The sequence below is a fragment of the Solanum dulcamara genome, chromosome 4, assembly GCF_947179165.1.
Source record: "Solanum dulcamara chromosome 4, daSolDulc1.2, whole genome shotgun sequence".
NCBI classification, from domain to species: domain Eukaryota; kingdom Viridiplantae; phylum Streptophyta; class Magnoliopsida; order Solanales; family Solanaceae; genus Solanum; species Solanum dulcamara.
The window spans coordinates 20,700,378-20,841,718 of NC_077240.1; the positions used below are offsets into that span (position 1 = coordinate 20,700,378).

Genomic DNA, 141,341 nt, shown 5'->3' on the forward strand with positions numbered 1-141,341 from the left:
GGCATGTACCTAGAGTTGAGTATCTATAAGGTACGCAATGAGGTTAAAAGTCAAGTCCTTGGACTTTGACTAAAGATGTAGTACATATCGTCTAGCTTTCATTACAGGAGATAGAGAAAGATTTTTTAGTTAAGATGAGTTGGAGTACACTCGAACCATGAGAGGATTTTTATATTGAGGTGTATTTGTGTTAGTAAAACACCTAGTATAGGTGTTGAATGGAAGGGAGAAGTAGTCATGAGATGATAGATCTAAGTTAGGCTTATGATTTTGAAGAAAGAGCGCCATGTTATTTAGAGAAATATGAATATAACTAGGCAATGAGGTATAATAAATGGGTAAATAGTACTTAGATCAAGAAAGGAGATGAGGTGATAAATTATAATTAGACAAATAGTGAGACGAGGAGCGATTACTTGTCATGAGGTCTTAGTAGGAGAGTGTTTCTTAATATCACCTAGTAGTTGTAAGTTGGTATAGTATGTAAGCAATGTGTGATGTGCGTGTTCGTACTATACCCTAAGCTTGAATTAAGATGAGTAGTGTGAAGAAAGAGGGGATAGCATTATAAGTGTCATAGTGCTAGTTTTATGATTTGATTTAGTAAGCTAGATATAGCGTATACGAGAGATTAAGATATTAACGTGTAAAGAGTGTGTGTTACGAATAAGGGGTATGAGACCTCAGATGTAAATAGTGAATTGAGGCTAAATCATTTGGTAAGAAGAGGCTTAAGATGTGTATCTAAGATAGTATAGAGTTATATGAAGCTCTAATTTTATGAGTTGCTTTAGGTGACTAGTTAGTATCCTTAGCTGCTAATGTGAAGAAGGTTGGATGTGAGTTTGTCTTTCTATTTAGTATCCATAAGATTTGTATCTAAGGGAGTTGTATCTAGATAATGATGAGTCTCCTATTATAGTTCAAGTTTCCTTTAACTAAGTTAGGAATATATAAACCTAGAAGATGAGTGTTAGCAGGCTAAAGAGAAGAGGTTAGATCATAAGAGTTAGAGAAAGTGAATATGTACACCAATAAGAGCAGCAAGTATATAATGATTCTTAAAAGATAGAAGGAAGTTAAGGGAAGTATCTTAGAATGAGGCCTTAGTAGCAGTTTGGTATCTTCGGGTATAGTATAACCGGAGAGTTTAAGTGTTCTTGTGAATAGTGATACTCTTTCGTATGGAGCAGTGTGCTTATAACTAAGTGTAGAGAATCAGTTCGTAGACTTAAGGAGGTTATCTTTGAGCTAAGGGGAAGATGATAAGGTAATGAACCAAAGTAAGTCTTGAGCTTTCGATAGAGATGAGTTGATCAAGATGAGACATCGATGTTTTTCCATCTTACATATTCCTAAAACTTTAGTCGAGGTGATACTCTATTCCTTCCGTGTGTATGAGCACCATGCCCATGGCCTAGACCCATGCACCCCCATGTTGATGCATATCCATGATGAGTTCGAGGATGAGAATTGATAATTTCATTCAATAATCCTAATTTTGTCTCATTAATTGAGAGTTTCCAGTCTTATGTTACACGAGACATGACTTGAGTTTCACAATATGTACAGTTCCATGAATTCATGATAGGCCCTGAAAGACTAGAGAGATCATATTAGTTATGAATATTCCCAGATCAAACTTTCTTGAATGAATCGTGCTTATGACTTTTTGCTCTAAATTTTTTTAGTGGTTCTTCCTTTCCAGTCCTGATAGCGATGTTAATGATAGTAGACTGAGTTGAGTGAGAGTAGATGGGGGAGAGTGAGTGTTTCCTGATTGTGATAGTTCTGTTGTACTTGTCTAGTTAGTGATAGAGGTGTGGAAGAGGAGAGAGATGAGACCCTATTATGTGCAATAGATAGGTAATAGTATGTTAGTGTGTCTCTGGGTAAGAACTCAAGCAATAATGGAGGTAAAAATGTTAAAGTAGGCTTGCCAATTCTTAGATGTGGTTGACGTGGTTAGAGTGATAGGCTTGAGTGTGTGGTTGTCACCATGAGAGTAATGGTAGTAGGCTATTGATGACTTTTGGGTGATGATTATGAGTATTTGTATGAAGTAGTGAGGAAGAGTAGTATTCTATAAGTAAAAGGTCCCTATGGAGGTATAAAGTATGAATTCGAGGGTTAAATTTGTATAAGTATGATCATCTTAGGACTAGGACCTTGGAACTTAGAGCTAGGCTTGAACATGGTAAGAGAAATGTTGAGGGGAAAATTCAAGGTTGTAGCTTTTTTCTCATCCCTGGTATGATGTCTTCTAGCGAGTAAATTCCCTATCTTTGAGTAGGTTGGACCAGACTTAGTTTACCAAGTTATAGAGGAAGTGAAAACCATTTCAAAGAGCATTAAAATTGAGGTGAAGGGAAAAGACTTGGAGTTTGAGATGAATGATTGGATGTACAAGAAGGGAAAAGACTTGGAGTTTGAGGTGAATGATTGGATGTACGTGAAGGGTGTTATGAGGCTTGAAAAGAAAGGGAAGCTTCTGACTTAGCAGCCATTCGTCCTGCGCTTCATGTCTCGATGATCGAAGGAGTGCTCGAGAAATTCTTTGTTGGTAGTTCCCATTGATAGTGTTGAAATAAAGGATAGTCTGTCCTATGAGGATGATATGAAGACCAAATATCCACTTCTATTCGTTCCATCAACGATGATGTTGAAAGTAATATCCTATTCTTAATTTGAGTTGAGGTCTTCTTTCTTGAGTTCGACGGTTGATGATCTAGATGTTTGAATGATTCAATTGATAGTGTTTCGATGTTCTATTCGTACCTAATGATGAAAATGTTGAAGGTAATATCCTTATTCTTAACTTGAACTGATTTGTCTATTCTTGAGTCTGAATAGTTGATTGTCTAGATTGTTTGATTTGGTTGATTAGTCGATTTGATTGACTCTTGATTGTTATTCATGCCTTGAGTCCAGCTTTAGTTGCTCTTTATTCGAGGACGAATGATTTCAAGGGGGAGAAAATGTTATACTTAGTAAAATTACCAAAATACCCCTAGACAAAAGAACACTCGCACAATGCATCATCCTTAATTTTTTTGACTAATTCGAGATTGGAATATCGATCAAGGGGAAATATTATATGGAAAAATGGTCTCGGTTGAATTTTAGGCCAATTGGATCAAAAGATAATTTTTTGGGGCAAAAAATACAATTCTAGAGAAGTGCGCGCCAAGTCCGCATCTTGGTTCAAAAATCACCATTGAAAATTTTTGAAAAAAAATGAACTATGAGGAAATAAGTCCGCGACAGGCTAATTTTTCCTGTTCGATGTTATTCTTAAGAAAGGGCATCCGGTCTTTTCCCCACCCCTCCTATACTTAACACATGGCTGATATAGGCCATTTTTGACCTTATAAGGGTTTCTAAACCCATTCCTTGGAATTTTAACACATTCAAGAAAAAGAAACTAGGGCTAAGAAGAGGAGAAAGGGCTAGGTTTAAGGATTTCAAGCTAGAATTTTATCAGTTTGATTGTCCAATCTTAATCCCAAGTATGTAAGGCTAAACTAAAGCATAAACCTTGTTCTTTCATGTGCACCATGATTGTGATAGGTTGATTTGTCAATGAATTGGGTCCCCACGATTATGAGAGGTTGAATTGAGTCCATATGATTGTATTTCTTTAGAATTTTCTTTAAACTTAACATATTTTTACATAATATTGCGTAATTGACGATTTCTATGAACTTTTTCTTGAACAAATGATTTTTGACTATTTATTTCATAAATCCTCATGATATTTTGATTAATATTAGATGAATATGATTAAGGATTGAGTGTAGAGCCTTGAACTTGTGAAGGTATGATTGTAATTGAAATGTGAGCATGATGATAGTCTTGATGAAACTTGATAGTCTTTGCATCTTCATTATTGAAATAAATTGAATGGTCCCACTAAATGTTGTCATAAATAATTATCCCAACTACTTATAAATGAATGGTTTGGAAATGATTGGAAGATTGATTGTCCAAAAGGATTGATTGGATAAAACTGATCAATTGATAAAGTCCATATGAGACTTGTTGATTAATTTGATTGGAAGATTGATTGTCCGAAAGGACTAATTTGATAAAACCGATGAAATGATAAAAGTCCATATGAAGCTTATTCATTGGTTGATTGGTATTGATTGTCTTATGAGCATTGAGTCTTGGGAGGTGTATCGAGCACCGAATTGAGTAATAGTAAGTAATAACTTGAACCCAATAACTACATAGCCAGTGTATGAGAGAATTGGACCGTTTAAGTTGGATGTTTCCTTTTACGTTAATGTTCTGAAAAGATAGGACTTGATTGTCTGATTGAATTCTTGATTGGATGATTTGTCCTTTACCCTGACAAAGTACTGGACAGTTGTGGTAACTGCAACGGACTTGTTGTATGATCACTGACTCATAAGTGATTGTTGTCGGATAAGAAAAACTCTCATATAGGTGTTGACAATACTTTGATTTGATTGGATTGGATCAGATCGGATTGGATTCCATTTGGATTGGATTGGATTGTATATGATTGGTCTCTGTCTAAACCTTACTCTTGTTTTAGACTTATAACATCCCAATTGAATTTCTTATCTTTCTGATTGCGATATCTGAACTAGTATTATTCTACCTTATGCATGTTTCATTCTGCCATAATACATACTCGTACATTCCACGTACTGACGTCCATTTGGGCCTGCATCTTTTTATGATGCAAATACAGGTACTAGAAATCATCAACAGGCGCAACTGATTGGTGAGTCCTCCCTGCTTTCGGAGGATGCTACTCATTTGTCATCTAGCTTTGGAGTTTATAAGTCAACATAAGACATGACCAAATAATTTGAAGCAACCTTCTTTTAATTTATCCTCAATGATTGTTACTGACATTTTTTGACAATGTTTTTATGCCATTTGTTATTATACAATTTTTTGGTATATCAAAAAGGATTAAAAAAACTACTTTACTTTTTTAATATGCTACGAGATTTGAATTTATCTGGAAAAACAGTCTATCTTTTTAACCCAACTTCTCAAAAAAAATAATCAATTGTATGTTTGTGATTTTGATCTGCAGAAAGTCCTTCCTCCAAATATATTATCATGTCATTATTAGTTTTTAATAAATAATTATAATTTTTGATATTATCCATACAAAAATGATGATGTATGTCCTCATTTTTAAAAAGCAAGTAAATAATTATATGTTTCCATTTCTTGACTTCTTTAGTTTACTTATTTTGTAAACTCTAAATGATTGTATGGGTGGAAACAAGGATATTTTGATTTATTATCTCATATTGATCTAAATAAGAAAATAATATTTCATCTATTTTAATTTATGTGTATTAGTTTAATAAAATTTAAAATTTAAGCAAGCAATAAAGATGTGAATTTTGTGATCTTAAATTAAAAATATGTGCATTTTTAAAATTTGGTAAACTTAAATATATCTTTTAAAACGGAAAAAGGTCAAAATTACCCTCGAACTATTCAAAATAGCTCACATTTACCTTTCATTTATTTTTGGGATCAAACTATCCTTGCCGTCTATGATTTGGACCACAAATTCCCTTTAAATGTTATCCTTGCCACTAGACCTGACATAGTAGGCCACCTAAGCAGTCCAACATGGAAAAATCCCTTCCTTCAATAATGTTGTTCCTCCTTATTGAGCCCTATCACCAAAAAAAATAAAAAAATAGTGCTTTCATTGTTCTTATTTGAGTTGTTATCTGGACTTTGAAATTCCAATTTTAGAGTGTGCTGAAGTTTGTTTGAGGTTGTAGCTGTGTGTTGAAGGATCGAGTTTATTGTTTGGGTTTTGGGGTTATTGAATTTGAGGATGAAAATTCTATTCCAAGATTGAATGACGTTGAAAAACTCTTGATGCCATTATTTGTGTGTTGAAACTTGGAAATAGCTACTCATTTGAGAGCTTGTTGGTGATAAAAAAAATGTCTTGAGTTCTTGAAGTGCAAAAATTTGAAGGGATTTAATTGAATGTTACTAAAATTGCTTGAATATTGTGATTAAAGCAGAAAATTGACCTTTAACAATTGATTTTTAATTTGATTATCTTTATTTGAAAATTTGAGTTAAAATCTAATAAAAATAAAAATAAAATATGGAAGAGTTCTTAAAAGCTTGAAAATCTAAAAATGATTTTGAGAATTTATGACCCCCAAACCCAAATAATGAACTCTATTCTTCAACACACATTTACAATCTCAAACAAACTTCAACATACTTCGAAATTGGAGTTTTAAAGTCCGAACAACAACTCAAACAAGAACAATGGAGGAACTATTTTTGATATTTTCTATTTTTTTTGCCATGTTAGACTGTCTAAGTGGATTACCACGTCAGGTCTAGTGACAAGGATAACGATTAAAGGACATTTGTGGTCCAAAACATATAAACGACAAGGATAGTTTTGATTCCAAAAATAAATAAATGATAAATATGAGCTATTTCAAATAGTTCGAAAGTAATTTTAATCCATTTCCGCTTTTAAAATGTCCAAAAAAAAGTTGAGCAATTTTAATTAATACCAAACACGCTAAATGTAACCAAACCCTTAACATTACAATGAGATTTTGTATCATCATTGTTAATCCATATATTGTCAATTATACTATTTTAAGTAAAAACGTAAAACCAAAGACCCAATTAGCCAATCGGGGCCCCGTTTGTTCATCCGGATTAGTGAAGAACCTATGAAAAGTCCTATCAGTGTCCGAACAGGGGATTTACTCAACTGAGAGCTTTTCAGTGTAAAGATTCTGATACTTTGCAAGTCCATTCAGTCTCCGTTCGTCTGTATCTAAGTATTGAACAGTCGAGTTCCGGCGGAGAAAAAAAATGGAGGTGGAGTTAGAGCCGAGGGTAAAGCCTTTACCCTTTAAAGTAAAGGCTATGTCTCGAGAATCACCTTTACAGAAGGCTTCTCATGTACTTGACTCCGACCTCAGAAATCACTGGTCCACCGGTACCAATACAAAAGAATGGATTTTACTCGAACTCGATGTATGTATTATTTGCAATTCCCCTTTCATCCAATTTCTTGTATTTTTCACTGTTCAGTTAGAACTTTAGGTTCTAATGGGTTAAGTTGAATTTGGGGTTGTGTCATTTGCTTTCCATGTGATGAATTATGGGTTAAAAATGTAATCTTTTATTTGATGGATTTTGAGTTCAATTGCAAATTTGGCTAATATTAACTAATGTTCAATTGGTTTGCTTCATTTACTTGGCATAAAGTGAATTTTGGGTTCAAGTGAGAGTTGGCTTCCTGTAGCTTAACTTGAATTGGGTATGTTTCATTTGCTTGTCATGTGGTGAATTTGGGATTCAAGTGAAAATTTAGCCTTCTGATTGCATAAGTTGAATTTTGGGTTCCATTAGAATTTGACTCCTAATAGCCTATGTTGAAATGGATTTACTTCATTTTCTTTTCATGTGGTGGATTTTGGGTTTAAGTGAAAAAAATGGCTTCTAATAGCTTAAGATGAATTGAGTTTGCTTCATTTGCTTGTCATGTGGTGAATTTGGGTTCAACTGAGAATTTTGCCTTCTAATGGCTATAGTAGACTTTAGGTTTGCTTCGCTGGCTTGTCTTGAGGTGGATTTTGGTTTCAAGTAAAATATTTGGCTTCTAATGGCTTAAGTTGAATTGAGCTCGTTTCATCTTTTTTCATGTGGTGGTTTTGGGTTCGAGTCAAAAATTTGTCTCCTAATGGCTTAAGTGGAAGTTGGGGTTTGCTCCATTTACTCGCCATGAGATGCATTTTGTCGTAGTAGTTTTTCACGGATATATTCATGATCCGTGTTAAAGGTGATGGGTTCGGTTGAACTCATAGCTAATAGGTTACCTTGGCCACTGCTGCTAGGTGACTTGCATTGCAGCTTGCTGGTGTCTTATATTTCTTCAAATGTTTCTTTCGGACAAATCCCTGATCTACAAAGACCTTATTTTGTCTTGGGGATTTGGTTGTGAAGAGAAGAAGCGGTGGAACCACACCTCTTTAGTTTATTTGATGTCTTTTGCTGGAACAGACAAGTAGATTGATTTACAAGGACCTCATTTTGCCTTGGGAATTTGGTTGTAAAGAGAAGAAGCGTTGGAACCACACCTCTTTAGTTTATTTGCTGTCTTTGGATGGAACAGACAAGTAGATTTAGAAGTGTTGGAACCACACCTCTTTAGTTATTTGCTGTCTTTGGCTGGAGGATAAGTGGACTTATTGAAGTCCTTTCATTGGGGAAACTAGTTTTCGTGATCATCCTTGTAATGCTTGATCAGTAGAAGCTTAAATCTCAAAATAATTCTTCTTATACTGAGAAAATGCACCAATTAATAATGAATATTTCTCTGATAATGATCAGCGTTGCTGGTTAATTGTTTGGTTTTAGATAATTTCGTCTTTACCTGCTACAGATGATTAAACCACTGGCTTCAGAAGTTTGCTTTCCTAAGCATTATTTATCTAGGATGGACCTTCAGACTGCTGGCGTCATTATATATTCCTACGCCTTATTTCCTTTACCTATTGATAACTAATTTTTGGAGTTAAATGATGGTTGGTGTGCTTTTGTTCGTCAATACAGGAACCTTGCCTGCTTTCACATATTAGGATATACAACAAGTCTGTGCTGGAATGGGAAATTTCAGCTGGCTTGCGTTACAAGGTTTGGCATAAAGATATTTTTGCATCAATGGTTGTATTGATTGAAGTTTTTGTTTCTTGTTTCACATTTATGTGCAATAGGAAGCGTTTGAAGTTTGGAATCCCGATGATTGACATTATATTACTCCCATTAAATTCTTGTACATGTCTAATGTAAAAGGGCTTCAATCACTATCTATTTACAACTTTTTAATCACCAACCTCCCGTTGAGTTCAAAAAATTAAGCTTATTGATCACAAACCTTCTATAGTTGGTTGCTACGATGGATGGATTTACAATAAAGGAGTTCAATTTCTGGTCTAAATGATATCCTTAATATCAGGTTACTGTTGCTGAGTCTGCATGTTTCCAAAGAAGACGACTTATATTTTCTTTAAATCGCAGTGGTTACTGATCTTTTTGGCATCCTTACCTTGATGTGCCATGCCTCATTCCACATAGAGGCAAATTTGTAACACTGTTAGTTTGCGTTGTGTTTATTTTTGTTTATCGGCCAGGATGGGATTGAGGAGGGTGGAAGGTGGTTTCCAGAATCACTTATTATAGTCATCGTCCTCTCTGAAGGAAGCATCTCCCAGAAGATCTATCGGAAGGTTCTTTGGTTTTATCAGAAAAAAGATCTAGTTATGTAAGCAGTGTTTATGATTAAAAAGGAAAGGGTTAAAAAAGGAAGATTTTTCCAACAAGTGGTTGCTTCCAGAAGCCTCCTACCAAAATTGTCTGACAAGTATTGTGATGAGGCCCAAAAGTACCTTGCCTTGTTTCAGTAAACTAAGAAAGATTCCCTTTTTACTAACTGAAGTTACTTTAGTACCCTGTATTGATGGAAGACTATAGTGTCCTCCTTTTGTTGGTGCACAAGGGAATTAGACTAAAAGGATTGAGTACTGATAAGGTTTCGCCCTGGGGGAGAGAGTGGTTCTTGTGGAGGTGGGTGGTTGATGGTTTTTGCTGAAGGATGATTATGGTCCAATATAACCCAGGAGAAATAATAACTCTTTATTTTAAAAAATCTCCTGCGGCTACCTTGAGGTTGCTCCTTTGGGCAGAATGTGATATTTTTTTTTATTATTGTTTTAAATTTTGAGATGTACCAAAATGTTTGACATCTTCATTAAATATAATACATACTCCCAAGGTTTAGGTCTGGTAATAAGAGTACAACAAATAATGCATGGGCCAGGCACTTGTCATGGGTTCGAATCCTGCTGCAGACAGAAGCGTGTTATTTAAGCGGGAAGGGTAGAGCAGCGGACCCATTATCCACCGAGTTTTGAACCGTGTGCCACTAATCGTCATGGATTTCTTGGTTGAAATAAGAAGCATTTAATAATGCTCTGTGTAGCTTCTAGAAGTATCCAGAGTCCCAATACATTTAAATTTCCTTTACATTATGGTCTGGTGTTGCCCCTATTACCCCAAACTTATTAAGACTATTATAATATGTCCTTAAGCTTTTAATAATGTATTATTAACCAATTTATTTTCTATCCTTGATGATGTATCAAGTTGTCACGTAAATAAGTATCAAGGTGCAATCCCGGGGCTTTGGTTTGGTGGTAAGAGCGCATTGTGTGATGTGTTGGTTAGACACGTCACAGATTTGAACCCTACCACAAAATAAGCAGAGAAGGGTGGAGAGACAAGATCATTATCTACCTAGTTTCCAATCGTGTGCCACTGGCACTCAGGGACTTCTCAATTATCATGGAGGTTCATCCCTTGATTGTAAGTTGGAGCCTAGTGCATGAAGAACATTCGGAAATTACTTGACCTCTAGTAAGATAATGCTTAGCTTGCTTTTTCCTCTAATTAAGATTTGTGGACTGGAGAATGCAGCAATAATGTCCTCCACTTGTTATTTTATATTTTATAATGCAACCTTTTCTACTCTTTGTTGGATCTTTTTGTCAAGTTTTCTCATAAATATTATTATCCTTTTCTTCTTTTGTTGATTATTAACAGCCTATTTGTTTTCTTATTTTCTAGCAGCGTTTTACTTCAATGGCTGTAAAACTTTCAGATTTTCTTCATGAGAACTTGATTAACTGTGCCTGTTTTCTTGATTATCTGTTTGTGCGTTCTTCATAGCCAGAGACATTTCCAAAAGTTCGCCCACGTTGTGAAGCCCCTCGACGGGACATGATGTACCCTATGAACTATACTCCATGCCGTTATGTTCGGATATCTTGCTTGCGAGGGAGCCCTATAGCAATTTTCTTTGTACAGGTGAATTACTTTTGGAGCTTGTCTTGAGTTTAATAATGCTTTTGCTGTGTTGGGTTCCTCCCATTCCCTTTTTGTTCTTCAGTGACAGTTTATATAAATGTTACCATCCATATTCTTAGTCATGCTCCAAAAGTTTAAGAACTTAGGGGTCGTTTGGTGTGAGGGATTAAAAAAAAGTCCCGGGATAAAAAAATTAGTCCAGGGATAAAATTTTGGTGTCTTGTTTAGTTGTCAAGTTTGGGACAACTTATCCCACCATATATACCATAGTGATGGAATAAGTTATCCCATATACATGGAGGGATAACGTATCCCAGGATAATTAATCCTGGGATAACTTGTTCCCAACCAAATGACCCCTTAAAGTCACCTAATTATTTATTACTCACTAATATATGAAAGATATTCCGTGTTCATTTTATTAAGACTCGTCTTATTGGATTTATGTTCTACATTAATTTGATTGTAATTTAAAGATTTTTCTATGTTCCGTGTTCATTATGACAACAAATATTCATATTTGTAGTAGTAGAACATCTTTCTGGTGAATTCTTGGACTTTGTAAAATTTCCCGTTTTCCAATTTTAATGTCATAAGTAGCAGACAGTAGGTGTTTTGCTGCTTCCTCCTCTCAGTCATCGAAATTCTGGCTGAAGATTAAATCCCAGCTTAAATTGCTTCCTGTCCGCTGGTCACGTTTGCAACCAATGCTTCCTATGACAGTACTATGGGAAGTTTGGCCCACAAGGCTTGGTTCAAGTGGAAAAGGTGGTGGGACTTGTGACTTAGGTCACAGGTTCGTGCCCTACACTATGCAAACTAAGCCTGGTATTAAGCAAAGAAGGGTTGAGCATCAGTTGGTGTTAAGAGTTTGCCACATGGCCGCAAACAGAATTATCAGTCATAAGAAATAGAAAGCTAGCGAGCTTAACTTTCAAAACACTCTTTTCACACCTCTAGTGATCCCAAAAAGGAGTCCCAGTTGTTCACGTTACAACAACAACAACAACAACAACAAGCCCAGTATAATCCCACCATGTGGGGTTTGGGGAGGGTAGAGTGTACGCAGACCTAACCCCCACCTTGAAAGGTAGGGCGGCTGTTTTCGAAAGACCCTTGGCTTAAGAGAGAAGAACAAGAGAGGAGAAACAAGAAAAACAAGACATAAGTCAGTAGAGCCAAGCATATCGAAAATAATATAAAAATATGAATAATGAGAGCGAGAAAGTCAGGGTAGGAAAGACCAAAAAGAAAGGAGCATTAACTACTATAGATAAATAGGATACCCAAAGTAAACCGGACCAACAAATATAAGCAGTAATGAAATGCAGAAATCAAATGTTAATAAACAAATGAGCAAAACTATGACTACTATGGAGAAAAGATAAGCCACCTAACCCACTATCTTAGTCTGAGTCCTCTACAGCCTCCTATCTAAGGTCATGTCCTCGGTAAGCTACAACTATGCCATATCATGTCTAATCACCTCTTCCCAATACTTCTTCGGCCTCCCTTTGCCCCTTCTGAAAACGTCCATAGCCAACCTCTCGCACCTCCGCACTGGAGCATCTGTGTCTCTCCTCTTCACATGCCCAAACCATCTCAGTCTCGCTTCTCGCATCTTGTCCTCTACCGATGCCACTCCCACCTTGTTCGGATATCTTCATTCCTAATTCTATCCATCCTAGTGTGCCCACATATCCAACGCAACATTCACATTTCCGTGACTTTCATCTTCTGAACATGAAGTTTCTTGATTGGCCAACACTCCGTCCCGTACAATATAGTCGGTCTAACCACCACTTTGTAGAACTTGCGTTTGAGTTTTGGTCGCACTTTCTTGTCACACAGCACTCCGGAGGCGAGCCTCCATTTCATCCACCCTGCACCAATACGGTGTGAAACATCGTCGTCGGTATCCCCATCTTCCTGTATAATAGACCCAAGATACTTGAAGCTTCTTTTCTTTTGAATGGCCTGGGTACCAAGCCTCACTTTCCCGTCAGCCTCACGCGGCAGACCACTGAACCTGCACTCCAAGTATTCTGTCTTGGTCCTACTCAGTTTAATTTCTTTAGACTCCAACATCTGTCTCCATCCCTCCAGCTTGTCGTTAACTCCGTTGCGAGTCTCGTCAATCAGGACTATGTCATCCGCGAACAACATACACCAAGGCACCTCACCTTGTATTTTTCTTGTCAATTGATCCATCACCAGGGCGAATAGAAACGGGCTAAGAGCCGATCCCTGGTGCAACCCCATCGTAACAGGAAAGTGCTCCGAGTCCCCTCCGACCGTCCTTACCCTGGTCTTAGCTCCATCATACATGTCTTTAATTGCTCTAATGTATGCCACAAGTATACATTTCGCCTCTAAGCATCTCCATAGGACCTCTCTTGGCACTTTGTCATAGGCTTTTTCTAGGTCAATGAATATCATGTGTAAGTCCCTCTTTCGCTCCCTATACTGCTCCACCAATCTTCTTACAATATGAATGGCTTCTGTAGTTGAGCGCCCCGGCATGAATCCAAACTGATTCTCTGAAATAGACACACTTCTCCTCACCCTCATTTCCATCACCCTTTCCCACGCTTTCATAGTGTGACTTAGCAGCTTGATACCTTTATAGTTGTTGCAGCTTTGAATGTCTCCCTTGTTCTTGTACACGGGAATGATTGTACTCCACCTCCATTCTTCCAGCATCTTCGATGTCTTGAAAATAACATTAAACAACGCAGTCAGCCACTCCAATCCTACCCTACTTGCATTCTTCCAAAATTCCCCAGGGATCTCGTCAGGTCCGGTCGCTTTTCCCCTGCACATCCTACGAACAACTCCCTTAACCTCCTCAATCTTTATTCTCCTACAATACCCAATGTCGCGACGCCTATCCAAGTGCTCCAAGTCTCCCAACACAAAGTCTCTGTCCCCTCCTTCATTCAAGAGTTCGTGAAAGTATGACTGCCATCTCTGTCTAACCCAGGAACTTCATAATATCCCTCCATAAATTGGTTCTGTAGAATCTAATCATAGTCACCCATTTTATTGAATCAAAATTTGTCACATATTAGGGTTTCCATTATGCCCTCCTAAACTCCATCTCTCAATGACCACTTCCAGAATGGGCAATAAAGTGATTGGAAGTTGAGAAAGCCTTTGACCAGTTAGACTGGTCATATCTTTTAGCAATGCTCAGAAGACTGAGGTTTGGGGAAGTCTGGATATGGTGGATCAAGTTATGTATCACCACTGTTAAGTACTCAATTTTGATTAATGGAGGACTTCCCCAGAAAGGTCTCAGGCAGGGAATTCCCCCATTCCTTTTTATTTTAGCTATGGAAGGTCTCAACAAAATTCTTCATCAAGCTACTCAATTACACTGACGGGAGGGTTTTAAGGTGGGAAATGTAAGTGGGAACTCTATAACTGTATCTCATTAGCTGTATACAGATGACAAACTAATTTTCTATGGAGCTGAAAGATCCCAAGTAGCGCACCTGAACCCCACTGTAACGATCTTTCAAGCTATATCAGGATTGCACATTAACATGCTGAAAAACACTTTTTTCCCCTGTAAATGCAGTCCCTAAATTTGAGTTTGCTGGGTTGATGTGCTGTAATGTGGTATCCTTCCTCGCTTCATATCTTGGCCTACCTTGTGGTGCAAAATAAAAGTCTCATGTAATTTGGAATGGATTAATTGAGGAGTTTGAAAAAAAAGATTATCTTCCTGGCAGATACAATACTTTTCTTTTGGGGGGCAGGTTAATGTTGATAAATAGTGTGTTGGACGGTATTCCAACATATTTCATGTCCCATTTTTCACTCGCCAAAGAAACAAGAACATGCTAATGAAATGACACTGGTGATAGCTGTGGAAAGATGTGGTAACTGCAAAATAGAGGGAGATGAATAACTTGTGTTCAAAGCAAAGCAACTCACCTCATAGGACAGGACCTTGGAAGCATATTGCAAAACTCTGGGGGACTTAATAGCTCAACTCAAAGTCAGGTTGGGGAATGGCTCAAAGATATATTCTGGAAGGACAAGTGGCTGGGCCCTGTGGCTTTGAAAGATGAATTTTCAAACTTGTACAAAGTGGCTAGCAATCAAGAGTCTTTATATATGGTAAATAATTTCTTTGAAAACAAAAAGGCAGAGCCTGTATACAAGAGGCATACCAAAAGGTAGAAAATCTACAAATGAAGATGGTTTTCTATGAAAGACTCCCGATCTTCTACACTACAAGGGACCTCATAGGTGCACCATAAGTAAATAACAGATAACGGACTACTCCTTAATTGTAGAAAATTCATCTTTACACCCTCAAAAACTCTCCTATTTCAGAATTGACATCATTACACTTGGGACCTGCTCTTCAGAAGAGACTTTCAAGATCGGGAGATGACTGAACTACTGGGATAGATTTGCTAAACTGGCAGGGGTTGCGGTTAACCCTCAAATTAAAGATCGCTTACTCTGGGGGTGGTGGTGGGGATTCTACGGATGGAGCTTTCACTGTTAAGGAAGCATATGCTCATTCGTGCTCCAACAAAGAGCTGATTGAGAAAAAGGGAAACTCAGAAGGAAATAGAAGAAAAGAACAAATTGGTCTGCTATTTATGAGAAACAATTCATTTTGACTCTATTATGGAAATCCTACCCCCAGCCATCTGAACTTTATGCAAAGTTCCATTTCTTCGTTTCCTTTCATTAGTAGCTCTGCTATCCTTTCTTCAACTAATTTGGACACAGATTACATTTATAGCTTCTATAGAATCAGGTAGAAGCAAAAGATAAATATCACTTTATAATCCATTCTACAATCTACCTTAGATGTGGCATAAAGAAACAAAGGAAACTAAGATATTACTGCAAAGAGCTGAGCTTGACTTCTGCTCTCTTGATCTTTTTTCTAATTTGTCGCTTGGTTGCTGTTATTGCTGGCACTAGTTAAGTTCGGGGCTCTAATCTCATCACTTATTCCCTCTTTTCTGCTGTGCAGTTGATTGGTATTACAGTTATTGGTCTTGAACCAGAGTTTCAACCGATCGTCAACTACTTGCTACCCCACGTAATATCAAGCAAGCAGGACGATAATGATATGCATCTTCAGGTAGAAGATCTGAACTTCTCTTGCACGCATTAATTGTAAGATGCATATGTGAGCCTTCCCCATTCTCATGGTCAGATTAATTTGTGCTGTGGCACAGCATTCCTTTAAGTCTTAACCTTTTTGTTAAGGATAAACTTATTGGATTGCTGTCTTAATAAGCAGTGATATGTTGCTTGTTTTAGATGTATGCAAGTGTTTTTGTAAATATTTCAGCTCTTTTTGTCTAATCTATGGTTTTATAGCTGCTTCAAGATATCACAAATCGGCTGGGAGTGTTCCTTCCCCAACTAGAGGTATCTCTTTGACCTAAAGTGTAGAAATAGGACTATTTTTGTTATTCTGAAACATGAAATGGGCGAGCTGTAGCGCTGTTTTTGGGATTACGTGGTTCTGTTGAGCATTCTGTTATATTCGTGCAGGCTGATCTTAACAGCTTTTCAGATGCTGCAGAATATGCTACACGTTTTCTTGCAATGATTGCTGGTCCCCTTTACCCAATTCTTCAAATTGTAAAGGAAAGGTTGGTATCCCTGATTTCTTGTACAAGGTATTTCTCTAATAGGTCCACAAATTGGTCTGTATTGGATTTTATCAAAGATATTACTTGATTATTAGCTATCTTCTGCGCAACGACAGTTGAATCTTTTTTTTTTCTTTTTCCCTTAAAAGATTTTATTCTCTTGGATTTTGGGGATGTATAATTTGCTTGAGAGATCAATTTGGTTAAGGGCTCCATTCCTAGCTCTGAAGAACTCATTAACATAATGAGAAACAAGATATCCAATTTTATGGTCTAGTAAAATATCATTACTTTTGTCTCCAGTTCAAAAAATTATTATTGTAATACAGGACAATTATTGTTTGGAGGTGTTCTTGCCAGGTTTAGGAAGTTACTATTAAACTCACTTGTAATGATGAATGGTGTTGCCTTGGCTAATAGAAAGGGCAAAGTTTGGTGATGCTGAACATTCCGGAATTGTATTAATACCGTGGTGACAAGTTCTTGCCCAGGCTTGACATATATATTTTTTAGGGTAAAGAAAAAGCAAGAGATTTAACAAATTGCTTGATCTTTGATTAAGTTCAGAATATTTACTTTACTAAGCAAAGATAAGTGTTGTGTGTGTGTCTAACTGACTGGTGCCATGGCAGAGTGTTCATCCTGTATTGAAGAATTGGAGCTGGTGGATCCTCCTTGTTTGGAGGATCCTTTACTTGGAGGAGAGGAGGATCACAGTTGTGATTCTAGGATTGACATATTTTTCCTCTATACTTGGAGAAGAGAGGAGGATCACAGTTGTTCTCAAGGAGTCGGTGAATGCATTGATCCAAGAGTGAAAGAAGGAACTCCTGGCATAATGTGCAAACTGGATAGTCAGAAAACTTATGACCATGTGAATTGGTTTCCTTCTGAATACTCTCAGTCAGATGGGATTTGGTAGTAGATGGTTGAAGTGGACTGAATTCTGTATAAAAACAGTCAGTTCGGAGAACCTGTAGTTTTTTTTTGCATCATAAAAGGGGTTCAGACAGGGTGATCCTCTCTCCCTTTTCTGTTCATCTTGGCAATGGAAGGTTTTGACAGTATGATGAGGATTGCATCACAAAACAGGTGGATGGTTTTTGCTGGAGAAAGAGTGGGGGAAGAAAAAGAAGTTGGTCATATGCTTTATGTAGATGACACTATCATCTTCTGTGAGCCTATCGTAGAACATATTAGCTTCGTTAGAGTGATCCTGATTTTTTTGAAGCTGTTTCAGGGCTTAGAATTGGGGGAAAATCAGTCTTTTCCCTGTAAATGAGGTTCCCCAGATTCAGGAATTGGCAGGCATATTGGGATGCAGAGTTGATCAAATGCCTACCACCTACTTGGGCATATGCCTTTGGGCAGCAAACATAAGGCAATGGAAATATGGGATGGTATTCTGGAGAAAACTGATAAGAAGCTAACTAGATGGAAGGCACAATAACTGTCTCTAGGTGGAAGATTGATCCTCATCAATTTTGTACTAGATTCTCTGCCTACTTATGTGATGTCCTTATTCCTAATCCCAGTGGAAGTGGTGAAAAAACTGGACAAGCTAAGGAGGAATTTCTTATGGCAAGGAAATAAGGAAGGGAAAGGTTACAACTCGGTAAATTGGAAGATTGTACATCTAAGCAAAGACAAAGGGGTCTGGAGATAAAAAACTTGAGATTACAAAGTGAGAGCCTGTTGATGAAGTGGCTGTGGAGATACACAGGGGAGGGGGTAGCTCTTTGGAAGGAGGTTATAATAGCAAATTATGGAGAGCTGAGTCTCTGGTGTACTGAAAATGCCTCTGAACCATATGGTGTTGGTGTTTGTGTGTGGAGGATAATCAGAAACTTGTGGCCACAGGCGGAAGAAAATATATTTATCAAGGTGGGAAATGGTAACAAAACTAGATTTTGGAAGGACGGTTGGATAGATCAAACCTCTCTCGGAGACCTTTTCCTAGATCTATTCCTAATTTGTGAAAGTCATGATGCTAGAGTATGTGATTGCTGGACAAAACAGAGATGGAACAATATCATTTAGAATTACTAAATGACTGGGAGGTCAATAGGGTGGCAGCTTTACTAGGAAAACTAGGTGGAGTGAATATAATCACAACTACCACAGACATTGTCTTGTGAAAGCATAGCAAGGCTGGAGTTTTTTCAGTCAGTAATGCATACAAAGAGGCTTGCAGGTGCTGGCTGGGGTCAAAGTATCATTGGAACTATTTCTGGTAGAGTGACATCCCAACAAAAGTGAAGTGTTTCACTTGGCTAGTGATAAAGAGAGCATGCCTAACACAAGAAGTCCTACAGAAGAAGGGCAGACAATTGGTTCCTAGGTGTTTTCTGTGTAACATGACAGGGGAAACAAATAAACACCTATTTTACACTGCAAATTCACTGCTCAACTATGGAATCTGTTCATCAACATTGCAAGCATGAGCTGTAAAATGCTAGAACATACATCAGATCTCTTGAGCTATTCTATTAGGAGGGGAGGCAGTAAAAGCCCAAAGAGATGGTGGTGGTTAACATCATCATGTATATGGTGGTCAGTATTGGGGGGGGGGGGATAAATGGAAGATGCTTTGACGATAGATCCAATTCCATACACAAAGTTAAATGGAGTTGTATTGTATCTTTACTTTTTTGGTGTAAACAACTTTGTATAGAAGATATAGATTTGATAGGAAGTCTGTAATTGCTACTCTTTTTGGAGGTGGCCAGCATGTACCCTTAATGCTGAGGAATACTATTTATCACTTCCCAAAAAAAATAAAAAAAGTAGAGTAAAACTGATATAAAGTCATTTTGTTACAGAAGTATGTGAATGAAGCCTTAACCTTGCCAACCCCTTCTATAGATATTATCTTAATGAAGTTAACTTTTTTATGAACCCTGTGGTAACTTCTATATTGCTGCTACTAATTATTGAAAGGGGATTTGCTTATTTATTTGGGTAAAATTCTCTTATTGTGGATTGCCCACATCTTTTGGGTACCATTGGCTGTTGGTAATTTTATTATTGAGCCTCTTTGAGATGGTTCCCAACCCTGATTTCAGTTAAAGAATATTCATTTCTCTAGTATTAGATTTGAGTATTGTACAAGTTTCATTCCTTGAGGTAAAATTTATTCGTTCACTATTATTTTTCCTGCTTAAGCAGGGAAACAGCCAGGTCGGTAGGCAGTATTTCAGAATCTGAAGCTTCAAGAAACAGTCAATCTGCAATAGCTTTGACTGTATCATCGAATTTTGAGGTATGCATAGGGTACTGCTCCTCTGCTTTTCTTGTCATTCAGTTTGTGAAATTTTACCTCAGAACAACTAACAAGTTACTGTCTTCTCTGAAAGGATAATAGTATTCCCTCCTTCCAGATTTTGTGATGGTGTTTGATTGTGCACGGAATTTAAGAAACAAAGGAAGACTTTTGAAAATTGTGGTCTTAATTAAGTAAAACATTTGTGGCTATAAATCATCTCATTAAGGGTGCAATGAACATTGAACAATTTTTGGAGGTGGCCAGCATTCCTTAATGCTGAGGAATACAACAATACCTTCTTTTTTTTTTTTAAAAAAAAGAGAGGGTACAATGAACATTAAAGTTACTCCCTCTGTCCATTTTTTTATCTGTGCAATATACAACCAACATTCCCAGTGTAATCCCACAAGTGGGGTCTGTGGAGGGTAGTGTGTAAGCAGACCTTACTCCTAACTTAAAAGGAAATGTTTACTATATCACCCTTTGAATATAATAAATTCAATGCTTTGGGAAATGACTATAGTTAATAATAAGGGTAAATTTGAAATTAAGTGATAAATTATCTCTTGATTTTTTAAACTGGACAAGTAAAAGTGAACATCTATTTTTAGTATATTGGACAAGTAATAGTGGACGAAGGGAGTAAATTGTTAAAAATATAGAATGTCATTTTTTTGGGACTGACTGAAAAGGAAGGAGCGTCGCATAAATTGGGACAGAGGGAGTAGTACTTTTCTCCTTGTACTCTTGACTGGAAACTGTTCTTTCGTACACGGATGATCTGTTACTTCTTTGAAACTACCCTGATTGTTAATCTCTAGCCTAGTTTTATATAGATAAGAAAACAAGAGGGGTTTTGACTTTAACAAGTTGAACATATAATGGACCAATTCTCATCAAGCACATTGAGCAAAAAGAAGCATCTTCATATAGTTGGTTTTACGAACACAAGAGGGAGATTTTGCATGTGTTCCTTCTCATTTGCCAAAACATGGTAACCCCTGTTCTCCTGGAGTGGAGTGCTTAGCTAGCCTTCCTCATTGTCAATGACGGTTATGTAGAAAGGCAGAAGAGATTTGACTGGCCTCTAAATTCTGACATGATTCACCTTTGTTGTCTGGTGTATATGTGTATGCTGTATCGATGTCCCTTATATCCTTGTAATGTCTATCTCGTGTACGTGCAAATGCCTCTTATAAGAGTGGGAGGAGGAAGTTTGACCTAATGTAGACATATTGCATCCTTTGGGGTTTGGGGAGGTTTTCCTTCATATTTATGCTTATTCCACTTTCTGGCTCAACACTTGATGTATACAGGGTTGCAACTTTGTATCATGCACGGGTAAGTCTCATTTTTATGAGTCATTTTTTATTTTTATTTCTAATCTTCTTAACCTCTATTTAGAAAAGAGTTTTGCCAGCCTTTGTAATTCTTCAGGCTCAGCTTAGGAATTTGTTTTATGCTTTATTTCATACATTTTCTTACATGTTTCTTCTGTTGACGAGGGTCTTTATATGCTCTCTATTATTTCATCTATTACTGTTTTGGGCTCATTGTGGAAAGAAATCAAGTGTTACTGCCATGTAGAAGGATTTTGGTACAGTTGTCACTAAGGTGGTTACGTTTCTTACTTATATGGCATGGCTGCTGCTTAATTGTATACTTTATCATGGCAGCCTAGGAGATCACGCAACATGCCATCCTTGATTTTTCCTACATCTTGCTACTTAGCTTTTCGTCCAGATGCGATCTTCATTTTACTGAGGAAAGCTTACAAGGATTCTAACCTGGGAAATATTTGCAGAGTGGTAATACACTTACTCTTTCTCCCTATTTAGAAAATATTTTCCTTCACTTTTCCCTCTGAGAAGTTAGAAATAACAGAAAGAAAATAAAGCAAGATTCAACTAGATACAAATATTTCCTTGTGCCTCTTCCATTTTTTGTTTCCAAAATGGTGAGAGTTCAAAACTGTGTGCTTTGAAGTTTCTTGAGAATAAAAGTAGCCTTTGCTTTTACACTTATTTCTGTTCTTGTCTTATATCTAGGCCTCTTGGATTCTGTTGAAGTTTCTTGAGCCTATAAAGCCGCCAGAAGCTTCACTTTCTTGTATTGAAATTACAACTTCAGTGCCTGATGAAGAATCACAATCTGAGCCTTGCACCCCTGCTTCTTTTGCTGATTACTCAGATTTGTTTGGAGATGAATTTAAGACACCAGAATATACGTGGGACTCCAATTTCACCAATGTTTTAGATATTGGGCTAGTTGAAGAAGGGATTTTACATGTTTTGTATGCTTGTGTATCCCAGGTCAATCACAACCAAAGCTTTATGCTAAGATAAACCACTGTAGTCATATGTGTAGTAATACATGTTGCTTCTTTTGACATTCAACATTTCATTTTTAACAGCCCCTGCTCTGCAGCAAGTTAGCAGATAATGCTTCTGATTTTTGGTTGGCATTGCCCCTAGTTCAAGCATTACTTCCAGGTATATCGCTTTTCAGGTGCCATAATTACTTGATTATAGCTTGATAGTCTGTGTCGTTGATTTAATATTTGCTCAAAATTGATTATCTTTTTTCCTTTATCATTATAAAAAGAAAAAAATGACATGTTTTATTCCTCTAAGTGCATATTAATTTGACACCTTAGGGTTTTGTGGAGAGTTCTCTTTCCTCTCTGTCAGGTCTTTTTTTTAGTTAGACGGCTTCACCATTGAACGTTGAACTCTTTTTGAGTATTTTAGTAACTGACGAGCATTCATCATGCTTACTATTAGGAATTTAAAAGTATTAGTGAGTTAGATTGTCTGAGTTAGCATTAAATTAGGCCGTCATCAGCTAAACATATATTTATTGTCCTAGTTTCTGGGAATGTGCGTTGCACGTTTATCCCAAAATACATAATATAAATTATGTATTGTAAATGATAAATTTTGTATGGTACATATATTATTGTACTTTTTCTGTGCTATAAAATTTCCTATTCCTTGTTTCGTAGGAAATTATAAATTTGTAACTTTAAAAATGCACACTCTTTTCGTAGTTTGCCATATTCATTTTTGATAATCAAAATGTATTCACTTTCTACAAAATGTGTTTGTATATAGTAATATTTTTTCTTGTACAATTTGATATTGTATAAATCTGTTTCCTTTTTTTTTTATTTAAGATTTTCCTATTTTTTAAAAAATAAATAAAGTAAAAAATGGACTAAAGGACAAATAAAGTAACTAAAAGCTCCCGTTTCGGGGGAGTCTACATATATATGGTAACAAACTAAATAAAATATTAAGGTAGAATCTTTGATTTCCTTTCTTCTTCTTAATATTTTTCTCTTTTCCTTTTACTCATGGGTTGTTTTCATTTTCTTCATATTCAGTTACTCTAAATATGGATCATTTCCCATTTTAGGCTTTTTTTAATCTTTTCCTGATTTTATGCAAAATCATATAATTTTTTTTTACCAGAACACTTTCATTATTTCTTCCTATAAATTCAAACTGCTCTAGTGGAAAAGAAGGGACAGGACAAGGAAAAAAAATGCATTCATTCAAAAGTTCATGTAGCAAAATATATCAAGTATCTGTTGTACAAAACTTCTGACTCCTGCTTCCTTTCTTCTTCTGTTTCACCCTGTGATCCATGAATATTTAAACTTCTCAACAAAAGTCTGACTCCTTTGACGGGTGTTGAATTACTTAATGAGTGAATGAAGAGACGAAGAGTTATCAATTCATATAATATGGTATAGTGCTGATCCAACAAAAGCCCAAGATAGTAGTAGTATTGATGCCTTCTAATCGAAAAAATGACCTTGTTTGTTAATACCTTCTTTTGGTTCCCTGAATTCTTCTTTCCACCTGACCTATTTTTATTATTCAACACTACATATGGTTTGGATTTAGATTTTGGGCTGGGGAAGAGTGAGATGGTGAAAGCATATGGTGTTTTTGTTTATATAATGTGTTAAAAATTTAAAGTTGAACAATCCTTTCTTCTGAAATTAAGTGATGCATGAATAACTTGTAACCGAAAGAGTTCGAAAAATCTGACATTTGCATAATATATTATTTCTGAAGAGACAAAAGACATTTACTCCAGAAGGTGAAATTAATTCTGTAACTTAAAATTTTCTGCTTAGCTTTAAATATGTAGAAAATTAAATAGAAGGACATGGTATAAAGTATTAATCTATTAGTATTTACTAAACAATCTGGTGGACTTGGAATCAGAAACTTGGGGTTGCAGAATAGATGCCTCCTTTCAAAATGGCTATGGAGGTTCAACACTGAGGAAAAAGCCCTATGGACGGAGGTGGTAGTCAACAAGTATGGTTGAATGGAAATTGGGTCTCCAGCTCTGTGAATAACACTTATGGGGTGTCAGCTTGGAGAACAATAAGGAACTTGTGGCCTGATCTAAGTAGAAACATAGTCTACAAGGTGGGAAATGAGACTAAAATCCTATTCTGGAAGGAGAATTGGAATGGAAATGAGACACTGATGGTCTTATTTCCAGACCTATTTTCCTTGTGCACCAATCTGGAAGAAGCAGTGGTTGAGGTATGGTCTACTCATGGATGGAATATTGTGTTCAGAAGGCATTTAAATGACTGGGAGATCAGGAGAGTGGCTGAGCTATTACTAGTTCTGAATGAGTTCAATGGGTTATCAGTAGAAAAAAGATTCTATCAGATGGAAACACTCTAGAGATGGAAGCCTTTCTGTTAACAAGCTATATATTAAGGAGGTGAAGGAGCATCCAGGTTGTAAGTTTGGCCCCTGGAAGCAGATTTGGAGGAACAAGGTACCAACCAAGATGAAGTGTTTCTCTTGGTTGGTTGCTAGAAGACCATGCTCCACACATGAGAAATTGAAAAGGAGAGTTTTCCATATTGCCTCTTGGTGCTCTCTCTGTAATGAGACTGAGGAAGCCAACAACCACCTGTTCCTCCATTGCAGAGTGACAACACAATTGTGGAACCTTTTTCTGGGACTGACACATACAGAATGGATTATGCCTGAGCATACACCAGATCTACTTAGTTGCTGGATCAGTAGAGGGGTGAGAAAATCTAAGAGAAAGTGGTGAAGTATAATACCATCATGCATTTGGTGGTCTATTTGGAAAGAAAGAAATAGTAGATGCTTTGAAAACAAGGCTATTTCAATAGAGAAAGTCAAATGGAACTGCTTGACTACTTTTTATTTTTGTTGTAAAGAAGAAGGGATAGAAAAAGCCGCAAATTTTGGATTTTATAGGCACTTTGTGATGTATTAGCCTTTTTGTTTTCTCTTGTTTTGAACCAATTTTTGGAGGTCTCCAACATATCCTTAATGCTGAGGAATAAAACTTTATCTTTCTCAAAAAAATAAATATTAGTATTTAGTATATTATGATATTATTATTATTTAATATTTATAATTAGATTTTTTTATAATATTTTGATTTAGTGTAGGGGTAAAATGGTAGTCCAACTTTACACTTTGAAGCTTCCCACTTTTATATATATATATACTAGATTCGTCGCACATGTACACCTAAGCTAGAATTATATATTATCGGGAAAAAATATTTATTCAATTAAAGTTAACTATTGGATAGCTAATTTTACACTCAATATTAGTGTAGATTCTTTAGCGATCGGTGAATGTGGATGGTTAAACCATCATTTATTTGTCCGAACTTAAGATGACAACCAATGAAAATATGCAATTATCAGTAGATGGCAGCTATTCTATTTAAGCTAATCATTGCATGACTAATTTTACACGAAAGAGCACTGAAGAATGTGAATGTTGAATGTGGATGGTCATAGCGCCAATTATTCGTCCGAACGTATAAAAACAACAAGCAACTAATTATATCTCACCGCACCTACGTTGCACGTGTATGCCTAGTATCATAAAATACATCTTATCCTATAATAGTACAGAAATAATTGTAGCATAGTTTTGAATAACTATTTTTACACGGAAGTATATAGTAGAGTCTCCTCGCAAAGTTGTGATCTTCTTGGTTTCTATTGGCCCTCTTTCGTCACATCCTCACTGTAGTTTCTCCTTCCTCAACAATTATTGGGGCTTCCTCTTCAATTTCATGTATCTCTTGAGCAACTAAACTCCTTGAATTTGCACTGTTCCTATCAACTCTGACAAGAAAGCTGAAATCTTTTTCTTTTCTCAACACCAATTTGCATAGTCCTTACATTCTTCCTTCAGCAAAATCGGAAAGAATCCATATGTTTTAAAAAATCATGGTAAGAAGATACTTCTATATATTTTTCGATTAAAATAATTTTGCTCATTATAAAAGATGTTCTAACTAAGTTTCATATTTTTGTCAAGGTTGATTCAATGTACTCGGTAACATCACAACCTATTAAATATTTTGCCGCATAAAAAAGAATAACACTGGCACGCCATTCTCCATCACACACTTTGACCCTTAAGCAGTAACTATAAGATTGGGTGAAAAGGTTGAATGTCATGTTGTATCATGAAATGATTTTTATATCTTTTCGCCGAATCTCACCTCATTTCAAAATCAACATTCTCTATATATAGAGTTGCCACAAGTTGCTGTATTTTCTATAACGTCCACTTTCTTGTAGAATTTTTGCAAGAAGAGTACCATGGCTCATCTTTATTTATAATGACTGTTTTTTTGCATTGAACTTGTAATATGTATCCTGCACATCATGAATAAAAAATGTATTAGATTATATTCTATATATATTAAAGGCCCTTTGTGTATTGTCAAATTGTTTGCTTAAAGTAGACCTATGCTTCGGCGAGTAAGCCATCCATAATATTGACTAACTTCACTTCTTTAGCTTTCTTTATTACCTTACTTAGTATTACCACAATGGATTTCTTTTTTGCTCTCATGATTTCACGCATGTATATCATGTGATGCTTGTAAAATGTGTTAATCAATTTTTATTGAAGTTGTTATGTAACAAAAATCTGTCTTCAAAGATTTGTTATCTGTGTAATAATATAAAGGTGTAAACATAAGCATTTTGAAGCTAGCAGAAGATGCAGACATAACGTGAGAATCCATTCACTTCTATTTCATATTTAGTTACTCATTAATGTCAAAACATTGATCAACTGGAATCCAAAGAATCTCAGAGCTCCATCCAGCTGCTATCTTTCATCTAAGTTGTGATAGCAATTTGAAAGCTTAGGACAGTGCCTTCAGATCTGTAACACGATGTATTTGATGACTCATAAAGTAGCTTATGCTAGCAACCTTTGAAATATTGTGTAAAATAATCAAGTATGATTATAACTCACAGATACTTATTAGTAAGCGGTCAAAAATGTAAAGGAAGATTTCATCTTGTGCAAATAGACAATAAAATAGTAGAGAAATGGACTAATCTTAGAGAAGCAACAACTAACTGTTGCACTTAGTTTTTGCATTAACAAAAGACTCACTAATGATTTTTCGCCTCATCAAGTTCGGCGCCTTTTCAAGCTTGTGGTTCTTTTAGCCATTTGTAATAAATAATAATAGTGTTCAATGACTTGTTCACAAATGCGAGGATTCTTATGAAATTTATCATCTTTCGCCCGATGTGTAATGAGGAAGGAGATAGATCTGTCCAATTTATTTGTAGGTAAAATTTGGTTGGATTGTTCAACGTTTGCTTTAGAATTGAGATTTACTTCAAATAATGAGGGAATCCTAATGGTAGATTCAGTTGTCATCAGAGTAATTTCATCGCTAAGACCATTGAACCCAAAGTCCTGATTGTGTCTTTGTCAGAAACACCCTAAAAAATGTGTTTAGTTGATTCGGGCATACCATGATTGCATTTAGAACCAGATTTTTTTAATTCTAGGAACATCATCATCAGCAAATCAGTCGAACTCAGGGGCGAAACTGGTAAATCAATTAAAAAATGCTAAAGTGTGTGGTGGAAAATAACCAAGCAAAGTAAGAATGGAATCTAAAATCATATTTATGTGGTTTTTAGTCGAAAGGACTCCACAGTTCCTTGAAATATCATATTTTACCCCGGAAAACTTAAGTGCAATAAAGAGGGAAAGTGTGCATAGTATAGAAAAGAGGAACATACACAATGAAGTAACAAATACAAACAGATACAGATTGTTAAACTACACGAATCAGTAAAATGCAGAACGTTAAAATTCCATTCAAAAATTGAGAACAGAGAAGTGGAAAGTCTTAAAAGTGCGAAGTTAAATTCTCAAACGTTTTGAAGTTGTGCGAAAGATTTCATGAGTGCGAAAACAAACTCGTTGAGGAGCGTCGAAAGGTGAAAAGATGTGAACTTTACTATAGTACTTTCATATAAAGAACTTGCAACTTGAATCTTGCAACACAATCATTATCTTTTACATTCATTATATTTCCTTCTCTTATTTTTCACTCGATATTAGAGTCTATACGATCTTGGTAGAGATTTAAGTGGCTTCCGCCTACTAGTACACAAACTTATGCTGTTTGGCCAACCTAAGTTTTCTTTATTTCGTCATATTACTCTTGCCTTCTTTGGTAATTGCTCTGGCGGCACAACTCCTCTTTCCAGTGATTGTTTCCGGTATCTTTCTGTTGATTGTTCTGCATAACCACTCCTCTTTCTGGTGACCGTTTTGGTAACAGTGTCTCGTTTTGTGACTGTTTTGGCAGTACCATCTCTTTTGGCCAGCATTCTGATCATTCTTCCAGCTAATGTACTACCAGTGGCGGATCCAGAATTTTCACTCAGGGGGTTCGATTTTTTGGGACTGTTTTGATTTTCTGGGATTAAATCAACTATTTCAGCACTTTTAAAAATATAGATATATAATTAATACTGAAAGATTGTCCAGGCTAGTGGCTGTTCCCAAAATTAAATGAAAAGAAATAACATAAGCTAAAAACGTAATGCTCACAGTGAGGTTTGAACCCTGAACGCAGGGGACGATTTGAAAGGCAGTTACTACCGTGCTACACTCTATTTCTTGTTCAGGGGGTTCAAAATATATGTACATAAATATAGAAAATTTATCTTATATATACAATGTAATTTTTTGCCGAGGGGTTCGGGTGAACCCCCTACCGCCCCCCTAGATCCGCCCCTTGTTACCACCCAACAACTTTTCTGATGAAATTCTAGTGACTGTTACTCTTGAGTCAGTCTCTCATTGGTCAGATATAAGATGCTTATTGGTCAGATATAAGATGTGTCTCTTACCCACCTATTCCATTACAAGTCAATTTATTAATTCTTTTTCCTTTTCTTATTTTCTCTTGCTTTTCTATGACCTGTAGCACTTCGTCCTAGTATCAACAGTAGTGACCCAATTGATGAAGATTTGTCTCTGTGGAAACAACCTTTTGTACAGAAAGCCCTGTCCCAGGTTGTTCTATGATCTTGTCATCAATTTTGTTTTGTTGTTTTTTTAATCTAGGACCAAAGTGTCATTACTGTTGCTAATGTGCAGATTGTTGGGACTTCGTCTTCATCAGTTTATCGTCCTCTGCTTCGTGCTTGTGCAGGATACCTATCATCATTTTCACCATCAAATGTAGGTTTTTACTTCCTTTTAGGTTCCCTTCTGTCAACACAACATCTGCACTTTGGTTAATGCTGAACATTTTTTCATTTGTCTTTCTCAGCCTTTGGTTTGTTATCCGTTGAATTTTTATCTGGCAAGATCAACCGAGTGTATTTGTCCTTTGCTTCAATACCTGTGAATTTTATCTGGGAAGATGAACCCGTTATCTGTTTTGCTGTTTGGTTACCATTCTCAACATGGTTCCTATGCAGTTATTTAATTAAATATAGAGCTAGGAAAGAACGGTACAATCCAAGATGATGTTACAAATGAATTGAAAATAAATATTTTACATTAGTATCTAATTCTGTTCTTTCTTGTTCTGAAGTTGGTTCTCTTTACTAAAATCTATTCGACTCTTACTGGCAGGGGAGGGCTGCATGTGTGCTCATTGATCTTTGCTCTGGTGTCTTGGCTCCATGGATGCCTCAAGTGATAGCAAAGGTTATTCAAAACTTTCTTCTTAGTCTCTTCTGTATAGGCTGTAGTAGAATTTAGGTTTTACCTTGCAACCTTGCTTGTGAAAATTTTCTTCTTAGATTTCTTGTAATACAGATTGACTTAGCACTTGAGCTTTTGGAGGATCTTTTGCCTGTAATCCAGGTGTGTGTTTTTATTTTCCTTTCATTTTACTATAGTGAGCTTTCTGCGCTTATCTGATTGATTCGTATACACTTGCTTGTGGACAATGAACCTTGTTTAACATTTTATAACCCAAGGAATGATGGGGAGAATATTGGTTCAGTACCTAATGCAGCAACAAAATTCCTATGTAATTCCTCATCTCTATGTGAAGGCCTAGAAAAGTAGATTTAGTGGAAATTTGCAACTAGGAAGATGAATGTTTCATTGATGAGTGCAACTGCCAGATAGAGTACAAATTCTGTAGGATCTCATAGTACAGATATTTGAGGACAATGCTTCTTGGTAAAAGATATGAAGCATGGTAGTCAACATCATCCGAACGACCGTACTTGAACCGGATCTGTTCTGTAGTCTCATATACTGTATCCTTGAGTTTGAAGGAGACAGTTGACATCATGCTAATAAACATGTTGGGTGACGAATCAAGTCTAAAGGGTTTAAGGTGGCCTTTGACTGCAGTAGTTTACTGGGATGCTCTACATCTTTGGAATCCTTGTACGTAAAAAGCACATCTAATTGATAACAGTGATACCAATCACCAACCTAATACAGAGAAGTCATAGCTGATATATGACAGTAGTGCATTAATAGTACGGCAAGGCAGTCCTACAGGTCATGATTCAGTTTTATCTTTTCTTGTGCTGTAACAATTGGATATTTCATATTTAGCATAGATCATTTCTAACTGTTGGTACCTTTATCTGACCATATTCTTGCTGTTGAGAGCCCATTTTCATTCTATACGCTTTTATTTTATTAATACTTACCTTTGGCCAAAATGTGTATCAGGGTGCCCACCACTCATTTGCTCGTGCACGTGCAGCCCTTAAATATATTGTCTTAGCTTTATCTGGGGTTATGGATGATATTTTGGTCAAATATAAGGTAATCTTTTGACTAAATTTTTTGTCAACTATTATTCAGGGAATTCTATTATAATGGATGATTAGATATGAGCTTAAATGAAGAAATGAGGATTCATATAGACGACCCAACTTGTTTGGCACTGAGGGGTAGTTGTTGTTTTATTCAGGGAATCATACAATTGCTCTTTAGTTTATGTGGGAAGAATCAGCGTAAAATTTTAGCTGTTCGATTTAACACCTTTAAGCTTTTAAATTTGGGAACTTTATCATTTCAGGATGCTAAGCACCAAGTCCTTTTTCTTGTTGAGATGCTAGAACCGTTCCTTGATCCTGCAATAACCCCTGTACAGAGCATTATAGCCTTTGGGAACGTTTCTTCAGTTGTCCTTGAAAAGCAAGAGAAAAATTGTGCTATTGCATTAAATGTGATTTACACAGCTGTACTCAAGCCTGCTGTCCTTCCCTCTCTGGAAGCTGAGTGGAGGCGTGGATCAGTTGCTCCAAGGTAACAGAAGGATGCACATGTCTTTCTTGAAACATTGAGTTTCTTTGTGGGAACAACTTCATTTTATGTCCTGTTTTAAAATTCAGAACTTAGCCCTTCGTGATTCTATACTGTTTGATTTTAAGACTGATTTTTAGCATATTTAAATACTCTATTTCCTTTTTGTGGCTTGTTTCATTTAATTGATGTAATGGTGCCATTAATTGCTTTTGTATCCTGTTTTATGTGATGCTACCTTTTGAAAGTTGTGAAATTGCAACATGGTGATGGTTCAACTAAGATATTTATCTATATTCTCAAGAAACAATCCAACCCAAAAACTGATTGCAGGTTTTTTCCAATTGATCAAGAACAACAATGGCCAATTGAGGAACCTATACCTCCGGAGATGCAGATTCATATTACCTAGTTAGATGTCACCTTATGGGTCCATCGAAAGAAAAGATAGAAAAAACGGGCTTCAATGAAGTAAGGCCTAACTGAAGAGAAAGATAAAAAAATATATATGTAGTTAATATTAATGACTATAAACCCAAACAACAATGATGCAGACAAAGGAACAGAAAAGTTATAACTAAGTGAGGTATTTATTGGACAATGTGTCTCTCTTCGGGACAGAGCTTGTAAAGAAATGGATCTTGGGCCTAACTCAACCCCAAAAGCTAGCTCAAGAAGTGAGGATTGCCTAAGACATATTAAAGAGACCATCCATCCTTTATATGTCCGATGTGCGACTCTTTTACAGAGCTCATGGGTGATAAAGTGCATGCCTTAGCGTCTTTGTGCTTGCAGCCAAGTGTGCTACTTAAGCGAAGCGAAGCATACTACCTATTTTGCACAACTTATTTCGCACCTAGCTTCAGGGCTTAACCCTCCTCAAGAGAATCTTAGAGAACACTGTATTGCACACCAAGGCTTGGAGGATATTTTGTTAGTTAGGTCAGAGAGTGCTTTCAAAGGGTGTCTAGTTTTATGAAATGAATATCTTTAATTTAAAAACCTTTTTGGGAGTCTAGGCTCAGTAAAGAGTAAGATGTCATCAATCTGGATGGTATCCTGATATTATAAACTCTATGCATATAAGATATTCCAATGATCATGATTTTCTAAATGTGAAATAAATATTTTTGGTTTCTTCTGAATATATCCTGCTTTGTGTTCAATTCTGCTGCCCGAAATTTTCACATTGTATTGGTCTCAGAAAGACGGATTTCCTGTATGAAGTAAGTACTTGATTAAAGCAGGTTTTAGTACTGATGGAAAATGATAATCTACATTGAAAATAGGATCGGTGCTAATCACCTTTTAAATGTTTTAAGGACAGGTGCTAAGCAAGTAAGAACTACTTTTCTATGTCCTATGACTGTTATTATTATAATTTGTAAAAGATTGTTTAGTTGTTGGCGTCAATGTGCCTGGACAAGGGTAGTCCATATACTGTTTTGATTATCTTGGAAAGAGGATTTCTGTACATTTTTTTTTTTGAAAATGCTAATTGTTTCTATTTCTGTAAAACAGTACATAGGTTGTACTGAAAACCATATTTACATAAGGAAACTCTGATAAAACTGACCTATCCCTATAATGAGTCTAAGACATCAATGATAGAGACAGTATCATTAGAGTAAATCTGATTACACCAAAAACACAGAGTCAAAATGCAATTCAGATAAGCCATAATTGGTGAAACCATATAGTTACTATTTTATTGAGCTGATTCTATATATAAAGGTGTTTTATGTGTCGATAGTGGAGCTGAATTCTGTCTGGTAACTAGATATGATAGTAAGCTTTTCCCAAGATATATATACTACTTGACTGCACTGAATTTGTCTTGTTACAATGTATATGCAGTGTACTTCTCTCAGTTTTAGAACCTCACATGCAGCTTCCTTCTGACGTCGACCTTTGCCAATCTCCTAGTGCTGAGCTGCTAGGACCACAATTGGTGAATGTTTCACCTCTTTCTTCTGTCCTACGCAATGGTGGAGCTTCTTCCAGATCTGGAAGTCATGATGATTCTGATGCAAAAGTTGATTCTTCTATGACTGGAAAAGTAGACATCCCTGAGGAAGTGAACCTTCTCTTTTCCCCCCCAGAGCTCAATAGAATCTCACTAGTCTCTGGGAGCCTGGAGAAAATGTGCAGAAACTTAAGTTCTGATGTCAAGGAGGACATCAATCACATTGAGAAGTCCACAAACGATCAGTTTGACAATGGCTTGCTATCTGCTATTGATTATACTGTTGAGTATTCTAATCTGCATGATGATTACTTTCAGCTTGTGAGTTTTCGAGATTGTCAGATGAAAGCTTCTGAATTTAGGCGTTTAGCTCTGGACTTGCATTCTCAGTGTGAGATCACTCCCGAGGGTCATGATGCTGCTATAGATGCTTTGCTTTTAGCAGCAGAATGCTATGTTAATCCATTCTTTATGGTGTCTTCCAGGGACAGTTCACCTATTATGAACAAACCAAGTACTAAGAAGCCGTGTAAAAACCCTGAAGTTTCTGTTCTTCGAGAACTTTTTGAGGAAGACAATGACTTCAAAATTGTAGCTGATCTTGAGAGGAAAAGAGACAAATTTGTTCTTGAAATAATGCTTGAAGCAGCTGAGCTTGATAGGAAGTATCGGCACAACTCAGACGGGGAATGTATGACTACCTATGTTGAAGGGAATGATGAAAAGCTTGATTTATCTCAGGAAGATATAAAATCAGCAGATGCTATCACCTTACTTCGTCAAAATCAAGCACTTATATGTGATTTTTTAATTCATCGTCTGCAAAAGGAGGAGCTCCCAACACATGAGATACTATTGCAAATTCTGCTATTTCTATTGCACTCTGGAACTAGATTGAACTGTCCTCCTGAGCTCATTGTTGACACAATCATAAAATCTACTGAGCACTTAAACCAGCAGCTGAGATCTTTTTATTATCAATTAAAAGAAGGAACTGTCCAGTTGAATGAGTTGAAGCTGCATGCAGTTCGACGTCGCTGGACTCTTCTTCAGAGATTGATAATTGCTTCAAGTGGTTGTGATGAAGGGTCAGAGCTTTCAATTAACTACAGGAGTGGTTTTCGGTTTGCTAATCTAGTTCCTGCTTCAGCTTGGCTGCAGAAAATACCTGCATTCTCATCTTCAACTTCCCCTCTTGCCCGTTTTCTTGGCTGGATGGCAGTATCTCGTAATGCTAAACAGTATCAGAAGGAGAAACTCTTCCTTGTCTCAGATCTTCCACAATTGACATATCTTCTGTCTATATATTCAGATGAGCTTTCTGCAGTAGGTTACCTGAAGCAGAAAGATGACAAGAAAATTGAAGAATCTGGTAGCAATTCAAGTTCTAGGAAAGGGGGTGAAAGCTGTAACCCACAGAATGGAGATCAGTCCTTTTCTGTTATATACCCTGACATAAGTCAGTTCTTTCCCAATTTGCAAAAAGAGTTTGAAGTTTTTGGGGAATCTATATTGGAGGCTGTTGCTTTGCAATTAAGATCTTTTTCTCCTGCTATTGTACCCGATTTATTATGTTGGTTTTCTGATTTCTGTTCATGGCCTTTTCTTCGAGAAGAGAACCAACCTTTTTGTGGAAGATCTACTGGGTTTGCAAAAGGTTTTGCTGCTAAGAATGCAAAAGCAATCGTCTTTTATGTGCTTGAAGCCATTGTAGCTGAGTACATGGAAGCACTGGTACCAGAAGTACCAACGTTGATGCAAGTTCTTGTTTCCTTGTGTAGGACTTCATATTGTGATGTGTCATTTCTCAGTTCAGTGTTGCAATTGGTAAAGCCAATTATCTCATATTCTTTGGGAAAATGTTCTGCCAATGAAAACTTAGCTAGTGATGATTCATGTCTTAATTTAGAATCATTATGCTTTGATGAACTTTTTGACATCATCAAAGATGAGAACCATAGCACTCCAAGAGAGGATGGACTATGCAGGGCAATGCCAATTTTTGTTTTGGCATCGGTGTTTCCTGATCTATCCTTGAAACGCAAAGTTGAACTATTGCACTCTTCTATATCCTTTGCCGATTTTGCTTCTTGTGAGCCAACTACTACATTTCATGATTACCTTTGTGCATATCAGGCTGTTGTAAGAAATTGCAGAGTTTTGCTCCTCGAGACATTGAGAGGCTGGGGTGTCATTCCCTACGCTATATCTCCGTTGTCTGAAATGGATTCTACACCATGTGATGATAGATCTGAACAGCACTCAACTTTTCTTTTGGATATCTACTCAACTGAGATGAATGAAACAAACATGGATGATAATGCTGTTGTGAACAAAAAATCTCATCTCAAAGTCGTGGAAGTTGTAAGATTCTTAAAAGACCTAGAAGCACTCATTTCTAAGCTCAATCCAACTATTGAACGATGCTTTAGGATTCATCATAAATTAGCAAAGAGTCTAGCTCTTGTTTCAGCAGAAAGTTTTGTGTACTCAAGATGCTTAAGTTTGGTTGCTGAGATTGTTCCAGTTTCTGAAGGCAGTGAGGAGGGAATTCTGCTTAAAACGGAATCTATTTCAGATTTCACTGATTATTGGAAAATCAGTCTTGAAGGACTTGCAGAAATGATTCTATTGCTTCAAGAGAACCACTTGTGGGAGCTTGCTTCTGTGATCCTTGGTTCTGTACTTGCTGTTCCTCAACGCTTCTCTTTGCATAGTGTAATTGGCCATGTATGCTCTGCAGTTAAAAATTTCTTGCATGGTGCCCCAAGTATTGCTTGGAGGCTTCACAGTGATCAGTGGATCTCTCAGCTATGTGAAAGAGGCATCCACACCTACCATGAATGTGAAGGTTCTCTGATTGATCTGTTCTCTTTCATGCTTTGCCATCCGGAGCCTGAACAACGATTTATTGCACTTAAACACTTGGGGAAGCTTATGAGCCAAGATGGAAATAGTGGGTCTGGTTTATTAGGTTCTAGTATTTGCGATAAAGTAGCCTCATCAGTAAGTAAATCTTCTGCATGTGAGCCGATTATATCTGCGCTCGTTTCTGGTACATGGGATCAGGTAGCTTTGCTGGCTTCATCTGACCCATCACTGCGTTTAAGAATCCACGCAATGGCACTTCTTGTCAACTATGTACCATTCTCTGAAAGACACAACTTGCAATCATTTCTTGCAGCAGCGGATACAGTTCTACAGTGTTTGACAAAACTATCTCAGACAACCTGTGAAGGACCATTAGCACAACTCTCGATTATACTTTTTGCCAGTATTTGCCTGTACTCTCCAGTTGAAGATATTTCACTTATTCCTGAAAATATTTGGAGCAGTATTGAAAGTTTTGCATTAGGAGGAAATGGTAAATGTTTTCTTGCACTTTTCTATTACAACCAAAAGCAGATACAAGATTGAGTTCTGTCAGTATTGTGCTAATTTTGCTATCCAATTTGTCTCATTTTTTCCAGAAAGATTTCCTGTTGGACTTGAGAAAAGAACTTGCCAAGCTTTATGTAGACTGAGAAATGAAGGTGATGAGGCTAAAGAGGTAATGGACTAATAAGGAGTCCGATTTTCATTTGTCACTTTCTTACGAATTTATGCATAGAATTTTCAAACATCAAAATATCATATTCCTGCCCTCTTTTTTCTCTCTCCAATAATCCTTACTATTAGCTTGAAAAAATTATATTTGTGAAGTCCATCTAACTTGAACTTCTTTGTATGGATAAAAGATGTTGAAAGAAGCTCTCTCTTCAAATTCCCAGCAGCAAGTGGATCCAGATTTTGGTCATACACGCGAAACAATCATTCAGGTATAAACAATCTTAATCCAGTAAGTCTCTTGTTAATGATCTATATTTCATCAAGATGTCCCACTTTTCATCTGACACTATATGTATAAAGTAACTCCAGTTGTACCTTTGAACATTGTGTAGAACACACATGTTAAGTAGTAATCCTGAAACAGCCACTTTTGAGAGCTGGTCAAACCAAGGATCGAATCTGAATTTTTAGAAGGCATCTAAATGACTAGGAGGTAGATAGGGGACAGTTTTATTGAGTGAAGTGGAGAATTTTCCTGGCACTACTATACAATCTGATATGCTGAAATGTAGTTATTCAGGGATGGGATTTTCTCTGTGAAAAAAATGTACAAGGACAATAGTGTGATGCAAGGTGAGTGCCCAAACATCTGGAAGAGCATGGCTCCCACCAAGGTTAAATGCTTCACTTGGCTAGTGGGGAAGACAGCATGCCTTACACATGAGATTCTACAAAAGAAAGGGAGAGTAGTAGTGACAAGATGTTTTTTTGTGCAATGAAACTGGGGAGACAAATAACCATCTTTTTCTGCATTGCAAGTTCACTACACAACTGTGGAACGTCTTCCTCAGTCTCACAAAGACTGAATGGACAATGACTGAGCATACTGCTGATTTGATGAGCTGCTGGATGAGAAGAGGGGGTAGCAAGAGTAAGTAAAATCTGTGGAGGATAATACCCTCATGTATATGGTGGATAGTATGGAAAGAAAGAATAAAAGCTGTGGAGGATAATACCCTCATGTATATGGTGGACAGTATGGAAAGAAAGAATGGGAGATGTGTTAGAGACAAGATCAAGTCCATACATGATGTGAAATGGAACTGTTTAGTGTCTTCATTTTTCTTTTGGTTCAAAGGAAACTGTATAGAGGAAGTAGATGAGATGGTAGATTTCTTAGGTGCTCTGTAAAGCTGAGAGTCTAACCTTATTACCTTGTAATTTCTTGGAGGTGGTCAGCATGCCTTAATGCTGAAGAATACAACAGTACTAATTCTCAATAAAAAAAAGTGAGGAACAACTTTGACAGATTTTCATCACCTTGAGGTGAATCAGGTGGACTATGCCAAGGTTTACATTGGAAGTTTTAGTTTGCCGGAATAGAGATGATAATCTGTTAGGACAGAGGGAGAAATGGAAGATTGTCCTAGCTTGCATCTTGTGGACAATTTGGAAGGAGAGAAACTAGAGGTGTTTTGCAGATGAGAGTATTTCTCTTCAGAGGCTGAAGATTAATTGTCTAGTGCTTTTCTACTTTTGGCATATTCATGAATATTCTCAGGAGGTAGAGGACATTCCTAGTGTTTCAGATTATTTATGAGGTTTAGGTGGCAGGTTTTGCTCATATGAATACTACTTGTAATTATTACTGAAGAACACCTTTGGTGTAGTTCTTTGTCTATAATAGATATGTTAACTGCTAAAAAGAAAAAGGGGGACATCATATCTAGCATACTGTCTTCTCTGACACTAACACAGACATTCTAGGAATAAGCTCTGCTATTAACAAACAACTAAAGACCCTGCAATGTAAGAAATAATAACAAGTAATTTAAAGTGAAATAATAACAAGTAATTTAAAGTGAAAATGAAAAATGTGAATACAATCAAAATGCTAACAAGAGAAGTTAGTAAAATACAGATCTCTTTATTGTAGCTAGCCCTTGACCCTTTCATGGCCTTTCTTCATATTAGTGTTTGTCTCTTGTAGAATAATAAGCACAAGGCAGTTTATATTGATTCCTGTTTCGAACTCTTCATTATGTTTCTTTCCCTTGTCTTATTAGTTGTTTATTTCGTTGTTTGGGTGTCTTTCTGCAGATAGTTCCATCAACTAGTAATTAATACCCTCTTGTATTTCTGTAAACCATATTTCTCTAATTTGACCTTAATTGTTTTTTAGAATGCTGTATTGGGTATCTATTTTTTCGTTCAATTTTTCAGGTCATAGCTGATTTGTCCACTGTCAACTCATACTTTGACTTTTTCTCAGAGGAATGCCGCCAAAATGTTCTGGTAAGGGTTTGGTAGCTTTATGACATTCATTATTACTTGAGCTTTTCTTTTGACTGTAGCTTCAATTCTTCAAGGAATTGGAGGAGGCCGAGATTGAAATGGAACTTCTTCAGAAGGAAAAAACAATGCAGGAATTATCAGCTGAATTTAAAGACTTGCATCAGCTTCCCTTCCTAACTGGTAATACTTTCTAGCAATATGTGCATATTTTGTACAATGCTTTGGAACACAATTCTATCCATCATATCAGTGCATGTTTTCTTGTAAGTGAGACTGCTAGGTGCTCGCACTGAATAAAAGGCTGACTTGATACTGTTGCGTGAGCTGCTGCAGAGCAAAGTGCTACAGCTAATTTTTTGTTCAACTACACCGATTGACGAGGCCGCGTTCATAATTTCTGACATTCACCTTTCTAAATTCTATTTTGCAGATTCGGCAAGGCAAGATAACCGCTTGCAGCAAATCAAAGAGGAAATCAAATCCTTGTATGCACCAACTACAATCTATATATACTTTGGACGTAGCTGTATTAATTGAACAGTTTTATCTTTTTGTTTCTTCTGGTTGCTAGTTGAATGTTCAGAAATAAGCTGATCATTAGTTTATAATGGTTTCTGCGTACATCCTCCCTTCATTGTCACTTTGTAGCCTCAGGGTTTCACTTGTTTGCCTGGGCATGCTGACTCTTGCTAGTTAGAACATTATTTTTATCCATCACTTCGAAAATCAACTTGCACGAATGTTATTGTATACCTACTTTTCTGTTTGCTACCCCTTTTTTCACTCCCCCCCTCCCCAAAAAAAAAAAAAGATGAAAAGAAAAAAATGAACCTCTGCTTTCTTTGTTGCCATTTGACCCGTTTTAGGGGCTGGTGAATTCATTACACACTTGTTTAGCTTTGTACTTTTGTTTATGGTAACTGAGATTTCTTTTAATGTCTGAGATTCACTTGTATAAAATGTGGGGTTGGAGGTCTCCTATATGTATTTGTTCTGGTAAGTTCTCTCTAATCCATGCAGCTGTGCTGAAGTGAGCTGATATTAGTAATTTAACTTTCAATAATGCATCTTGCCTTTCATCTCCTACCTCCGTCCCCACCCATGGACGGTAGAACTGATTGATTGAAGAAAATGAAAAACACTATTCTGAGGACGCTTATTAGTTCTAAACTCATCTTCCCAAAGCGGAAAAAGAATTAAAGGAGATTGACCTTAGACTAATCTTTTTAAGCTCTTCTGTGTATCTCATCTTGCCAGAGAAAAGGCCAAACTCAAAGAGGAGGTTGTAGCACGCAGGCAAAGAAAACTACTCGATAGGCATGCCCGTCAAAAGTTCTTGGAAGAGGCAGCTCTTCGAGAAGCTGAACTTCTACAAGAGCTGGATAGGTTTTTCCTAGTATTCCCTCAGATCTCTTGCTTACATTATTTGATGATTACATGTTAATTGTGAAATGTCTACATGATGCTACTGTGTTAGAGAGAGGATGGCTGAAGTAGAAAAGGAGATTGAGAGACAACGTATGCTGGAGCTTGAACGTGCAAAAACCAGGGAGTTGCGACACAGCCTTGATCTAGAGAAAGAAAAGCAAACACAGGTATGAAAGATGGCCATAGCTTAATTGTCAGACCTTGCTTATATGACATATAGGACAAAGTGTTTCAAACTAGACCGATTAATATGATGCCTAGTGGATGATTAGGTTTTGTTTGCATCAACGATATTTACCTTTATACCAAGTGATTTCTCTGACTATAGTGAGATATCTTGTGATGCACCTTTCTCAATATGTAAATCAGCAGTACACCATCATATCAGCTTCATAAAAATCAAAAGCTTCTTTTTTGCACAGGGAATTCAAACTCCTAAAACAAATTATCTTTTTTACTTTATTTAAGTTTCTCTCTGAGTTTTTTCTTCTTGCTTTTCCTTTTTCTCTTCCTTCCAATTTTTGAACATTGCCTCAGTTCCTGGTTGCTCTCACCTTTGAATTGTTTGTCTTGTTCCAGCCTAATGACACATTTTCATCAGCGGAGAGTGTGTGGACCTTCCACCCTCACCTTATACTTGATTACCATTTCCTTCTAATCTTAAAAGTTAGTGTGTGAGACACCATTCGGTATTTATAAAGAACTTGTAGCCTCATCGTAAGTGGTTATGCTAAATTAAATTTAAGTTTCATATGACGGAGTGGAAGTCTTGCATGCCTATTTCACCTGATCTTCTTGCAGAGAGAACTGCAACGAGAACTTGAGCAGGTTGAATCTGGAGTTCGACCATCGAGACGAGAATTTTCATCCACAAATAGTGGGTAAGTTTTATTGCCTAATACTTTTGTTTCATGATAAACTATAGCAATGTTTTTTTGGCATCTGACTTCAATCTTCTGTGTTGAGAAAATTATTTTAGGTTAATCTTTGGCTCAGACTCCTTCCAAAACTCTGCTCTCTCCAGGGGACCTCTCACCTCCCCTTTTCATTTTTCAACTGCAACATTTGCTTTAGTTATTTCCCCTGGACATAGGAATTCTCTTATGTCTAGGTTATGTGGTATAAGGTTAAGGGTGAATGTCAAGGCATAAACAGGTGGAAGCACTTTCCATGCACATAAAGGCTTTCTAAATTGGTCAGGCTTGTCGTTTCGCTGTCATATAAGATTACCACAATACTTACCTTGGTCCAAGATGAACATGGAATTACTTTACTACTCTGGCAAATAATTTTGTTTTTATGGACAGTGAAAATACTGCATTTTCCAATGGTTGAGTCAGTACTTCTTTCCTATAGCTTTTCTTTCTCATGGCTATTGAATTGTCTTCTAAACAAAAAATAATTTCTACTGTCCAGCGGGAATAACTCAAGAGTGCAATGGCCATGCATATAGATGGTACAATTTGATCAAGCACGTCATTTTAAAGTCACGTAAGATTGGAAGAGCCTTTTTTGTTCCAGGATGAGAAGTGATGCCCTCTAATCTTGTGCAAAAATAGTGTTGTTTTCTGACTTATGAATGCACTAAATTTGATGGGTAGTAGAATTAGTAATTCTTTTCTAGTATTTGTTGTTCATGTCCATGGGATTCTGTTTCTGGCAACTGATATCACGGTCTCGACAGTACATTCAAAGGCCATTTAATGTAGATCTCACCTACAGCCTCCAAAAATGGCGTCAGTGGGAGTAAATGAATCATATTTGTCCTATTCTACTCTCTCTCTCTCTCTCTCTATATATATATATATATATATATATATATATAACAAAAGGTTGCAACATCAAGCAGCAACTAATTTGGTCTGTTTCTCAATCAGTGTTAAGTGTCAACTGGGATTGCTATTACTGACTTAACTATTAGATTATTTTTTTGCTCTTGACAATTGATAAATACAGTGGTTTGGTGCAATAGAATTTTGAAATCCAAGGAATCCTCTCTTGATGTGTTTTTCAATCTAATGCAGTAGGCCGCGAGAAAGATACCGTGAAAGGGAAAATGGAAGAGCAGGTAATGAAGGGACCAGAACAAGTACAGGGATGACACAGCCCGAAACTGCAACGAACTCATCAATGGTAACCATGCCTACCGTTGTTCTCTCAGGGGCTAGGCAATTCTCTGGCCAGCTTCCAACTATTCTACAATCACGTGACAGATCAGATGAATGTGGCAGCAGCTATGAGGAAAACTTTGACGGTAGTAAAGACTCAGGGGACACGGGGAGTATTGGGGACGCAGACTTGGTATCAGCACTTGAGGGACCGTCCATGAACTTTGGGTCGTCTCAAAGGCACGGTCCCCGGGGGAGTAAGCCTAGGCAAATTGTGGAACGAAGAGAACGGGATGGCAGACGGGAAAGTAAATGGGAGAGAAAACATTAAATAAGAACCAACAAGATTAGTTGCATGGCTACCAACTTTAATGGAATATACACTTCTATGACAGGTCAGGTAGTAATGCTATAGGATGGTTATCAATTTTTGGATAACCATATTTATCTGCATTAGTAAAAATGTTGTTGTAGGTATATTTATCTGTAGAGAAAGAAGCTCAAGGAAGACTGTAAATTTGCAGCATAGTCCTCGTAGTAAGCTAGGAATACCAAGTTGAACTTCAGGCCGATTTGTAAAAGTGATTGTACCATTATCTATATTCTATTGTAATGACATGTGAATTTTATGTTTTAAGATTTTGGCAATTTTTGGCTGTTCCTGTTGGATTGTTTTGCTTACAGCCTAGTGGCCCTTTTCTCTGGGGGAGATATATGTGAACTGATTTGCCATCATTGTTTTTCATATGCCAGTATAATTAGATTTTATGCTTGTTTTAAAAACAAGACTAGATGCTACAGTTGCATTTGAATGAAAATAGCTTTTCTTTCCATCATTAGAGAATAATACAGAAGCCTTGGAGTAACTATTATAGTTGTTGCCATGTGACCACGGGTTCAAGCGTTAGAAACAGCCTCTGGCATAAGTGCAATGTAAGGTTGCGTACAATAGGCTCTTCTGGTCGGGTCTTTCTCCAGACCTTGCGCATAGCAGGCACGCTAATGCATTGGGCTGCCATTTTATTACAAAATAATGTACTACTTACACGTTTTATAAATGACAAGTGAAAAACTACAATTTTCTACTCTATTTAATTTCTCTATATTCCTCATTTTTCTTCATTTCAAATTTCTATGCATAATATAATGGATTGGCTTGACCTCTCAAAGGCTTGAATTTAGCTGAGAGCTATTCAAATTCAATTTTTCCTGGTCTTCTCTCGAACTTGATTTTTTTTTTTTTTTGTTTCAGACATTAATCTCTGGAACTGCAATACAATTATTGTTAAACTTTTGTTAGTCGATTCATTTGGTTGAGTCCCTAATAATTTATGCTCCGCTCCATCCATCAATCATCCTTAGAAGGTATTGTTTAGTTTAAGTTAATGACCTAAGATCAAGGCATGTTACAAGTAACATCCAAAATCTCACTGAGCGTGGAAATATTCCTTGTCGAAGTGAAACATGAATCTAGAACTTCATCTTTCCTGATACTTGCATTGCGATAATGTTTGTTCAGAATTGATTTAGATGGCGAGGACATAACAAAACCATGACGGGCCATTGTATAGCGTGACCTCAACAATCCAATAAAGCTCCCATGCGCGAGTAAGAACCAAAAATGAACCAACTTTTGAGGAGAGAGTAAAATAAATATATAGATTAAGTTGGTTCTATACAAGTCGTCAAGTTGTTACAACAATCAGGAGAAATACAACAAGGGTTTGGCTAACTTCATTAGAGGAGGATATCAATCAGTATCCCCCATCATTATGTGTATACATCACCAGGAATGGCGACTACTTCTCCGTAATCTTCTGCGAAAAGGCCTGCATGCCTCAATGCTAAGATCAACTGCAGCAGCAAGCGCCATGAAAATGGCTGCGTCTTCCACACAGGTCACGTGTCTCATGGCAAGTTGCACGAGGGGTTTGCTGCATTTCCCTTCCCCTTGTACTCGACAGCTCATGACAAAGCCGCCTGCAACAGGACTTAGTGCTGCGAAGTCTCCGCTGCTTCTTGGACTAGGCAATGGACTCGTTGCTGCTCGAACCTGTCTGTCCGTGTCTATGTAGAACTCACCACCCCTTTCTGCACTGATCAAGATCTCAGACATGAGGAGATCACCACCATTTTCTTGCCCCTCGGATAGAAGATGGAAGCGACAGCAAATGGTATCTCTGATCCCACGTTCACGCCATGCTTCAAGCTTTCCCCATGGCTGCCAACATCCGGGCCTACAAACATCAGGATGAACAATCAACCAAGCTCCTGGGTTGGATTTGGCAACCCAATCACAACCTGTTGATGGCACAAATGGAGTTGTTATGAACGCTGCTGCAACAGCCGAGCCAGAGAGATCGTGTATTTTCACTTTCCATCCTTTCCTCTCTCTTTTCTCTACGTCTAGTTCAGAACCGTCAACTGAATTTGACCAAAAATTATTTAATGGATCTACCGGAGATACCCTGTAAGTTCAGCATAAAACACAACAATTACAGAAAAGACCAGAATTCTAAAATCTGTTGTGGAAGGAAAACAGGGTTAGCCAAGATATGCCTTGTACAAGCACTTCACACTATCTCTGGCGAAGGACTACAAACAGATAGATTTAAGAGTATAGAATAGAATTGAACCAACTTAAAGTTAGTATCCTGAAAAAGGTAGATAACAGAAAGGAACTTCAGTTATCTACTTCTGAAGCATACTTGAAAAATAAAAATAAAACCATATATTACCTGTCCTGGCTAAACTTGCAACTGAAAATAGGTTGCTTGATGGTTCCCTGAAGCTGCACTATCTGGGGACTTAGTTTCGTTTTATCTTCAAACTGGAAAACATATCTTGGATCAGGGTCCAGCTTCACTCTCAAATGAAGCTCCGCTCCAGGTTTTCCAGTCTCCTGTTTGTTCTTGCCAATTCCTATCCAGCCATTAAACAGAGTGACTGGCTTTCCATCACCCCACTCAGGACCTACTTCCAACTTAAAAGTCCCAACTTGTTGTCTCTTAATACCAACACCACAGTGGCCACCTTTGTGTCCTGTGAATACAACTATCTCCAGGCATGCATGCGGCGCATAAAAACACCCAGGTTCAAGTAAGGCTTTCAAATCAGATTCTTCAAGATAAAAGCTGGATGCAACGTTGTGAATATCCACGGTAGCTTCAGGTGAGGAAATAAAGGGAACAGACGATGTCTGTACAGGGAAACCTCGAAGACGGATCTCGCATACACAAGGAGAAGAGAGTGCACTTATCCCTGATTTTGTACCGTTTAAAGTTGTCCCAGAGAGTCTCAACCCCAACGACCCTATTGACAGCCTAATAAAAGCCTGAGGATCCATTCTGGTCAAAACACCGTCATTTGTTGAACGATTTGATCTCACAGTCTATTAAATCCTGTTAGTCAACAAGTGATGGTCAGGATGGGCACATTAGAAGTAGTTAAAAAAGGTCAAACACGAATTATCTCAAATTCCACATTCAACTGCAGAAAGTAGGTTTCCCTATTATCCACTCAAAGTAATGAGAAACATTCAATTTTACATACTTCTATTTTATAACCGAAAAATCCCCGAGGGCTAGTGGCTCATGGTTTGAAATTCGGTGGATAATGGGTCCGCCCCTCCAGCCTTCTCCACTTAAATACACGGCCTTTTCCTATGGTTAGCTTCAACCAGTGATGTGCACCTAACCCACACATCACATGTTGCAGCTCTTACCACTGCATATTCATTCAGATTATTAGATTCTTAAGGTGAACTTATGTGTAGAACCCTTGTTGTATGACCAAGCACTGAAAGATTTAAATTACAAACACATTGGATGAAGGACGTTCCACGAAGGTGAGACAAGGGCACCATTTTGTACAAACTTGAGTTGATCCAAAGTTAAAACCATACACACCAAATATTCAAAATTGAAAAAACAAACTGGAACTCACAACAACGATAAAGAAGAAAAGAAATGAACAAGCAGTTGCATCTTTTATGTTATCACTATGGGAAGCCATTCATGAACCATTTTACAATCAGCCAGCTAATGAAATCATGGGATTTACTAGATTATGGCATATGCTGCATTTTTTAAAAAGAAGAAGTCGACAAATCCAGCAATCAGCTATTTGAGATCCAGCATTATTTGGTAATTTCTTCAATGAGTAAACAAAGTTCAATGCATGAATGAGCAATACCAATCTCTGTTATTAAATTTGTCCAGGGAGTACCATATCGACACTTATGTTTGGTTAATCATCAAGCGCAGTATATCTATTATACAAGTGATACTATAATACAAAGGAAAATCAGGTGTCAACTCCACAGTTTTTCAGCGGTACTAATTATCATACTTGTGCAATGCTAAACGAAATTGACGGTGTAGTCTTTTTAGAACTAGAGATATAGGACATCACATCTCCATGAGATGCCCATGGGAATAGAGATGGCAATATATTAAAACCATTAGATTTCAGACCTTTTTTGCCACCTTCGCTTATAAAAAATGGCCTAATGCATAATCAGCCCCTTAAACTTGTCATGATATTTCATTTAGACGCTCGAACTAAGCCATGTTCCAATTAAACACCTCAACTCCAAATAAGGTGTTCCAATTACACTTTCGGTTTAAATTTCAGAAAAGCTTTTGCTTGTATTCATCTATGGGGTAGTTAAGTAACCCCATAAAACATGTAATTTCATTTAATTATACGCATTAACCTTAATAAGCTGTAAAACCCCAAGCATTTACGAAATACAAAATATGTTTCTAACGAGAAGGGAGAAAGATGTGTGTGGAAAAATCTAATATAAAGTAACCATAAAGAGGAACTGTTGCGCAGGTAGAAATATCAGCCATTTGGTGCAGAGAGATCACAGCAAGTAAAAGCACTTCATTTTGATTGGTATGCTTCCATCATTCACATCCTCCAGTAAAATAAAATTGAACCTCTAAATAGCACAATATCGACATTTTTTCTTAACATGGCTCTTGAAATATAATATACTTGTATCTCAAAAGGAAAAATTGGCTCCCTCATTTATTTTACATTGAAAAGAAAAACAACCAGTCTATCAAGTGCAAGCTAATGTCCTTACTGAAGTGCATCTGATAAATAACTAATCTCATGGTTCAAGTAAATAAACCTGAAAAAAGACTGGCATGTTTGGATAGTCTGAGAAAACATGAAACACGTTGAGCAAACTGTAATCTCCCAAGTAGCAGCAAAAGGTAAGGCGTCAAATTTTACTACAAGAATGGTCACATACCTTGAAGTTCTAAACATCATAGGTAGCAACATAGCCTGCTCATTCGGTTCCCCCAGCCCCTCCCAACCCACTTTTCCGCTCCCAGTATACGTAACGGAAAAACCTCAAAGAAAGACGAAAAACGACAAGAAAGGCAAAAACTACACATTACAATTATCCTAAGATCAAATGCTACATCCCTTTCAAAATTGCACTTTTTGGCGATTCTTCACTATAATATTTAAAAGTAAGAGCAAGAACATTGTAATAGGAACAAATAGTATTATTCGCTGCAATCTTTGAGCCGTCTTCTTCTATAACGGTCAAACCATTTAGCAGATCTGAAATATGTTGTTTTATGTGCTGCTATCAAGGTTGAGAATAAAATGAAACACATTTCCAGGTAAATAGCTCAACATGGCTCATAAAACATTTTCTTAATCAGGAAAAGTTTACCAAAAGCTGCTCTAAAGCATGTATTGTAATCCACCTTTGCCTTAAAACTCCCTTCTTTCCAACTTTTTACACAAGCAATCATATCTATCTTATAATTTATTAGATACTTCATGAAAAAAATATTCACTGTATTGATGTATCATAGTCACTTCTATATAGCACTCAAAAGTTTACCAATAATAATAGCTTCTGACCCCCCCCCCCCCAAAAAAAAAACTCACCTCAGTTAGCATTTTGCTGACAAACAGGCTAAAAGCAAAAAAAAAACCTTTAATTCCACTAATTCCTTTTTAGGTCTTTCAAGTTTCAATCCCTCTAAAGATACAATTTTTACCCATTAATTGTGCTAAACTTGTTCAAACAAGAAACTTGTACAGTGAACAAAGGTCAACCAACTTTACTATTTACTCAAAGTGAGCACAAAACCACATAACACACCAAAAATAAACATGAGATTAAAGATTATAAATACTGTAATAAGAGAAGAAAACAAACCAAAGAATCCACCTTTTACAAAGCCACTTTTGGAGCTGCAAACACTCAAATCCTTCCAAAAGCCAGAGAAAATCCTCATAACTTTGTCATTCAAAAAAAACAAACTTTTTTTTTCACTTTGAAAACCCAAAAAAACCCAAAATTCCAAAATGGGTCTCACCCCTCTAGTAGATCCCAATTAGTATAAAGTGAATGATTCATAGACAGATGGATATATAGCAATGATTGAAGCAAATCCACCAAAACCCAAGAATTCGTATCATGTACACTGTGCACAGATCACGAGAACAACCGATCTTTAAAATATATGTTATGCTAAATTTATTTATTTATATGCATATTTTGGAAGTGTGGAAACACATATCTGTATAAATTTATTTATTAACAACGACTTGAGGAAAGAGAGAGAGTGAGAACAAAGGAGACATTGTGTGGGGTTTCATTATTTACAACGAAACAGGCGCAGAAAGTAAAGGACCCTCGGCCTGATCGTTCACCTTACTAAAAATAGTTATAATAAAATTTATGATATGTTAGTTCACTTTAAAATACTTTAGTAATTATTACATCGTTTTTTATTATTTATAAAAGTGCTAATTATTATTATATTTTTTAAAAAAAAATATTTATTATTGAATACCTCATTACTTTCATATTTCTTGTTTTTAACTATCTCATATATTTAATATTATGAAAATATTCTGATGGTATCAAACAGTTTCGTTGACTGTCTCTTACTTCTTAATATCATAAGAGTATATTATATTCTGATGGTATCAAAGAGGAACAAGGAGAGGGGCACTGACGTAAATACACGTTTGATACCATGAGAGTATATATACTCTGATAGTATCAAGAAGAAAGAGACGGTGCTTTAGCGAAACTGTTTGATATCATCAGAGTATAATATACTCTGTTGGTATCTAAGAAGAGCAGTGATGCTGACGTCCCCATGATGTCGTGAGCGAAATTAAAAGGGAGAAAGTGAGGTAAAAGGGTAAATAGTTTTGGCCATAAATCTATTAAGGACAAGTAATTTGGATTGATCTAATTTGGATAAATAATTTCACAATTGGTGTTATATATTTATAATTGAGAAATTATTATTTATTAGTTGTATTTTATATATTATTAGTGTAAGAAATTATATTATTAAATTACTTTAAATACCATTATAAGTATTTTTTTTCATGATTAGTGGAATAAGTATTTTTATTTTCATTAGAATTAAAAGAAAAAAGAATAGAGACTTGTGGGACCTTTTTGTCCATTGCTTTTTTTTAACCAATTTTTTTTTTTGTAGGAAGTGGAGAAAATGGTTTTGGAAAATGACTAAGGAGTTGAAATAAATTAAATTGGATACAGCTGTAACCAATCCTTTTGTTGTAATTTAAATGAGAGAATCATTTTCAAGTACAGCTAAGTTGGTGCTGAGAGTGACTTCATTTCCCTAACCAACTATTCTTTTTTAAAATAAATTCTAAAGATAAGCTCAATATTGGGTGGAAAAATGGAAAAATTTATATTATTTTTTTCCAAAAAAAAATTTAATATATGATGTATATAGTTACTATTAAATAAAATTAAAATTTCAAGAAAAGAGATCATATATATTTTTTAGTATCGCATTGATGTTCAATATTTCATATTTAAAGACATTCATTAATCTAATTTCATATTCCGTAAGACTCATTTAAAAAAAAATATCATAACAATGACTTTTTTATACTCCAAATTCAAACATTGAACCTCTTATTAAGATAGAGGATTCTATCGATCACACCACGACCTGTATTAATAAATTATGTCTCATTCTAATTTTCAATAAAATAGGCACGCTATCTTTATTTGAAGAAAATGTTGATAAATTATGTCCCATTCTAGCCTACAATAAAATAGGCTTACAATCTTATTTGAAGAAAATGTTGATAAATTATGCCCCATGGATGCCTTCAATAAAATAGGCATACAATCTTATTTTAGGTTAAGATAAGTTTAGAAAGGGATAATAACATTTTGATGTTTTGATTATTAACAAATTGTAATTTTGCTCACATTGATATATGATTAAGCATATAATAGCATTCACCTAATTATTAATAATATGCACTTTTGGTCTTTTCCTTTCTCCACTCCTGGTCCCTATGGTTGTGAATTTAAGAAAATTCAACAAATTATCAACTGTTAAATTATTTTAATTACTTATATATTATATTAAATGCGTACTGTTAATTGTTTATTCTATATTTTGAGGATAATAAATTCTAAAAATTGGGAAAGACCTTTAAAGAGATTTAAAACAATATTATTTTCAATGTCATTATTTCTATTTCTACAGTTATAAGCTTGTATTTTTGCCCAATATAAAAAGTGATATCCGTTGATGAATAGTTATGCAATGATGATTTTATTGAGAGAATATAATGATATTCATACTTTCTAAAGATAATATTTAAATTTGAAGTCGAATAAAAGTTTCCTTTTATACATGAACAGAGAAAAGGGCGAATTTAGCCGTAGTTTTGCATGTGGCCATTAAACAATCACTCAAAAATAACTACATTGGATTTCCTAATTTTCTTTTTTTCACTTCTATACATTTGCATTAAATAGATGTTCATCTCTTTTTTTTCCTTCATTTCTGGCAATGTATTAATTAAACTTTCTAAAGCAAGCCTAGTATCTAGGAGAAAAAAGTATTTTGCCTTGTGATTTAAAGACAAAAAAAACTTTCTGAAATATTGATTCCTATCAATAACATAAAAAGCCTAAACTTCCTCTACAAATTTGATCAGTAAAAGTTGTTTACCCATTTCCTCGTCTAAAAGTCTTGAGTTTTTGGACATATATATCTTTAGCATATTTTGGTGTACAATTACGCATGAGCTAGTGTTATATAAAATTAGATAATTTTCCAAAAAATATAATATATATATATATATATATATATATAAAGAAAAAGGGATTAATTTTGTAATCATCATCAAATGAAGGCAAATTAATGAGAGTTCAAACTTTGTTAAGTAAAAGTATTAATCGGCACATATACTTAATTGACCTTAACTCTCTCTATATATACATAAAGTTAAATATTATTTTTTATACTTATATTAAATTTTAAATATTTTTAATAATTTTTCTGATTTCACTACTACTTTGTTAACAATAATAATATTCAAAAAGTAAAAACAAAAGATATATACTCGATTTGTCTTATTTATCACGTTTTCTTTTTCAAGAGTTAAATTACATAAATTGATTGATATTTTAAGATGAATTTTTTAACCATATGTCGGTGTGATATACCACAATTATAGTAAATTATAGTTGAAAATAAAATGAACAAAATGAATAAAAATATATTCAGGCTAAAGCGCGGATATCTCGCTCTCTTTAAAGAGATTCAAGCCCACTGCAGCATAATCTACACCGATCCAGCAGTAATACTCTTGACTTGTCCCTTCCAGGATACAACAATCCAACAAAGTTGTTCAACTCAAGCAACTCCGGATTAGTTGAAGAGTCCAAAACTCCACAAAAAGAATACATTCCTTAGCTTCAACATATAATTACTCTCATGTTATAGTGAATATAGTTGAAAACTTAAAATAATTTCTTTGTGTCAACTCTCTCTTTCACTACATTAACCTCAATATAAACACAATATAAACTTCTCATCTTTCTTACACTCTTTTTTCTTTTTCATATCTTGTACACAAATCTATTACTATTTATAGGTGAGAAATTATTTCTTGCAATGAATAGAAAGATTATGAGTAGTAAATTGGCTAAATGAACATCCAAAAGTTACATAAGTGACAAGAATAAAGAGGTAGAATAATGGTGAAATGAAGAGTTGGTGGTTACAAAAGTTACTAACAAGTAATAACCACATTCTATCATCATTGATGAGAGTAAAGAGGCACGAATGTAATGTCCACAAATTGACATAACATGATACATAATATGACATATTATTTATTTTTATTAATATTAAAATGTCACACTAACACTATATTACTATGAAAAGAATTGCATTTTATAAAATATTTTTCGTATAATTTTTGAATATCTAAAATTTTAATTTAAAAATTTTAAATTAATTTAATTAAATTTAACTTTCGAAAAGTGTTGACAAATATTTTGGGAGGGAGCAGTAGTAATAAAGTAATAAACTAAAGAAACTTGGAAAAAGCTCAATATAGTCAATATCAATAGCCAATAAAATCTTTGGATTAACTATACTAAGGTCTAAAAAAGGATGTAGGCTATATCCTAAAGTGAAAAACAACATGGAAAATCATATTTTTTGATTAATTAACGTTAGCAAGCAAAATCCAGTTGGTCCAATAGTATGGACATTAACATCCAAAATATTTATAGGTGTCGGATTTTCTTAAGAAAAATAATTAAAAAGCCATTTTCTTTTTATTTTTTGATTTTCCATTCGATGTTCGGAACCTGTAGAGTCTCGATTAAATCCGGATCGCACTTTGTAGGGTCCATTCGTAGATGAAGCTTCCAACAATATTTTTTCTATACCCAGGACTCTAACTCGAGACCTCTGATTAAGGAAGAAACAAATTCAGCACCACAACCTATGTTGATAATTAAAAAGCCATTTTCAATCACATCTTCTTACGTCTTAAATAGTTAAATAGTGAGAAAATAAAGACAAAAAATCCATTGTGGATTTCGTTATTTGTTTTGTTTCTTTGAAATTGACCGATGCTGTACCGACTTCTTGATATAAATAATAAATAATAAAGTTGGAATACGGAAAAACCAAAAATAAATAGATAACGACAATAATATATACAACATAGTTTTACTGCTAAAATCGAAAAAAGTTATTTTCATTAGATCATTAACTAAAATAAATTAATAAATAATTAATGATGTACAAGAATCGTCATGCTGAAGTCACAACACGAACGCATATATTTATGGTGTATTGGTGTAACGTCCAAAATTATTGTTTAGATTAACTGAAATTATTTAACTAAAGTTTATAATGAAAGACGGACAAGAGATTTTTGTTGCCACATTTTTGTCTGATTGGAAGTATTATGAGGTTTATCTTTTTCTAAAAAAAAAATTTTTGTTGATATTTCCAAAAATCATATTTTCTGCCTTTTAGCATTATCTTCTTCTTAAAAAAAATAAATTGTGAACCATGTTCTTTTCTTCCCAATTTGAATGTCTTTTATACTTTTAATAAATAAATCAGATCTTCTTTGGACAAGAATTCTTAAATATTCTTTGAAATGCAAGCATATGATTTTCAATGCTTTTAATAATTTAATCTTTTGAAGTTATACAAAGATTTTTCTTTAATCTTCTGTTATTAAAATAAGGTATCTGCATACCTGAAGGGTTTAGCATGAAGTCTGACAATGCTTAAAGGAAAAAACAGAACTACCAAAAATAGTTTGTTAACAGTATAATTCTTACCCTCTCCGTCTATTTTAGTTGTCATGATTTTCTTTTTGAGAATCAAACTATATGAACTTTGATTAATATTTTAAGATATGTTTTTATCATATTGATATGAAAAAAATTATAAATTATAGTACTTTTCTTATAGTTTTGAATATCTAATTTTTTACTTTACAATATTGAGATAAAGTAATACAATTTAACTTTAAAAATTAGTCAAATTGGCTTTCAAAAAGCACATGACAACTAAAATGAGAGAATACATTTTTACATTTTTTTGATTTTCTACATGATATTTGATATTTCATTAAATTTAGTGTCACGCATTACTTGATCCATTCTCGAAAATAACACTTTCAACAAAAAAAATTATTTCAAAAATTTAAACCTAAAATTTCTAATTAAAAATGAAAGTTTCTAAACCATCTCACTGCGATCGATATTATTATAATTTCTAAGTTTGAATCGGGACAACATTCACTCGTGACTTCTAAAAAGAAACAGAATAAAAATCCAACTGGTCAAAGAAAAACATCAAAAAAATAAAATATTTAATATTTTAAAATTCAAATGGGAAGAAAACTTTTAAAAATTGTGGGGAAAAACATAGAAGACAGCTCATGTGCATGTGAAAGTAGCGGCGCATTTTGAAACAACTTTTTGGTCATTTTGCTGTCAGTTTTACTTAAGTATTGTGCTTAGTAGGGTAAAGTATATAGTTTCATGTTAAAAAGAATATTTTGAAACTCTAGATTTAATTATTATTATTATTTTATATAGTTATTTAATATTATTAAAAGTAATATGGAAAAGATAATAATAAGGCTTTCTCAATTTATTAAAGTGAACAAATAAAATGAAATAAATAAAATAAAATATTTATTTTTAATATAGGTCAAGTAAAGTATATACGTAAACCTTTTTGGTATTTGTTTTGTTTTATTAGGAAGTAGGTAGATTCATTTTCCTTGCCTGTTATATATTTTCTCGAGATTCAAACTCTTGAGTTTATTCACTTTTTCCACGATTTTAGCCGTGATTTGATCAGCTAAAACTTGTTAATATAAGTGAATATGGGATTGTACATAGTATAATTACTTGGAAATTTGGCTACTAATGTTTAAGTATTGAACGTGGGTTGTGGTGTAGTGGTGAGACTATTTCATTCCTAATCAGAGATCTTGAATTCAATTTCTGAAAATGAAGAAAATCATGTTGGGAACCCCACCCCTGAATGAGTTGGCCCGTAGTGTGCAATTTGTATTTAATTGAAACTCCAATGAGAATTTCGAACACCGAGCGAAAAATCAAAAAAAAAAAATTGTTCATGTACGTACGTTGGATTCTTTCTTGGTGGCCCCCTCCATGTTCTTGGAAACTTATGTATGTTTTCACATGGTTAGGTTTAATTATCCAGTATCCTCACCATACTCCAATATGGTTTATGTATGTACACTTGAAACAAATATCAAGAAGGGATCGAATTCTTCCTCCCTTCCTACTTCACTTTTTCAACAGTTTAATTGTGATAATGCTAATCTATCATACAACTTATATACCTAGTCATACAAATATGTTTAACTTATTAGTTATACACATTGATCTGATAATGTAAAAAAAATAATTATATTGTTTAACTTAATGGCGCGAAAAGATCATAGAAGTAACACTCAATGGCTATCTTTGGCTCTGTCTTTGAAAAATAACCACTATCTTGAAGTTTCAAATTCCACAAGTATATATCCTAGAATTTCATTGTTGAAATTGATATTTAGGACAAGAGGTTATTTTTCAAGCCAAAATAAGATATATAAATTGAAAAACTAGAGTAATATTTAACTACATATACTGAACTATAATTTTCAATGAAAGGGTGTTCAAATATTGACTTTCCTTGAGTCTTCATGGCTTCGCCATTGGCTTTGATATCAGATAGGACCTGTGAATTTAAACTATCAGAGATGATAATATATATTTTTATATATTTACATAATTATATCTTTTGATAAATACAAAAAAAATATGTAGTAGAACAAGACACTGTTTACGACGTAACAAAATATGAGTGGAAAGAGATGCCAAAAGGAATGCTAAGTGGACGGAATGGGTTGTCATCATGAGCAACTTTATACGAATTTAAGTGTCTACATACATACTCAAAATTGGAGAGCATAAATGTCAATTAAGGTTAAATTAAAGGGCATATGTATGTACTAACTTTTGTTAATGTTATATTCTTTCAAAATTGCAAACCTCTTTCAATTCCCCTATAATTTAACAACTTCCCCTTTCTTTTTTCAAAGGGGTGGATAGAAAGTAGGAATAGAATGACACAATAGTTTTCTTTTGTTCCTTTTTAAGGGTTTCCTTTTAAAAGTATATCAATCATAAAGTTGACAAAGTTTTGGTGTGATAATATATTCTCTCAGAAATTAATTAGAGTATGATCTGGCTTTCAACTACCAAGAAAATAAAAAAATACTTTATATATATATATATATAGGTAAACACAGAGACTATTTCAGCAAATGAAAGCTTGGCACTACATTTAATAAGGCATTAAAGTGCCACATATTTTGATCAGCCAAAAGAGGGCCAAAAAATAAAATAAATTAACTTGGCAATATTTCCCAAGAAAATTAAAAATGTCAAGAAAACAACTTCATGAGAAACTTTGCTAAGGAATTTGTGTTGGTGGTCCTTATATAGATCAGCTTGGCCACCCTAGACATGTTCTCCTGGCAGATTATTTGTTTGAACTTGTCTGTCATGGTGAAAATGATATTAGGGTTTGATTCATGAGATAAGGTGAGATATTTCACCAAACTTGATGTCGGATAAATTATCTAAAAATTATAATTTCAAGACAATAACTTTGAAATAGCTTAGTCCACAAATCAAACAACCACGATCAAGATGCAAATATATAGATGCATAAACTCTTGAAGTAAGTTTTCGGACATCTGGTCTAAATTAAGTTTTGGGACATCCATTAAAAGAATTACTCTTTTTATTCCTATTTATTTGTTCAGTATATCAAAAATAAATTTAAATCCTAAATTTATCTCTGATTTTACTCACATCGAAACATGGCCTCAAAATGTGGTCATCGATGTTCCTTCAATTCATCTGACTTCACATCGAAATATATGATAATATGATGACAAAAACTCTACATACGTACTCAATCAAGTTTTCAATTCAGACACCAAACCGTTTTAATATCCCGACTATAGCAATATGGACAAGAATTATGGCAATTTGGGAGTTAATTTCCAAGTCAGTAAAAATACATCGTAAGAACAAGAGTTTTTTTTTTTACGTCCCAATGCTTTGGATTGATCATGCTGAACTTTCGTGAATTCTTCGTTAGATATTATAGTGCGGAAACAGATTGAAAACGTAATACTAAAAAATCAACAAGTAGTGTAGTTAGGATGGAAAATAGAATATCACATGGAACATTTAATGTGTGTATCATCTTCTAAGGCTAGACGAGGCCTCTTATGTACTATTGAGGATTCTTTCTTGAAACAAAACTTTATCACATGATATACATACGACACATTTATATTTAAGGAGATTTGTTACTGGCTATTCTCTATGTTGCACAAAAGAGGTAAAGGTTGAAAAATTGAATGAATATATAGTCATGTGATTACGATGTATTTCTTTTTTGGACCTACAACATATAACTATTCATGACAACAAATCTTGGTATAGTAATCTACAAGTATGATAAATGACTTCTTATAAACTAGTCAAATTGAACTGATAATGTAAGAATTATTTAAACCGCCAATGTATAAGTCTAACCTTGCAAATCCAATGATTAAACAAAAATACAATGTAAAATAAGTCATCTCGGTCCATGCAAGATCACTAATAAAACTAAAGTCATTTTTCCAGTCCTCCAATCCAAATGGATGACAAATCAGACTTTAAAAGTGTAATAATACGGATGACACCACGCAGAAAGTCGTCATCAACTTTATATGAAAACTATATATACACGAAACCATATGGAGAGTGATGATAATATATTAATATCAGTAAATAGACACCCAAAATGCAGCAGAAATTCATCGTCAACAGAAAAGTAACAAGCAAAGAAACGATAGCAGCAATCTTGTAACTTTGGGCAATGAATGATCACTTCCATCGCTTGTGCCTCATGAACTTGTGTTTGCCAAACATGCCATGTTTGCCAAACTTCCCGTGCTTGAATTTTCCGTGCTTAAACTTGCCATGATGGCCAAAAGGGCCATAATGGCCATGAGGACGACTATGCATGAGATGGTGAGCCCCATATGCAGCAGCTGCTGCTGCTGCACCACCAGCTAGCATTCCCCCACCTATATGAGGTACGCCATGCCCTGTAAAAGTTCTGAATAGTCAACCAACTGTAACGTAAAATCTGTTTCCACACTACTACAAGTTCATGTACATATATATGCTTTCACACTAACGTAAAGGATTCACTTGTCAATTGATGAATTTAAATGGAAAATGCAAAGAGGTATGCAGATTGAAGGAGAAAAACAAATTAATATGCACTAGATGTCAGCACTCTCTCTCTTTGGGCTATCTTCCATGTTAGTCTATCTAATCTAATCAGAAACCGAGTAAAGCCAAAACTCTGATTTGATCATCGAACAATAAGGAAGCATACATATAGCAATCAAGACCAGTACTTGTAAATTAAAATTAATATCAATTACATGTGAAGTAGCACATCCATGTGAAAACCAAACAAGGAAGCATATAAATGCACGTCCAAACCAAAACGAGTATCTGTTCATCAGAGTCATGCATTTGAGTACATGTGAAAACTCATTCTGCAGCAAACAACTCGTAAGCTACATTACACGGACATTGCCTATAAGTTAATTGTTCACAATAACAAACAGCAGGTAGAAAACATTCTCAGACAACCAAAACCAGCCTAATCTGTATCAGCATCATTAACTTTTTTCCAGAAATAAGGATACAGCCCCCACCCCCCAAACCCACCCACCCACAGAATAATAAAATCCAAGAAATGATGCTTCTCAGAAAAGCTGCAAGGTCTATTTAGTCTGTTTGTTAAGGTGGTTGAATGTATGAATGAACCACATGGGTGATCAACATTCTTCCCCTTGCATATACGCACGTTAATGATTTATAAGTTTGGGGGTTAATTGCTGTGCTCTTAATCCCCTATATATGGACTGTCAGCCTTGACGTTCCAATAGCTTTATCATCTAATTGTGACTCCTAATTCAGTCATGATATCAAAATGAAGAATGTAATTAATAAAGGAACTGCGCGACAAAGAAAACATGGGATGTGCAGATAACAAAGGAAATTATATCTTGAAACTGGTTTTAGAGCATTGAAGCCATAAATACTAAGAAAATGATTCAATGTATTACCATGATGTGGAGCTGATGGACCCGGATAGTAAGCGGGAGGATAACCTGCAGAAGGATATCCCCCAGGTGGAGGATATCCTGCTGGTGGGTATCCACCGTGAGGAGGATATCCTGCTGGTGGATATCCACCGTGAGGAGGATAGCCAGAAGGCGGGTAACCTTGTGGTGGATATCCATATCCTTGAGGTGGATATGCCCCATAGCCTCCATGGTGATGTCCTATAGCATATCCAGCAAGACTAGAAAACAGTCCTTTGTCAGCATTTTCATTCTTGTCCCCCATTTTTATATTCAGATTCAATTATCAGAGCCTGGATCGTAACAAGAACAATAAAGATGTAAATATTCACATTGAAAAAGAAGATCAATCATCAAATTAGTACAACTAAAACACTACCATACTAAATCCAAAGATTTGGTTAGTTCTTTTTCACCCCTTTTCTATTGTGAGGTTAGGGGATACAGAACATATAAGGATCAAAGATCTAAAACCACCGGAATTATGCCTATTTCATGCTGTAAAAACAAGAATAAGCATATCCCTTAAGCAGAGCAAAACAGATACATGATCACATGCTAAAAACACCAAGAAAGATCAAATCGACTGTAAAACAGAAACAGAAACATGGGTATACAATAAATTGGTCCTGCATAAACGAAAAAAGGGATCTTGAAAGTATCACCAATTGAAACAAGTTCTATAGCCTAAACCCCACCAAGAAACGAATTTTTTTATAAAAAAATCTTGAAATTATCAGAAAAATAACGCAGAAAAGGAAATACTATTGAAACCCCAAATACCAAAAAAATAGGAAAATTGAGGGAAGGAGAAGAAAGGAGTCACCTTTGTAGTTCAATTTTGTTCAACACAGAGATCACCTGAAGTTTGAAAACTTATTCAGAATTTTTTTATGAATTTATAAAAATCAAAATACTATATTAAATTACACGTCTTTTTTCTAAAAATATTTATATGGGAATCCTATTCTTACGCGTTACTTCAGCGTGTTACTTTTAATGGATAATTTTCTTATTTTGGTTTATTATTTATTTGTGGAATTTGTATTATTGATTTTATTTATGTAGTGGATATTGATTAGAGAATACGATGGAATAAAGTAATCGAATCTTACTGGTTAAACTTTAATAATTCTTAAAATGGATAGAATATTAGGAGAAATGTACATAATTCTTTTCTTAATTATTTAACAATTTTTTCAAAACATAAAAATTGACTTAGATCGATCGACTAATTTTGTTGGACAAAGACCAGATTGTGACATGCATTTTCGTTAAAAGAATTGTGTAATTTCTTATATTAGTTCTCTCATATGTACGTCAATTGATCAAATTATATATAAGAATATTATGTATATTTAGTATACTTTCCGATTTATCCTTGTTCAAGATTTTATAATTGTTAGTTTTTTCAATTACATTCTGTGTACTTGAATCTCAACAATCTCCCTATCATCTAATAATATAATTGAAATGCCTCCACTTTTAACAACATTTTGAATTCTAATCTTTAAAATGATGAATATTTTATTAGTAAAAATTATTTTAACCTGTCGTAAATTACTTAACACAAATCAAATTTATGATTAGATGGATGAGTTCAAAAAAGGGAAAAAAGAAATGATAGCCTAGGAGAAGGACAGATGTTTTCCCCTCAATAAGGGGAGTCTAGTCCAAGTTTTAAATTGTTAATACTTTAATGAGAATTCGCAATTTATAAAGCAAAAAGAAAGAAACACATGTGATATCATGTTGATAATTCAATGAAAATCCTGAGTTTGGTAATTACACGCAATTAATATATTATAACATACTTATCCAGAAATCAGTTACTACAACAAACAAACAAACAAACAAACAAACAAAAACAAGAAGAAAAATATGTAGTACAAAAATGACCATATTTAAAATAATTGACTGTGTACATTAAAAAAAAGAAAAAGAATACAATAAAGAAATTATGACTATTATTTAACGTGTGGTGAATCAATCTATTGAAATAAGTTATTAAACTGTTTAGCATGCATGAGTATATTTAATTAGGCACTCGATTTAACGTTCAAACTTTTAGTACTACTCAACAAACAGGTAATTCACCAAACCTCCGCCCTCTAGCGATTATTATGCAAAATAGTAACATGATACATACGAGCTTTCTTTTCTTCTTATACATTTCAAATGTTAAGATTGTTGAATCCTATATTGAAAAGTAGTCATCAAGTTCATTTAAGACATAAAATTCAATAACAACAACAATATATCCAGTGAAATCCACAAGTGGGATATGAGGAAGATAAGATGTACGCAGACCTTACCACTATTGTATGGAGATAGAGAGGCTATTTTCGAAAGACCATCGTCTCAAAAGTCACAGTCCCAAATAAAAGAGAAAAACACTACTATATATCATAATGTTACAAAAAAATGAAAAGCGATGCAAATTTTACAGAACAAGAACAATAATAATAGCAAAGCAATGTGATTAATGTGATAATCAAAGACAGTGACACAAATTAAAGTAAAATGTATAATGAATAGTTATTTGTGGCACAAATTAAACTGGCATATTTTCTTTAGAAAGTTTAATAACTTTAAAAGAACGCTACCCAAACAAAAGAGTGATAGTTGGCTGTGGCATATTCTAAAGAGGAAAAGGGAAGAAAAAGAAAGTGGCGATTAAAAGGAAGGATGCATCTCAATTCTCTTTTCTTCAACTACAAAATCTAATGTTAAATCTAGCAATTTTGGCTTTTCAGACCCATAGGCAGACAATGATGCGCCATGATTAATCCGAATTCCGATAAATTCAATAAATTTTACTTAATTCTGTATTAATATAAGATATATAAATATTTAGTTACAATCGAATAACTAAAATGAGTTAGATTTCAAATTCAAAACTCATAAACTTTGCATTTGGCTCCACTTACATTACAAAACACGTGAAACATATCTCTCCTGATGAAAAGAAAGATTCTACTACCCCACCACTTTGTCGAACAGTAAGAGGAAACACAAATCAGGACCAAATCGAATTTAAATCTTGACATGTTTATAGTTTTAAATTGAAAGCATTTTGGCTTTAAACGCAGATGCCATAAAATGGACTCTTTACCACATGTCATGCCTTAGAATATCCTTCACTGAAAGCTTTATTTTTTGTCCTTTCAAGAAATCAGAGAATTGAAACAGTATGCACTTAAAAGTTTAGTTCCTCTTGTACGTGAAAACAACACGAACTGTTACAGATTGACCAGTATCATTGACTAGTTAGCCAAAAAACTACTAATATACCACTCAAGACAAAACATTCCATGGTACAAAGATAGAGTGAAGAAGAAATGAAAAGAGAGAGTGAAAGAGAGCAAGTGTTTCAAAGCGTCGTCCTAGTTATATTGTGAATCTTCTTGTTCAAATGATGTGCAGCTTACATGCCTCCTCTTGATGGAACCACAGTCACTCCCTGTAACTTCGAGCCCCATGAATTTAACTCGTGTCGTAGGTGACTTTTAGCTCGTGTTGTACAAAGATAGATGTATTGAAGGGCTCTTCAAAGATCCTAGAAACTCTAATGCCTGAAGTCTGGAGAAGACTAAGAGAAAAATCGTGTTATCCATATTCCCAAACAGAAAGTTTTGAACCAGAGTTAATGTTGAACTTTTTTGTAGACCCTTCTGTAGATTTTGCAACCTTCATATTCTGCATGGATCTCCCTTTCAGTTCTAATCCCCATTGGGTTGTTCAAAACCCATCCATCACCATCACAAGGTAAACTTGGGTCAACACTATTTATATGTACAAGTTTATCAGGTACAGCGTCAAAATAATTCCTCATGTCAAGCGCCACATCGAGCACATCAGATTGTATAAAGACCTATCAATCATCAATTAGAAAGCTCAGGCAACAATGAAACACAAAAGATTATGCATGTGATGCTAAGCTGAAATTATAAGTGCATGCTCATTTTGGGGCTTTGTTTTCTTAAGAATATAGAATAAGATGGAAAGGATGTGCACTATGTTTATGGAACAAACCTGAAATTAAATTTTACTCAGAAAAAAGAAAGGTAACCTATATATTATTATAATCACACGAATAGCTGGCTTTACAATCAATTTTGTGCCATGTACACTGCTCTCAAATCAAAACGGACTTAATTTATGGCCTACCGTGAAGGTTAGGTACTAGTGGACCATTTAAGCCATAAAATAGGGTAGATAACCTGTTAAAGAATTATGTAACTCTTGTCCACTGAAACCACTGAGAATCAACTTCTTGATATTCTGGTGATATCAAGCAAAGTAAATCACAAGTTTGGAGAAAAGGGTCAAAGTCTAAAAGGATCTGAGACAGTTGGAGCTAACACCTTGGGTACAAGTTTTGGATCATCTATTTTGAACAACCATGGATCCAAGTCCATATGCCACATATCCCTTCACTCTCTCGTCCAGTCCCTATACCTATGGGAACTACTGTATGCGTAGTTGGACAATTGACGATGCTTCAACTTCAACTGAACTGACATTGATATGCGTCTTTTTCTTTTCGAAATGGGCATTGATGTATATGTCATTGCAGTCAAAAGTACATACAGCCAACAACGAACATAGCTTTCTTAATTGAACTAGCTTTTAGTTCCTCAGCTATTAGAAAATCATTTCCATGTTTTCAGGTAAATTAATATGATCAGTGTCATCTTATATAATCTATCTACTTGGACTATGGACTTTGTAAACCATTCCATTTGCAGCAATATTTTCTTTTTGCCATAATCTTTCTCTTCCACTAAAGCCAAGATAAACAATATCATCTTCAAGCACTGTAGCAATTAGATTCAAATTATTGTTATAGATCAAGGTGAAACCTACTTAACTACGGGAAAGACTAAAAATCTTGGCAACTCTTCATCTTTACACTAACATTTTTGTTTTTTTAATATTTCTTTTGATTGCATTAACATAAAACAATCATCAGCTAAAGCAACTACAGTCAGCTCTAAATTAGGAGATTTGGGGTAATTTTACACCTTGAACAATTACTTAAAACTTTTTTTTTTCTGAAATGAAGATTGAAGCACTGCAGCCACAAACGAGCAACCACATTTCTGCTGAACACATGAAAACTCCTATATTTTTTCTTTTTTTTTTGTTGGGGGGGGGGGGGGGGGGGAGGGATCACAAGTCCAATTGATAAAAAGTGCCTCGTGTGCTAGATAAAGTAACTAAGATCAAACATCCAATAGAGTTGTCAGCTGGGAGCAAGACTATAAATATTTGGAAGTGAGATCATGGACAAGATGCAACCCGCATCGAAATCAGAGTCATAATATGTTACCTATGCCCAGAAAAGATGCAAAATAGTTCTCAGTACATTCTAAGACGTCTCAGAGGCTAGATCATATACTTCTTTTTCCCTAAGAAGATCAAATAGTGTTATATAAACAGTAATACTATACAAGTTAGGCCACTAAAAAGCCAAATAGAAGTTGGCAAACTGAACAATGCACAGAGCATCAACAAGCATAGCAAGTAATCTATGCACACAGAAAATGGTCAACTAATCTACACTCTAGAAGCTCCGATGAGGTACCTGTCCACCATGTGCTAAATTATTCAGCATGGAATCAACCAAAGGCTTCTGCAGCACTCTTCTTTTATGATGTTTTTTCTTGAAGTGCGGATCTGGGCACTGCAGACATGAGCAACTAACTATTCAGCTTTAAGTCAACCAAAATTTACTCAAACAAGAAAGGGTCACTGGCACAAGAAAAACCTTTCCTGCATACTTCCAGCATAAAAGGGAACTCACCAAGATCGAAACTAGCATTAATGGTCCAGGATATGTAGATACAAGTCGTTGGAAGGAAACCATGGCATTCGTAGAGATGAAATGTCTGCATTTAGATATACATTACCAGGTTTTCATAAACATTTCTTAAGTGGAATATCAGGACTTTTCCAAGCCTTACACATTTTTCAGACCCAGCTCGTTTACCCAGTACTCAGCCCGTGTGACCAACTGCAGAAGGAAAAGATAGTCTTAACCATAAGTACCAGAATACTGCATTTTTTCAATAAACCACATACCTTAGGCCGAATTTCCAATCCCAGATAATTCATGGATGAAGAATTTCTCTTAGCAAGCCACATAAGAAATCTCCCACTACCTGCAATCACCTTTCTAAGATCTAAGAAATTACAAGACCATTGAACAATGGAATCTAAAGGCTCAAGGGAAGAGAAAAAATAGAAAATATGTGAGATAAATTGAAAGACTAACAATATCATATGGGAGTGAATATTGGATCTCTAATATCCACAAGTGTGGCCGTATGAGATTGGACAAAATTAAAAAACGGATATAATTGACAGATGGCTAAAAATAGAACACATAAAGGATAACATGAAGGTCGTTTCAGATGGTACATAGACCTCGAGATAGACTAGTATGTAGGTGCAACATGATTAAGGGTAATAAAAGGGTGAAATTGTCTTAAAAGGCCTAAAATCGACTCCTTGTAGATTTTGGCTAAAGAACATAATAAAATGGAAGTAAGGAATCCATACAGTCGATACCAAGCAGCTGGAATTAATGCTTCATTGTTGTGGTTACACCTACATTAGGTTTGGTATTTGTCAAGATTTCCTTTATTCTGGTTAAAGACTTGTATGTCTGTGTAGTGATAAGTGTAAATTTTGTCTTAAGAAAAAAACTAAAGGTTTAATGATATGTGGAACCAAGCAAGTCCTACTGTTGTCTAAGAAACATTGGACTGAATCTCTTTACCTATGCACAGTGGCGGACCCACATGGTGTCCAGGGGTTCATCCGAACCCCCTTCGGCGAAAAATTATACTATTTATACATGGTTAAAATAATTTTTTATGTATAAATAGTAGATGTCGAACCCTTTCGGCTCGTTCGTGTGTCTACTTTTTCAGATTTTGAACCCCCTTATTAAAAATCTTGGTTCCGCCACTGCCTATGCAGGGGCTCTAAGAAGTTCAGAATCAGACAGAATGACATCAACATCATTTACCAGTAATCCTATTCCAAAAGTGTAACAAGTAAATACTTTTAGTTGTTGCAAAGATACCGGTGTTACTTTCACCCTTCATTACTACATATCAGATAAAGACATCTTTAATTGCGGACCAATTTAAAGAGTCACCCTATTCCAAAAGTTCAACTAGTAAAGACACTTGGCTGATTACAAAAGACATCGGATAAAACAATCACCCTTCATTTACTACACATCGCTTCTCGTTGTTTGTTTTCTTCAGAAAAACTATGTCTCGCCGTCAACTTTCTTCAGACATAGTTTTTTCTGAAGAAAATAAATGGGAAGCAAAAAAAATAAAAATCATTCAGTTGTTTGCAAAGGAAATTGGATAAAAAAAAGTCACCCTTCATTTACTAATTATTGCTAGGTGACTTTTTAAATTGGTCCTTAACAAAAATGTCTTTATCTGATATGTAGTAATGAAGGGTGAAAGTAATACCTTACGACCTTTAAGGTTTTGGCATAAATTGCTATTCTATTTGTATAACCAAATACATTCATGCAGTTTGAAGCAAGTTTTTCACAGATAACTCATGGACCATAATAAACTACAAGATCTTAAATGGAAAACATGTAAATTAAAACAAAATAAACTATAAGTACAAAAAGAACAGTAAAGAAGTCAAAAGGCATACAGGTTCCTACCACTCCCAATATCCACCATCAGAGACAATGTTGCATCCCCAAACACCTCCTTCCAGTTTGGTGCTTCTGCAGGAATCTTCTCATGATAAATTATACAACAAAACAAAAATAAATCATTTGAGTTGAAAATTTATGTTATATTCCATCATGATTTTTTTTTCTAAAGTAAAGTTTCAGAAATTGTAACTGAGGTAATAGGAAGAGAGAAGCTTCACATATATAAAAAGCCATAATGTGTACCATGAGAGCACGTCGCAGAGGATTGACATGCTGCCTTATTCGAAGATTGCCAACATCCTATTACATCATTTGATGAAAGTGAGTATAAAAATGCACTCACATATTGCAACAAATACTATTTAGATACAATTTTGTCAACCCATCATTTTTACCTACTTAGACAATAAATTATGAAATTTAATCCAAATAAACAACTTCGTCAATAGCTCAACTTGACCAACTTTTGGCAGTAATTATGTGACAAAGAGTATCAGAAAAAATGATGACAACAATGCTATCCTAGGATAATGTTATTACAAATAAATCTGAACGAGAAGCATCAATTAGTAACCCGATCAAAATGGTAACTAATATGCTATCCTAGGTTAAAACTAAGAGTAAAAACTCCTTATATTGTCAGTACATATAGATTTTCATACCGTGAGGGCTCGTTTAGTTATCTGGGGACTATTACTCCACCCTCAACGTAGGATAAAAATAACACTACAATCCCAGGATAACTAATCCCAGAATTTCGATGATTTTATGCTAACTAAACACGGGATAAACTCATCCTAAAATTAATCCAGAATTATTTATCACTTATCCTTCACACGAGCCCTCAATGAATTCATAATAGCTGAATTTTACCCAAATATAGCAAAATTAGTTGGCAATCGTACAGGAAAACTAGAGCATAGTAGTACATTGGACTTGAAGAAGTCAAAAAAATGGAAGTCTTTAAAAAAATTCTCAAACCTCAGAAAATTTTTCAGGGAGATTAAGGTCAGCATATTCTTTGGCTACAATTCCAGGACTTGCGTGACGGTGTAAGTGTTCATCTGTCTCAGCTACAGAAGATGAAACCGACACGGACCATGTGCAATACTCTCGAAGAGCGGGAAAAATTGATGAAGTTACACAAGGGACGTGTTTGTTAACAGAACTGAAGATGAAATGGGGAGAGGAAATGAAGATTGAGGTTAGAGGATTTTTGGGTATGGTGGAGTACAAGGAGTAAGCCATGGCTACTGCCCCCTAAAATCATTATTTCCCTCCTATATATAAGCTTGGAGAGAGAGATAAAAAACATAAAAAGAACATAATAAATATAACAATAACATAGTCAGTTTGATCCATAAGTGAACTACGAGAGGTTAATATGTACAAAAAGGGCATTGAGACTTTTTTCGATATATCTTAAAATGTGTGCCAGGCAGCGAGAGATTATTTCTAATTACCCTTAACTTTTGTTTTAAAATTCAAAACTTCCTTTCAACTTTGATATTTACACTATTTTGCCTAAAGATTTTACTACCTTTTAATGGGAATCAAAAGAATTAGAGGAGATCATTTAAAAGAAAGCAAAGAGAATCAGGAAGAAATTGTAGGAACTAATGTTTAAATACAATTAACAGATTGAGAAAATAGAGACTAATGCAAGTTAGAGAAGACATCACTTAGATGTAGTCTTGCATTGATTGAAAATGCCCTTTTTTGGTATTCACAAAAGCTTGGTATAAAAATTTCAACAACTGAACTTGCATAAATTTTGCAAACTGAAACTTCATTTGTTTGCCTTGCTTAGTTTTTTTTTTTTTTGGTTGTTGTTGAGCAGGACAGCAGGCTTTTGTTGAGAAGCTGCGGTAGATTTGATAGTCTTGTGAATAATGTCTCTACTTAGAAAGCTATACATGCAACAATGAACGTGCTTTGATCCCGGATTTCCTTTTCATTACTTCTTTTACAATGAGATGCAAGGAAAAGGAAGAACCGAGCAATTAGGAGGATATTTGTTAGACATAAGAACATCAGTAACACAGAAAATTATGTCTAGTTCCCACCAGAACAACAAACTCTTCATTGTGAACTAAACTACAAAGTGTGGTGTTGTTTAATAATCGAGCTAAAACAGAGAGTATTGTTGACTTTAATAGTCAACTTATTCATAACTGAGCTTCATTTTACTTAATGAAACTGGTTTAAGGCAGAAGAAAGTAACTCCTATGAAGTCACAAACTTGCAAACCAATGTAGCTACTCTATTCTTTCAAACAGTTCGTGAGAAAGGTCATGCTGCAGCTGCCCCCAGGAAATTAAAAGCATAGCCATTCCCAGAAACATGTTAGAATATAATTGAATACTATCTTCCTCAATTCGCATCTATGTGGCTAAGAGCTATCAATTGTGAACTTAAAACTATTTCTTCGTGAGATCTTCCAGGTAGCAGAAAGGCCAAAAACCAGCCAGTCCCACGTTAAATTTGAGAAGAACTCTAAAATTTCACCCCTGAATGGATTGCGACAACTCCACCAACAAGATTCTCATATTCTACCTTTTGAAATCCAGCTTCTGCAATCATTTTTGCAAATTGCTCCTGAATACAATTAAAGCAAAAGTAGTGAAAAAGCTGAAGCAGTTGCATAAATTGTAGGTGAATACAGAGTAATGTTCCTAAAAGACCAACTCAAAAACTTTAAAGCATTGAATGGACAGATTCAAAACCTTTTAGATACTCTCCTTTATACATCTGATGTGGGACATCCTATAACGTACACCCTCCTCCGCAAAGGGAACCCAATTTTTGGAGTTTACCTATGATTTTGAATGCCAATGTGGAACAGGCTTAGCAAAGGTTTGCTTTGATATCATATGAAAGAATCTATGAAAATCATCCAATGCCAGAACCTTAAGGCAGTGGCTGGAATCGCCTAATTCCTTCATAGCTACCCCCCCAACCCCCAACCCCAACCTGGATGCCCTCATCTATCCTATGCAGAATATTTAAATTTAAAAATAAGTAACAGAGAAGGAAAGTTCTCCAACATATGAGATTTTCCTTTTATTGCAGGTGAAGTGGCTGACCATACTTTTTCATTTCATTCCAAGAACCTTCTAAGAATTTAACTTTTGTTCAGAGAAGGCATCTATCCATGATCACAAGAACTACAATCTCACCAAACTGGGAAGAGAAAGTACACAGAAAGCAAAAGATATGCATACAAGTTCTTAAATTGGAGATATCTAGCAATCCCCAGGCAGTGGTCATTACCTGGGATTCACCATGGCGCAATTACTGTGAACAAATTATCGGATTCTGCAATGAATGAAAGGAAGTTCCACGCTTAATACCTGTGGAGGGAAACGGCGGACGCTCTCAACCAAGTACTGATAAGACTCTCGATCACCTGTCACTAGCTCGCCAATTGCTGGGATGACTGAGAATGAGTAGACATCATACCTGAAGAAAAAGGAAGGGAAAAAAAGAACATGTGAATTTGAAACCTGCAGGGAAAACTCGTACAAGCACTATCATATGTAATGAATCACAAATCTCAAATTTTGACTAACCAAACCCAAGGAAAACCAGCATATAGTACGGAAATAAGGTTTTCATAGTACAAACAAAGCTCATGCACAACCTGATTTTTAATCAATTGACATAGAGAATAACTGTTGTTGATCGAGTTATCTAAGTATTGATCTTATGAACAAGGGTTAGATCTTTTCGAATTCAATATAAAATATCACAAGCAGTGAAGTATATGCAGACTTCAGCTTCATTTAAGCAAGAAACTCAATCGATTGTCTAAGTTCCACCAGGTCGTTCCAGGCTGCAAAAGTTCTTGAATGTAAAGCAGCATCCATTAAAAGGCAATTTAGAGTACATAGCTATTTGAACTTCAAATTAGGCCTAAGGGAATGCTTTATTTTATTTTCCCTTCTCCCTCATACTAGGTATATATTTGATAAACAATTTGGCAAACAAAGGAATCCCACTAAGCTGTCTTGAGCAACACCATTAGAAGTGATAATCTTTGGAGAACAGTTATAACCTATCCAAACAAAGAGGGCAAAATGGGGACAAAGTTGAATATACAACTGAATAGGTCAAAAAATATTCATGAACCTCTTACCAATGTGCTGAACAATTGCATGGTGATAATAATTACTCCATCCGTTTCAATTTGTTTGACCTACTTTCCTTTTTATTCCGTTGAAAGAAAAATGGTTCTTCCCCCTTTTTAGCAACTCTATAATTCCAATTTTCCACGTGGCATGTTTAAGATCACATGATTAAAGGACATTTTGGTAGATTTGACATATCTTTAATTTAAGACCACAAGATTCAAAAGTCGTCTTTATTTTCTTGAACTACATGCTAAGTCAAAATATGCCAAACAAATTGAGACGGACGGAGTATTAAATAACTGAAGTCATATAGGCCATCCATTCTATGACAAGAAAAACTTACAAGTCCTTATAAACCGGGATATCAACGTGGCTTAGTTCAAGGCAAAGAAACCTTCCTCCTCTTTTAAGCACCCTGACAAACAAATCAAAACCATTAAGTTTAACATCTTAACCACTAGATCAGTGCTTGAGACAAGAAAAAAGGGTATTTTGATCGCGGCAGTCAACCATATAAACTATCGCGGTATCGCCAAGCACTCACATGAATTACATTTAAAATACTATGCATCAGTACTCCAAGAGATGGTAAAAAAAGCAAAAAACTGTTCCTTGAGATTTGCTTTTGCATCAGAAGTTTATCAAACTATCAAAAGAGCACATTAAAAAACAACGATTACCATATAGTATGATTACGAATTACTGGACCTATCAAAGTCCAGTGAGCTCCAATGTGAAAAGTTTTTTTTTTCTACACTCCGATAACTTCTTTTATAAGGCCCCTATAACTGCTAAGCTAGAGGAAACAAACTGTCTCCATCTTTATATACCACCATGAACTGCTAAAGCTGGAGGAGACAAATTCCAGTAAATTGTTTGCCTGATCTGACACTTTGAAACTTCAGTTCACCCCAGTTCTTTTTCAAGGCATGCCTATTTATTTTCAAGTGTTAGGCACAATACACCTTTATTGTTTGTCCAATGTGGAATGATTTATGAACTTAAGATGTGTTAGCCATAATATACCCATGTTATTTCTCCAATGTGAAACAATTTACAAATTTAAGATGTGTTAGCCACAATATACCTATGATATTTATCCAGTGTGAGAAACAACGATATCCAACTTAAGAATTTAATTGTCTAACATTCTACCACTCCCTCAAACTCAAAGGGAAAAATAACAACTAGAACTTGCTTATTTTGAGAACATTGAAAGCAAACATTACTACAAAATCTTGATGGGAAGTCGCCAGAGAAGCTCTGTCACTGGAATCTCTAGAAGTTATTGCCAGAAAGTTGGATGGAAAGGATGCACTGCCATTGGAGCAGTCACCAAAAAGAATGGTGCCACTAGAATAATCCCCGGATATAAATACAGCACCACTGGAAAGTTGCCAGAAAGAGGTGTCTCGCCATCAGAAAGAATGGCACAGCGGGAACAATCACTGTAAAGAGGCACTGTGACACTCAAGCAATTGCCTGAAAGAGGCATGAACCGTCAAAGTGGTCGCCGCAAAGAAGCTAATGCCGCCAAAGCGGAACAAAGAAGCACAATACGGTTGTAGCGATTGCCAGAAGAGACACGGTACCACAAGAATGATCACAGTAAAGGGACGTGCTGCCACCCAATAGGTCATCGGAAAGAAAGAAAGCAGGTGAAACTTTGGCTGCACAAGCAGCATAAGGCCATATGCCGAAAGGGAGAGCTACATAAGCCTACCAAAATGGTAGAAGCTCTTTTTTTTTAACAAAGGTAAAATTTTATATAAGCACCATCATTAAGAATATGCTGTCACGTACAACAGAGTACCTCAAAAGAAGATCTTACAAGTTGGGTAACGAGCTAATAAGGTCAATCATGGCCTCAACATCGTGAGTATCATGTACATTTGCCATATTGTTCCAAACAGAAAGCAAAGAAATGCAGTTAAGAGAAGCGAAGAAGATACATTGATGAATTTAAGACATGATGACTACAAGCATGACTATTTATAGGCATTAGTTAGATGCAATAATATATTTAGGCTCATTGTTCTAGGAGAACAGCTGTTCTTCAATCAATTAAAGATGTTAAGGGTGTTTGAATTAGAGTGTTAAAGATGTTTTGAGGTCAATACTTGCATGCATATAGTGCTCTTTGGAAAGAAAGGAATCAAAGGAGTATAGAGGGCATATCCAATCCAGTCACGAAGATCAAGTTCAATTGTCACCTCTTATTTACTTCTTGGTGCAAAATGGATTTTGTGAAGGATGTGGATACCATCCCTGGAGGCTCTAGAACTTCTACATGTATAGATTTTTGCTCTTTTTGATTAGTAAAAGTAATTAATTGATATACAGCAACAAGTGCTGTAAGATATTACAATAGATAACTATATAACAGATTGTCTAATGAGTTCAAGAAACAACCATGGACTCTATGTCATTAGCACTAGCCCGGTTGCACCAACAAAAAATAGCAAAGCTATAAATCTGTATTTAATGCTAACTAAAGATTCCATTTTTCTCTCAAACACTCTCACATTTCTTTCTTTCCAAGAGATCCACCAAATTACTGATGGAATGGTGTTACAAGTTCCTGTGTCCCCAGACCTCATAAATTCCAGCATAACAGCAGCTCTACATGTATAGATGAGACTTTAGCAGCCAGCCAAAGCTTTTTTGCCTTTTGCTCTCCTTTTTTCCAACTGATTCACCGATGTTGTAAATATCCCCAGCACTTAGTGTTGTTTTATCATCAACGAAATATCACTTACCATTCTCAAAAAAAAAAAAAAGAGGAAAACTGAAAGAGTTTTAGATCTCCTTTTTTTCGAATATTATAATAATAATACTTGATATGGGGAAAGAAACCTTGTATACAAGTGGTATACAAAAGTGGAGATCTAAACAAAATTGTGGTTCTCTAAAAATAAAAATTGAAAACTAATCATCTGTGCAAACCGGAACCTCATGGATGCTCAACAGTTAACAAACAAAAAGTAGTTCCATTAATTTGTACGAAAAGTTCTTCACCCCTTCAAAAGCCCTGATTTATTTCCTTCCATGTGATATACACAATTGTTAATGGTACTATGTAAGATCATTTGAAACTACCATATAGCATCTTTCACTAGCACACACTCAGATACGATCACTCAACCAAAGAACTATGCTTTAACCTTAACAAGATTAACACCGACTACATGAATCCTCGGCGGCATTCCATTCTATACACTTATAAGAAGAGAACGAAGAAAAAAAGATAATCCAGATAAACATTATAAACTTATAATGATGTATAGTGAAGACTCATGAGCACTCATATGATCCTATCAAATCAACCAAATTATCCCTACCTCAATCCTTTCAATCATATCCAGGAAATAATATTACCTATATGCTTCTGCAAGAACTTTCTCTATGTGTGTAACATTCCTGATACCAAAAGCAATTGTGTAACCATCCATTGAGTTGTCCTCAAAGCTCAAGGCTTCTGCATCTCCCTCCACCCAAACGAGAGACTTCTCCAGTCCAAAACCTGCATATTGTTCAAAAGAGATTAAAAAGATGTCCAACAACAGAGATGCATTATTTATTCACTTCCATTTTCTCTACCAGAAATCCCAAATTGACATCCAACTATCCACGGAATGCAAACAAGATAAAGCAAAAAAAATAGAGGTGTTTACCTCTCTCTTCGGCCCTCTTCTTACCAACACCCAACATGTTTGGATTGATGTCGCATACATAAATTCTAGTTTCTTCAATCAGGTCATCATCAAGAACATCTTGCATAGCTCTGCGTTTGACATTTTTTATATTTTCAAGGATCCTGAAAGCAACATCCCCTGTAAAATTAGGAAGTTTTTCACTCAAGTGGATAGAAGGAAATACAAAACCAAATAATCATTACCACAAAGAGAACATACTGAAAGTAAACAGGCAAGAAAATTTTAACAATGTGTGTCCAAGACAGAAGAGGGATATGACCATACAGAAACCAAAATGCTAAATCCAATCTTTTAGAGCATACCGGTGTGTATTTCACGAAGATGAATGCTCAAACACAAATCAACGTAGTTCAGCCAATCACAAGTTCAGCTTTATTTTAATGGGTGAAGTGTAACAAACTGGAAGAGTTACAACCGAAAAGATGAGAACATTACAAGTTGTGGACTGAGCTAATAAAGTCAACAATGTCAAACTAGCATATATATCAACTTATCAAGTGGAGCCATGTTGCCCCAAAGCCTAAGAAAAATATACAATTGTTCTCATGTTAAGCATAGTGTTTTCCTTGTTCGCAGAAACTCTATTGCTCCTTCCCTTCCAAAATGACCCACCAATCACAAGTTCAGTCATTGATAACGAAGTTCCAAATACATGGGACTTTTTTGGCTTTGATTGCTTATTGAGCCTTATCTCTCCCTCCCCCAACCCACCCCCAAAGAATATTACCAACTAGATGAAAAAGATAAGAGAGAAATTTAAGTAGTACATAAAAGAAAGACCTCCTAAAACATTATACAATGTAGTTAATACAGGTTGAGCTAATATGAAAAATGACAAATAGGTCCAGGGTTCAAATTTTTGTAATTCTGCTATTTACTTCCATAAAGACAAGAAATTCTAGCTAGACTTATTAGCTGAAGAAGCAAAGCTAGTTGGAGGTTTTTATTGCATTACGCTCCTCCATTAGACATTATAATAGAATATTTTCACTTCTAGATCCTTCTTTGGATCTGCTAAAAGCATTTTCTGCTCTCATTTCACTAATCAACCGTGTTGCTCGGACTCTTCAAAAGTGTTGCCGCACCCATGTTGGATCCTACAAAACTGCACTGCTTTTGGAGGATCCAAAATGCACCCAGTGGCATGTTTGAAGAGTCTGAGCAACATTGCCAATCAAGGGTGCTTTCCTTCTTTTTAATCCAAGCTTTACATAATCACATAGCAGGATCAATGTTCAATGCCAAAAGCATCACCTGTTCCACCAGCCACATCAAGATGCTTCATTCCTGGAAATGGATTCAACTTCGAAACCAATCTGAGATGAAAATTGAGACAAGGAATGAAGGAAACAAAGATTCAATCAGGATGGTTTCCATTTCAACTGTGATACTTTTTACTGTCTTTCAGGTGGGATCTAACCTGTCCTTCCACAAACGATGAAGTCCACCACTCATTAGATCATTCATGAGATCATAGTTTGATGCAACACTGGTAAAGACATTCCCAACCATCTTGCTCTTTTCTTCTTCTGCTACGTCCTTAAAACCTGGAATGCAAACCATGAAATTCCTAACTATACCATACAACACAAATATAAATCTCAAATAAAGTAATGTCGGCATGAGATTTGTTTCAATCAGCCAATGGAAAGATTGAAAAGCTCGTGTATGCAACATAACCCCATAACCTGATACCCACCTTCCATACAGTCATTAGTCACTTTATTTTGAATCATCTCCTTGAGGGGTAGCAATAAGGAGGCTCACCTTCTTCTATTCCTATTTATTTTAATTTCGTGTTGTACTTTTGCCTTGTGTTTTGAATAGTTCAATGTTTGCATCTATTCAATAATAATGGTAAAAAGAAAAAAAATTCTAGCTATCCAACTTCTTGACGCAAGAATCATCTGTAAAAAAGATACCATCCATTTACATGTGTTTCCTATAAGTGAAATGGTAGGTAATTTACCAAATAAATTATTCATCAACCTCAAGAAATCTGCTAACTCAAACAGCAGCAAGCTGAAAAACTAATGTCCCCAACCCAAAAGGTTGAAAAAGAAGAATTTAAAAAAAAAAAGAGAGAGAGAGAGCTTTTTAAAACAATACATCCAAATTACTACTTCAAAAAATGTTCTTTTTCTTATGGGAAGCACTAGAAAAAGGGATAAAATCATGTTCTAAGGTATCTCAACAAGTTTAAGAAATGTAAACTCAATAACCATCATGGCCAAAAAGTCAGCTTCTCAATAAAAACCCACCAAAGCAAAATTGTCTTCCTTCCATCGTGAGATGCAAGCATAATAAGCAATCTTGTGCAGTTCATTTGAAAAATATAAATTATGTAATCCTCATAATGCACCCACATACAAAAACACAAAAATAATACAAAATGTAAATATGCATACACAAAATTCAACAATAAACGAACAATAGTACATGTAAATTGAACAAAAAAATATATTGGATTCTTTAAGCACAAGAAGAAGGATAAAACTGACCAAAACTGGTGGCATGTGATTGCAATGTAGAGGCAGGGCAATACATTGAGGATAAGTTCTTTCTCCTCAAACTACGAGCAACTGATCGAACCAAAGTCGCCATAACTGATGCAAAATTATGTTAAAAAAAATTCTTAAAGACAATACCCTTTGAACAAAAAAACAAGAAATTGAAGAATCAACGAAGTCAGAAAATAAGCACGAAGAAAAAGTAGAGAGTTGTTGCCGCTTCAAAGATGAATCGGTCGGGTTCGGGTATAAGGGCCAGCGGGTTTGGGTCTCGTTTATTTTCCTGGAAAAGTTGGACGGGGCTTCTCTATTTCTTTCTTTTTTGGGAAGATTCATACTCATTTGTTTCATTTTACTCCACTGGTTATACTAAAAATAGATATTTTATTTAATTAATTTATTTTAACAAAATTAACAAAATTTTATTATTATTTTTCATTAGTATACGTATTCATGCAATGCGTAGATAATATTAAAATATTATTTTTAAATATTTTTAATTGTGATGTCTTGTTTGGACATATTAAATCATATTATCTTTAAATACTCCATCTCTCCCCCACATCCCATGTCACCTCCACTCCCTATACCCCGTAATAAATCTATATGAATAGAGATAATGAATCATGTTTTAAATTGTTAATATACAATTATCAAGTGTTCTTCTTATGAATATAAATCAAATCTAGTTATTTTGTTTACTTCTGAATTTCTAAAAAAATTGAATTTTTATTTTATTATTCAAATCTTTTCAAATTAAAATTTATGGACAATAATATATGTATTATCTGATTACTTCATTATATCTTTAAAGTATTATCTCTCCCCCCCCCCCCCCCCCCTTCTCTACGTATAATTTTTTCTACTATATTTTAATTACTTTTTGCTAGTTTGACTTTAAATTTTGTATGTGTGTTACACGTAATAAAAGGTTATCAAAAATCAAACAAACAAAATAAGAATAAAACAGATCACTTACTTCAATTCAAACCTATATATAATAGCAAAAATATTAGCTTGTAATATGACTATCACTCATTTGCATATAAAAAATAAAAATATTAAAACATACAGAGTTTCTAAAAAATGAAAAATACAACAACAACAACAACAACAATCCAGTGAAATCCCACAACATGGGGTCTGGAAAGGGTAGAATGTACGCAGACCTTACTCCTACCAAGGTAGGACGGCTGTTTCCTGGAGACCCTCGGCTCAGTAAAAGCATAAATGCATAAAAAAATGTTAGATAAGAATAGGAAATTAAAAGCTTTATGAGAAAAACAACAAACAAATAACGAATAGATAACAAATAAATACAAATAAATAAATACAAATAACAAATAACGATTAAATAAATAATGATAGCGTCACAGGTAAAATAGAGTAATCAAAACATAGAAAGTAATAAATAATAACAGAAATAACAGAAATCAGAAGTCACAGCGCAAGAGATTGTAATGCACTACTACGCCTATGAATAAAGAAGAATAACAAGACTATGAACTAGCATTCTACCCTAATGTGGGTCCTCCACACCCTCCTATCTAAGGTCATGTCCTCCGTAAGCTGTAACTGTGCCATGTCCTGTCTAATCACCTCTCCCCAATACTTCTTCGGCCTACCCCTACCTCTTCTATAACCATCCATGGCCAGCCTCTCACACCTCCGCACTGGGGCATCTGTGTCTCTCCTCTTCACATGTCCATACCATCTCAGTCGCATTTCTCGCATCTTGTCTTCCACCGAGGCCACTCCTACCTTGTCCCGAATAGCCTCATTTTTAATCCTGTCGCTCCTGGTGTGCCCACACATCCATCTCAGCATTCTCATCTCAGCAACTTTCATCTTTTGAATGTGAGAAGTCTTAACTGGCCAACACTCCGCCCCATACAGCATAGCCGGTCTAACCACCACTTTGTAGAACTTGCCCGTAAGTTTTGGTGACACATTCTTGTCACATAGCACTCCGAAAGCGAGCCTCCATTTCATCCACCCTACCCCAATACGATGTGTGACATCATCGTCAATCTCCCCGCTGCCTTGCATGATAGACCCAAGATACTTGCAACTACTTCTCTTTTGGATGGCCTGAGCAACAAGCCTAACTTCAACGCCAACCTCCTGAGGTGTCTCACTGAACTTGCACTCTAAGTACTCTGTCTTTGTCCTACTCAACTTAAACCCTTTAGACTCCAAGGTATGTCTCCAATCCTCCAGCTTAGCGTTAACTCCGCGGCGAGTCTCATCGATCAGGACTATGTCATCCGCGAAAAGCATACACCATGGCACCACATCTTGAATTTGTCGCGTCAATCCATCTATCACTAAGGCAAATAAAAAAGAAAAAATGAACAATGCAGTAAATATATTAATCAATAAAATTAACTATCAATAAAAAAAAAAAAAAAGGAAGGCTCTTTCCCTCTCGACGATGAAGCTTATCCCTCATCGTCTCACTTTAAGTTTCAAAACGAGCCAGAGGTCCCCGCAAGAGCCATCATGTTACAATCCCCAATGAAGAATTTGAGGGACTAGAAACGACATCTGTTATGTCAATGACACCAAAGGGAAGCTTAATATTAATAATATTAAAACCACATAAAATAGTTATAGTTGAATTTAAAATTATAAAATATTATTAATAAAGTAAATTTAGGAAAAAACATATTTTTAATTAAAACTTTGTTAACACGTGTCATGTAATATAACCTGAGGGAATATATCCTAAATCTACAAATGACAAATGAATCTAGTATACTCCTGTTCGTTTGTTGAAATTCCCAATTGTGTGACCCTCGCGATGCCCTAATTGAGTGGATCATATTTGTGTGGGTCATATCTTCCTTTAGTCATAAGTAGAAATAATAAATAAAAGTTATATAGAAACAGATTACAGATTGTTCTAAAATGAATTGGGGTACGAACCATGACGATAAATAAAGGTATATGTCGTTGCAAGTCACTTAAAGTTGATGGTGTCATTTTCAATGAACAAAAAGTTAAACTGAGATTATACAAGTGCAGTATTTACGACAGACAAAGCAATAAAGAGTCGTGGGAATATGAGCACCACAAATAAAATGTAGAATAGTTAAAATTAGTTAGTAGGCTGTAAAAAGGCAAAGTGGGGAAAATGGCTTTGAGTCTAGCATGCACCACCATTTCATCACCATACAAATTCAGTTGCTGCTCTGCCATTTCTTCTCAACATGAATCTTCCTTGCCGACAAGTACTGCAACCGCCATTCGCCCTGCTGTTATTCTTCCGGTTTGCATTTTGTTCTTCATTCTCATTCTCACCCTTCTGTCTATATGTTCATTTCCACCCCGGGAATTTCAATGTTTCTTGGTAAAATTGAGTTCCATAGTTGTAGGAACTCCAACTTTAATTTTGAGTAAAGATTGGTTTTTTAATGTGTCAATTTGACCATAATGTAGTTCCAATTGAAGTCTTTGTCTTTGAACCAAACCAATAAATATATGATATAACACTGGTCCTAAATATTAGTCGTTTTGGCAAGCTGAATTTGATTCGAGTTTTTTGACATTTTAGGAAAATAAGAAAAAAAATTCTCACATTAGTGAGGCATCAAAGATAGAGATAAAAGTTGTTTGGACAACTGTCCTCTTTGAGTTATGATTAGGACTATGTTAGATGTCATTTTTATATGTATGCATAAATCTTAAAAGACAGACTTGATGTAGTAATTCTTAAGGTTAAGTTACTTGGTGCAAATTTTGCCATGGAGTTCCTATAATATGAACCTTCTGGGTGTTTTTAGGAGGGGGTGGCGGGGTCTGAAATTTCATCACTACTTGTGTGGTACATTTGTGACTTATGAACTATAGATAGAGGGATACATTGATTTTTGTGGTGATTGATATCATTTATTAACTTCTGCAGGGCTTAGGGAACAATACTAGTGACTATGAGAATCTGGCTCTTATACTGAAAAGCTATGGAGTAGCAGCAGCAATAGCAAAAGTTTCAAGAATTGATTGGCTGAGGAATGCTGCTGGTTTATTGGACACAAATTATTGGCGTGGCACTCTGCGTCCTCGACCAGTGCTTGACTGGTAACAATCCTTACAATTTTTTGTGCTTAGCAGCTATCAAACTATATTCTTATACATTGAGAAAAATTGGCCAGGTACCTCAAAAGAATTGATGAAGCCGTCAGTGAAGCAAAAGAATTGGCTCAAGGTTCTCCAATTAGTTTACTTTCACTATTATTGATCTTAGAGTTTTCTTTAAATATGTTTCACTATTGCTCTCTCTCTCTCTCTCTCTCTCTCTCTCTCTCTGTGTGTCACGCGCACGCAAACACAAAAATGTTTCTGCTGGTTCTTACTTTCTTTCTATTCTTATCCTTATCTATTTTCACATGGCTCCACTTTCCTTTCTGGTCCCAAATGCCTTGACAGACCTTGTTTGCAAAGTGTTCCTATCATCATGTATACTGTATCCGAGCAAATCTTTTAATTCCTTGTTGTCCCTGCTTGTTAGGCTGCACGTTTAAATACAGTCTAACTAACATGGGGGATATGGTCACAGTAAGTCATTCGACTGTCTTAACTGCAATTAATATTCAAAACTTAGTCTTTCTTGTAGACTGGTTATGGTCTTGTTATTTTATTTTAGTATATAGTACACAAAAAAAATATGACCTTTAACCTTGATTGACCTACACAGTCCTCTTTACTTAACAGGACATGTTGCCAGGGGCGGATTTATGTACATCCGAGGGGTGCCACGCCACTCCGTCGGTTGAAAATCTATATATACATGTATATTTGTATATATATTTATTAGAAAAATATAAATATGAAATGTGGCACCCTTACAAATAATGAGTCTTGTGGTGCCAATGGTTAAAGCTCAGGTTTACTATTGTAGGGATGCAAGTTCGAGACTTGTTGTGGGGTGTATTCTCTTAAAACATTTTTTACCATGCAAGACATTGTTAACGAATTTATTGTAAAAAGAATTGTGAATAAGTAGATTAAAACCCTACGCATAGCGGTTTATGTCAGGCCCTTCCCCGGACCCTGCGCATAGCGGGAGCCTTAGTGCACCGGGCTGCCCTTTTTTAGATTAAAACCCTAGACCTCTTGTAAGTAAAATATTAGTTAAACCAACAAAACAACTCTAAATCTTGTATGCAAATTTTGATTACTGTTCAAAGTAACGTGACACCCAGAAATTCAAAATCTTAAATCCGCCTCTGTATGTTGCAGTCCCATAATCAGGCCACATTTGTTGTAGGTGGGAGTGGAACTTTATCTTTTATTGGGCATTCAGCTGGAGGGTGGCTCGCACGTGTCTATTTGCAGGAATTCGGCTCCTCAGATATTTCCTTGTTACTGACTCTAGGAACCCCCCATCTGTATGTATAGACTTATTCATCTATTGTATAGCTATAGTGTCTCTATGCAACTAGTTTTACTACATTTTATAGGCAGAAGTTTTTAGGGTGACTGATTTGTATAAGCCTAACACTGATATTTGGTTTCATTAGGCCACCACCTAAAGGCTTGCCAGGAGTAATTGATCAAACTAGAGGCCTGTTGTATTACGTTGAAAAGAATTGCGCAAAAGCTGTCTATTCTCCAGAACTTAGATATGTATGTATAGCCGGGAGGTAATTATCAAAATTTTGGTGTTTTATTCATGTGCTTGATTTCTAGTGCTTCATGTGAACACTGCTTTCATTGCGATGACTTATCATTTCAGTTGGGTCGTTCAATGCTCAATGATATTGAAAGGGATTGTTGAAGATACTCAACTGTTTGCTTTATTTGCAATTATAATTGTGGCAGTAAACTATTTTTAACTAGCCGAGACTGTCTTCTTATGGCATTACCATAGTATAAGAGTATACACTTGACGTGTTTTTGAAATGGAGGAATATATTTTCCAGAAAATGGTTTTCAATTTTCCATGTTTGGTTAAAATGTTTTGGAGAACATATTTTCTAGGAAAACAAGTTCTTTTAATAAGGGACATTTCATGTTCATTGTCTCCTCGCCACCCACTCAACGCCGCCAATCACCCACCCCTTGGCCATCCCACCCCCGAACCCCTACTCCCCGCCCCATGCCATCCCACGCCTATAGTGTTTTGCTAGGAAAACATTTTCCTTCATACCAAACATCCTTGGTTACAGAAGATTTCTGAAAGATCCTATCGAAATGCTGATAGAACGTTTCATTCTTCTTTTTTTATGCCATTGAATTAGCCAGCTGAAGGAGGGTGATTGAGTCTGTATTCTTATGTATTATCTGCAAGAAAAATTTCAGCTCACTACAATAGACATGAAGCAATATGACATTGTTCCAATAGTTGTGCATGCATTTTAAAACATAACAATGAAACGCCAAACATCTGTGGGAATAAGTACTAACTTGCTTGAGGAAATGCTTCCTGCTTGGTCTGTTAATTTGAGTATTAACATACAGACTGCACCTAAGATCTACTTAACGAGGTCGCTTATAATTCAGTCCAAGCTAAAACTATCTAAACTTTTTCTTGCCTATCCCATCAAGGTTTAGACAGATGAGAAAAAATCATCCTTTGAGGGATTAGAAATTATTTCTTACCTTGAAGCCTTGCTGAGTAAAACCAAATGGATTTCACTTGTCTAGGTATATTAAAGGGTCGCGTTTCTTTGATTCAAGTTCAACATACAGCTCTGAAGACGTGGGCGGTGTTGAACAGCCAATATCAGAGGTTGCTGCTGTAAGCAACACAAATGCAGAGACTCTAGCAGGCTCCACTTTTCGTACACGGTTTGTTGGTCAAGGCTACAAGCAGGTTTATACAAAAGCGCTCTTGAGTGCAATAATGCTCAACTTACCAATCTTTATTTATTTTACGTCGAGTTATCTATGAACAAGTATCTGTTACCTAATTACTCTTTCCTTCTGAAAATTTACCAGGTTTGTGGACAGGCAGATGTCTGGGGTGATGGAGTTGTGCCAGAAGTTTCAGCCCATCTGAAAGGTGCACTTAATGTCACTCTGGAAGGAGTGTACCATTCACCTGTTGGTTCTGATGATGCTACAAGACCATGGTATGGATCCCCTGCTGTTGTCGAACAGTGGATCCGGCACCTGCTTGTCTGATTGTATAGTTAAAAAGACAGCTCGGTGAAAGCATCCCGCATTAGCAGGATCTGGAGAAGGGCTTCACCCCTAGGTGTCTGACTGTGTAGTTCCATGGTAAATATTGGGCAAATTTGCCTTATTCTTTGTGGCAAATGGAGAACATTGTTCATAGAGCTACTTGTACTAAAATACAAGTAAAAATAGTACTAATAAAGTTGGAAAAGGAGCATCTTGCTTATTTTCTAGCTTGAACTTCTTGGATTCCTAACCTTTAGATCACAATAGATAGCAGTAAACCAGCAAGTGAAAATAACTAGAATGAGCAATGTAAAAGCAGTTTGTGTGCACATAATCCACAGGACCAAAAAGGAATGTGAGGGTGCAAACTCATAAGACATGAAGCTCTAGTTTTATAATTCCTGATCTGTTGACCTAGTGTGGCAGCTCAAGCTGAAATCTACACCTGCTCACGTACACAACTACCACAAAGATCGGTATCTGACAAAAAATGCAGCAAGTGTAGTATGAGTACATATCTGTTTACACCGTCAGGTGCAGTACACTCTACTAGTTAAATGCAACTAATATGCACAAGTCATGAAGATCCTGCAGATAGTCCCATTTTTAGAGTGGATTCGTCTCTATTTTGCAATCAAACCAAGAGAAAAGGCTGACAATATATGTTTGGAACCAGTCAGCATAAAAGCAATTGGGAGGCATGACAAAATGCAGCATATGTTCTGATTTTTAACCAATTTACGTTTGTTCCAAGCAGTAATATGTTTACAAAATGCAGCATATTGATTCTCAGGAAACCAACACTAAAGATGGAGTAATATGTTTATTCATTCCCCAGCATGTTCACAACTTTATTGACCATTAAGCCACATTACGTCACACTTTGGCAACACATGCTACCAAGGAAAAAGATCTATCTTCATGGTAGAACCAATTATAATACTCCCTCCATCACAATTTATATGACACACTTTACTTTTACTCTGTCCCAAAAAAATTATCACCTTCTTATATTTAGAAACAATTTTACTTTAAAATTTTCTTTTTACCTTAATGTGATTTTCCAATATTACAAATATCTAAGGGTTGTTTGGGATCACAAATTTCGAAAAATTTCTTTTTTTTGGTTAAACTCCATATCTAGTCAAATGATGCTACATGAATTGAGACCACTATGACATAAGCCTTTATTTTCTTAAAAACTATATGGGAAAACTAAGTTCATGCCCTATAAAAAGAAAATAATTACAGATAAATACCCCTTTACAATGCATTCCCCCAAATCATGAGATTCACGATCAAGATACCGTTGCAGTATCAATATACAAACATCGTATCATTGAGTCTGCTTTAGTTCTTAATGATACTACCACAGTTTATCTATATACTGTTATGGTGTCATTGATGTCTACTTCAATCCCTTAGCTACATCTCCACGAAACCATCATATACTGGCATGGTATTAGTAAGGATCGTTTCATATAATCATTAAGGATCGTTTCATACAAATGTTGAATGATACCATCATAGTGCATATATACTGTAATAGTATCATAAAGATTTTCCTAAGTCATTCGATATTGCATAAATGATACTACCACAGCATATTCGTATATTATCATGATATTGAAAATCTTTAATGAGACACTTTTAAAATCATCAATGATACCATAAAAATATATTGATACTTTATCGGTATCATATAAGATTGAACTCTTTTTTTAAGAAATAAAAAATAAAATAATTAAGAGAAAATTATTAAAATCACAATCTTATTTATTAAACTAATTAGTAAATATATTATTTATGATACTCCATCGGCATATTGATATCATATCGGTATCATATAATACTGAATTCAATCCTCTGTGATACTCCATCAATATGTTGATACTCTATCGATATCATATAGGGTTGGCACTAACGTCAGCGCGCGAATTTAAAAATAATTAAAAAATGTACATGGGTAATTAGTTTGGGCCGAATGTGTAGTGGAAGAAATTATTTTGGAGTAAGGTATGAAGTGATAAATAATTTATTTAAATGATCTATTTTGTGTAGTTTTCCCAAACTATATTATGTGTATATACCCTTACATGAGAACTCTTGGCCTCTGAATTCAGCCCAATGGAATCAGTTAGATGGGCTTATTGTGTATACAATAAAAGAAAAATTACTAGGAAAAACCCTTTTAATAAATAATTACTGATTTTAGCGATATTTTTTATATATTATTATTTATAGTAATATATAACAATATTATGATATATCTATTATGTATTAAAAATGAATTATGCATGTAATATAAATATATTATAAGTGTTTTAAAATATGTTATACTTGTTTGTTAAGAAATTAACACAATGTATTATAAGTGTATTAAAATATGTTATAAATATATTATTTATGAATAAAACTTGTATTATATGAGTTTTATAAATTATTCTCGCTAATATGTATTAAAATTATATTATAATTATTCAGTAAAAAAAATATTATTACTATAAATAATAAATATTTTTTTAATATAATATATTTGTGTAAATTTTCCTAGAATAAAAGTCCGACAAGAAAGCCCAGATAAAACAGGATTTTTCTTCTTTTAAAAATAAATAAAAATTCGGCTCGTTGTCCCTTTCTCGTCCTCGTTCAAGAATCCACAGGCATAGTTCTCTTATCCTTCTATTTATCACTTTCTAACAAACATATCCATTCTCTTCTCTGCTTCTTCAATCTCTGCTACCACAGTCTTCTTCACTTCAATACATTTTCTGGGCTTTATTTTAACCCCATTTTCAAGATTACAACTCATGGATGGCAGCTTTATTGACTGATTAGTCTTTGTGAATATAGTGTTTGAATGAATGGTGTGTAAATTAGTGTCTATTTTATGAGACCCCATATGCTTGTATATGAATTTAGTGCAGAAATAAGATGTCTTACTTATTGCCACAATTCTTGAGCTTGCCGGATGCTTTTGTCATTTGCGCCAAAACCCAACAGCAGACCACCATCCAGCTTTGTAAGTCTCTATCTCTCTCTTTTCTTGAGAATTATGTTGTCATTGAGATGGGAATTGGGAAAGTTTTGTTCTTGCTCAGTGGGAATGCTGAATGAGATGTGTGAAAGTTGCTTGTTCATTTTAGTCTATTCAGTCTTTTGCATTTTATTCTCTGCTCATGAATTGCTAGTTTCATAATTGGAGTTGACCAATGTTTTAATTTTGGGAGTAACTTCATTGTAGTTGAGATTGTTTGTTAAAGATAAGATCAAATGTTTGCAGAAAAGTGTAAATGATATGGATAAAAGTCTGTCCTTTATATGAAATTGCAAATGCTTTAAGTGGGGAATGGATCTTGATGTTTCAATACAACAACAACATGGCCAGTGTGATAGGAGGAATCTGGGGTGGTGGGGTGCTATGTTGGTCGGACTCTTCGAAAATGCCGATACCTGCGTGTCGGATCCTCCAAAGATAGTGCATTTTTGGAGGATCCAACACATGTGCGGCAACATTTTTGGAGAGTACGAGCAATATAGTTGGGGTGTACACATACCTTACCCCTACCTTTGGTGCGGTAGATAGGTTGTTTCCCATACACCCTCGGCAAAAGAAAAGCGTTTTTCAGAATAGGCTTGAAAAATAAATATTGACAGCAAATATAGTAAAGACAACTAAAGTAAGCGAAACAACAGTATTAATAAAATTGAAGAATAAGATGATGATAGAAGATCTTGCTATTTGAATGGAGGAGAGAAATGGATTAGGAAGTGGTTCTAATTGTATGCACTGCCTCCATTTTCTCTGAAATCAAGCAGGTTCATTACTAGGGTAGGTCGTTGTATTATTATATTAGGTCAAAGATTATTCAATTGTTACTTTGAATCTGACGGAAATTTTCCTACTTGAATTTGTAAAAAATTTCAAGGGTATATCAGTGTTCGGAGAAAGGGTCCTTCAATTATTTTGGTTTTCTTAGCAATTAGTATTTTGATGGCCTGTTCATTACAGCATAATGGATTAGAAAATTTTGGCCGCTCGCTACAAAGATGCTGTGTTCGTCATGTACTAAATGTGGTTGTTTTAACATTCATCATGTTGTGGTTTCTATTACTTAGAATGGAAATATGTTGTTTTGCAAGGATGACTATACAAATTATGCCCTGAAAACTAGATTCTCAGACTGTGATGAAATCATCCACTACTCAAAAGTAGAGAAGTTATGTGCAAAGGAGAGCATGCTCGCTCACAAGCACACACTGAATAGAAGAGAGGAAGAATCAGTAATTGGTAGTTAAATCACTAACTAGACTGCTTCATATTGTTTTCCAAGTGAAAGCCTGACCTAAAGTAGAAAAGTCAGTTGTGGTAGTTGTATTTTGAGGAAGACATCGACTTTGCACTTCAGTATTTCTTTTGAAATTCCTGTTATGCATCTGTAAACTTGGATTTATGATCTGGTGCTCTTGCTCTAGTACAATTGTGGCTTTCCAGAGATGACTTCGACTTTGGGTGATCAACTGCTGGGGTACTCCTTGCCAGTTTGCCTTTTCCTGTCTTTAATCATATGCAGAACTAGAAGCAGGAATCGTCCTTGAAACTAAATAGTTAAACTTCTCAATAGAATTTTGTGGGTTTTTCAGTCATTAGTGAAAGTTTCTAATGATCCATCTTATAGACATAGACTTCTGTTGTTCTTACTGTATCCTTGGCCGAACTGCAGCAAAAGGTAGAGACCATATTCATTTGAGGACACAATGCATCCTATCCACTACATCTCCAGTAACATCAACAGCAACATCTACTGTGCTTGACATTGAGAAGCTACAGTTACCATCTATTGAAATCCTCTCAAATTCAGTCGCATCAGAGAGATCATGGCAGTCACCATCAGCTGCCACAACCGCAGTACCTGATATACAAAAGCTAAAGTTGCTGTCGTTGGAGGCCAAAACAAATTCAGTTGCCCCAGATAGGCCATGGACATACACTGGGGCATTTGGTCCACCTACAGAGGTTAGAATTTAAATAAATAGCCTAGAGATTATGGAAAAATTAAGTTTGAGAAACTGATAGGACCCGAGGTCTTCAATCTATAGCAGAAATATGAAATAAGTTCCACATGTAGTTCTAGGTATTTGTTTTTCGAAGCTCAGATGTACTTGCATTTTCAAAATATGAACCAAAAGTAGTTTTAAACTTCAATAGGTCATTATCTAACAGTCGGTTGACGTTGAAAAAGAAAAACAGTCCTTGCAAAGATTTTCCTTTGCTTTAGTTATCTTGATCAATGAAGGGGAGCCTTGGAGTAACTGGTAAAGTTGCTTCCATGTGACCAGGAGGTCACGGGTTCAAGCCTTGGAAACAGCCTCTGGCAGAAATGCAAGGTAAGGCTGCGTACAATAGACCCTTGTGGTCGGGCTCTTCCCCGGACCTTGCGCGTAGCGGAAGCTTTAGTGCACCGGGCTGCCCTTTTTTAGTTATCTTGATCAATATTTCCTAACCTTATTATTTATCTTAGTGCCATTTTGCCAAGTTCTAGTATTCGATTGTCCTCTATTTCCCGTTAATTGATGTAAACGTTGTTTGGCCATGAAAATGCTGTTACAAGTATAACTTTTGACTTGTCGTGTTTGCAGGTGAACACTAAACCTGAAAATTCTCTTGCTAGTGAGGAAGCCATTGTAGCTGCTGCAGCCGCTGAAGCAGTTGCTTTGGCAAAGGCTGCGTTGAAAGGCGCACAAGATGCTGTAATGTTGGTCAGCCATAACAAGTTAAAGGACTCCGATAATGTTGGCAGAGGTACTCTATCAGAAGCTAGGACTGCTCCATATGAGAGCGTTCATCTGACTCAATCTGGTGAGACAAGGAGAGTTGGTGTTTGTGCGGAATTAAAGGGAAGTGAGATGAAGTGGAGTGGAAGTAGTTTATTCCGGGACTCCCTTACAGATTCTGATGACGTGGAGCCATCACCTGAAGAACTCGAAATTCTTCAGTCGCAGCTGTCAAATGTCATAGCTGTAAAATCGAATCGTCAAACTGAGCGGAAGGCCAGAAGAGCTAAAGCAGTAGAGAGGGCTGCAGCCAATGTTGTGTCTGTGAAGTCTGGTTCTACTAGTCGAAGGAAGCGTGCTTCAGTACAAGATGTCGATTACTCGGATCCATTGCGTTACTTGAGAGGAACTACATGTAGTTCTAGGCTACTGACTGCATCTGAAGAACAGGAGTTATCGAGAGGAATACAGGTGTGTTTCTAAGTATATGACCCTGTAGTTCTTGTTCTCTTTCCTTTTAAGATTTTGCCTCTTCCTTTTTCCTTTACCACATCAATATTCTTTCATGTGCTTATTACGAATTCCGGCTTGAATGGATTTCAATGCATGTTATGGTTTCTTCTCTTAAATTCTTCATTTATCTGCTTTGCTTTTGACACTTAGTGGACTTCGTTTTTCTTCATCCTCTTCTCTCCTTTTTTTGGCCTTAGTAATAGACTATTAAGTACATGCTGGTTGATCAAATTATTAATATTGAAAAAAGGAAATTTTCATTTGTTTTGTTTTTTTTACTTGATAAGCGAAAAGTTTGTAGCTCCAAACAGGTGTAATGTGCTCACCTGTTATCTCACTTGACTTGCCTTTCGTTATTTTGCTCAAAGCTCGGCTTTCTTGGATCTAAAATCTGAATCTGAGAGCTGGATCGTCTCTTTCTTTGAAAAATTCAAGATTTAAGTACATTGAGCTTCCTGGATAGTTTGTGAATCTTCTTTCTCTTATTGACCTCCTATGTGTGTTCATTCTTGGCATTGTCTTTTGAGATAATATGAATAATCATGTACTGATCCTTTTCAAGGATATTTTTCGTGTAACCAAAATTTGTGTGTCCATTATTGATAAAATCATTCAGAATGAGCCACATAGTCTGCAATGAATAGAATGTTTATGGCTTCAAATGTCATATCTGTACTATATTTGCTGTGAAGTTTTCTTCCTACTTTCCTTGCAAATTGTTTATTTTTAATTCTTTTTCTGTTCAATTTTTAGACCATTTATCAGTCACGAAATGATACAGGACCTGTTGAAGTTGGAAAGACTTCAGGTGGAGCTTGCAGAGCGTTGCGGAGGTCAGCCCACTTTTTCCCAATGGGCTGCTGCTGCCGGAGTTGACCAGAAGACCCTAAGGAAGCGTTTGAACTATGGCATTCTTTGTAAAGATAAAATGATTAAGAGCAACGTGAGGCTCGTTATTTCTATTGCCAAAAATTATCAAGGAGTAGGGATGAATCTTCAAGATTTGGTTCAGGTATATATGATGCAATTATATGCTATCTCAAGACTGTACTTTTATTCCGGTCAAGACTCTAGTTCTATCAAGGGATCAAAACCATCCGAAATATCATCTGTTGATCTATGCTCATCTTCGGAAATTTATATGCAGGAAGGATGTCGGGGCCTTGTAAGAGGAGCTGAAAAATTTGATGCTTCCAAAGGTTTTAAGTTCTCAACTTATGCTCACTGGTGGATTAAGCAGGCTGTTAGGAAATCTCTCTCTGATCAGTCCAGGACGATTCGGTTGCCAGTACGTGATCCAACTTTACAAGGAATTTTCTTTTTACAGTAAAACTTTGATAAAGTAATAATCTCGTTAAATGAATATTTTTCTCCGGTCCCGACTTGGGCCAGTTATATTAAAGTAATATTTTCACTAAATGCATTAGATAATAATTAAAAATAAAGTATTAAAGGCCCAGAAAAAATATAAAGTAATAATTACTAGAATACATCTAGCTTTTTCCTTTTATATTTAACATAAAATCTCTTCATATTCTATAAACATGAATATAATTAGAAACATTAAACTTCACTACATTCGTTTAACTTTCCTAGATTTAAATAATAAATATGCAAAGACTATACTTTTTAGTTTCCTAGATTTAAACTTTTGAAATTCTTAATTCAAATATTTCTTTTTCTTTCTTATGGCGCATATTGCAAAATAATCTCTAAAATAATAAATATTTATTTATCGATAAACTAATAATCTCGATAAATGAATATTTTTTTCTGGTACCAAGCATATGCATTTACAGAGGTTTTACTATATATGCCAATTAAATATTGTTGATCCTGCACTATTTAAAAGAGAGGATATCTATATATGGGTCTTGTTGATCTTCCATTTTTTACCATTTTGATTTTTATGTTTACAGTTTCACATGGTCGAGGCTACTTATAGAGTTAAGGAAGCGAGAAAGCAATTGTTTACTGAAAATGGTAGACATCCTGACGATGCGGAGGTAGCTGAAGCAACAGGGTTGTCAATGAAGAGGCTTACTGCTGTGATGTTAACTCCTAAACCTCCAAGATCACTTGACCAGAAAATCGGGTTCAATGAAAGTCTCAAACCTTCGGTTCGTCCTAAAACATCTCTCTTTTTCCCGTTAGGGTATCAGTTTTGTCTCCTGTCGTGCAAAAGTCCAGCTTGGCACTTCATTGTTTTTACAGTTGTGGTCATTGATCCCTTTCTTTTGGGTTCCCAGGAAGTGCTTGCAGACCCTGATGCAGAAACATCAGAAGAAATATTGACCAAGCAGTTCATGAGACAGGACCTGGAGAAGGTATTAGACACTTTAAATCCGAGGGAGAAGCAGGTCGTTAAATGGCGGTTTGGACTAGCGGATGGCAGGATGAAGACTTTACAAGAGATTGGTGAGTTAATGGGTGTTAGCCGGGAGAGAATTCGCCAAATAGAGTCTTGTGCATTCCGTAAGTTGAAGAACAAGAAAAGAACAAAGTTTTTGCAGCAATATATAAATGCTTAAAGTCTCTATTATATATATCAAGAAAGTAGATTTGACCTTCTAGTCATTGAGTCTTTGTTGTTAGAAAAAAATTGAGGCTTAGATGAGCTTTGTTTCTTTAACTGTTCTTATTCTTCAGAACTCTGCAAATATTTGTGCATAATACAAAATTTTGGCTCAAATAATCAGATATTGTAAGTTACTGTAGCAGCTCCAATTTTATGGTTGATTCAGATACTAACATTTGGATTTGGTGTAGGTTTAGTTTTGGAAAGATTAAAGTTTCTCTCAAAAAAATTTAAATAAAACATTTCACCTCCTTGAATAGGAGCTTTGGGAGCTTTGGGGCAACAGTAAAGTTGTCTCCTTGTCTCCATCTTGTAGGTCACGGGTTCGAAGTCGTGGAAACATTCATTAATGCTTGCATTAGGGTAGTGCTATCCACATCACATTCGAAGTCATGGAAGCATCCATTAATGCTTGCATTAGGGTAGTGCTATCCACATCACATTCGAAGTCATGGAAGCATCCATTAATGCTTGCATTAGGATAGTGCTATCCACATCACACCCAGGCTCTTTCTTGGACCTTACGTGAATCCGAAATGTTTTGTGCATTGAGTTATTCTCTTTTTTATGCATAATACATAAACGTGCCCTTTCATTTGACCTCAACTAGCATTTATGCTCTTCAACTTTTAGTATCCACAAAGAGACACTTAAACTTGTAAAGTTGAACAAGTTGACGTACGCATCTTAAGTGACATAATACACGTTAGAGGTGTTCACGGGTCGGTTTGGATCGATTATTGGTCAAAATCAAAATCAGACCAATTTAATCGATTTTAAAATTATTAAATCAAACCAAATAAAATAAAATATACATCCATCGATTTGTTGTTATCGGTTTCGGTTTGATTTGGTTAGGTCGTTCGGTTATTAACCATACACAAAAATAAAATATAAGATTCATCAAAAGAAAAAAAAAGACAATAATTCATTTAAAAATAAATAAATTATCTTGGTGTCATTTTGTATCTTATAATTCCTATACCAGAACTTTAATTATGTTAAACTTCTTGCTTATATCGTTAGCTAATTCAATGTACTAAACAACATAAACTTACTGAATAATGTATAAGCTAATAATATGATTGTACTAATAAAAGACAACATTATATTATATATATATAATTATAAAAAAATATGTATATAATTTGTCGGTTTAGTTTGGTTATTTCTTTGATTCTTTTGAACAAAATCAAAATCAAATCAAATGTTATCGATTTTTAAAGATGTAAAACCAAACAAAACCAAACAAAATAAAAAATCGATTTATCTGAATGATTTGATTTGATTTTTTTAATTTGGATCTGTTTTTATTCAAACTGTGAACACTTAAGGCCACGTAGTGTGTGAATTGTCATGTAGAATGCAAATTGCATGCTCAAATATCTTGGTGAAAATCCGAAATCTAAAGAAATTTAAACGCACATTATAAATTGATTTAAGCATTAAATATCAATTCTTATATTATTGAAAAGCACAAATTTCATGTAGAAATTAAAAGAGTCAAGTTCAAACAACTTGATAAATGTCGGTTCCCTAAACAAGGATTACTACCTTATGCATTAGTGAAAATTTACAAGACGTTCAAATATAGAAGGCATAATTAACAAGGTATGTAACTATAAATATGACGTAAATTTATAATTAAAAAATTTATTTGAATTTTATGATTATGTTAATTTTACTGGATTCGAAGAGGATAGGATTGGATTTAATTACTTATTACGGCGTTTAGTCAAAATTAGATGTATTATGACCTGATCTTTTCATCATATTTATTAAGGATAAATAAATAAATATAAAATTTAAGAGTCAATATAACAAAAATCTAACAATTCTTTCCATTTTTCTAAACATAGCAATAGAAATCTAACAAAACCTAGCAAATAAGGTAAAAACATTATATTTATATATTATTCTCTTGATTTTCTTTTCTTTAAATTTCTCCCAATTTGTTAAACTTATCCACGATTTTTTCTCTGCTTTTACATACATTATTTCTTGAAAAAAATATAAATATACAATTTAAGAGTCAATATAACAAAAATCTAACAATGGTTTCCACTTTTTTAAACATTGCAATAGAAATCTAACAAAACCTAGCAAATAAGGTAAAAACATATATATATATGTCTGTAAATAATTTACCATCAACTTCGTGTATAATATATTCTCTTGATTTTCTTTCCTTTAATTTCTCCTAATTTGTTAAACTTATCCACATTTCCTCTGCTTTTACATACATTATTTCTTGGAAAAAAAACATAAATATACAATTTAAGATTCAATATAACAGAAATCTAACAATAGTTTCCACTTTTTTAAACATTGCAATAGAAATCTAACAAAATCTAGCAAATAAGGTAAAAACATATGTATATATATATATATATATATATATATGTCTGTAAATAATTTACCATCAATTTCGTGTATAATATATTCTCTTGATTTTCTTTCCTTTAATTTCTCCTAATTTGTTAAACTTATCCACATTTCCTCTGCTTTTACTTACATTATTTCTTGAAAAAAAAACATAAATATACAATTTAAGATTCAATATAACAGAAATCTAACAATAGTTTCCCTTTTTCTAAGCATAGCAATAGAAATCTAACAAAACCTAGCAAATAAGGTAAAAACATAAATATATGTGTGTGTAATTAATTTATTTACCATCAATTACGTGTATAATATATTCTCTTGATTTTCTTTTCTTTAATTTCTCCTAATTTGTTAAACTAGTCCACGATTTTTTCTTTGTTTTTACACACATTGTTTTTTCCCCATTAACCTGATTATCTTTATTATATTTCTCTCCATCTGATAAGAAGTCATTATTATTTTTTAGAGAAATTTCATAATTTTGCTGATAAGAAGCCATTATTTTTTCCCCATATGGTATAGGACAACTTTTTGTTTGTGTAATATGAATTTTAGAATGAACGTTTATTCTACTGATTTTATTTGAATGTGTTATCTTCATGTTGTATGGAAAGGGGTGTATATTATGGTGCTTTTCGGTAGTAAATATTATTTGTTGATTGTTTAAAATGGGCATATAGTATTGTTATATTATGGTACAAAATTTGTATAAATTATGGTAAACAGTTTGTAATGTTGAATTTGGTAAAGTTGGACGTTCGATTCTTTGATTCTATTTTATCAAATTTTAGTTTAGTTCAGTTCCTGGCTCTTCGTCATGAAAACATCAAGCATGCATTACACTTGAGATGATCACCTATATATGCATCAACTATATGAAGGGATTACATATCTCCAAACACATGTACATCACATATATATAATGTAATATCCATTATAAAACACCAGATTATATATATATAGTATATTTCATCCAATTACTAGAGATTGCTTAGGAATTGCACATTCAATGAATAATGAAAACACTCATATACAACATCCTTTTGAAGCGGTTGTATTAAATAAAGAAGCATAGTACTCTTCTAGGGCTCCTATGAAAGTAAATTTCAATTAAGATTTTTACTATTTTTGACGAGAGGCAATAAATTCAAAAAATATCCCAAAATAAAAAAAAACATCAAATTATTTGGAAAAAAAACTTCAAAGCAGCCAATAACGATGAAAAGTATTGCGAAGAAGATTTTTTTTTTTTAACTTTTACAATAATTTTGAATGATTATCAATAAAAAAATAAAATTGGCAGACAACATGAATAGCAGAAAAAAATAGTTGAATACAGAGAATTGACGTGCCTGCTTCAAGAAGGTTTTTTTTTTTTTTTAGGAAATATATCAAAATATTCTGAACTTGACAGCATAACTTACTTTAGTATTTTAATTACACGGATATTTAAAAATCCCTTTAACAACTTTAAGTGAATTAAATACTACCCTAAAGGGTGACGTGGCAAAGAGCGGGACTGCAATTTCTTAAAGCGAGTGAAGACATTTTTTTAAAAAAAAAATTATAAAATCATACGCATGACATTTTTTTATAGGTCAATATATAATTAATATTTTAAATATTATTTTCTTGATATATTAACTTTTATTAAAATATGTAAATTTTCTTATTGGCCACAGTTTTTTTAAATCTTTTTCTTTCTTTATTCTTCCTCAATATAGTTTCTTCTCCATTCTCCATAGAAACATAATTTTTTTCTCTATCTTCATCTTCAATTCTACCACACCCATTTGGCATAACCATCATTGAAATATCAATTACATGTTTGCTTTGAAATTTCAATTTCCCAAATTCGTCATTGATAAACATCTTGGTGAGAAATTAAAATACATTAATGGTGATTTATTTTTAGAGGAAGAAAGCCTCCATTCTTATGTGCTTTTCTCATTTTGAGGGAAAAGAAAGAAAGAAAGAGGATAAGAAAAAATGGAGGGGGGAGAAGAAAGAAGTGAGGGGTGGGTGGGGTGGAGGCGGGGGCGGGGTTTGGAGGGAAAATAAAAATGGATCTTTTTCTTATATTTTGATTTTAAAAAAAATATTTTAAATTAATTAATTAGGATAAATTAATTTAAGAAGTGTTAAAGAATAAATAAAAAGAAATAAATAAAATTAATGACGTGATGCTGACATGGAAGTGATGTGGTGCTTACATGGTGATGATGTGACAAGTGAAAGTGGTTTTATGATCTCAGGGTGATATTTAATTCATTTCAAAATTATTAAATAAAGTATTTAAACACTCGTGTAGTTAAATTACTAAAGTAAATTATACTCTCAGGTTTGAGGAGATTTTGATGTATTATCACTTTTTTTTAAAAAAAAAGTAAAAAACACTCTTATTATATAAGAGGGAGTTAGAGGTTGAAAGGCTATCAACATGCCTACTTTAGCAAGATTATTTTTGGAAAAAAAGTTGAAAAAAAATTGTTTCACTTTAATTTAACAGTGTGTAACTTTTTTGAAATTGTGGGATACATTTTAGCTACATTTTTTAGTTTTAAATTCATACATTTAGTTATAACTTTATTACTTTAAATGTCATTAATATTTATATAATTTTTATAACTACTTTGAGTTACTTTCTCCCTCTTTAGTCATAAAGCATGGTCTGACTCTGAGAAAAGAATTTTTGGTGTTTAAATTCCTACTAAGTAGCATTCGTAAATTATTTAAAGGTTCTTTGAACACTTTTTCAAAAGGTTTTTGCAAAAAAAAAGCATAAATAATTCTCGACACTCTTACGAAATAGTGATGAGTTAAACTACTCGTGTTGACATGAAAGACAACCTAATAAATTGATTCCATTCTACTATTAGGTTCCAAACCTTTTCTAAGCTCTAGAATCTATAAATACCTTTTCAACTCAAGAAATGCAACTATTTAGAGTTAGTATGTCTAACTACGTCCTTACGCCTAATAAGAACCCAGAATAGCAAAAAGTAGGTTCATATTTCGCTTCCAAAGTCAGTCATCTACAATTCATACTTGGGCAAAAGCGACTCTCTAGTGGTTTTATTCCTTCTTACTATACTTTTGGATCAACCCAAGCATAAATACTTTTGTACATTTGCTGAGGAGATCACTCATGCATTTTAGAAAAGGGAAGGGAACACTCATGCATTTTAGAAAAGGGAAGGAAACTTCTCACCCCGAGGGAGGTGGGAAACTACCGCTTCTACAATGAAAGCTTCTCCTTCACTTTTCTTGGAGGTATCACTATTTTAAATGAAAAATGATTTGTGGATGAAGTAACCGGAATGAAAAGTGGTTACGATTGAGGAAAGCGGAGAAAGTCAAAAATCGACGATTACCTTTTGAATCAAAGTAGCTACAAGTCAAGGTAAAAATATAACTATCGGTGAAGAAAAATACTTTAATGATGAACATCCTAATGGCCCTCCCGGCATTAGGTTTTTGAGAAAAAGAATGAATATATATATATATATATATATATATATATATATATATACGAGCAAAAATTTAAAATTATTTAATCAACACTATTAAAATTTACCAATATTATTAATATTTATCAGATATTCATTTTACACTTAATGAGATGATTTACAATTACACAAAATATATAATTTATTTTAGACTAAAAATTTAAAATTATTTAACTAACATCATTAAAAATAAATAAATTTATGAACAAATATTGAATGCGCGCACAACACGATATTTTCCTCATTAGTTTTAATTTATACTTACCAACATCAAATAATGCGCTATTCATTTATTTAAACATTTTCTAAAAAAAATTATTAGGCTTAGCCATTATTAGGGTTGTTTTTTGGATCGATTGGGCGGATGATAATGCTAACGATTTAGCTTATCGGATAGTGACTTTTAAATATACTAATCTGTTAGTTAATTAATAAGATATCGATTGATTTGGTATCAAATCAGTAATTATCGAGTAATGTATTGGTTCGATCATTTCATTCTCTCTTCTTCATTGTCGCTCACTAATATATTGATCTCCAATCAAACAAAACAAATTTCTAGCTCTACTTAAGCCGACAATCTTATACTCATATCGTAAAACACAGTAAAAAAAATAAAAGCCTAAGTTTTGAGGATGCATGCACGTAAGAATTTATTTAACAAATATCACATGTACAACAACTTATTATTTCAACGCTTTATGATTTGTAGGGTTAATAATATCTACTTCATTTATTTATGGTAAAAATATATGTACGATAATTCTTAACATGTCAACGATTTATCCAATAAAAAAATCGAGTAAGCTTTCCCTAATTGATAAATCGTTAATTTTAAAATTTTAATTCGTTTATGAACCTTAATTCAATAACCCTATATCGATAAATCAATTTTATAATTAACTGTCGATTATAATTTGATTTTGAATAACTCTAACCATTATGACTATTTAAGAAAATAAAAAGAAAAACTAAGAAAATAAATGCAAAGTAAAATGGAAATAGATTTAACCCCCCCCCCCCCCATATTCAAATAAATAAATGCTTACATTTTGATTCGAAAAGTTAATTTAATTAATTTTTAGAATTAAATTAAATTAGATAATTTTTTTAAAATTTAAAATTAAATATTTAAAAACTATACAAAAATATTATACATTGCAGTTCTCTTTATATTACTATAATAAAAAAATTGTTAAAATATTAATCAAAATCATAAAATTTAACCCTCAAAAATCAAATATAAATTTAATTAATTTTTAAAATTAAATTGAATCAGATTAATTTACTACTATAAAGTTAAATATTTAAAAACTATTCAAAAACAATTATAAGTTGCAACTCTCTTTATATTAAATTGATGAAAATATACGTTTTAAAATGTTGATTAAAGTTACAAAGTTTGACTCATAAAAAACAAAATTTGAGTCAAAACTTGACCAGTCACGAAAAAAATGAAAGATAAAAACACTATAAATAAAAAGAAAAAGAAAAGCGTTAGAGAGAGAACGTTAGAGAGAGAAAGTGGAGATAGAATGAAAGGAGGGAAAAGGAAAAACTCGAGGCTTCCGTCGGAAGCTGCCGGAGCCGGCAGTTTTAGCCGTGACATCCGTGAGTCGGATTTAGACGGAGAAGCTTCTGAACATCAAGAGAGAGATGAAACTCCCGAAGATGCCGGCAGCGAAGGCGAGGAGGAACCGGTGGCCGGAGATGAAGAAGAAGAGAAGGATGAAGATGGCGATGAAAAAATGTATGAAGCGTCTGAGGAGCGTCAGATAGAAGAAGGAGATGGCGATGGTCAAGTTAAGAATGTAAAACCAAAACTTGCTGAAGGGTTTTATGAGATTGAAACTGTTAGGAGAAAGAGAACAAGGAAGGTTAGTTTTCTAAAAAAATTAACATTTTAAATATTTGCTTTGATAATGTGATGTATTTTTCTTTTAATTAATTTATCCTGATTTTTTGGGCATTAATTTATGTGATTTTCTTCTGGATTTGGGGATCTTGGAAATGCTGTGGAAACTAAAGGGTCAAGTTCAGTATTTGATAAAATGGTAAGTACTCCTATACTCCCTCCATTTCATTACAACCCAAGAGAAAACTTAACTTTATTGATGATGTTTTGTAACTCTAAATTTGATTACTACTATTATGTGTAGTTATTACTCTCTTCGTTCTTAAAGAAGCAAGTGTTTTAGCTTGGGCACACGTCTACAATTTGAATGATAACCTATTAGGGCACGGTGTAGACATACTATTAAAAGCTAGGGTAAAGAATAAAATGAAATAATTAAATAATAAGTAAAGATAAAATGAGAAGAAAATATTAAGGTAACAATGCGATCATATTAAATTGGTAGTTACACAAAATGGGACTCACCATTATTTAAGGATGAATTTAAACGATATGATACAATAAAATTTAAGTAACAATCGAAACATATGTGGTAGTTAAACTAACAATACAATACAACGGGTAGCAACCATCCAAACAAGGTGTAAGAAATTAGTCAATCCTAGAAAATATGGACTATTTTTACTAGCTTACCCTAGTTAAATGCCTTAAAAAGAATGTATTAAAACTTGAAGAAAGAAGTGATTCTTTAATGCTGTAAAACTCCATGTATTAAAACAAGGGTAATTTAGAAAGAATAAGATCAATACCTTCTTGAAACCCTAAAATGCTACTTATTTTGAAACAAAATGAAAAGCTAAAGCACCAGTTATATAGGAACAATGAGAATTATACTAAGGATTGAGTAGTGCCTGAGTTGCAAAATCAAGGTTTGAGCCAAATTGAACAAGGGAGGCCGCTGAAAAAACTCTTTGACTGAGTAGATCAACTAAAAGCTTTCAAGTAAGGGAGCCAGAGAAAGAGAGAGTGGATCTAAAGGATTAGAATAAATCTTCTGTAGCTTAAGAGTTCTATACTCCCCCCGTTTGTTTATTTTGCACTCTTTAAGAAAAACATTAACTAGAGGGTAATTATCCTTTTTTTATTACTTCTCTCTATTTAATTCATTTCTCTTTTGCACCATATTAATCTCTCTCCATATTTATGACTATGGGTAAAAGTAGAAACAAACCACTAAAAGTATTATGGACATCTATTTTTCTTAAGGATGATAAGTATTTAGGAATGGAGTGAGTAATAGGCAAGTATTTAGGAACGTAGAGAGTTATAAAATTCTCTTAATTTCATAAATTAGACAAGTAAATTGAAACAACCATTTTTAGTATGGGGGCCAAGTAATATAAAACGGAGGGAGTAGTTTTAGGTTCCAAGTTTCCACCTTTAGAAGTTTGTAGGTGATAGTTCCCCATGGGCACAGCCCAGTGACTACTGACTAAGAGCCTGACATTCGAACTGTAGTGCACGAGCTGGTGTTTCTTCATGGTCATCACTGTCCAGTCCATTTTTTTGCTTCCAGTAAACTATGTGAAAAAAGAAAAATAAGTTGAAGGTGATAGATGTTATCTGTGTTTTTGTTCAGGCGTGGCTGGCCGGAGACGGCAAATACATGGGAACCTGTGAAGAATCTGTTGTCCTGTACTGATGTTATTGATGCATTTGAAGAGAGGTTTCTTCTATTTATAATCCTTTTTTTCAGTTCCTTATACTGATTAGTGTATAGGGGATAGTTCTCTTGTTAATCTTTGGTTCCTTTCTTGATCTGTTTTCCTTTCACTTTGAAGCTTGCAATCAGGGAAACAACGATCAACACGCAAGCGTAAGCGGAAGTATGGGGCTACACAGACTCAACCCAAGAAAAAGCAACAGCAACAGCAGCAGCAGCAGTGTTCCCCTGCAGCTGCTACATATAATGTGCCAGCAGTGAGGGTTAGGATAATTGAGGAGCCTACACCCTCACCCCCTTTGAATGTTTTGAAGGCACCAAATCGTGTGGACAGTAATGGTGGTGAATTGAACGGCAAAGTAGACAAGTTGGTGAATGGAAATGGTTTGGGATTGAGTTTCTCTTTAGAAAAAACTGGAGAGCAAAATGAGTTGAATTTGAAGCTAAGTGAATTAAAAGGAGCAATGTCAACCAATGAGAACCCTGTGGATATTTCTGGTGATGGTCTCGCAAATGGATTTCCTAAGGTTAATGGTGCAGCATTATACCAATCTGATCGCTGTACTGGAGCTAAAAAGAGGAAATCTGGTTCTGTTCGGAGATTTAAACAGGAGACTACCTCAGCTGTGATGGATGATATCCAAGATGCTTTAGCAGGTGGTCCGTTGGCTACTTTTGTGCAAGAAGGAAGTCATAATCATGAATTGGTCGGCAGTGACTTGGTTTGTAGAAACAAGTCTGAAGATTCCAAAGATGGGTATACCATTACGCAACTTATCAACCCGATAAGCTATTCAGCTTCTTTCTCCAATGATATGCTGGATGTCTCAGTGACCTTTCTTGCCAAGAGGTTTGTGAATTAAAACCTACATTTCTATTTCTATGTTTGCCAGCTAATTTTGTCAATATGTGTGTTGTGGTTTTGTGATAATCAGAATGTGCAATTTCTAAATTTTTTATTTATTTCTTTATAAGTCATATTATTTCATTGATGATCAAACCAATACACTGTAAGTATAAATGTGGGATCGCATCAAACTTCAAAAGAAATTTCATCCAACTATATATTTCAAAAATTTCATCCAAGAGGAGCACCCACCAGCTATTCTTAGATGATTATATGATTTCCCCAAAGCTTTCATTGATGATCCGGTCTATAACACTTAAATCTTCTTTTACAAGTGGATTTAAATAGGATAATTTGTTTCTTAATGTCTTCTTTGTCTTGCCCGTGCTCATATAATGTAAGAGTTCCCACCCTCTATGGACTCTACAACTCATCAATTTCAATGCCTGAGGCAACTACTATATGCCAAATCTTACTCCAACACAGAGGCTCCAGGCATCAACTGCAAAGACATCTGCTAGCTTTGTTCCACCTAAAATCAATATGTCTCCTCCGCTCAAAACAAGCATAAACAGTGTCATCATATAGAACCTGTCTAAAATTGAAAATAATTGAAATGATTAATGTACTCAAGTTGATGTGTTTTAGGAGAAATATCCTTTTTTTTTTCTTTATACTAGTGATGCTTGATGTCCTACCTTGGTAGGAGTAAGGTCTGCGTACATTCTACCCTCCCCAGACCCCATGTTGTGGGATTTCACTGGGTTGTTGTTGTTGTTGTTGTTGTAGTGATGCTTGATGATGTCTTCATCTATACAGTGTGTCTGGGAGTGAACTAGAAGGTTCAAGAGCATGATTAACAACTATGAACTTTTCATTTGATGTTTTTTTTGATAATGTGAACTTTTCATTTGATGTGTACTATGAGATGCTTATAATCTTCTAATCCTTTCTTGTCTTTCGATATCTATGTTATTTGGTTGTCGCCTTTTTTTTTGTTTTCTTTTAAATGGGACACTCTTGATTAAACAAATATCTTCTATCTTCTATGTCTAACAATTTGGACATTGCAGTTTCTGAATCTTTTTTAAAAAGGTGTGAAAATTTTAGCCTTTTACTTTGCTTATCAAATAGAGATAGAATCATAATTTGAGTCTTTTTTGACCTTCAAGTTGTTGAGATTAGCTGATTAAGACTATTTCTAACAATTAATATTTTAACATGATCAGTTATATTAAGTTTCACAGAAGTTGATTTATCAAACAAAGTTCTGAGTCAAGGAGTCAAGGATATGCAAGTGAGTTTACAGATGTCTTGAGTCACATCACCTATTGGCTTAAAGTTTTTGAATCGGATGTTTAGGTTATTTCACATGATTTTGTTTAGTCCTATCTTACACTCAGTAGTTCGTTTTAAAGTTCATATCAAACCCAATAATTGGATTACACGTGTGATAAGATGTTGAGTTTTAGGAAATCCCATATTAGTTATACATGAGCACCCAAAAGGTACAACCAAGGGTGTGGTCTAGCAATCAATGACATTGCAATGATGATCAGGGGAGACCAAGGTTCGGATTCGGACAAAAGCAAAATAGTTGTGTAATTTCTTCCCATCTGCCTAAACTTAGTGGGTAGAGTTACCTTGTGCTTGTTCTTGCGGGTGGTTCAGGTAAGCGGTGAAATAGTCGAGTTGCACGCAAGTTTGCTCGGAAAGCACCGTTACGAATAGAGAAGGGGATCCAAAGGGATTTATTAGGATCTCAGGCCACCCCTATTGTTTAAAGGTTTGGGTTCGATATTTTGATTTTTTCATATAATAAATACCAAATCTAATCTTTTATTTAGTTAAGTGAAATATACCAAATCTAATCTAACTTCCCACTCCTTGTTTATACTGCATTCCCTTTTGCTTTGTGCTTTGTTTTTGGTAACCTGTCCCCCAAAAGTGTTGTAAGAAAGAAACTCTTTGTTATGGTCAGGATAAGCTAAAAGTTCTCAGATTTTCAAATCAATTTTCAATCTCGACATTCTGTTGTTACCGTTACATCATACTTTTAGTGGTACTTCTTTAGTTCTCTTTGATTTTTTTTTCTTGAAGTTGTGTCACCTGTAATTCTATAACAGCAATATAATGTGTGTATAAGATGCAATGACCAGTGTGATTACTTCCTTCTGTTTTTATTTTTTGTCTTTTCTTAATGGAGGTAGCTTGAACTTGACAGTTTAGTTCATGGTCACAGCTTGCTCATACTCTCAGTGCTTCACCAATTTTCGTACACATCTTACTAGATAACTAATCCTAAACTTTCAGTTTGATGATGCTTTGCTGATTCTTTTATTAGTTTTTAGTTCACATTACAGCCTTTCTTAATGGTTACCTACAGGTCGGATGGAAAGGAAACGATGGTGGATAACAAGTTTCTGAAGACGAATAATCCACTTCTGGTAGCTGTTTCTCTTTTCTCTCTTATTGGATTTTGCCTCACCATAAAATGCAACGATTTTACATTTTCGTATGGATTAATTACAGTCATTCCTCAGTTTCACATAAATACAGAAACTATTAGCATTTAGTTTTAAAATCACCATAACTTTGTCTTCTGATATAGCAATCATAATACTTGTTGTGATCTTATTTTGTAATGGTTTAGAAGTACATTGATATGCCTGGAAATCTGAATTAGTAGACTTGATCTTTTCGTCATTTTATTTTTCTGATTAGTCTCACCCAGTGTTTTGGATTATCACTTCAGATAAATACCTGAACATTTCGCAATTTGTTAAAAATAAACATTATATCATTCTATTTTGTAATTATGGTTGTTATTTGACAACTGTATTGATATACTACTAACTCTAGTTTTAGAAAGTATTTCCTTCCGCTTTACTTAGATGATTCTCATTTAGATGACTCTTAATGGAAATATTTTGTGTGTGTTTGTTTTGGCAGTTGATAAATTTCTACGAGCAGCATTTGCGATACAATCCCTCTGAATGAGTTGGCTGCTATGAAGGAAATATATATGTAGCTCGATTAGCTTCATCTCTTGCCTTATCTTATGTATAAAATGTTATAAGTTACTTGTTGTAACAAGCTGCAGGGTGTTAACCTATTATGTTTATTAGGAAGGTTAGTAAATAGCATGCTAGAATATATATTGTGAGAAACTTATATTAGGTTTACTATTTCGCGATATAATATGATGCTTTTGAGTTCTATCTCGATGCGTTACTCAGTAGATGAGATGCAGATGGTAATTATTCTAGCCTTCGAGATGTTAAAAATCATTGCGAGTTCAGTTTGATAGCTATAGATAAAAAGAATTGTTTTAATCCGTTTTGATATTTCATTCTGGTGAATCTTTTCTTCCTAGTTGGTTCCAATGGTCATTTAAAAAGCCATTGTATGTGTCATTATCAGAATTTCTTTTTAAAAGTTTTAAATGAAAGCTATCAAAAAATTAGTTGATCCAACCGTTCTTTAAGTCTGATTTCAAGACTTTTTTTTTTTTTGTTGGTGATTTTTAAGTATAACTTCTGGTATTCGAAATCCACTAGTTGACTACATCGCTTAAGACCAACAAAAGGAGAAAATGCTTCCTACTTGGGATTTATCCATTAGTTGTCATCTTTCTCTCCACTACCGTTTTTCTTTTAATTATTGGTTCGATTGGCTTGAGTTGTGAGTCTTTCGAAGACAACCTCTCTACCTCATTGAGGTAATGGTAAAATCTGCGTACACTCTACACTCCCTATGATTTTGCTGGGTATGTTGTTGTTGATTATTGGTAGAGGAATTTCTTCTATTTCCACCACTACATGCAAAGACAATGCTTAGGTATCTAGAGACATTATCTTCCAAAGGGAAGCATAAGGTGATGCGACCATGATAGTTGCAGCCAAAAGCCAAAAGGTCTACAATATATTCTCCTGTTTGCACTCAGGAGTTATCATATTTTTTCCAATCAACTGATACTGCCAAACTAAAAGTATTGTGGTAGGCAAAATATGGGAGACATAGGGCCATCACCTCTGGTTCCTTCAATGATAGTTGTGTTTCTTAGTTTGCTCATTGTTTGGCCAACAATTTCTAGCATAGGTGGAGGTGCCACCATTCTTATACTAGTTTTGTTATTTCCTATCTCCTTGACACTTCTTGTGTACTTGTTGTCAATTTTCATTCCTGTACAACATATGTCATCTGCTACATATTGGGAAAACAGTAATACTGGTTCTGTTGCATATGATGGAGAAGGCTTGTTTGGGGTTGGGACTATAATCCTAGTTGTCCTCTTCTTTGTTTTGTACAGTTTTTTGGGATGAGTTATCTTTTTGTCAAAAAAATACAAGTATTTGTTTAGATGATATTGGAAAAAAAGTAATCACAAATTTGTGTAATGAGCAGTACATATAGCAAATTCTTTAAACAGAGAACAAAATTTGTGTTCTTGACTTGTACAAACACTTGTTTATAATAGTAAGCTATGTTTCCTTGGATCATCAAAGTGCTTGCACAGTTACATATCAAGAAAATGTTATGCCCAAAGGCCAAAAAAGTAGCTTGTTTACTTTCTTCAGTTCCTTCTGACTGCTTAATACAATTAAGCCTGCAAATACTGAAAGATAAAGATGCTTTAATCAAAAAATTAATAAATACTACAAGGCCTACACACCCATCACCCAAGGAGTACGAGGTCATGGTACGCAATAATAAAATTAAAAGAAAATCAGAACCAAACATTATATTCACATAATATTAGAGAAAATTTTGATCATGATATTGTAAAAACTATTTGTTTGATAAAACATACTCTAAAAACTAGCGACTCTAGTAGTTGAAGGATGCGATGGTGGTTGTCATGATCATTGGTGAAAATTATACAATGGTGATGCATCGTGTTAGCTGGTGGCAGCCCACTTTCAAATATAAAGACACGTTTGGTTGTTGGTCAAAACTATACATATATTAATAACGTAAAAATTAGATTTTCAAAAATTGAATTATTTATTCCATCATATGATCATCAAGTGGGTCACTCTCTTTTTGACTTTGGTCAAATACTTTTTTTTCTCTAATCAAACTTTATATAAAAAATAAGGTAAGAACGTATTTTTTATTTAAGCTTCTTTCTTGGGAGCTAATCATAGATTACAGATAAATTATACATATAATTATTAGGTATGCCAAATTCAGTTGCACCTCGCTCTTATAGTATAACATTCTTCTTATGGTTAGGAGTAGCGAGACCTGAAAAAAGCGTTAAAGAATCGAAAGGGAAAAAGTACAGCTAGCTCCACCTCACAACATCAGTTTACTACACAAATTTTTGGTTCACTTCATCACACTCTCGATTAACAAAAGGGGGAATGATTCAACTCCGGTCCACATACTCTGGATCTTTATCTACTTATGTTTTTAACTCTCCCTTTCCCATAAACCTGTAACTAAACATGATACTTGATGTGCTCAACTTTATACCTTGTACTAAAGTGCTACTCCTTGTCTCTTTAGCAAAATTTTGCACTTTCAAATAAGTGTCAATCTTAAAAATTCAAGATAAAGTTAGTATATTAATTATAATAGAATCGTATTAAATTAATACTCGATAAATTAATAAATACTCTAATATAATATTTTTCTCTATTTCCCGACTTGGACTAGTGGAAAAATCAATGATTTCAATAAGATAATATATTTTCAATCTGATGGTATCAACAATTTCTTCTAAGTTCTGCACCTCTGAATATGTATCATTTTCACTCGGGTAATCTAAAAACTATTGACATACATTTTATTATGATAACCAGGATTATTAATTATTACCTCAAATTCATGAATGTCGTTTTTACAAGAGGGTTCATTTAAATTCTTTGAGATTTCATCTCTCAAAAATACTTTATAAAATAATAATATTTTACGATCCTGACATATTAATTTAGAGAAATTTTACTGTATACCCTTATATTCCATCTATTTAATTGTGGTCTAATTTTCACTAAATAATTTAGTAAATCATATATTGTATTTTTATTTTTTTTAATAAACGTGATTTTTGCTAACTTAATAAAGCCACAATACAGCAACAGATTAAAAATATCCAATCATTGAACAGTATGTTTATTTTCTCTCTATATCTCTTTCTTCCGATAGTGTCAGAACTCTCCGACGATGACTTCTTACCCAGCTCCCATAAACCCGGCCCGAACCCGAATAGGATGGATAGGAACCGGCGTAATGGGTGGCGCCATGGCCTCTCGTCTTCTCTCCGCTGGCTATTCCGTCACAATCTACGCCCGCAATCCTTCTAAAGTTGTTCATCTTCAATCCCAAGGTGCACTTCTTGCTGATTCTCCAGCTGATCTTGCGCCTAACAGTGATGTTATTTTCACTATGTTGGGTCACCCATCAGATGTTCGACAAATTGTCTTAGAGAATTTGATTTCATCTCTCAACTCCAGTATCGTCATTATTGATCATACCAGCAGCCACCCAGTTCTTGCAGAACAAATCTTTGATGCTGCCCGTGAGAAGAATTGCTGGGCTGTTGATGCTCCTGTGTCTGGAGGAGATATTGGGGCGAAGGAAGGGAAATTGGCAATTTTGGCTGGTGGAAATGAGGATGTGGTGAGGTGGTTAAATCCTTTGTTTGATGTTTTGGGTAAGGCGACTTTTGTGGGTGGACCAGGAAAGGGACAAAGCTGTAAAATTGCGAATCAGATTGTCGTTGGGGCGAACTTGATGGGGTTGAGTGAAGGATTGGTGTTTGCTGAGAAGGCGGGGTTAGATAAGAGGAAGTTTGTGGAGGCAGTGAAGGGAGGAGCAGCTGGTTCTATGGTTATGGAGTTGTTTGGAGAAAGAATGATTGGGAGAGACTTCAGGCCTGGTGGGTTTACAGAGTACATGGTAAAGGATTTGGGAATGGGTTTAGATGTCGGTGCAGAGCAGGGCAACGACGTTGTGGTGTTGCCTGGTGCTGCATTGAATAAGCAGCTGTTTTCTGCTATGGTTGCTAATGGAGATGGGAAGCTTGGAACTCAAGGGCTTATTACTGTTATAGAGAGGATCAATGGCAAGTAAGATCATGAAATGTTAATCTTGTGCCAATGTTCTTGTTGACTTGATCATCGTTGCATCTCATAAGTTGCAGAAGTGGACGTTCAGCTGTGGATATAGACTAGGCTAGGAGGAACGGAGTTGCATCAGCTATATGGTAAGTTTGGTTTTGGCTATTTGAATCTGTCCCTCATAGAAGATACTTAGTACAATATGGTTTAGTGAGCCATTATTTCTTGATGATTGATAGCTTTAGGCTAACAAGTGATAACCTTTCATTTATGTTGTACTCAGTTTCAGTTCACGCTTAAACCGCACAATGCTATTTGAGATTATGGTATCATTTCTATATTAATAATCTGACTAACAGTCTGGCAAGTTTGGTATCTCAATTTTGATGTTCAGTCCAGACTAAGTGGACTAATGTAGTCCTTGGCTCCATGCCTAGCCATACATGTAAAGATTTTCTCCTTGGAATATTGGATAAAATGTTAAATGTGAAAAAAGGATCAACATAGGTTTAGAAATCAAGTTAATTTTTTCATTTTCAAACAACAAGAAGCTGCTTGTAAATCTGTGAAGTTACAATACTGAATCCATGGAATCAGACATGTTACAAAATTCAGAAATCAAATTTGTTTAGAATTTGGTATTTTATTTAATTCATATTAATACATGATTCTTATAGGATTAGGTTTTCTAGTCCTTGCTAAATTAAGGTATTGCACTATCTATTTATAAATAGAGGTGTTTCTTTCTGTGATGAGAAAGTGTGGAAAATAGTGAAGAATTGTAGAGAGCATTCAAAGATTTATTACTTTATGAATAAAATATTTTCCTTCAAAAACAACAAGAACACAGAAACTTGAAATGAAGAATTTAATCAAACACACAGTTTGCATAATCATTGAATTAGTTTCACTAGTCTAATAGTGCAATCACATGTTTATGAAACATGAACTACACCAAAATAGTCAGAGTCTATAATCATGTACTTGTTACAGAAGTTTTTTCTTGATTTCGGGGAAGAATCTTCAATAAAATCCTTTTACAAGAACTTGCGAGATTAAGAGAAAGACGATTGGATTGTCTGCAAAGTTTTTTTTTCCAAAAAGAAAGTGTCGTGTCTTTCTGCTAAGATAACCATTTTTATAATTCTAAAGGGCTACAACTTTTCAAAAACGAATCTCAACAGTTGTGTCCCTTCAGAATCGCATGGATAGAAAGTCTATTTTTACCTCATCGCTTGAACATATCCAAATTTAGACTGTTGACTGTCGATAAGAATTTAATTCTGACCAGTTACAGTAGAATAAATGGATAAATTAATACCCCAATCAAATCAATTAACTGATATAGTTGTCTTTCTTCATAGAATCAAAACTCCGACGATGACTTCCTACCCAGCTCCCATAAACCCAGATAGGATATATAGGGACAGGCATAATGGTTGGTGCCATGGCATCTCGCCTTCTCTCTGCTGGCTATCCCTTCACAATCTACGCCTGTGATCCTTCTAAAGTTATTTCTCTCCAATCTCAAGGTGCCCATCTTGCTGATTCCCCAGCTGATCTTGCGAGGAATAGTGATGTTATTTTCACTATGCTGGTAGTCCACCAGATGTTCGACAAATTATCCTAGAGGGCTTGATTTCATCTCTCAACCCCAGTATCTTCATTATAGATCACACCAGCAGTCACCCGGTTCTCGTTGAGCAAATCTTTAATGCTGCTCGTGAGAAGAATTACTGGGCTGTTGATGCTCCGGTGTCTGGAGCAGACATTGTAGCGATACAAGGGAAACTGGCAATTTTTGCTGGTGGAAATGAGGATGTGGTGAAGTGGTTAAACCCTTTGTTTGATGTGTTGGGAAAGGGGACTTTTGCGGGGGGACCAGGTAAGGGGCAAAGCTGTAAAATTGCAAATCAGATGGTTGGTTCGGGGAACATGCTGGGGTTGAGTGAAGGATTGGTGTTCGCAGAGAAGGCTGGGTTGGATAACAGGAAGTTTTGGAGGCAGTGAAGGGAGGAGCAGCTGGCTCCATGGTTATGGAATTGTTTGGAGCACGAATGATTGAGAGAGATTTTAGGCCTGGTGGGTTCACCGAGTGTATAGTGAAGGGCTTGGGAATGGGTTTAGATGTTGGAGCAGAGGAGGGTGACGACGTTGTCGTGTTGCCTGGTGCTGCATTGTCTAAGCAGCTGTTTTCTTCCATGGTTGCTAATGGAGATGCCAAGCTTGGTATTCACATCGAGAGGCTCAATGGCAAGTAAGATGTTGAAATATTCTGGGAATATTTTGATCAAATTTGCAAAACGATTCCTGAAACACTTTCTTATGCAAACAATTTTCTCCAAAAGAATATATCTTCTATTTGTTCCAAGGGAAATTCTTGGTCTCTGTCGTAACTGACTACAGAGATTAAGAAGAAGAAAAGTAGATAAATTGTAGTCTGACTAATCAGAACAAAGAAACAGTTCTCACCTTTACATGAGCTTTTAATTCTAATTTTTGACTGCGGAAAATGGTAATCAATTGTCAAATAATAATCGATGACACATTTATGATGCTTTCTTTTGCATTTCACTGTCTCTACTTCCTTCTGAAAGAAACTGAATCTAGGAACAGTAGACAAAAAACAACCTTTATTACAACAAAATTCTGATGCCTATCATTTTTCATAAACATCCAATGCAGGTTTGCTTGGGATTCCCTTCTAATTCTTCAGGCTTGTAATCATCTAGAATGACGATGAATACCTCTTCGAATTAAGATACACATTCATATTGCATAGTATCTAGAATCCCATCTACAAGGAACTTGGTCCGATGTCTGACTGGCTGGTAATAAGCTGGTAAAACAAGAGAAGGTATTCACAATAAAATTTAAAGCGAGATAGCAGTCGTCTATTTTTGAGAATACAAATCCAATAATCTAAGTGACAAGCTATTGAATACAAGCTTACAGTCACTTACCCTATTTTTAAGCTCCATTCCACCAGGAATAACTATTTTCATGCCTGGCCTTGCAGCAATACTGACTTTCCCCTAAATTTTCAAATAAAAACGATCAGCAAATATTAGAGAGCATCTTGAAAGAGAAACAAATGCCTAATAGTCCTTTCTCAAAAAAAGTAAAATTCCTGAATATATTGCTTACGACCAAAAGAATGAATCAAAGCAAAGCGTGTCAACATGACAGAGGTATGTATTGGGAAAAAAGAAATAAGACAAAGAGCACCATTCGGATGAGATTATTGATGTACTTTTCTTACCTTTAAAGTTATGCCAGTTCCAAACCAAACATCCCCAGTCACCTTCAAGCTATCAAGTTCTATAATGCTTGGAAGTGACTTGAAACGACTATGCAAATCATCAACCTGATCAACAATTTAAATATGTTTAATATAAAATAAATTGATAAATGAATGTCGTAAAAAAGATGGAGGAACATATGTACATTTCCAAACTCAGTTCCCAACTCAATAGAAGGATCTTTGGGATTTGCTCTTGCTGCATTTCTCACAAGAGTGCCTTCAGCTGAGGTGTAAAGATCTGACTGCAGAATATAAAAATGATGAAAACGTTAGTCGTAGAGTCTAATATCATGAATAGAGAACCCAGTTAACAAAACCACATCCCTACAACCTGCAAAATGAGTAAATCTGAAGTTCTTTCAACTGGAAGGTATCTTGACCATGGAATTTCAATAGCAAATGCTCGATCGAAAAACTGGATCACATGAGAAGATAAGGTGACAGAGGATATCAGAAAGAGCAATGCTAAAACTAAGATTGAACAAGCTTTTGATGTATATGCGTAACAATATATTTCTACTTAAAGGTGCTATTGCTTCAGGAACATATCTTGTGAATTTTGGATACTAATACCTTTGAACTGGTAAAACCCAGATCACTTCTTTGTAGTAGCCTCTCAACGCAGCTCATACTCATCCACCTGAAAAGAAATAACAGAGGCAAAATGATTTGATTCCACCCTCTTTTCCACCATAAAAGAAAAATAAAAACTAAATCACTTACATTGTATTGATTGATTTGACATTCTCCTTCGACTTTGAGCCACGAAAAATGAAAAACAAAAATCCAAAAATAAGATTCATCATACAATGCAAATCCTTGAAACTCTAATGAACTGCACTGTAACAGTTCACAAATATATAAATTTATAGGGTGTGCAGGGAGGAAGGAGACTGATTGTGAAAGCCTATGTCACATTGACTTGATTCCGGTATTACTTCATAGAGTAAGGTAAGAATCCAGTATCAATGCATTCAGAGTTTAGAAAGTCTTTTGATGTACAACAATAACAACATACCCAGTGTAATCCCACAAGCGAGATCTGGGAAGAGTAGACTGTACGCAGACCTTACCCCTACCTTGGAAGGTAGAGAGGTTGTTTCCGACAGACCCTCAGCTCAAGGAAAAAAAAATAGGTGTAAAAAATATACATGAAACAGCCATACCCTTGTCATATTAGTTGAAATGAACAAAATCAAGCCAAATGAAGATTTAGGGAAAAACATTAGCTGGGGGAGTTAGAGAAAAATATCTTGACTAATATCAATGCAACTTTCACCTAATGGATCCATAATCAAGCTAGAGAAAACTGATGCATCTGAACAATAGACATGGTAATTCAATTTAGTGATTCCTGCAATTTGATTTAGTTCTAACGAAAAAAAAATAAAATAACCAAAACAAATTTGTTCACTCTCATTTGTCTTTTTCTCATGGCAAACTTGTCCCGTTTATATCTAGATGGAAAAGTTTACCGTACCCAAATTTCAAACTAATATGAACTAACACCAGAACTCTTCTTCGTTTTTTCTTATAATGAAGTAAGATAATATCATTAAAAAGACATCAGGAAGATGCCAGAGTACAAAAGGCAAAAAGCATCTTAGCTCTAGTACAAAAGTCTAAATACAATGTTAGCTCCAACACAGAGTGCATACGCTAAAACCAGGGACCTAACAGAGTCCAAAAATATGTCGACACTATTAACAGGGGTAAGGAAAAATTCCAATTGAACAAACTAACAAAACATCTAGGTTTCACGGAGTGCGTTGGAACATATATTTTGTCCAACACTTTGACAGTTTTGCAATCTTCTGTACTATATAACCATCGTACTAAGCACAAGTTATCTCTGGTGTGATAATGGACAAGAACTTTCTTTTATGACTTACTCCCTGCTTTAGGAACAAACTTTTACATATTTAAAAAGAAAGAAAGAAAATTATCACTTGGTGTCCAGTTTTGACTGGTGAATTGTGCTCATCTGCTGAGAGCCATATATTGGTTTCTTACATTTTCTCAAAGCTTTCAAAACTGCAGCTGGGGTTATTTATGACAGCTAACTTGGTTCGAGTCAAGTGTAAACTCGGACCTCATGTGTGAAATTAAAAGTCAGAACAGGCTTTTTTTTTTGAGGAGTCAGAACAGGCACATTGATAAACTCCAAATTGCTCTGGTCTGCTGAGAACCACATACAGGTTTCTTATGTTTTCTCAAAGCTTTAGAAACTGTGGTTGGGGTTATTTTTGACAGCTAACTTGGTTCAGGTCAAGTGTAAAACTCGGACCTCTTGTGTGGAATTAAATGTTGTCAGAACAGGCATATATTGTCTAACATAGTGAATTCAGACCATAACCAACCTGAATCCTTCCTTCCTGAGGCGGAAGACTCGTCTCTTCCATTCCTGAGGTGGTAGGCATTACCTGAAATACTGAAAATTATAGCAGCAGCAAGCAGGTACAGAAAAGAGCTGAAATTAGTAGCTTTTGGTGATACCTCGACGCAATGTTCTATGCTGTTCTTAATCAAATGATTCAGAATTTCTGAACAAGCGAATCAAGGAGCTGTCCAAAAAAATATCACTCGGAGATAAAAGATTCCAATCACCTCATGCAGAAAAACAATAAACAAGTTATAAAACTAGCAAAAGGATACTTGGGTCAACAACTTCAGCAAGATTTTCTGACTGCAGCAGTAGGAAATACTCCTTACCCTGTAAAATAAATTGAAGTATGTTACATATTCAGCATGATGTCCAAGTTAGCAAGCCTCACATAATTGAGAAATATATTTACATGTATGTTTGCACAAACATGCTAGTTGATAGTCAAGAGAACTCATGCAATTACACGAAAGAATGTTCTAGATTTATTCTGCGTTTAGAATATGATAGAGCAACCCTTCATAATTTTATCATAGTTATGAATCTCAATTTTAGGTAATTTCCTCATTTAATAACTCTTTTTTCAATAAGTAGGAGTTTTGCTTGTTTAGTGTAGCCTAAATTACTATACAAGGAGTGCTCTTTTATATTTGTTACCAAATTCAGTAAGAAGCCTTGATCCTTTTTCCCATACGTATCAGAACTTCTACAACCTTGTGAAGACTAAAAGTAGCTTATGCCGTCTGCTTGGACAAATTTTTCCTTCTTTTCAAAAATTTATTGTTCTTGTATCTTCCCTGACGTCCGGTGGCATCAGGCTTCTTCTGGTGATTATTCTGGTGACATCATCACCATCAACCACTATTCAAACCATTCTTCATTGCAACTTCTCAAGCAAACATTCCTATAAAACTTTTTGTTCTCTTTTTTTCTTCTTGGTATCAGAGTAAGAGGTGTAGAGGTCATTGCTTTGAACATTGAATTTTAGTCGTTGTTCCGGCAATTTTTTGGCTACTTTTTAGCTGTTCGGCTCAAGCAATGCTGATGATAAGATGGGGAATAGCATCTCCCCGCCTTTCTTCAATGACAGACAAAAGATTCATCTACATGTCCGCTAGAGAAAGCACTTTCTCCTATATACCATTTCCAGTGATTTTTCTAGGAAATAATTCCAGCACCCTTTTCTCCAGGGATTGTTCATTATTTTGAGATACACTATCCATGCGACTAGTTTAAATACCTTGACTTACGAAATTCTCTTGTTTTCAAAATTGACAAACTCAAGTTGATTCTCACCAACTATAAGAGGGTATGTTATAACTCAAGAGAATAGATGCAATTAAATGTTTAAATTATCCAGATTCATTCTATGTATTTCGGTTAATAGTATAAAATATTTTTCTAATTCTTTCAAAGTTAGGAATATCACTGTGTAGGGTTTTTCATGGATGCCCGAGAAATCTGTATGGAGTCAACCCTTAGGACCAACTGCAGCTTTCGAAACTCGAAGATAATGGGTCCTCTCCTCTACCCTTCTCCATTCAAATACCAAGCTTAGCTCACATGTCGCAAGACTCGAACCTGAGATCTAAGTAAGAAATCCATCAACCTTTGTTACTTGAACTAAAGCCTTTGGGACAACTGCATAGGTTATTTTCCTTATTTAGTACCTTTCTTTATTTCATATAGTACCTTGTTTCATGTACCCATAAACTCCTATATAGAGGTGCTCTTTTACGTGATAACATCTCAATTCAATTAGATATTCTCTTTTCATAGTATATGTGCTATGTGTGTGCGTGTATATAGGAAAAACCAGCACAAATAATAATACTGCCGAACTTTCTTGCTAAGGTCTTAATTTGGATAGTCTACCTGAGAAATTAGCGGTTCAAGCTTCCCACTGATGTTCAAAGAAAGGAAAACCTCCAGCAGGTTGGATGGATATCTACCAAGTCAAAACAGACATTAGATAAACCAATATAGTTCAAGATCAAAACAAGCTGAGATTCATAATCATTAATAGGTTTAATGATCACCAGAACAGCAAATCAAGTGCTTCAGTTAAAAAAAAAAAGGAAAATAAGTGTTGATTAGATACCACTGAGGCCTAACTTATCTTTGAAAAGAAATACTCTTGAAATGCCTTACTAAGGACATCATAACAGACTCTTCTTTTGCTTCCTTTAGCTTCTAAAATCAATAAAGTACCTTAGAATCCCTCTCAAACACAAGAAAACCCTTACTCGAAAATCCATAGTGTTCCTGTAGTTACGATTTATAGGTAGATCTTGTCCAGAAATTGACCCACTAAATTAACATAACAACAAACTGTTTCGAGATTTTAAAAAAATTGTGTAACAAACTGTTTCTAGATTAAAAAAAATTGCGTCCAACTTTCAAATGTAGTGTTGTACCCTTGATCCAGTTTCAAGTGGATACACATGCACTGACGCTTTAAACAACATACATGTTCGACTTGCTGTATCATCAAATGTGACAATTAATTATTGGTAACAAGTTTTATTCTTAGTGGGTGCCAGAGTATAGGTGTTTTGAGGCAAGGGATGGATAGAGAATCATAAACTCACTGAGTAAACTTTTTCCTTTGTTTTGGTTCATACTATCACAATGACCCAAACCATGCAAGAGATGATTACTATTTGAAGATTAACTAGTTCCCTGGACTAGCCAAAAGTCCTTGTCTAAATGCTTTAATCATCAGGACACAAATGCAAAATATAGATCACAATTTACATGATGGTGGATCAATTTAATTTACTCATTGTGATGTCATTCTTAAGTAAAAGTAAGATTAAACATACACACTATAATTTTAGTCAGCATAAGAAGAGTGACGTGAGGAGAAAGACTAAGCATACGCACTATGAGTTTAGTCAGCATAAGAAGAGTGAAGTGTGGAGAGAATTGATGGAATTGTGGTGCCGCAATGCAATCAATTTCGTTGTTCCAAGAAAAATGGAATGATAGATGAAGACGTACCACAAGATTCCTTCAAGCTTTTCGGATTAGAAAAGGGAAAAAGGCAGTACCAAGAAGAAAGTAAATTCCAGGTAGCTTTTATGTTGCACTATGTACTAGAGAGGTTTTTTCCCCCCTCCAAACACACATCCCATGCAAGGTACACTTCTGCAATACATCTCTCCCTGTCGAATTTGGAGCCGCCAAAAAGGATGCGGAAATCAACATAGGCATAAGGGAGAGTTAACCAACTGAATGCCTCGAGGACATCAAGAATTATACACAGCAAAGTTGTATCATTTCAATGCAAATTTCTGATTTTAAATAACAAAATATTTTTTGATTGTTTGATTCTAAATTTTGGTCTAGTGGTAAGAGTGTAGTGTACGTCACAGGTTGGAACCCTTCCGCAGACAAAAGCTCGGTTGTTAAATGGAGAAGGGTAGAGGAACGGCCCCATTATCCATCGAGTTCAATAAATAAATAAAAAATTGAGATTCCGTTATAGCTGTGATTGTGTAAAGAAGATACTTATGCAAAAAGAGGTGAGTAATTTAGTTGTACAGCCTAAAATTAGATCTTCCCTAAATGTAATTGCTCAGACTTACCTGTAAAATTTGCTACAGTCACACATTCTCACATTAACTGGTTCAGAAACATTTTTCAAAAAGTTCTCCAGAAAAAAAAAAAGAGAAGTTCTCGAAAAACAAAAATAGCCCCATTCAACCACTTAGAAATTCAACATACAGATAAGTTGCAAACCAAGATTGGGTGGAATGGTGGATTGTTTAAACCCGTGAAATAAATAACCAGCTTATCTTTATTTATTTTTCATAAGTTCTTTAATCTTCCATTTCTCATTTGGAGTATCAAACTTTGTATTCTCTGGCACGAAGAAGAGAAAGAGCAACTAACCAACTGATATCCTTTCCAAAAATAACTATTGTTTCGAATTCAATATTTACCATAACTTCCTGGAATAGAGCCCCCTATCCATCAAACTATTAATTTTATTAAGAGTTCACATCTCTCTAGTATAACTCAGCAGAACAAGGCATCAACACAAGCAACCAAAAATAAAAACTTATAAAACGAACAGTGTGCGCATTATGTAGGCAGAGATAAAATAAAGAGATGTAAAAATAAGTTTTGGTATAAATGGAATTTAAAGGATCCACAAAGTTTCCAAGGGAAAATAGCCATGAAAAAACATATATGGAGGCAGAAAATGCATTATATTTATAAAGTGAAAGAAGGTTCAATTTTCCCATTCCTATCAGAAGGGGATCACTATCGGAGTAGGATTTAATATCAATCCTTGATAAAAGCTTGTGAAGAAACAGAGAAACAAACAGAAATTGTGGTATATATGGAACTTCAGCTGATCCACAAAGTTACATAAAGAAAGTAGGATGAAAACGAACACATGGCGGTGGAGAATGAACTACACACTGTGCATCCAATGATCACGCCAAAAAGACACAAAACTAAAAGAAAGTATGATTCAGAAGTAGCAGCTCTACAAGATTACTAGATTACTGAAATGCAAAAAGGTTCAACTTCCATTTCTTTTTTCTTTATTTTTTCAACTTCTTTTTTCAATTGGAGGGAGGTCACACAGGGTAAAAATTGTTCTCATAAGAAAGGCATATATGTCCTTGAAATACAACATAGTACTCCTAGTCCAAAAATGACGCATTTGCGAATAATTTAAAATACTAAATATGTACAAGCAGAAAGCGATAGGAAAATGGATAGAAGAGACAGACAAAAACATACAATTTTTCCTGTGCGCTTGATTTATTGAGGGTTCGCGACTCTGAAATATCTTCAATATTTTCTTGTTGACGTTGGCTCTAAAAATCCATTGTAAGAGCTATTTACTTCAAAAAAAATGAAGAGCAGAAAAGAATAAAACAGAAAACACATCACATGTCAGAATAATACAAACCTGAGTGAAAGTGTGGATATTTTTATTTGGGTGCTTCTCCAAAACCTAATTTAAGTTATTAGCTGATTAGTTCCCAGAAAATCACATTAAAAAGCTCAGAGTACGTGTGATATAACAACAGTCACCTTCATGATGCCATTGTGTGTACTAGGAGTATTCATCATCAGCAATGGAATATTGCAACCATATTTTGAGTTGATGGACTGCAAACATATATCCAGCCAGTTGTCCAAAAATTATACATTACAAATCAGCAATAAGAAACTAAACAATGGTTTGCATAAGAAACTGGGAAATACCTACCTCAATATGATTGACGACAAAATCTAGACAAGTGAATCCATGACATACTTCAAGTGCAGATCTGCATATCAAAGCAACACTAAATAAGTAATGATAAAAGCAAGAGCAAGATAATTAATCAAAAAGCACTACAAATTGAATCTGTAATGTAACTGCAGTTACATGAGTCTTTATTTATCATTCCAGAACACGACATTTTTGTGATTGAACATTGAATTCATTCCAAAAAAAGTATCGTCTCTTCTAATACACTAAGAACTTCAAATCAGTACAGGTCATGGGTGAACTCTGTTAAAAGTAAAAGACATTTCCATGGATGAAGATAAACGGGTGAAAGTCTTCCACCCCACCCTTAACTCGTATTTCTTCTTTTCTTCCAAGGTAAAAAAATCAAAAGCAATGACTTCAAAAGTCAGCGACCAATGCATTTGGAGATATATGACATGAAGGTTAGAAAAGTAAAGTGTGTATGACAAACAAATTTGTAAGGAGATCTCATACACAAAAATATTCAGATAATCAACAGTCCACGATCCATTTCCGTAAAACAGAGTCCTAAGGTATTTGCATATAAAATTTCTGGAATTAGAACTTTAGACTCCTCTATGGAACAATATTGAGAATCAAGAAAGAGAGCCTTAAATGTTATTACCAGAAGTTAATTGCAGCTAAAATCTTATAACTGTAGATGGGATTCGTCAGTCTATTTACTAGTATAATAAACGAAGTTGCTTATAGGCTGTGATCACTTAGGAATAATAAAAGAAGGAAAAGAAAACTTCTGGAAATCAAGTACAGTAAGAAAGGAAAACAAAGTGTTTATTGAGAAATGAGACCAAAATTGGAGTTGACTGTCATTTCTAAATAAGTGGAAGGTTTTATATGCACAACAGTAGTCACCATCCAAATGGAAAGGAAGTTTTTGCAATCTATGTGGTACAAAAGTTTCACTTTCTCCTCTAAAAATAACTCGGGAGGAGACTGTAAAATAAACTGGCAAGTTTCTTACTTCATTTTCTAACCAGGAAGCATAAGTTGCAGAATTTATGACAGTCTAACAGGCATGAAGTACCTCTAGAATAAACTCAAGTTATCACAGCAGCAGTATCTATCAACATAATAAAACAGAAGCTCTAGGCGGTGCAAGTGAGCCAAAAGCCCACATACCATAAAATTAAAAAACTTAATCAAAAAAGAGAAATAAAAACATTTTTATCTGGAGAGATCATATATTCTACGAAGTATCAGCTTGAAGTAAATAACAATATTGTTAGAGCCACTTGTCTTTTAGTGTTAATCAATCAGTATATCTCAACTCTCAGCTGAATGCTTACTTTGGTCCACTGAAACCCATATCTGATCCCAAATTACCATTAAACTTTAACACGACAAGTTTGTCCAGTAGCTGCTTAGTCTCGGTAAGATCTGCATAAAAAGGAGACCAAGTGATTGATATATCAATCAGATACATAAATAAAGCATGATTAAGTTACCTTAATGCCTATGTACCATAAAAATCATAAGTATTTGTAAGAAGGACAGAGTCAACAAGAATATTTTTTAATAAGGAATAATCAAGAAGAGTATAAGAATCATATATTACCCTCAGAAGCATGTTCTAATCTTTCATACGGCATAACATAAATTTTATCCTTGCTGACTGTCTTGATCTTGTCAAGTTGTTCAACTTCCTCTCTACATCCAGATTACAGGCAGAAGGGAGGGGGGGGGGGGGGAGAGTCAATAAAACAGTAAATTAAAACTTGAAATACTGTTTGAAATCAATGAAGTTATAATAGAAGCACTCAACATTCAGAACTACAACTCTCTATACTATATCTAGATATTTTAAATACTTCAGTTGTACAAGTATAGCAATTCTATAGTTAGTGAGCAGGATCGTTAGACGAAATTGAATTTCAGATAAGTAAAAATAAGATGCACAAGCGGTTTTCCAATAAACAAAGCTGGTAAGGAACCAATCATCTTTTGTTGCATTGCGGATTTGGCTGGACAGCTGTAAATCATTGCATTCTCATTGCTTAATATCTCTTGGGTGTTATGTTACCAAGGGCTGTGGAAGAAGCAATTACGACTTGGAGATTGGAGAGGATCGTCAATGAATAGAAGACAACACCTTGAGAAAAAAACCATGTATGGATAGCTGGATAAACTTGGTTGAAGACGATGTATGACTTAAGCAGAGTCACATGCATATCTTGTAAATATATCTTGAAACAGACTTGGTGCTTATTACTGTAACTTTGACTTATCAAGAAACAAATACTCCAAAAGCACGACTATACCAGAAAAACACATGAAGCAGCAAATATAGTTTGAATTTAAGGTTCACTAGATTTTATTAATCATGCATGAGGCATCCACAAATATGAAACTTTCAAGCCTGCTTATCAAAAATATAACCTCTCCAGCCAGCAAAAGAAAGAAGACATTGCAAATAAGATACATGAGGAGCAAACGTTAAACCTCTCATTTCATTTGTGAAAAGAATCAGATCATATACTCATTCTTTTTAGGCCAAACTTTCAGCCTATCTAATTATTATGACCAGTGGGAATAAATCACAGAAGATGTGTCAGTCAATTTTGGAATGTACAGCTACTCAGTCTTAAATTATTGGTCAGACATATGAATCTTACTCACTTTGCTATTTCTTTTATAAGTCAAGTAAAATGAAATTTCCATGGTATGGCTTTTCATGTTAATCAGGTGGTTCTTAATTAGTTCTATTAATTTAACTGAAGCTTTTGCTGCTACTTTAGAAATTTAAACTTCTTTTTTCTTGAGAAGGTTCTTTAGACTATACCTTCTGGTGTTATTCCTAGTAAATTCTAGAACAACTTTTCTTTTTTCTCTTGGCGTAACTCTAGCTTGTTACCCAGCCTCAAAGATAACTCCTTTATATTCTTAAAAGACATCTAAGAGCTATGGTACCTTTGAACTATCACAGCAATGCCACAAAGTTGGAGGCAGCCATGTTTTAATATCCATATCCATCGGGATTACTCATCAACGACAATAGGCGGCCAAATCCCTTTCTCCTAGTTTTCAACGCCATCATGTATCACATTATCCAACTATCAAAATAATGTAATTTAATAGGTAAAGTTGAACCCCCTCAGTTTACCCCCATATCAGCTAGTCTCAGATACATTTTACCTCAATGAGTGTTAAATTCAGATCGATATAATGTTGTATAGTTGAGTCATTGAGATAGTCACAAATAGACATACATGTAAAAATTACAAGTCATCACACCATTGGTGCATTAGGGGAAATCATTTGTGCCAGTGTAAAAAAAGAAATTCAACATTTTGACAGTAGAGAAGAGAAGGAAAGGAACTGAAAGCCACTTGATATTACCTAATTTCAGGCTTTGCAATTGCAGAAGCTCCCAAGGCAGCATTCAACCTTCTCTGCTCGTAAAGGAAAGTCTTTGTAATCAAATTACAAAACAAATACACAAATTGCACCGAGTCTTTGGCAGGCACAGGATAGGTAATTTTCTTGTAAATATCCCACGGCATACTCGAATCAACAAGACCCACAATTGGAATTTGCAACTTAGCAGCTTCTTGAATCACAGAAGACTTCCTCTCGGTATCAAATATGACCACACAATCAGGTGGCTGTATAGCCGTAAGGTTCAACTTCTTATTCCTTCCTCGAAACTTTCTTGGACTTGAACTGTTTGTTAAAAAGCCTCCAAGACGCCAAGAAGTATCATTCCTACATCCAATAGTTTTAGTCATCTGATCGATAATTTCATCGAAAAGGGTATTGGTGTTGACGAAAATGAAACGGGCTCTGTGGCGAACAAGTTCCCCAATGAATGAACAGGCGTTACGGAGACAGATCAATGTCTTGTCGGAATCTATGATTGTCATTGCATTCCGGGAGCCTACTGAGTAGATTTTGAAGTGGTGTGCCGCCACACGCCGACCCAACTGGGCGTTTGTGCTTAGGAGCTTTTGGATTACTACTGAATGGATTGTCATTGTGTGAGAAAATAGAGAAATGGGATGTACTTTCTTGTATAGATCGACAATGGAAGTTCAGGGTTTAAGGGTTTTGAGTTTGAGGACGAAGGGCTGATGCCTCCGGCCGATAAAATCGTCCAATTGTACTTCCTCAGTTCACTTGTTCCATATAAATGAAGTGCATAGTTAAAATATTGGAAAATAATTTGGGAATTAATAATTAATGTAAGGGTAAAATAGGAAAAGAAAATATTTTTCTGTTCCTATGCTACCATTTACAAGTGAAGTAGAAATTTATTTTTAGTATATTGAATATAAAAGAATAAACGAAGAATGTAATATACAAGAGTGTCAAATAGACCGATTTGACTTAATTCTTTCTTGTTATCCAAAAAATAACCTCAAAGGATTATAACTTTCACAAATGCGTCATAAGTAAGTATTTGTCGGAAGAAAGATGTGAAATTACATTTTCACAAATTATGCTTACTGGAGTAATAACTTTGATGAAATTTGTTGACAAGTTCTATTGAATGAGCATGTTTTGTCTTGTTCACAAGTTATGTCAGGCGAGCATAATTTTGATGCAGATTGTTTATAAATTTTTCTAGAAGTGTATTCAATTATTCACCGATTTTATTGGAATGATAATACTTTATGCTATTTTCATGCTTGTATCTAAATTGTTCACAATTTTTGATGAATTGACAAATTTTACCCATATTCAATAGTGAAAATTTATTACTTTATTTTTGTTAAATATTTTTTTTAATTCTATATATACTCTGAATAAACGATTTATTAAGTTACTTTGGGTTCTTTAATTATATATAAAAGAGATATATACTTGACTCTTTTTTCAAGAAAAAACAACTCAACTCTTGAGCAATCCGTAAAAGATGTGTGATAAGAGTAATAATCAACATTTGGAAGATAGAGTAGCAGTGATTATAGGTCAAGCTACCTTTGATAGTAAACGTTACACTTCCTTTGTTTTTTTCCTGCACTCAAAAATGTTCCTGTGGCATAAATTTAATTGATTCTTAGTTGTTTGGGTGGTGCGGTAGAGTAGACTCTTGTAACATGGCTAAACACAATTGTACTCAAGGCAGATCATCTAACTTATTAAGACGGGTTCACGAGAATTCAATAGTTTTTGCTCAAATCTTGCAATAATGTTTTGTTTCTATTCTAGATAGAACAAAATGACCAACATTTATTCAAACAAAGTGCCTAACCACAATTATTGAACACAATCATTCTTCTTCTAAATGCTAACACAAATACTATCAAAAATCACCCTCACCAGTACTGATACATCAACTTCAAAGCAAAAAAAAAAAAACAAAAAAAAAACAGTTCAATGGACTAAGCTCCCGCTATGCACGCTTCCCCGGACCACAAGGATGAAGGGTCTATTGAAAGCAAACAAAGTTAAATGACAATATCACCAACTCTTCATATTACCAATGATAAAGGATACAAACACTACAAACTACTGTTATTGGCACCAAGAAGGGTCATGAGAAACTCCCTATAGTAACCTGATGTATCATCAGCTACTGCATATTCAAGAGCAGTATCCTTCATTTTGACATATTCTTCCTTAGTTTTGATCATATCAATTTCAGCTCTAGTTATAATGGCTCTACTCAGAGAATCCTCATTAGTTCCTAGCCCATCGGTGGAGACCTTTACGACCTGATACAGAGGAGAAAAAGGGATGCATGATTTAGTCACTGTCATTAGGTAATAAGCAATAATATTAGATATCCAGGGGAGGGAAGTGATGATAAAGAGGTCAAATTGTTCGATATCAAGCAAAAGTGTTTGAGGGGGTGGTGATGTTACAAGAAGTTCTAGAAGACACTCTTTTATGACTATTTTTGTTACCTCAGCAAAATGCTTCTCTGGGGAGCCTATGCACCAAATAACCACTTTCAAGATAGATTCCAAAAGACCTTCGCCGCAATTCATTATATCCTGTAATGGAAAATTGATCCTACGAGATAAGATTAATAGAGAAGCAAGAATACTTAAAGCAAAGTAAATCTGGTAGTTTAAAGCTAACTGACCTGATCAATGGAGAATCCGTAGTTTTGCTTATAGCACTCGAAAGTTGCCTTAAGCTGATGAATATTCCTGGTGGTGAGTATCAGGATAAGTTCATCACTATCTAATTGTTTTGTTCTAGTGGCTTCACCAAGCTTCGAAGCCTCTAGATTAGCAGTACTATGGTCAACTAGTTCCTTGTTATATCTGTAGGAACTGACTAGACTGATTAGAACCTGCACAACAAGCTCTGAGCATATTAGTAGGAACTTCAATGTTAATGAGCATTTATTTTGTGAAGAGGTAAAAAGTACCTATCTATTAAAAGAAATATCTTAATTTTGCTTATACTTTGGGACCATACGTCCCCTTTCTATTAGCAAATCGTCTGGGATTTGCCCAAGAAAACCTATTTGAGCTCCAAATCTAAAGTATAACGGAGGATAATTTTAAACTATAGTTAAAATTAGAGGGGTAAATTTGTGTTTTTTTTCCCGAACATTGGAGCTCCACTAAAGGCAAGGGCAAGTATAAGATGATTTACTAACGATAAGGATATGAATGACACCAAAGTGTAATAGGGGATAAAACCAAGACAATTCATACAGTAGAGAGGTAAATTTGGATCTTTTCCCTTTTATAAAGAACATGTTCATCATCAATTAATAGTATGTGACTGGAAACAATGAAATAAATTCACCTTTTGGACAGGAAGAGAGACATGTGCTATGATATCCTCTTCAAGTGAACAGCCAAAAAGAGCACAGTATGTTTGTCTCACAGCAACTAGATGATCAGGAGTAGATGCACAAGCTATCTCTACTATCACTTGTAGACGGGTTACGTCATGTATCCATGAATTTAAAACCTCATTCGCTAGCCTCGCATCTCTTTCAGGAGGATCATATGTCCAGAGGATCACTGCTTTCTATCACACATCAAACATGAAAGTCGAAGAAGTCAAAAGCTTGAGAAGAAGAATAAAGTTGTAAACATGCTTTTTTACCATTCAAAAGTTGCTCATCTTCAGGAAAGGAAACAATTAACAAGCTTATCATTTCTTATTTTTTTTACTTTTTTTTTTATAACGATGATGTCCTAGCCACCTTGCGCACCTCGACCATTCCTTCGAGGAGGGAGGACTTGCTACCTTCCACCAGCACAAGTTAGTTCTTCGAATAGTTGTAGAATGGAGACTCAAAAATTGGAAACTTATGATATATGCTTGTATTTTAGAAGTGAATTTAGCTTTCTAAGAATTCAGAAATTATAGGTAAGAAAAAGCTAAGTCAACTATACAAGTGATAAATCTTCCATCAGATTCTAATCCCACAGTTCTGATTATCCATGAAACTGAAAAAAAAAGAAAAAAGATCAAGATCTGCAGAGGTACATTGAGGAACTCTTAGGCTCATAAGCTGATCCTTTTAAATTGGGATACATTTAGTACTATTACACTACCAATATCTTATGCTTCGATTTTATTACTACTATTCTATTTCTTTTACTTTGGTTATCTTTAATATTTGTAGTGTCATTATTTTTCTTTCTTCAATAATTTCATCATAGCTTTTTGCTCACTTTTCTTTCAAACCATTTTCTGAAAAATCTTTTTCTTTAAGAAAGGTGTGAATACACTTCTCTGCAGACCCCACTTATGGATATTATACTGGATACGTAGTTGTTGTTATTAATACCCCGAAATCACCAGATAATTCAGAATGAAGATCATCAATTAGAGATTTGTTATAAAGCTGCTGATATGCTTCTTTGATCTTCTTCCTCTGGCTTGCATTTCTATGTCCCAACACCATTATTATCGCCTTCTCATCAGTTCCCAGTCCTAAAAAATACACACACACAAATAAAGGACATTCATTAACCATTATGTCAAATGGAAATAGCAACACAATACTTGAAATTCATCCTTGTAGTCGTAGTTTACTTGTTCAACTGAATCCAGTATTTTCGACAAGGTAAGAGTGAGCAATGGAATTTAAATTCTAAATCCGCCTATCACCATTCCCATCAGTTAGACAAAAGAAACAAAAAAGGATCAGAGGTCTACCGAGTAAATATCCTTTGAAGGATTTCCTGAGAGTTTCAGCATCTTGGATTGGAGAAGGAACAAAATCTGGCACTAACAGACTGCCCATTTTTTTGTTTTGGTTCTTTACAATAAATCACAAATGAAGAGAAAAATAGCAAGTTGTTTATTTATTATAAGAATAGAATTTAATTAATATGAATAAATAAGAATTTCGGTTTTAATTTCAGTTTCAGTTTCAGTTTCAGTTGTTTGTCTAATTTCCCTCCACTGAGTTCCTCATGGTACAGGTAACTCTACCGTTTGCCCTTTCATATTTCATTTGGACTTTTTTGCCCTTATATTACCTTTTATTACCTTCCAGACTCCTTTTGATTTAGTTATTTACCTAAATAGGATTATCCTTTTGGACAATGTTAAATCTGAATTTAATATTTATTCATATATTACTCAATTTATAAATCAAATATTAGAATATCCTCTAATATTTGTATAATATTTCACTTCATGATTGCACTAAATAAAAAAGGTAAATTGTATGATAATAATAATAATAATAATAATAGAAGTTTAATCACACATGTTCTCAACTACTAGATGTAACTATATATGCGAATTTTTTTTCTTTGATTTCATGATATATGTCATTTCTTTAGCTAAGTTTATATAGATATAAAAGAATTGTAGGTCTTTCGAGATTTTTTTGAATGTAATTTAAGATTTATTCCACTACAAGAAATGTGATCGGTAATGATCACTTTTTAGCGGTGAAATATAATTTCGATTGTTATAAGGATATTTTTAGCGATTCAATTTTTTTTCAATTGTTAAAATCAATTTTTAGTCAATCAATAACTAAGGAATAATTTTTGGACCTTAAAATGCACAATTTTCGATCAGCTTAGGATATGTTTAAACCATCTCAAGTGACCTTAACACAATACATCCTCAACGAATACTAACTACTTGTATACTATACATTCTGACAAATGTAATCATTTTTAATTTTATCTAATTTTGTATTAGTGCCCATCCAATATATATTTAGCATTCACATCTTTATAATAATACTTATAAATATGTTGGACTTTAACTACCCAACATTCACTATCCTCTTTTATTTAAACATTGATTAATCAACTTTAATTATTCAGTTAAATGATTAAATGAGGCAAAAAAAAAAGAAGAAGAAGAACGTTACTATACCTTTATTAGTCTCATCAATTAACTAAATGAAATTATTAAGATCGATGTCTAATTTTTTTCCTTAATTAAGTTAAAAACGTTACTTGTACATTTTACCATATGTTTGTCCTTAATTAATTGGCGTGCATGTTTGTCCCACTAATGTTCTTAAATCACGTGTGTTTTATATGAAAAGAAATATTCCTTCCATTATCATATTATAAATAATTATTCTAAAATATTTATTCCTTTATAAAATTAAAATAAATTAAATTAATTTTTTTTTAAAATTTAATTCTTAAATTAGTAAAGTTTCAAAAAAGCTTTTAAGGTGTAAATTAGTAAATTTTTTTTTTTTAATTTATAATTTTTTGAGTTGTGTAAGAGAAAAATGAACAATTAATATGAGAGGAAAAGAGTAATATTAAAATCAATCAAAGTAACGGCGAGTCAAAACAATTGTTTTTTTTTGCATGAAATTGAAAAAATGATCCTCTGATTTTTGCATTGATTATTGTGGAAAATCTGATGGGACAAAAATGGCATTTTAATTTTGTTGGGCATACTTTTGTCCTTAGATAATTTAAATCAAACTTGTTCACTCATACGGGATGGTGAAATTCGGAAAATAAAAGAAGAATTTTCATGAATCTAGGAATTTTTAAATTTTGAGTTAATGCCTGTGATGATTGTTTCTGATAAATCATGAATGATAAAACGTAACTTGTTTGATTACTCATTTCTGGTCTCTCTGTATGGGATGAGATTTTAGTTGGTTATGCTGTTAGTAGGAAATGTAACAATGTAAAAAGATTGTAAACATAATAAGGAAACAAAGGGGGAAAAAATCTCTTTTCTTTCTATTGAAACTTTGGATGTGTTTTTTCTTTACTACACTCTCTCAACATATAATACAACAGGTCTTCACAATACAATATTCTTGAGTGAGGAAAATAAATGTGAAACACGAAACCAAAAAGATTTACATTTTTGAACACTCATCACTCTCTATCTTACCAATCAACAAAAGAAAGAATTTCAATCAATCAAATCCTATAACTATCATTCTCTTTCTCTGTGTAAAATCAAAAGAAAATGTTCAAAACTCTTATGCTGCTGCCTGCAGCAGGAATTGAAAATCTGATCTTTGACGAAGGAGGGGAGGTGGTTCCACATCAGACAAGTTGATATTCTGGAAGGATCGCGATATTTCTTCTATAGAGAATGGTATGCTGGAATTTGGAAGATTAGTTAGTTGAAGATGCAAGTCAGTTTCTTCAGTGTGTTTAAAGTTAATTACCTTGAATCCACATCAAGCAAAAATGTATTATTTGGAATGCTGGCAGAGTCTTCCAATGTTAGTGCTCTCATCTTGCTAATAACCTGAAATTCCAAAAATGATCAGCTGAACAAAGAAGCAGTACTCTTATGTCTTGAAATATATCTATCCGAGAATACTCGAGTGTTTGCTCAGTGTTGCTTTTATTTGGTCTTTTAAAACTTTTTGTTAGCAGAATCAATAAGACTATTAACTGAGAGGAGGAAAAGAAATGGTTTAGAACAAACTTAATTTCGACATGAGTTTCTTGCATTATCATTGCCTTACTTCTAAGGCTAAAGCCGTAAAGAAGCTAAATATGTGATCTTTTTTTCTAGGGAGCTATGATGGAATCTTTTGCAACATTGAGAGAATCCTGTGCTATCCACGGCCTTTGGATGTTTATTAAACATTAAAATTGTTCTGGAACAAAAAGGGGGTAAGCTCTTTCACTGCTTGACGTGAGAATAACGTAAGAATGCTTCAGTAGAAAGCATTTCTAGTGCATGTGTAAAGCTGAAGAGCACTCTTGGCCTCTCAGTTGAAGAAGGCGATAGGATTTCTCTCCAGCAGAGTTAGACACGCTTTAAGAAGATTGTTGGGCTGTTCTTATTTAATGTTTGCTTTATCTATCTTTTGCTATTTGAGGACATCTTCTCTTTTGGTTCTTCACTGATAATTTTCTAATAATAAGAGAAGAAGTCTTATGCATGTGGTGATTCTTAGTTTTTTACTTTTACATGATAATATATGCATGTGTTGCATGACAAGCAAGTTGCGGACCATTGGCGTCAAACAGACAAAACCCTGAATACCTTTATTAACTCTCATGAAGGTTAGAGTATCTCTAGTAACACACTGAAGAAGAGTTCATACCTCTGGTGATAAACCATGGGCTCCATATTTGTCGTCCCAGAACATAGTTCCAATGCGATATATTTGTGCAATGCTCAACATCTAATAGAAAAGGGGGAAAAAGCAACAGGATATAGAGTTCAGTTTTCGGTTCTGAGTTCTAATCATAGCTAGAATCCTCTTATTTAAAAAACCATACTTATATTCCTCTATGTCTAAATTCGAATATTGTTGTCACTTAGCCTCTTAGTGATCTTGAAATGAAGAGTGAGTTCTTTTTCTTTTTAAAAAGCCAAAAGAAAAAGTAGTTAGGAGGGAAGTTGTGGGGACTTTGATTTTTTTCTTTTAAGAACAGAAGTTAATTACCGGGCAGAGGTCACCCGTGATCTCATCCAATGTCTTTTGAGATTTTTGATGTAACACCTGCGAGGTTGAGGCATGATAATTTAAGTACTCAGCTATGAGGAGATCTGCTTACAGAGTGATAGTCTGGATGATATCTTACCAGAAATCCTACAGCTTGCCTTATGTGTTGAAGCTCATCCCACGAAGATCCAGCATACTGTTTCATGAGAATGAATTAAAACATTGTTTCTTTTATTTGAAATTCAGGTTATTACTCTGAACAACTTTTGTTTACCTGTTCTGTTGCTTTGGAACACCAACTTTCCAGTTCTTGCAGACCCGCCTTCAGATATTCCCCATTGCTAAATGAGCAGCATTCACGGCGAAGCAACAAGCTGAAAATTTTTCATATGTCTTACATTAGGATTGATGATATTTATGTTATGAAAACAGTTAATTGGAATACGAGCTGAATACCTGTTGAAAAGCTGGACATTTATGTATGAGAACACCTGACTGAGTATTTTCCTTGTAATGGTGGAAGGGACCTGAAAACACAGATGCCACTCAGGAAAACTGGAGAGCTTCTCTAGACATAAGATTAAGGAGAACTGACAACAAGATGTTACTTCACTTACATTATTTTCTGAGAGTATGGTCAATGTATTGTCTAGGCTATTCACAATGTTTTGCCAGTGTACGCTGGATGCCTGTTGTTTCGCGATGATGTTTGAATGTATACTTCTAGATGATCCTTTTGAAGGTTTTATCCTTGCAGATCTTGGTGCCTGTCAATTTAATTTTAGAATTTACCTTGACACTGCTGCAAAATTATAGACAAGGGATTATATCATTAAAAAGATGGTGCTTACATGTATGCATTGGTTAAGAAATGGACTTATTTCTTTCTTTAAGTTGTCGCGGATCATTCCATATATTTTCTCAACGCAAGCAGTTAGGTGTTGCTTAAACAATAATGCTGGGTATTTAGCTTCAATCCTTGTTCGGACATTTGGGCTTCCCTCAATTCCACTGTATCCACTGGAAATTGCCATGCTTAATGAAGTTGAGCGAAAACCCTGCTGTTGACCCTTGAAATGTTACTGTTCTAGATGTCTATACATGGTCTAAAGCTTATAGTATGAATATTTACCTGAGCCATTCTTCCAAACAATGTGGTAGGTGAGCTGCGATTACGATATGGGGACCTAGTAGGCGCATTACCAGCTTTAATTGTGCTTTGCAAAAGGAACAACAGAGTTGAAGATGTTGACAGCCAGTAGGCTAGATCACCTGTGTTATCCTGATCCTTCATTGAAATGCCAATAAATTGTTGTCAATTGGGAGTCTAACTGATTTAGATTTGGTCACTCATTAGGACCATTCCTAGTCAACAATGGATCATAGTGAAATTTCACCTCTATAGATGATCGGATGGTATGAATAATCCTATCAAATATATTTGTTTTTTCTGCTTCAAAGGATCTCCACTGCAGAAGTGCTTTGTATAGGGTGCATGCAGCTACTGGTCTTCCCTTGTCAAATCGCTTGTCTTCCGCAAGGCACTTTATCAGTATATCATGGTTTTCCTGATTATTGAAGAATGAAAACAGAAGAAATCAGCGATGACTACAAAACCATCACAACTTTATCTATCAGATCAACTTGTAAGTTCAAGTTTCTACTACTTGCCTGCTGCCTATCTGTCAAGGATCTTTGCTTAGTTAAAGAGATGGGAGGGCTAGAATCCTGCAGAAAGAATTTAGGTATCATTTAGAATTAGCATTTTCTGGTTGTTGTGGTCCTTTAGTGCATAACAGTCATTGGTGAGAAGCTTATATACCTTAGATATTTGTTGTTCTACTTTCATTTCTTCATGCACTTCCTCTGTTTGATGTCCATTATCAGCTGGATGTGTGTTATCAACAGTCTGAAGTAATCCAGTCAGGAATGAGTGGCGTTTGCAGTTCTACAAGTTACAATGCTTACAATGAAAAAGGAGGAAATTTTAGCTTACCTCAAGTCCTTTAGGTGCCCGATCATCAGAATTTACTACTTGCTCCACAACTATCCTTTGAGTGCGGAGAAGCTCGTTTTCTGACTCCAAGTCTTTGATCTTGTTCTTGAGTCTGATTAAGATGAAAAACCAACTCCATTTGAATTTTATACAGTATAATAAAACGTTATTATCTCTGGGAGCTAACTCAAAACTGAAAGTTTTTCAAGGATATTGTTCCGTTCTTGTATAATTAAGTCCAGGTAAGTATTCTTGAAGCAATTATATCTTGTAAAACTTACACAAACAGTGTAAATTGTTTCTCTGGGTTTATGTCCATATTTTTCTGCTCAAATTAAAATATCGATCATACAATATGAACCTGTTTCATTGAGCTATCAATGTAAATATAAGTGTACTATCTGTCTTCTAATTTAAGGATATAAACTATCTTCTCTAGCTTTTCTTGGTGCCTAGTCACAACATTTTAGCTTGCATAGGCTTTTCCAAACTTACATGTCCATTTCCTCAGAAAGGGCTTCATTTGTTGATGCCACTAAAGCCTGCTGGCGGAGAACCTGATTCTCAGATTCAAGGTTGGATAGATTCAGTTGTAATCTGAAAATAAATATTAAGAAGAACAAGTAAGAAAATAACTTTCATATTAATTCAACTTGTATTGATTTTCAAGCTTCAGCCACTTCAACATACTACACAGAAGTAAAGGAACTACCTTTCTATGGACTCTTGGAGCTCCGAAACTCTTAGCTGAGATTCTTCTGCCTCTTTACGTGTAGCCTGGCATTCTTTTTCAACTTCATTGTAGCTCTGTTCGAAGTCTTCTACTCTCTTCTTGAGCTCTCTGATTTCTTCCTGAATATATGACAGGTAAATTGCATCAGATGTGTTGCTGTCAGGAACACCCTAATTTATGACATATATGTATTCTGCTGCAGAGATTGGAGTGACTAGATTTTCCTGTTTTAATTATGAAGGTTTTGTTTTACATTTTTAAGTCTAGATAATCTTCATACCTCTAACAAATTTTTATCTTCCCTTTTATTGACTACATTGATTTCCAGAATTTTCCTTTTATGGTCAACTAACTCAAATATCTTAATGAAACTTTTCTTTGTTTCAAACCCCTTTCTTTTGGGAGGTGGTTATCACTAAGTTTCTACATGTTTTATCATCTCACTTGACTTCTTATTTCGGAAACAAACTCCAAAGCCTTTTGGAACAGACCGATGCTGTACCAATTACTATAAATGCACAGAATTATGTTTCTTGATTTTACCTCGAGTTTGTTGTTTTCCTCTGTCAGCTTCTCCACTTTGGTGTTGTCAATCACTGGTACCTCCTTTATAACTGGAGGAGCTTCTTCAATGGCTATCTTTGCTGCTTCTTTCTCATGAATGATTGCATCATGGGCTTCATCTAGTTGTGTTTGCATTTCTTGTAAGGCTTTTTGCAATTTTGAAACTTCTTGCCCCTTTGCTTCTTCGAGATCAATCTGGAGAAACACAATTTTTCATTCTTACCATTACTATGTCATAAAATCATTTACTGTTTACTGATAGCGTAAGAAAACTCTAATTGCCAAAAATCTACATTTCTTCACCAGTGAAAATTCTCTCTCATTCCCGATTGTTAGCACAAGCCAGAGTTTTTATGCATTCATGTAAGTATATTCTGGCTGACTGTGAAGCACTAATGATGTTTTCTTTGGCCTTCACTATGTGTGCCTCCCCCAGAGAGCCCCCAACTCTACAACATTTGGTCTCAAACAACTCTGTTTTATCGAGTTTCAGGCAACTATAAATAAAAACACTGCTCTATAGAACCCCACTTGGAGTACTTTAGACTGTTGTGCTGTTCCCGTTTAGAGCAAAGCAAATTGATTGTACATACCCTTAAGTGTTTTTCAAAATCTAGTCGCCATGTTAACTCCTCAACACGCTTTTCCAGTTTGTCCTTTGCTTCTTTAAGTGCCCCAGTATCTCTTGCAGCCTGCACTTGGAGAAGATTTTTGACGCCAGTTAACATATAGCAGATATACTAATACTAAAATGGATTTGCATAAGCAGTAACACCAATCTTTTCACTAAACATGAAACACCCACCATCCTCAATTTCCGAAGCTCCTTCCTTGCTAACCTGCCTCTCCAGAGACATTGAAGTGAAAGGCTTGCTTTTTTCTTCTGTTTATAAGTTGAGAAGGCATGGAATCCTCTCCATTGAGTCTGCAAAAAAAAAAGATAAAGTAAGAAAATAAGGCGATGTTATCTTTTTATAATCAGTCTTACAATTGAATCTGAGGTTATAAGGTTGGTCTTAACTTCTGATTTTCTTCATGTTAGTGCTCAATTTATTTCCAGAAGGTTAATTTCAGGAAGCAACTATTGACAGCACCAAAAAGATTTGTGACCCTCTTTAAATGTGGTTTTCTTATTCTTTTTACCTTGAAATATGTTTTGTCAGCTGAATGAACTTGGGATGCAATTTCACTTTTTTGGTCCAAAACTAATTACCTGAACTATTTTAGCTGCTTTATTTCTCCTCCTCTGCCTATATTCATTTCGTGCTGCCATAGCTCTCATCCCTGTTTGAATGACTACAGCTGCTGCCTGTAATTCCTTGTAAGATTTTCTTGCTGAATGAGAACGTGCATGTTTCTGTATGCGGATTGAAGCAGCTTCCCTTTTCATTTGTTCATACAGCACTCTGGCAAGTTGTGCTGGGTAGGAATAACAGAAATTTTTTCTCAAAGTCCCGACCAGAACACCATATAAGAAATGGGAAAACTAATGTAGCATTGTGTAGATTAACATGTTTGTAAGATTAATATTAAGAAAAGTAGTAGGAATCCTACTTTAGGGAAAATTTAGAATATGTCAAATCAGCATGTATGCAAAAATGCCAATCTTGATGTTTAAATATTATGCTGATACTTTTGATTTTTACCATAAATCGGTGGTCATTGCTGTATAATTGGGGTACTAATTACCTCTCCAAAGTTTCTGGAAATGAATTGCAGCTCTCTTTAGGGCTATGAACTCCTTTCGGGTAAGATATGTTCGAATTTGTCTCTGAATGCGCCTTGCAGCATGAGCTAGAACTTCAGTTCTTCTGGCATCTAATTCAGCCATCTGCCCGGCTCTGAGAAAAACTTTGGTTTTCCCAATCTGAGTAAAATAAATAGAAGACTCTTTGTCATGAACAAATCCATGAAAAGATGCAATTTTATGCTCTGTTGTATGGAGATAGTCTAATTCTTTTTTAGGATAAGAAATATGGCAATAGTCTAGATTTAATACCTGATAACCCTTTAAGCCCATCCTATCACAAATTGCAATGCTTGCTGACTTCTCATCACATCTGCTTCAACGAAAGGGGATTAGCTTGTGATATATCTGTATGTCGATGCTATTCATGTACATACAATAACATTTATGAGTTAAAAGAAGACTGTTTGATGCAACTATGGTATTGGCTACTACTAGTGTATAATATTTTCTCATGAATGTTAGCTCATTTCTGCATTTTGCTCATCACTGCTCCCTGTCTCAAACTTTCAGTATTTGTTTCTTCCTGAAAAGGATTTAAGATGTGAAACCAAGTTGTAACCGATTGTGATATATACCCATCAAGAACATCTGGAGCTAACGTTCCAAACCGGTCAAGGAACTCATCGAATGTTCTTTTTGTTGGATATCCCGCACAACTTATCCTGATCGCCTCTAAGACACCCTGCAAAAGTGTCACAAAAGGTTTGTCAGAGAGAGAACTATGAAGAATCACATATTTTCTGATTGAGGATAGAAAATGAAAGCACCAAAACGGACATGGAGGACTTTTAACTTACTCCACATCTTAATTGGTTTAATACATTCATGTTCTCAAATATTCCTGGTTTTAGAACTGTATTTGGCTTTACACATCTGATGTAATGTGGCTCTGTAGTGCTCAAGGTCTCCATTAAAGATTGCAGTTGTTGCTGTATATTGAAGTTCCGTTAGAAAATAAATCAGGTTCATAGGATATTCTGAAGTAAATATACTTGTTTCTGCCCTGTTGATAGACTTACCTTAAACCGTGTGCCGATGGAAGAGAACTTGGACTGCTTGGACGATTCTTCGGGCAATGGAGGGAAGAGGTTTGCAACAAAAGAGCACTTTGAGTCCATCAGAAGAGCTTGAAATTCTGCTATCACATAGTCCTTATTTTTGTCAAGGAAGTGATCTGCTTGGTAAGTAACCTGTTTGATCAAAGAATTAAGATGACCAGAGTTCTTTGACTGACAATTGCATTACCAAATATCTCAAGTTAACATACATCACCAGCGTAATGATTGATTGTAAAGTCAGTACGAGCAAGTTTTGGCTTGCTAAACCGTTTATGGGCTCTGTATGTCTGGTACATCTTTTGGGCAAATGTCTCATGAGTTGCTTTTGGGAACATACTGTGCAAGAAATAAATTGAGTTATATCTTTTCCTTTAATCATTCTTTATAATTCAGGAATAAGACGTTATACACTGTGTTTTGAGAATTTAATGACTTTTGTCTAGCAAATTATCCCTACTTCCACAGGTAGTTATGGTGTTGAAAAGAGGAAGTTTGCGTACCAAGCTTCATCAAGAAGAGCAATAATGCCTCCAGGTTTCTGCAAATTTGATGCAAGTTTATCAAAGGTTTGCTTGTTGAATTAAAATAAAGTGACAAAAATGTCTGCAGTCAGAATGAGGGTACCTTCTCAATAAGATCTAAAACATCTTGGTTATCTACAAACTCCACATAACTCCAGTTGATTTCTTCTGTCGTATAATCGTCTTGTTCCATCTTGAATACGTGCTGTAAAAACAGAGTTTCTATATAATATTCTACTTTATTTTAAATGGGAATGGAAAATGAAGGCACTGAAAGAGTGAATATAGGTTCTCATGATTTACCTGGTTAAAATGCTGCTGCAACTTCTCATTTGTTAGGTTAATGCAGAATTGCTCAAAACTGAGGTAAAGCATTAAAGGAGCTGTTAAGTTTGAGGTAAAGATTTTATATACTCAAAAGTAGAGAAAATAATTATCCAAACCTGTTGATTTTGAAGCTCTCAAAGCCATATATATCAAGGACGCCAATTATGCTTTTTGCATCAGGATCCTGTCCAATTGAACTATTTATCTTGTCCACAAGCCTGCCACATAGAATCTGTCAAAAGGATTTCATTTTGAATGTTGTTTTTTCGTGTAGCTGAATCTAGAGTTATGCTGGATAATGCTAATCAACTCAAGAAATAGAATTTCTGAATGTCTTTTTGAACTACTATGGTACGGACTCTCTGTGGCAAAC

General features: G+C 34.9%; 12 protein-coding genes and 1 pseudogene across 19 annotated transcripts in view; 6 read left to right on the forward strand and 7 right to left on the reverse strand.

The window, feature by feature from the left end:
* Positions 1-6,741: 6,741 nt before the first annotated feature.
* LOC129886866 (uncharacterized) lies at positions 6,742-43,409 on the forward strand. Of its 3 annotated transcripts, none has more exons than XM_055961748.1 (26): positions 6,742-7,029; positions 8,611-8,691; positions 10,783-10,920; positions 15,926-16,036; positions 16,279-16,329; positions 16,456-16,556; positions 19,725-19,818; positions 21,498-21,629; positions 21,870-22,133; positions 22,235-22,313; positions 29,116-29,204; positions 29,289-29,372; positions 29,772-29,846; positions 29,958-30,005; positions 30,837-30,932; positions 31,189-31,418; positions 33,273-36,745; positions 36,852-36,931; positions 37,119-37,199; positions 39,154-39,225; positions 39,300-39,405; positions 39,656-39,710; positions 40,483-40,611; positions 40,703-40,820; positions 41,455-41,534; positions 42,681-43,409. In XM_055961748.1, exons 1-26 carry the CDS (start codon positions 6,865-6,867, stop codon positions 43,090-43,092), a joined length of 6,444 nt encoding a protein of 2,147 aa, XP_055817723.1. In that variant the 5' UTR covers positions 6,742-6,864; the 3' UTR covers positions 43,093-43,409. The 3 variants fall into 3 exon arrangements, with proteins under 3 accessions (XP_055817723.1, XP_055817722.1, XP_055817724.1); XM_055961747.1 differs by having other exon boundaries at positions 6,743-7,029; positions 42,678-43,409; XM_055961749.1 differs by having other exon boundaries at positions 6,940-7,029; positions 10,787-10,920; positions 42,678-43,409.
* A 983-nt stretch (positions 43,410-44,392) lies between these two features.
* On the reverse strand, positions 44,393-49,363 carry LOC129886868 (uncharacterized). Of its 2 annotated transcripts, none has more exons than XM_055961751.1 (3): positions 48,958-49,363; positions 45,500-46,162; positions 44,393-45,229 (listed from the first exon to the last, which is right to left on the reverse strand). In XM_055961751.1, the coding sequence occupies exons 2-3, from the start codon at positions 46,105-46,107 to the stop codon at positions 44,545-44,547; spliced, it is 1,293 nt and encodes a 430-aa protein (XP_055817726.1). In that variant the 5' UTR covers positions 46,108-46,162; positions 48,958-49,363; the 3' UTR covers positions 44,393-44,544. The 2 variants fall into 2 exon arrangements, with proteins under 2 accessions (XP_055817726.1, XP_055817725.1); XM_055961750.1 differs by having other exon boundaries at positions 48,970-49,362.
* Positions 49,364-58,200: 8,837 nt separating this feature from the next.
* LOC129886869 (glycine-rich protein A3) lies at positions 58,201-60,811 on the reverse strand. The gene is made up of 3 exons (XM_055961752.1): positions 60,655-60,811; positions 59,811-60,121; positions 58,201-58,772 (listed from the first exon to the last, which is right to left on the reverse strand). Exons 2-3 carry the CDS (start codon positions 60,091-60,093, stop codon positions 58,549-58,551), a joined length of 507 nt encoding a protein of 168 aa, XP_055817727.1. The 5' UTR covers positions 60,094-60,121; positions 60,655-60,811; the 3' UTR covers positions 58,201-58,548.
* A 2,141-nt stretch (positions 60,812-62,952) lies between these two features.
* On the reverse strand, positions 62,953-68,805 carry LOC129886870 (uncharacterized). Its single transcript, XM_055961754.1, has 8 exons — positions 68,515-68,805; positions 67,777-67,833; positions 67,537-67,612; positions 65,916-65,995; positions 65,798-65,847; positions 65,638-65,722; positions 65,419-65,517; positions 62,953-63,702 (listed from the first exon to the last, which is right to left on the reverse strand). The coding sequence occupies exons 1-8, from the start codon at positions 68,779-68,781 to the stop codon at positions 63,475-63,477; spliced, it is 942 nt and encodes a 313-aa protein (XP_055817729.1). The 5' UTR covers positions 68,782-68,805; the 3' UTR covers positions 62,953-63,474.
* A 761-nt stretch (positions 68,806-69,566) lies between these two features.
* Positions 69,567-78,238, reverse strand: LOC129886871 (2-methoxy-6-polyprenyl-1,4-benzoquinol methylase, mitochondrial). 3 transcript variants are annotated; one of them, XM_055961756.1, is made up of 9 exons: positions 78,110-78,238; positions 77,884-77,988; positions 76,803-76,929; positions 76,637-76,698; positions 75,341-75,499; positions 75,045-75,189; positions 72,010-72,081; positions 70,887-70,995; positions 69,567-70,131 (listed from the first exon to the last, which is right to left on the reverse strand). In XM_055961756.1, exons 2-9 carry the CDS (start codon positions 77,984-77,986, stop codon positions 70,030-70,032), a joined length of 879 nt encoding a protein of 292 aa, XP_055817731.1. In that variant the 5' UTR covers positions 77,987-77,988; positions 78,110-78,238; the 3' UTR covers positions 69,567-70,029. The 3 variants fall into 3 exon arrangements, with proteins under 3 accessions (XP_055817731.1, XP_055817730.1, XP_055817732.1); XM_055961755.1 differs by having other exon boundaries at positions 78,086-78,238; XM_055961757.1 differs by adding an exon at positions 70,260-70,349 and having other exon boundaries at positions 70,017-70,131; positions 77,884-78,238.
* A 2,662-nt stretch (positions 78,239-80,900) lies between these two features.
* Positions 80,901-85,240, forward strand: LOC129886872 (uncharacterized). Its single transcript, XM_055961758.1, has 7 exons — positions 80,901-81,163; positions 81,800-81,972; positions 82,047-82,099; positions 83,162-83,282; positions 83,415-83,537; positions 84,541-84,709; positions 84,835-85,240. Exons 1-7 carry the CDS (start codon positions 81,029-81,031, stop codon positions 85,018-85,020), a joined length of 960 nt encoding a protein of 319 aa, XP_055817733.1. The 5' UTR covers positions 80,901-81,028; the 3' UTR covers positions 85,021-85,240.
* A 2,425-nt stretch (positions 85,241-87,665) lies between these two features.
* LOC129886873 (RNA polymerase sigma factor sigB) lies at positions 87,666-94,020 on the forward strand. The gene is made up of 7 exons (XM_055961759.1): positions 87,666-88,042; positions 89,745-90,037; positions 90,661-91,266; positions 92,090-92,320; positions 92,456-92,596; positions 93,228-93,428; positions 93,558-94,020. The coding sequence occupies exons 1-7, from the start codon at positions 87,955-87,957 to the stop codon at positions 93,837-93,839; spliced, it is 1,842 nt and encodes a 613-aa protein (XP_055817734.1). The 5' UTR covers positions 87,666-87,954; the 3' UTR covers positions 93,840-94,020.
* A 7,213-nt stretch (positions 94,021-101,233) lies between these two features.
* Positions 101,234-107,426, forward strand: LOC129886874 (chromo domain protein LHP1). The gene is made up of 6 exons (XM_055961760.1): positions 101,234-101,657; positions 101,809-101,834; positions 103,275-103,361; positions 103,477-104,208; positions 106,592-106,652; positions 107,158-107,426. The coding sequence occupies exons 1-6, from the start codon at positions 101,235-101,237 to the stop codon at positions 107,203-107,205; spliced, it is 1,377 nt and encodes a 458-aa protein (XP_055817735.1). The 5' UTR covers position 101,234; the 3' UTR covers positions 107,206-107,426.
* A 2,869-nt stretch (positions 107,427-110,295) lies between these two features.
* On the forward strand, positions 110,296-112,705 carry LOC129886877 (probable 3-hydroxyisobutyrate dehydrogenase-like 2, mitochondrial). Its single transcript, XM_055961762.1, has 2 exons — positions 110,296-111,418; positions 112,637-112,705. Exon 1 carries the CDS (start codon positions 110,377-110,379, stop codon positions 111,283-111,285), a length of 909 nt encoding a protein of 302 aa, XP_055817737.1. The 5' UTR covers positions 110,296-110,376; the 3' UTR covers positions 111,286-111,418; positions 112,637-112,705.
* Positions 112,640-113,647, forward strand: LOC129886878 (probable 3-hydroxyisobutyrate dehydrogenase-like 3, mitochondrial; annotated as a pseudogene).
* A 50-nt stretch (positions 113,648-113,697) lies between these two features.
* LOC129886875 (UTP--glucose-1-phosphate uridylyltransferase-like) lies at positions 113,698-126,357 on the reverse strand. The gene is made up of 18 exons (XM_055961761.1): positions 125,580-126,357; positions 123,799-123,890; positions 123,530-123,620; positions 122,196-122,256; positions 122,018-122,095; positions 121,893-121,937; positions 121,721-121,797; positions 118,835-118,907; positions 117,232-117,289; positions 117,073-117,119; positions 116,937-116,999; positions 115,300-115,331; positions 115,150-115,216; positions 114,908-114,991; positions 114,720-114,818; positions 114,535-114,639; positions 114,236-114,307; positions 113,698-114,111 (listed from the first exon to the last, which is right to left on the reverse strand). The coding sequence occupies exons 1-18, from the start codon at positions 126,212-126,214 to the stop codon at positions 114,070-114,072; spliced, it is 1,821 nt and encodes a 606-aa protein (XP_055817736.1). The 5' UTR covers positions 126,215-126,357; the 3' UTR covers positions 113,698-114,069.
* Positions 126,358-127,592: 1,235 nt separating this feature from the next.
* On the reverse strand, positions 127,593-130,404 carry LOC129884833 (annexin D3-like). Its single transcript, XM_055959110.1, has 5 exons — positions 130,317-130,404; positions 129,946-130,091; positions 128,949-129,176; positions 128,090-128,179; positions 127,593-127,897 (listed from the first exon to the last, which is right to left on the reverse strand). Exons 1-5 carry the CDS (start codon positions 130,402-130,404, stop codon positions 127,685-127,687), a joined length of 765 nt encoding a protein of 254 aa, XP_055815085.1. The 3' UTR covers positions 127,593-127,684.
* A 1,914-nt stretch (positions 130,405-132,318) lies between these two features.
* Positions 132,319-141,341, reverse strand: part of LOC129886879 (myosin-12) — a 12,217-nt gene continuing 3,194 nt past the window's right edge. For 2 of the 3 annotated variants that reach the window (XM_055961763.1, XM_055961766.1), the window contains 30 exons: positions 141,085-141,186; positions 140,945-141,002; positions 140,745-140,846; positions 140,621-140,658; positions 140,330-140,456; positions 140,082-140,252; positions 139,860-139,991; positions 139,638-139,744; positions 139,312-139,372; positions 139,002-139,179; positions 138,526-138,731; positions 138,118-138,237; positions 137,906-138,004; positions 137,292-137,507; positions 136,728-136,867; positions 136,511-136,612; positions 136,016-136,127; positions 135,842-135,928; positions 135,691-135,747; positions 135,417-135,587; positions 135,152-135,307; positions 134,871-135,080; positions 134,637-134,786; positions 134,476-134,546; positions 134,294-134,393; positions 134,159-134,215; positions 134,020-134,076; positions 133,675-133,755; positions 132,781-132,863; positions 132,319-132,712 (listed from right to left, as the gene is read on the reverse strand). In XM_055961763.1, coding sequence (XP_055817738.1) covers positions 132,589-132,712; positions 132,781-132,863; positions 133,675-133,755; positions 134,020-134,076; positions 134,159-134,215; positions 134,294-134,393; positions 134,476-134,546; positions 134,637-134,786; positions 134,871-135,080; positions 135,152-135,307; positions 135,417-135,587; positions 135,691-135,747; positions 135,842-135,928; positions 136,016-136,127; positions 136,511-136,612; positions 136,728-136,867; positions 137,292-137,507; positions 137,906-138,004; positions 138,118-138,237; positions 138,526-138,731; positions 139,002-139,179; positions 139,312-139,372; positions 139,638-139,744; positions 139,860-139,991; positions 140,082-140,252; positions 140,330-140,456; positions 140,621-140,658; positions 140,745-140,846; positions 140,945-141,002; positions 141,085-141,186 — 3,475 coding nt within the window. In that variant the 3' untranslated portion in view covers positions 132,319-132,588. The remainder of the gene's footprint in view (positions 132,713-132,780; positions 132,864-133,674; positions 133,756-134,019; positions 134,077-134,158; positions 134,216-134,293; positions 134,394-134,475; positions 134,547-134,636; positions 134,787-134,870; positions 135,081-135,151; positions 135,308-135,416; positions 135,588-135,690; positions 135,748-135,841; positions 135,929-136,015; positions 136,128-136,510; positions 136,613-136,727; positions 136,868-137,291; positions 137,508-137,905; positions 138,005-138,117; positions 138,238-138,525; positions 138,732-139,001; positions 139,180-139,311; positions 139,373-139,637; positions 139,745-139,859; positions 139,992-140,081; positions 140,253-140,329; positions 140,457-140,620; positions 140,659-140,744; positions 140,847-140,944; positions 141,003-141,084; positions 141,187-141,341) is intronic. The other variant, XM_055961765.1, reaches the window with a different exon arrangement.

Coding starts and splice junctions, on each gene's coding strand:
- LOC129886866 (XM_055961747.1), top strand. CDS start 6,865: ATGGAGGTGGAGTTAGAGCCGAGGGTAAAGCCTTTACCCTTTAAAGTA. Junction 29,847..29,957: donor TGCCTCAAGTGATAGCAAAG/GTTATTCAAAAC, acceptor CTTGTAATACAG/ATTGACTTAGCACTTGAGCT. Junction 31,419..33,272: donor CGTGGATCAGTTGCTCCAAG/GTAACAGAAGGA, acceptor ATGTATATGCAG/TGTACTTCTCTCAGTTTTAG.
- LOC129886868 (XM_055961751.1), bottom strand. CDS start 46,107: ATGGATCCTCAGGCTTTTATTAGGCTGTCAATAGGGTCGTTGGGGTTG. Junction 45,230..45,499: donor TGCAAGTTTAGCCAGGACAG/GTAATATATGGT, acceptor CTGAACTTACAG/GGTATCTCCGGTAGATCCAT.
- LOC129886869 (XM_055961752.1), bottom strand. CDS start 60,093: ATGGGGGACAAGAATGAAAATGCTGACAAAGGACTGTTTTCTAGTCTT. Junction 58,773..59,810: donor TCCATCAGCTCCACATCATG/GTAATACATTGA, acceptor GAACTTTTACAG/GGCATGGCGTACCTCATATA.
- LOC129886870 (XM_055961754.1), bottom strand. CDS start 68,781: ATGGCTTACTCCTTGTACTCCACCATACCCAAAAATCCTCTAACCTCA. Junction 65,996..67,536: donor GATGGTGGATATTGGGAGTG/GTAGGAACCTGT, acceptor AGGTGATTGCAG/GTAGTGGGAGATTTCTTATG. Junction 63,703..65,418: donor ATTTAGCACATGGTGGACAG/GTACCTCATCGG, acceptor GATGATTGATAG/GTCTTTATACAATCTGATGT.
- LOC129886871 (XM_055961756.1), bottom strand. CDS start 77,986: ATGGCGACTTTGGTTCGATCAGTTGCTCGTAGTTTGAGGAGAAAGAAC. Junction 75,190..75,340: donor GAAGAGGGCCGAAGAGAGAG/GTAAACACCTCT, acceptor AACAATATGCAG/GTTTTGGACTGGAGAAGTCT. Junction 70,132..70,886: donor TCCGCCGTTTCCCTCCACAG/GTATTAAGCGTG, acceptor AATTGTATTCAG/GAGCAATTTGCAAAAATGAT.
- LOC129886872 (XM_055961758.1), top strand. CDS start 81,029: ATGGCTTTGAGTCTAGCATGCACCACCATTTCATCACCATACAAATTC. Junction 81,164..81,799: donor GCCCTGCTGTTATTCTTCCG/GTTTGCATTTTG, acceptor TAACTTCTGCAG/GGCTTAGGGAACAATACTAG. Junction 83,538..84,540: donor TATGTATGTATAGCCGGGAG/GTAATTATCAAA, acceptor TCACTTGTCTAG/GTATATTAAAGGGTCGCGTT.
- LOC129886873 (XM_055961759.1), top strand. CDS start 87,955: ATGTCTTACTTATTGCCACAATTCTTGAGCTTGCCGGATGCTTTTGTC. Junction 88,043..89,744: donor GCAGACCACCATCCAGCTTT/GTAAGTCTCTAT, acceptor GCCGAACTGCAG/CAAAAGGTAGAGACCATATT. Junction 93,429..93,557: donor ATGAAAGTCTCAAACCTTCG/GTTCGTCCTAAA, acceptor TTGGGTTCCCAG/GAAGTGCTTGCAGACCCTGA.
- LOC129886874 (XM_055961760.1), top strand. CDS start 101,235: ATGAAAGATAAAAACACTATAAATAAAAAGAAAAAGAAAAGCGTTAGA. Junction 101,658..101,808: donor GGAGAAAGAGAACAAGGAAG/GTTAGTTTTCTA, acceptor TGGAAACTAAAG/GGTCAAGTTCAGTATTTGAT. Junction 103,362..103,476: donor ATTGATGCATTTGAAGAGAG/GTTTCTTCTATT, acceptor TTCACTTTGAAG/CTTGCAATCAGGGAAACAAC.
- LOC129886877 (XM_055961762.1), top strand. CDS start 110,377: ATGACTTCTTACCCAGCTCCCATAAACCCGGCCCGAACCCGAATAGGA.
- LOC129886875 (XM_055961761.1), bottom strand. CDS start 126,214: ATGACAATCCATTCAGTAGTAATCCAAAAGCTCCTAAGCACAAACGCC. Junction 118,908..121,720: donor TCAAGCGCACAGGAAAAATT/GTATGTTTTTGT, acceptor TTGACTTGGTAG/ATATCCATCCAACCTGCTGG. Junction 115,332..116,936: donor CTCAGGAAGGAAGGATTCAG/GTTGGTTATGGT, acceptor CGTGGCTCAAAG/TCGAAGGAGAATGTCAAATC.
- LOC129884833 (XM_055959110.1), bottom strand. CDS start 130,404: ATGGGCAGTCTGTTAGTGCCAGATTTTGTTCCTTCTCCAATCCAAGAT. Junction 130,092..130,316: donor CTTCAAAGGATATTTACTCG/GTAGACCTCTGA, acceptor TGTATTTTTTAG/GACTGGGAACTGATGAGAAG. Junction 128,180..128,948: donor TCTCTCTTCCTGTCCAAAAG/GTGAATTTATTT, acceptor TTTCCATTACAG/GATATAATGAATTGCGGCGA.